Source organism: Trichosurus vulpecula, chromosome 2 (assembly GCF_011100635.1).
Source record: "Trichosurus vulpecula isolate mTriVul1 chromosome 2, mTriVul1.pri, whole genome shotgun sequence".
NCBI classification, from domain to species: Eukaryota; Metazoa; Chordata; class Mammalia; order Diprotodontia; family Phalangeridae; genus Trichosurus; species Trichosurus vulpecula.
This window is the reverse complement of record NC_050574.1, coordinates 434086454-434211025: the sequence shown is the minus strand read 5'-3', so window position 1 is coordinate 434211025 and position 124572 is coordinate 434086454. Positions and strand designations below refer to the sequence as shown.

The 124572-nt window shown below is 42.2% G+C and overlaps 1 protein-coding gene and 1 pseudogene across 1 annotated transcript; both read left to right on the top strand.

Annotated features, from left to right (window-relative positions):
* Window positions 1–17208: 17208 nt before the first annotated feature.
* On the top strand, window positions 17209–70568 carry LOC118837313 (annotated as a pseudogene).
* Window positions 70569–122597: 52029 nt separating this feature from the next.
* On the top strand, window positions 122598–123230 carry LOC118838235 (peptidyl-prolyl cis-trans isomerase A-like). Its single transcript, XM_036745467.1, has one exon. It carries the CDS (start codon window positions 122703–122705, stop codon window positions 123198–123200), a length of 498 nt encoding a protein of 165 aa, XP_036601362.1. The 5' UTR covers window positions 122598–122702; the 3' UTR covers window positions 123201–123230.
* The last annotated feature ends 1342 nt before the right edge of the window (window positions 123231–124572 follow it).

Genomic DNA, 124572 nt, shown 5'->3' with positions numbered 1-124572 from the left:
ATGGACCTTAGAAGAGAGGTCAGAGGTAGAGATATAGGTTTGGGGAGATACTGGTTGAAGCCTTGGGGATAAATGAGATTGCCAAGGGAGGAATTATAGAGAGAGAAGTGAAGAAGGCTGTGATTAATGAAAGGCACTTACTCCTTCAGGCACATAGTAGGTACTTAATAAAATGAAAATTGACTTGACTAAGGCCAACACTGACCCTCCACCTCACAGCTGAAAGGGTATATTTCCAATAGGTCTTAGTTTCATCTAGTGCTGGTCTTGCATGTCTTAAAATCAACTGAGATCCTAGATGCCCATCCACTTGTTGTCATTCAGTCATTTTACGGTTGTGTCTGACTTTTCATCACCCCGTTTGGAGTTTTCTTGGCAAAGATACTGGACTGGTTTGCCATTTCCTTCACCAGCTCATTTTACAGATGAGGAAACTGAGGCAAACAGGGTTAAGGGACTTGCCCAGGATCACACAGCTAGTAAGTGTCTGAGGCCAGATTTGAATTCAGGTAGATGAATCTTCCTGACTCTAGGCCCAGTACTCTATGAATTCTACCACCTAGCCACTCATCCATTAGGGACTAGCTAAACAAATTGTGGCGCATGAATGTAATGAAATATTAAGGCACCATAAGGACTGATGAATATGAAAATATGAAAAATAGGAAGATTTGTGCAGATTGATACAAGATGAAGTAGGAAGAACTAGAGAAATACATAGATAATAACTATAACCCCGTAAATGAGAACAAAAACAGCAAGAAAACCCCTAAAATTGTGCCATTATAATGGCCGAGTTTGTCCATGAAGAAGAGATGAGCACATAGCTCCCTCCCTTCAAAGGAGAAGTGCAGAACTATGGCTATGGAACATTGCACATACTACTACCTGATTCAGCTGATATGTTGGTTAGTTTTCTGAGCTTCTTTTAAAAATCCTCTTCTCCCCTCCCCTCCCCTCCCCTCCCCTCCCCTCCTCTCCTCTCCCCTTCACTCTCTTCCACTCCCCTCCTCTTTTCCTCTTCTCTCCTCTCCCCTCCTTGCCCCTTTCCTTTATAAGGGAAAGCTCCCTAGTAACAGAGGAATGAGGAACATATTTGGAAATGAAGGGGATATGAAACAAAAGATACCAATTTTAAGTATCTTGTAGATAGGCAGTAACCTCAGTGAGGCATTTGGGGAACACTGCCCCATTTGGAGATACCCAGACCCTGTTGGAAGTTTGTTCCTTCTTGCCCAGTTACTCACATGTTTCTATACCTCAGCTATTTATGGGGCCTCATTAAGTACAACATTCCTCTGTTCAGCCCTGCTTAGATCTCTATAATGCTGTGTTCCCAATAGTGGACAAAGAATGGTAGACAGATGGAGCTGGAGTATGGCACTTGGCTCTGGGGTCAGGAAAGAGAGAATACTGGGCCCCAGAGAGACTCCCTGGCCCTCCTTCCTGATCGCTCACAGTTGCCTGTATGTAGTTTTATTATTCTCCATTGAAAACAGGGTCAGGTACAATAATTTGGCCTGAGGTCTGTCTCTAGGAGCCAAACCCAACACTGGACTTGGCATTCTTTCTGTACTATCAAACTCACCAGCTGGGCCGCTCTCGTGGGATTCTGCAGAGAAGTGATTGAGAAAGCAAGTGCCACTTTGAATGGGGTTTGGGTACTACTCTGTTTCCATTTCATTCACGGCTATGATTTTTTGAGACCCTTTCTTGTTTTCCTCCTAAATTTTTTTACACTTTCTTCTGTAAGATTGTGAACTGTGGATGTCCCCAGGTTTTGGGGATGGGGTGAGCCAAGAGAGTGAGAAAAATTCCCTAAAGTGTAGTCGAGTTCTCGGAGCATCTCTGGCACAAAGGGTACAGCTCTACAGGATATCCTAAAAGTCATAGTGCAGTTTTGAGTTCTAGTAGATTAAAACTACACTAGGACTTTTGGGATACCCTATATAAGGGCAAAAAGTTGGGGTGGCATTATTTTTGTCTGTTCACTCCATCTCAAAGGTGAGCTAGTTCAACCTGTGCCCGAGCACGAAGCCCATCTGCAATATTGACAAGCGGTCATTGGGATTTGCTTTGAATTTTCAGAAGTCTCTCTAGTGACAGATCTCCCTACCTTCCAAGGTAGCTCATTCCCCCATTTGAATAGCTCTATATCTGGACATTTTACCTTACATCAAACTTAAATTTGCCTCCACAACTTCTACCCACTGCCCCTTGTTCTGCTCTCTAGAGCCAAGCAGAACAAATCTCTCCTTCCCACCTCTCTCCCTTCCCCTGCTTGCCCCCACGACAGCCCTTCAAATACTTGAAGAGAGAAACTGTGTCTCCTTCAAGTCCATAGCATCCACCCCACTCCAGTACTTCAATTCCCTGCCCAAATCCCCCAAAGAGCTTTTTTTCAGGGGGCAGAGGCTAATTGTTTTTTGAGCAAGCTTGCTATCTCGAGGACTGGGGTGACCCCAGTCAGGTAGAGCCAGAGATATGCTGGAGGCAGCTCAAACTGGTCTAGAGCTGATTGCTAAATCTTTAGCAAGACTACAAATCAGCATACCTACAAATCAGGCCTTGCTTTATTGTTTGGTTGGTTGTCTAGATATAAGAAAGTGATGGAGGTTAATGTCAATAAAGCAGACAAAAATTAAAAGTGTTATAGTCTTTTTTTTTTTTACCAGAGAACCATTTGTGAAATATTTACCAGCACACTTCGGGATAGGGCATTCATGTTTAGAAGGAGTTGGACTTGGCGAATACCTGGAAGACACTCCTGACCCTTCCTTCCAACAGTGGTTCTCAAGTAGCGCAGAATTCTTCACTGCTCTCAGGCCCTTCCAGCTTGGAGATTTACCCTGTGCTCCTGGTGGACAGTGCTCCTTCCCTAATCTCTCCCTTATTCCCTCCAGCGGGGGACCTTGTTCAGATTTGCTAGATGCCTCTGCTTATAGGTCCTTGTAGCATCCTCCTCTTGCCTTTTTATGTGGGCTGTGCAAAATCAAAGGATGACCGAGGAGAATATGACTTTTAAGCACATTCAAAGAAAGATACTATTGACTAAATATGAAGGAGTGTGAAAACATGTGAAAACATTTATTAGGCATTTACTAAATGCAAAGCATTGTGCTAGGGCCTGGTGATTCAAACAGAAAAGCAAGACAAAGACGTAGTTCTTGCTCTCAAGGGGGTAGACGACACATATAGGTATAACTGGGGCTCCAAGGACATTTGCATTAGACAGTTTTCATTGGTGGAGATTGGTTACTCAGTACTCCTTGCCTGCCCAAGGAGTCGATGAGATCTCAAGAAAGGGGAGATTCCGGTTTTGTGCTTTAGCTTCAAGACAGAAGATATTTGGTTTTAGATTCTCTTAGGGAAAGAAGGACTCTAGGAAGAAGCCAACATATAGAGGAACTGGCACAGCAAACATATCCCTTTCCTCAGCTTACCAAACTACAAACTTCCCGGAATTTCCCCATGGCTGACATCTGGGACTCTCTCCTGGTTGAACTTGGCTGTTTCAATCCTAGTGGGAGAGCTCATTCACTCTATGGAATTATCTGGCATCTTTTCTCATCTTTCATATAACTTCTTTGATTTCTGTTTGCTGTTGGCTTGGCTAGTGGATTTATTTGCTATTTAGTATAAGCGGTCATTGTGTAATTGGCCTTTGGTGGGAAAGGAGCCAAGCCTTTGGACATAGAGCTTGAAGCACATGTTCCCTGTTAAGGGACGGTGATCCGGAGTTTGAACCTTAAGGATTATTCCCCTATTGTCCATCAGTTGGGGAATGACTGAACAAGTTGTGGTATATGATTGTGATGGAATACTATTGTCTATAAGAAATGATGAGTAGGATGCTCTCAGGAAAAACTTGGGAAGACTTACATGAACTGATGCAAAGTGAGATGAGGAGAACCACGAGAACATTGTACACAGTAACAGCAACATTGTTCAACGATCAACTGTGAATGACGGGTATTCCCAGCAATACAATGATCCAAGACAGTTCGGAAGGCCTTATGATGAAAAATGCACTCCATCTCCAGAGAAAGAAGCAATGAAGTCTCAATGCAGATTGAAGCATATTTTTTCTTTATTTTTCTTGGGTTTTTGCTTTTGGGGTCCTTTTTTGGTCTGTGTTTTCTTTTACAATGTGACTAATGTGGAAATATGTTTTGCATGACTTCACACGTATAATCTATGTCAAATTGCTTGCATTCTGGGGAGGGGGGTTGAGGGGAGGGAGTGAGTGAAAGAATTTGGAACTCCGGATTTTAAGACAAATGTCAAAAATTGTTTTTACATTAAATTGGGTAAAAAAATACTAAATTTTAAAAATTATTTTCCTTCAACTAACAATATTTGGGCAGTTAGGTGTCTCAGTGAATAGGGTTCAAGACCATCTTCCTGAGTGAAAATCTGGCCTCAGACACTTGCTAGTCATGTGACCCTGGGCAAGTCACTTAACCCTGTTTGTCTCAGTTCTTCATCTGTAAAATGTGCTGGAGAAGGAAATGGCAAATCACTTCAGTATCTTTGCCAAGAAAACCCCAAATCAGGTCAGGAGGAGTCAGACATAACTGAAAAGGCTGAACAACAAACAATATTTAGTAAGGCAGAGAGACATAATTCTAGCACAGTAACCTTTCTCTGAAAAGAACAGAGTGTCCAGCCTCTGACGCCAATATCATACTTCCCCTCCTGGCAGAAATCAAAGTTGCCCTTGGAGAAGGGTCGGGGAGGACACTCTGGAGATAGATCTATTTGTGTCTCTCTTTGAGCTACATTTAGACTGACCCATGTGGACACATATAACCCACAATAGCAACATACACACAGACATGTACTCCTACACAGGCATTTTTAGCTGGTAGTCAAATAAAAAGGTCCCATGGTCCTTTGAGTAGAGCAGCAAAGCAAATAGTAACATATCTTAATGTCATCTCCAGTGGCAGAACCACAGCCATTTCTGATGTTGGACCATTTGACAATGCTAAGACTTTGGGTAGTGAGAACTTTCCTTTCTAGGTCTTTGGTCTCTGTAGCTCCGGAAGAGGTGAAGGCTATAATATTTACAGAGGAAGTTACCACAAGGGTTGCTTCCCCAAACTGTGGATTTAGGGGCCAGGCTGAAAGAAAGCAGGGCCAGTAATGGTGGTGGGGAGCACTGCTCTCCACCTGTAGCTTTGAGGCTCAGTGTCTTGGCACGTCTCCATCAGAGTCTGAACAGAGGTGAGGGTTGAAATAGGGGCAGCTGGATGGCACACTGGATAGAGCTCTGGGTGCCATGCCTACACATCACAAATAGGGTGCTCACCTTTATTGGTAGAGGTAGTTTCCTCACTTGAAGTTCCCTAACTGAATGAAATCACAGGTCCAGTCCTTATCCCTAGTTCCAGAACCACTCCCTTATCAAGGCATGGCACTTCATTATTTTTTCAGGCAACCAGAGTACTATAGAGGTTAAGTAACTTGCCTAGGGTCACACAGTTTATATTAGAGGCAAGACTTGAACTCAGGTCTTCCTGACTTCAAGGATAACTCTCTGGCCAACCTGACTGACTCTTTTAATACCTTGTCTGAATGGAGAAGTGAAATGATATAAACTGAAGCCCGACATTAATCAGCCTTCTCTCTAACCCATCCCCATTCCTATGAGACAACTATGAACTTTCTCTATGGGGGATAAGAAAGAAAAACAGATTTATTTCTTTAAAAATATTTCTAGTGTAAGGGTGATTGATCAGGGGACCCTTGAAGAACTGATCTCACTGTCTCACTACTAGCTGATAAAGCAATAGTATGTTAGGGGACTGGGGACAGAGACAATGAAATATTATAGTTTAAACAAGTAAGATCACTTAGCATTTCCCCTTTATTCTGTTATACCTATTCGGTAAAGGTAGAAGTAATTAAAGGGTCATTAGTCATTGGTTGACTGGAGGATCAGTCATGTCCTTTAAAGATCATTTTCTAAGTCAGAGGGAGCTAGGTTCCATACTAGATAGAACATTGGGCCTGGAGTCTGGAAGATGTGAGTTCAAATCCCACCTCAGAAACTTATTAGCTTGTGTGACCCTGGGCAAATCATATAATCTCTGTTTGCCTCAGTTTTCTCAACTGCCAAATGGGGATAACCTTGGGATAACCTCCCAAGGTTGTTGTGAGGATCAAATGAGAGAATATTTGTAAAGCACTTCACACAATGCCTGGCACATAGTTGGAGTTTAATAAATGCTTATTCCCTTGCTCCTCTAAGGAAGCAATCTCAGATTTCAGGAGAGTTACCTCTTAGAGTAGAAAAGATGGGGAGCTGAGTTATGGAATAGAATAGGGCCAGAAGCCCAGTCAAGTGATTTTTTTTCCATTAAAAAAAAAGACTTTGTCTCACTGGGTAAGGGCAGGTGAAGGGAAAGAGAAATATTTGGAAATAACAATGAAATATATTTTTAATTGTTGAAAAAGATAATTTAAAAAAAACGGCTAAAATACATTCTGGAATTTTTTCAGAAATCAAAGACAAGCCCATTGGTCAATAGATAGTACACCCTCCCTTCCCCTACTTGTTCATTTTTCGAAAATCAGCAAGTCAAAAAGCATCTATTAAGCACTTACTATGTGCTGGGCTCTGCACTAAGCACCGGTGATACAAAGAAAGTAAAAGACAGTGCCTGCTCTCAAACAGCTCGCATTATAATGGAGCAACCCATGTGCAAACAACCGTGTACTAACAAGATATAGGTAGGGTCAATTGGAAATACTAGGGGGAAGGAGCTAGCATTAAAGGGGATTGGGGAAGGCTTCTTGCAGAAGCCGAGATTTTAGCTGAAGATCTGAAGGAAGGTGGGGAAGCCATGAGGCAGGTATGAGGAGGTAGAGAGGCATGGAGGACAACCAGAGAAAATGCCTGGAGTGGGAAGATGGCATAGCTAGTGAGAGACGCAGCAGAGAGGCCCGTGTCGCCAGTCCACATTTTCCCCTCTCCAATCTTTCAATGCCTCGATTATTCCTCAGGATCCTCCAAAGATCACTGACAGTGACTGAGCAATCAAACAGACCCATATTTTCATCCGCTCAAGTTCTTTTTCATCTGGGCCAGGTGACTTGAACTCAGGGCCAGGTAGATATGCCTTCTTATCTTAGGGATGAACGCCCCTTTAGCCATTCACATCCTTCCCTTTCAAGTCCAAAGATCATTCTCTTTAGTAGAGAAGACAGAAGCCACGTGAACCAAGCTGCTCTGCCCCCTGTCCATCATCCATTATCATTGCCCTACGCACCCTAGTGGCAGTCCTATTCCTTCTTTGATCCTTCTCTCCCCTCCCTCTCTTTGTTGTCTTTAGCATTCACTGTTAGCCTCGGCTCATTGACAGCTTTAGTTTTCCTGACCCTGTTCTGACAAGACATTACCATGCTTTTGTAGTCATCTTCACATGAATAGATGTCTTCTTAATATACAATGCTACTCCTCCTTCCCCTTTTACTTATTCTGTTCCTTTTGAATAAAGTGTATCCTCCCAATAATATTTCAGTCATGGCTTCCATCCTCTTAGTTCTCAGGGACATCTATGAGGCTAAGTTTGCTTCCTTGGCTTAGGATCATTTGTTCTCCTTGGTTATTACCCATACTTTTAAAATTTGTAAAAGGCATCTGAATTCACCTTTTTTTGTCTGGTTTCATTCTTGGGCACCTTGTGGACCCATTGCCCTTCTCAGCTCTCAGGGGAGATACTCCAGCAGGACAGAGACCCCAGGTACAAAGTACTCAGTGGATATGCTCCCCTAATGCTAAAGCTCTTGAGCCTCCACTGATATCTTTACCTTTGATAGTCAGCCAGAGAACACAATTAGTTAAAAGCAAAAGGTATTTAGTACAACAGCATGGTAAGAAAAACAGCGATAAAATATTTCTTTGGTAAACTTGGCAAGCACTCTCCCGGACACAGGATCACTGGGAAGAACAGTCTCAGACTCTCCTCACTAGTGAGATTGCTTGCATAATACTCCTCACCTGTGTGACGGGCAAAACTGGCAACAGTTCAAGAGAGGCGAGATCCTGGTCTTCTGGCTTCCAGACACTTGGGTCCAGATTTTCTTTAAGGAGGTGTCCCTGCAGGGAGAGAACAAGAGGGAGTATGTACGACTAGAGTGCTGAGTTGGAGAGGTACAAATGTAGGGAACAGATTGTAGAAGGTCAACCCGTGCCTATAACACTGTAGGGATGCTGATGCTTATGTCTTCTTGCTGCGTCATTGCGCTGCTCCTGATGATACTGGTATCATAGTCTCTGTTGGATGGGCATGTTCTTCCATTTTTTTCATAGTTTCCACCGGACACTACTTCATTCTTCTCAGGAAGCTCCTGTTCTGATGTGAGATAAGTCGTCTCTTTGGGCAGTGCTTGATTCCAATCTTTCCTGCCTCAAACTTCTAGCTCAGACAAAATTCTCAAATAAGAAGCCTGTTTTAGCCAGCCCTTTTAGAAGCAAAACAGAGCCAGAAAAATCTTTTTCTTGGGACAGAGAAACATCCTGGGTTTTATTTCCTTAGAGTTTCAGTTATTACTGATGGTTTTTGTTTCCCTGGTAGAAGAATCTTAGCCCCAGTTACCAAGCTCCTTAGAACAAAGAGTTAAACCTAATTTTTTCTTTTGGCTCTTCTTCCTGGTATTGGGCTTAGCTTAGTTGAATAACTTGATAATTCCAGTCTCTGAAGGCTAGGCCATAAGCCACATAATAGTTATTTGCTTATTAATTATGAAAATAGCTCTAGGGGTTCAGGTCTTCTTGGTTTTAAAATGCTGTCTCTTAGATCCAAATGAGGAAAAATATAGAGGCAAAGCTAAGTCCAGGGGGAGGGGAGGAATGTTTTTCTACCTTAACCATATTCTTGCTTCCTTCATATGCAAAGGGGCCCACTCCAAGTATGAAAGGAGCTCTACCATGTGTCCTTCCATGTGACAGAATATGCCCCAGTTTTATGAGGAAAGTATTTTGTTGCTTCTTTTTCTGACTATGCCATCTTGAAATACCTTTTCTTTGAATTGTGTTCTGTGACTGACTATTAAAGGTAAAACACACTGATAGGGGCTCATGAACTATAATTTTAGAGGTGCGGACCCACAGAGAGCTTTGAATTTATTAGTAGCTACCTGTCAAAGGTCCCACCCTGAGAGTTGGTGAATATTCATAGATTCTTGTATTTTACACTTATATTTGTGTTTTTTGTTTTGGGAGTCTGGGGGTGTTTTATTGATATTCTTCTTACATTGTAGCTCTTCTCTACAGTGCCTGGCTTGGCAGACATTTGCCTCCCTCTCCCTTTTTGCTTTTAAAGACCTTTTGATTAGGTTTGGAAGACTCCTGGCAAGATACATTTTTGACAGCCCTTAGATCCACTCCATCCCTGAACAGGGACCTGTCATTCCTATATTTTAAGCTGTTGTCCAGAAATATAATCTGTAAAACCTATATAAATAATTTGGTTGGATAAGTTGATATTTCAGATCTCTTCTAGCTCTAATAGACTATAAAATTGTATTCTGTGATTATCAAAAATGAACTGAAATATTTCTCTTTTTTCCTCTGTTTTACCTTTTGCTCTCTATCCCTCAAGCAATCTTTGTTTTTTTAAAAAAACTTTTCTTATGTACTTTTACTTTAAGTATTTTTATTCCAGTAGTATTTTGTCCCTGCATCGATGGACATCATAAACCTGCACTCTCTGCCTTAAATGATCTTCTGGAATTGCTAGAGTAGAAAAAGAAATTCACCTTTTTCTTTCTGTCGATGGACCTTTAGAAACTTTGCTACACTGCTTCTCAGGGGTCAGGCAGACATAATCTGTGGTCAGGGCCATACTCAGAGTCTTCCCAGTTTGGTCAGACCAGACAGAGCCGGTGTTCTTTTGGCAGAGCCTTTCAGATCCCAGGGCCAACTCCAAACCAAGCTGAGGCATCCAAATAGGACTTTGGTGAAAGTATTGCCTCTTCACATGCATTATATTTATTTGTGCCTGGGTCTATTATCCCATGAGTTTGTAAGCTACTTGAGGGAAAGAAGGGACACTGGCACTGGATTCTCCTCAGCACCTAACAGTGATCCCTTCTCTTAACGAACTAGTTTATCAGCTGTCCAAACCAGGACTTTGGAGAATGGGACACAGCATGGGAAAGTGGGATGGGGAGAAGGAAAACTGCCAAAGGCACCCTTTGCCTGCTTCCCTACATTGCTGAGGGCTGACCTCCCCTCCCCCTCCCCCACCTTCGCAAACTTCTCATTTGTTAACTGAGTCTATTTGTCTGAGGCCGTTGTGGACCACATAAAATTTAAAAAAAAATCCCACCACAAAATGCAGGGGTCGGGATTCAGAGATCTATCGGTAAGTACCGTTCTTTCCTCACCCCATGCAGTCAGAGGGGAGTGAGCCAAACGCCGTGCTAATTATTCTAGCTTCCAGCAGGGTCTCCAATGTCCAGGCAATGGTAAATCTTAACTTTCATGCTATGGTGCACCAGTACACAATTGACTTCAAAGAGGGCATAAATCCCTGACTGCAGCTAATATCAGAGGAGTGTTACATAAAGGTGGCTCATGGCTTGGATCCCAGGGCTAGGTATGTCCACCCACGTGTACACACACACACACACACACACACACACACACACCTTGCTTGTTGGAAAGAGCCAGCTGGTGGCTGGCTACACATCTCAAACACCAACACATTTACAAAAAACGTCTGCTCTTAGGCCCTATAAATCATCCGACTTCCAAACTCTGCAGTGGGAAGATGGGCTGGGTTCTATTTTTATCAGCCCCAAATCATCTCCGGTTTCCCCTCCGGCCCCTTCTACTCCTGTAGTGACACCTACCGGTGCCGGCTGAAGCCAGACAGATTTGAATTGGAGCCAAGGGCTGTTCTTTGGGTTCGGACACATTTCTCATGCCTGTGGAATATGGTAACTTTCCAAGGGCCGGTCCCTTCCCCAGGCCATCCTTCTGACTGGCCAAACCACCCCACCCCCTTTGAGGTCCCTCCTCCTCTGGCATCTGGGAAATTGCCCCAGCTCCCTATTCCACACAGAAAGCCTTTCCACCCCACCCCCACTCCCACCCCCACCAGCTCTCCCTGTTGCCAGTCTTTCAAGAGAAGCAGGAGTTCTTTCATTGAGCATTGCAGATATAATAACTACCTTCCCACAGGGCTGGGGGTGAGGGTTGGGGGTGGGGAGGTGTGGTTCTCATTGCAATAGAGCAAGCCCAGCTTATTATGATGTCAAAGGATCATGGAAATGAGAGAGAGAAGAAGGCCCGATGGGTCACATAGGGCATCCCCCTGCCAACGAAGGGCTCGCTCCCTTTAATGCAACCTCCTGGGGTTTTGTCCAGTTTAGTTTCAAGCAATTACATCTCCCTGAAAGACATCTGTTATCTTCCATGACACACACAAAACTGGCAGCCAGACGCGGAGGCTAGGGGTTTTAACTATTTCGTCTCTGTAAAGAATTCATGAATCCAGGCTTTGTCAACTTAGAGCTTGGAATGATGCGGGAGGGTTTTGGGGTGGGACGGATGATTTTTTGTTTCTCTTCTTTGTGATTCTCCTCCTCCTCCACACACACACACACACACACACACACACACACACACACACACCCCTGCAGTATAATGTAGTAGACAGAGAACTGGCCTGAAGCCATGAAGATCTGGATTCAAGTCCTGCCTTTGACAGATTCTGGCTCCGTGACTCTGGGCAAGTCACTCTAGGCCAGTAACATCAAATCTAAATAGAAATGGATACCTTATATTGACTTAAAAACCACAAATTAATATTATCTGTGTTGTATTTATTCATATTCATTTTATTAAAATATTTTAGTTACATTTTTGCAAGTTAGCCTATATGAGTACAAGACAATAAATCTTTAAAATTTATTTTTAACATTCTTTTCTTTTTAAATTTTGAATTCCAGATTCTCTCCCTTCCTCTTGTCCCTCCCTGATTCACTGAAAAGGCAAACAATATGATATCAATTATACATGTGAAATCATGTAAAGCATTTCCATATTAGCCATATTGCAAAAAAAAAAACCAAAAAAGGGAGAAAATTATAACTCAATTTGCACCGACCTCATCAATTCTCTCTCTGGAGCTAGAAAGCATTTTTTTTTTCATTATGAGTCCTTTGAAATTGTCTTGGATCTTTGGATTAATCAGAATAGCCAAGTCTTTCTCAGTTGATCATCGTTATAACTTTGTGGCTACTGTGCACAATGATCTGGTTCTGCTCACTTCACTTTGTGTCAGTCTATATAGGTTTCACTTTTTTTTTAAACCACTCCCCTCACCGTTTCTTATCGCACAATAGTAGTACTGTCACAACCTGTTCAACCATTCCCCAGTTGATTAGTACTCCCTCAATTTCCAATTCTTTGTCACCACAAAAAGAGCTGCTATAAATATTTTTGTACCTATCTGCCCTTTTCCTTTTTCTTTGGGACACAGAGTTAGCACTGATATTGCTGGGTCAAAGGGTATGCACAGTTTGATAGCTCTTTGGGCATAGTTCCAGATTGTCCTCCAGAATGGTTGGACCAGTTTACTCTCCACCAATAGTTAATTAATGTTCCTGTTTTCCATCTTCTCCAGGATTTGTCATTTCTGATAGGTGTGATGTGATACCTCAGAATTGTTTTAATTTTAATTTCTCTAATCAAGAGTGATTTAGAGCATTTTTCATATGATTGTAGATAGCTTTGATTTTTTCTTTTGAAAACTGTCTATTCATACATACCCTTTGACCATTTGTCATTTGTAGAATGGCTCTTATTTTTATAATATTGACTCAATTTATGATATATTTGAGAAATTAGTTCTTTATCAGATTTTTTATATTACTTCATTGCTTATAGAGCCTTTTAGCAAAATGCAGTTTTCCTGATTATCTTTTTTAATAGTTCGATTTTTGCTTTTGCTTTGTATGAGATCATGATTGCTACTGCTGCTTTTTTTTCTACTTCAGTTGAAGCATATTAGATTCTGCTGCAGCCCTTTATTTTAACTCTGTGTGTGTCTGTTCCAATGGTGTCTCTTGTAAACAACATAGTGTTGGATTCTGGTTCCTAATGCATTCTGCTATCTGATTCTATTTTATGGGTGAGTTTATCCTATTTACATTCACAGTTATTATTACTGTCTATTTACTTTTATCTTATTTTCTTCCATTTGTCCTCTCTTTCTTTTAATTCTATCCCTCCTCAAAAGTCTGCTTTGCTTCTGACTACTGCCTCCCTTAATCTGCCCTCCCTTTTATCACCCACCTCCCATCTTTTATCCCCTTCCATTCCTATTTCTCTATTGGGTACAATAAATTTTTTGTACCAAATGACTCTGTATTCTTCTATTTTAAGCAATTCTGATGCAAGTGACATTCAGGTATTGGCCACCACCCATACATTTTCTCTTCCACTATGAAAGTTCTTCTTTGCATGCCTCTTTTATGTGAGAAAATTTCCCCATCTTGCTTCTCCCTTCTCAGTGCATCCTTCTTTCTCATCTCTACTTTTTTTTTTAGATCATTCCAACATAATCGACTCACACCCATGACCTCTATGTAGACTACTTCTACCTGCCCCAGTAATGACAAAGTTCTTAAGAGTTACATGTTTCATCTTCCTATGTAGGAATGTAAACAGTTTAACTTTGTTGAGTTCCTTATGATTATTCTTTCATGTTTACCTTTTTAATGCTTCTCTTGAGTCTTCTGTTTGAATGTCAAATTTTCTTTTCAGTTCTGATACTTTCATCAGGAATGCTTGGAAGCCCTCTGTTTGATTAAATGTCCATTCTCCTTCTCCCCACTTCCCTCCTGAAGGATTATACTCAGTTTTGTCATGTAGGTTAATCTTGGTTGTAATCCTAACTCCTTTGTGTTGCAGAATATCACATCCAAGTCCTCTGCTCCTTTAATGTGGAAGGTGCTATATCTTGTGTGATCCTGACTATGGCTTCATGATATTTTAACTGTTTCTTTCTCTCTTCTTGCAATTTTTTCTCCTTGGTCTGGGAGCACTACAATTTGGCTATAATATTCCTGAGAATTTTAACTTGGGGTCTCTTTCAGGAGAAGATCGGTAGATTCTTTCAATTTCTATATTACCCTCTAGATCTAAGATGTGGGGACAGTTTTCCTTTATAATTTCTTGAAAGATGATGTCTAGGCCCTTTTTTTGATCTTGGATTTCAAGTAGTCCAATAATTCTTAAATTATCTCTCCTGGATCTATTTTCCAGGTCAGTATTTTTTCCAATGATATATTTCACATTTTCTTCTATTCTTTCATTCTTTTGACTTTGTTTTATCATTTCTTGAAATCATGGAGTCATTAGCTTCTACTTGCCTGATTCTAATTTTTAAGGACTTATTTTCTTCAGTGACCTCTTTTTTTTTCTATTTGGCCAATTCTGCTTCAAAAAGAGTTCATTTCTACAGTGAATTTTTGCCAGTAGGCTAGTTCTGTTTTTTAAAGTACTATTTCCTTCAGTATTTTTTGTGTGCCTCTTTTACAAAGCTGTTAATTCTCATTTTCTAATTTTCTTGCATCACTATGATTTCTTTTCCCAGTTTTTCCTCTACCACTCTTATCTCTTTAACTGTTCTAGGAATTCTCCCTGGCCTTGGGTACAATTAGCATTTTCTTTGAAGCTTTGTTTATAGTTGTTTTCACATTGTTTTCTTCTTCTAAATTTATGTCTTGATCTTCCCTGACACTATAGTGGCTTTTTATGGTTATGTTCCTTTTTTGTTATTTGCTCATTTTCCCAGCCTATTCCTTCACTTTGAACTTTATGTTAAAGTTGGGCTCTATTCACTAGGGGGTGGGAAGGCATTGTGCCAAGCTTCAAGCTCTTTCATGCCACTGTTTTCAGAGCTAGTTCTGGGAGTCTAAAAATTTTTAGTACTTCCAAATTGGTATTATCCTGGGAAAGGTTTGGTCACTGCAATTCTGGTCCTCTGCAGCCACAAGTACTATTTTGCTCCTCTTAGCCCTGAACCTGTGACCAGGAACCCTACTTCCTTGTGACTGATTACAAGCACTGCTCTCCACCCTACCTTGGAACCATGACCCAGAATTGCTTATGGGCAATAAAGTTGCCAATCAATACCAGCTGCAACCAGTGCCAGCAAAGGGTCTCTTTCTGACCAGCTGTCTGACCCCCCCTTACTGTTTCTGGACTGAGAGCCCCCCCCCAACTGCTGCTGTTGCAGTGGTCTTTGACTTTGAGCCTGTGCCCACCCTGGTATTACAGACCTTTCCGGTAGACCTCCTAAGTTGTCTTAGATTGGAAAACTCTCTACCTGGAACCTTTTGTTGGTTCTTCCACTCCAAAATTTGATTTCAGACATTATGTTAAAGTTGTTTGCAGGGGGATATTTGGAGGGAGAGTTCAGCTGGGTCCTGGCCTGTACTCCCCACTCCCCACCCCCAATGACATTTTAATCTGATGGGGGCAGCAAGTCTATAAGTTGCAGAGAAGATGCTGACTTGCATTGATAGAGGACATTTCTTCACCTGCGACTTCCCTCTACCAGCGGAATCATAGTTCCAATCTCTACCCCAATCTCTTCCACCCCAGAGGGTTATTTTACCAGAAGCCCAAGGAGCTAACCAAGAGGATAGTCCAAAGCCACCCAGGCTTGAATTCCAGGGTCAGGGACTCTAAGTGTCTTAACACACATCCAGTCTCTGTTCAGAATGGAGTGTTGTGGTAGTAGATTATTAATTTTGAGAAACTCTTGAAACCCCTTTTTACTAACTAGTGTCCTTGTCAGTGTGAGGAAAGCCACCAATGGAGGTGTTTCCTCAGTGATATGAGAAATTACCAAGAGTACTCACTGTCCTTCTGGAGATAAAGTTCTCAACCACTTGGAAAATAAACCAGAAACCTTGTATTCCCAGAAGGTCATACTATCTCTGAATTCTTTAGGATTCGCTTTCAGATATGGTATCTCTTGCTATTTTAACACTTCCTGACTCAGGAAGGAAATCCACTGTGATAGAACAAAGGAGTGTCATAATATGGGTTCAGAGACAGTGGGACTGTTTTGGTTAGAGTACTGGGCTAGGAGGCCCCAGTGGATTAGCAGCTGCTTGGTAGAGGGAGTGGTCCAATTGGAAATTCCATAGGTTGAGAAAATCCCAGATGCTTCTTCCTGGGTATTCTAGTATAGTCTTGGTTTAGAGGAAGAAAAAAAGCGAAATCAATATTGGTTACTTCCCCTTCCCTCCTTCTTGCCTTGGTTGCTTTCCTTCCCACTGTGAGCCATACTTGCAGCCTTGACCATTCTGTCTTTTCCTCCTCACCTCCACCTGCTACTTTGAGCTTTGGGTATCAGAACAAAAGTAAAAGGGCAGAGTAGGGGAAGGCAAGAAAAATTCTTCAAACTAGGCCTTTGTGTCTACTTACAAATGAGAAAGTGAAATTAAAACTGGCAAAAAAAAATAACCTTTTTAGTCCCCCATGCCCCAAATCCCTGATGGTTAATGAAGGCTTTGATTCAGTGGCCAATATTCTCCTCCACACCAGTCAGTCAAAAAATATTTATTAAGCACCTGCGATGTGCTGATTGATCACTGTGTCAAGCTCTGAGGATGCAAAGAAAGGCAAAAGATAGTCCCTACCCTCAAAGAGCTGACAGTTTAATGGGGAAGACAGCCTGTAAGCAACTAGGTACTAGATAGGAAAAAATCAACAGAGGAAAGGCACTAGTATTGAGGGATTGGGAGAGGCTTCCTAGAGGAGGTGAGATTTTAGCTGGAACTGGAGGGAAGCAAAGGAAACCAGGAGGGGGAGATGAGGAGGGAGAACAGTCCAAGCATGGGAGACAGCCAGACAAAACTCAAGAGTTGGAGTCAGGAGATGGAATTTCTTGTTCAAGGAACAGCAAGGAGACCAGTGTGATTGGATCAAAGAGTACCTAGTGCATGGGGGGTGGGTAAAGTGTAAGGAGACTGGAAGGGTAGGCACGGGGGATGTGAATGCACCAAGAAGCCTCTGCCCTAGTCCTAGAGCCTTATTTCCAATATTTGACAGAAGGGATGCGTGTATTCTTTCCACAAAAGAAGTAAAAGAATCCACCGAGAGAGGGCAAGTGACAGAGAGAGAGAGAGAGAGAGAGAGATGAACATTGAGAGGAGGAGGAAGGAGAGAAAATGGCCTCCATGGACTACAGTACCTACAGTCAGGCTGCAGCCCAGCAGGGCTACAGTGCTTATGCAGCCCAGCCAGCTCAAGGGTATGCACAGGCCACCCAGGCATATGGCAACAGAGTTATGGAACCTATGGGCAACCTACTGATGTCAGCTATGCACAGGCTCAGACGACTGCAACATGTGGGCAGACTATACATGCAACCTCTTACGGACAGCCTCCAACAGGTTATGCTGTACCAACTGCACCTCAAGCTTATAGTCAGCCTGTCCAAAGATATGGGACCAGGGGCCTATGATACCACCACTACTACAATTACAATCACACAGGCATCCTAGGTAACACAATTTACATATGGCACCCAGCCTGCTTACCCCGCCTATGGGCAGCAGCCAGCAACCTGCAAGACCTTAGGATGGTAGCAAGCCCACTGAGACTAGTGTCAGCCTCAATCTAGTACAGCAGGCTACAGCCAGCCCAGCCTAGGATACAGACAGAGCACCTAGAGTTACCCACAGGTGCCCGGCAGCCAGTCACTGTACTGCCATCCTATCCTCCAACCAGCTATTCCTCTAGCCAGCCAACTAGTTATGATGAGAGCAGTTAGTCCCAGAAGAATACCTGTGGCCAGCAAAGCAGAGTAGCTACAGTCAACAGAGCAGCTATGGGCGGCAGCCGCCCACTAGTTATCCTCTTCTTCCCCCAAACTGGATTCTACAGCCAGACTTCGAGTCAATATAGCCAGCAGAGCAGGAGCTATGGGCAACAGAGTGCATTCTGGCAGGACCATCCCAGTAGCATGGCTGCGTATGGGCAGGAGTCCTTTCTCAACCTGGACAAAACCAGAGCATGAGTAGCCCTGATAACCATGGCAAGGGAAGAGGGGGATTTGATGGTGGTGGCATGAGCAGAGGTGGGTGGGGAGGAGGAAGAGGATGGGATATAACGGGCAGCGCTGGAGAGCAAGGTGGCTTCAGTAAGCCTAGTGGACCTATGGAAGAAGGACCAGATCTTTGACTTAGGTCCACCTGTAGATCCAGATGAAGACTCAGAAAACAGTGCAATTTATGTACAGGGACTGAATGGAAACATGACTGTTGATGAGCTGGCAGACTTTTTCAAACAGCGTGGGGCTGTCAAGATGAATACAAGGACTGGGTAGCCGATGATAAACATTTGCTTAGACAAGGAAACTGGAACACCAAAAGGAGATGCTACAGTATCCTACATCAACCCACCTACAGCAAAGGCTACAGTAGAATGGTTTGATGGGAAAGACTTCCAAGGGAGCAAACTCAAAGTGTCGCTTGCTGGGAAGAAACCTCCAATGAACAGCATTCGAGGTGGCATACTACTCTGTGAAGGCAAAGGGATGCCACCTCCTCCTCTCTGAGGAGGTCCTGGAGGGCTGGGGGGTGGGGTGGCCAGGAGGTCTCATGGGTCAAATGGGAGGCAGAGGAGGAGAAAAGGAAGGTTTTCTACCAAGAGAACCAAGGGGTGCCAGAGGAAACCCTTCAGAAGGAGGAAATGTCCAGCACAGAGCAGGAGATTGGTAGTGCCCTAATCCAGCTTGTGGATACCAGAATTTTGCCTGGAGAACAGAGTGTAATTGGTGTAAGGCCCCTAAGCCAGAGGGATTTCTCCCACCACCCTTTCTACCTCCAGGTGGCAATCGTGGCAGAGGTGGCCCTGGTGGCCTGAGGGGTGGCAGAGGTGGCCTCATGGACCATGGAGGGCCTGGTGGCATGTTCAGAGGAGGCTGAGGGGGAGACAGAGGTGGCTTCTAGGGAAGCTGAGGAATGGATTGAGGAGGCTTTGGTGGTGGAAGAAGAGGAGGACCTGGAAGTGTTCCTGGGCCTCTCATGGAGCAGGTGGGAGACAGAAGAGGCTGGCATGGACCTGGAAAAATCGATAAAGGCGAACACTGTCAGGAGTTCAGAGACCGGCCCTCCACAGAGCTGCATGTGATAGCAGATTTATCTTTTAAACTAGAAAATGTTTTAAATTTATAATTCCGTATTTATAATATTGGCCACATTATGATTATTTCTTGTCTGTACTTTAGTATTTTTCACCATTTGTGGAGAAACATGAAAACAAGTTAAATGGTAGAAAAGAAAAGAATCCACTGAGGGTGAAAAGGACATTGGACCACAGGATCAATACATGCTTATCTGCTGAAGGTGGCTTAGGCCAGATCTGTTTGTGGACTGTCATGCTTAGCCTACCATCTGTATGGAGGCTTCTTCTCTATTCCAGAAGGAGAACTTAATTCAGGGTTGGCCTGAGTCCTACATTTCTGATGTTAGAGCTCAGTCATGGGGTGAGGGGATGGGAGAGGAGACTGATGGAGTCCAGTGGTGCCCTTTCTAGGTAGTTCAGGACTTGGTCTCGTTCCTGTTCCAGAATGATCCAGAATCCTCTTGGATGAAGCCAAAAGCAGGAGTCTTGAGCACAGGTCAAGGCAATTTCTCAAACTTCCTCCCATCTCTTTCCCTCACTTATCTCTGTGGGGACAACTCAAAAAGGGAGGGAGATTGCATCTTTTTCCTGCTTATCCGTACGAGGACAAATTCCACCCAGGCATCCAAGAATGTCATCTGGAGTTGTGACGCACCCTCTGCTGTTGTATAGTTACATGAAAGAAAAACACATTTGGCTGCTTGTAATGAGAATCCTCCTGCTCTTTTATGTTTTCCTCAATTTAAAGGGGGGAATGAGACCCAGCTTCTCCCTCACCCCCAACCATTACTATGAAACGTGAAAAGGTAGAATATTCATTCCATTGTGAATTAGTTCTGAAATGCATGATGCATGACAAAATATCCTTCAGCTTCTATGATTCCAGTTTCTGGGATGGAGGAATAAATCAGCCTTGACTACAGTTGCAGGTTGGTGCTTTGGCATTCCAAAACAGAGAACCCTGCGTCCATCATGGATGGTTGATGGTGACAGCGATGACAATACCTTGGCATAGATCTGTATAGTCTACAAAGCCCGCTTACACGCACTGTATCTTTTTTACGTCACAACACCTGGGAGGGAAGGCAGAGCAGATAAACAAACTGAGCTTTGCCTTGCCCAAGGCAGCTCCTTTTAATGATATTAGGGCAGAGTGGATGGAGTGCTGGGCCTGCAGTCAGGAGGACCCGAGTTCAAATGTGGCCTCAGAGAAACCTAGTAGCTGTGTGACCCTGAGCAAGTCACTTAGCCCTGTTTGCCTCAGTTTCCTCATCTGTAAACCGATGATAATAATAACACCTACTTCCCAGAGTGGTTATTTCCCTCCTTGCCTCCAGGCAATGAGCTTAATTATTACAGTATTTCTCATTCTTGTTCAGTAGTGTCCAACTCTTCATGACCCCATTTGGGACTTTCTTGGCAAGATACTGGAGTGGTTTGCCATTTCCTTCTCCGGCTCATTTGACAGACGAGGAAACTGAAGCAAATGGGATGAAGTGACTTTCCCAGGATCACAGTAAGTATCTGAGGCCAGGTTTGAACTCAGGAAGATTAGTCTTCCTGACTCCAGGCCCAGCGCTCTATCCACTATGGCGCCATGTAGTTGCTATAATGGACCAATAATAATAATAATAATTGTGCCTGGCACAGAGTATGCCCTATATGATGAGGGTGAGGACAATCATGATAGGGATGAGCATGACAATGATGATGTCAGAACTGGGGCTGTAATTAAAGCCCAAATCTCTTGTTGACTCCCAAGCTGGTGCTCCGGGGAGTGAAAGGAGCAAACAGAAGATATTGTAAACCCAGTGGGAGGGGTCATTAGAGATCATCTAATCCAATCCCCTGATTTTACAGGTGAAGAAACCGAGTCCCAGAGAGGTATCCGAAGTTGTACAAGTTTCAATGCTAGAATTTTTGGGGGGTTGGGGGTGGGGATTAGACATGTGGTTTCGTCTATTTAGGGAATTCTCAGTAAGGAAACTTCCTCCATGGATATAGAGAAGTGCTCATTCTGCATATTATAGTCTTAGAGAGATGCCTGGAACATTGAGAGGTTAAGTGACTTGTCCAGGGTCACACGGTTAGTATGTGTCAGAAAGCAGGACTTGAGCCCACTTTGTCCTAACTCTCCATCCTTCCATTTATCTGCTACATAGGCTGTGCTGCTTCCGTGGGATGTGAAAATGTAAATCTCGTTTAATTCAATGTTAATGATGCTGAGTTCAGTTTAATAGGTCATTTAGGAAGTTACACATTTTTGTTAAATAAGAAATTTGGTAATGAACTTAATCATTATAGTATTAACCTCATAATAATTGTGAAATTCTTGATGAGTTAGGAAAAGATTTGGAAAGGAGATTTACACCACCTTACAAGTGATAAGAAAATGTGGGCGAGTGCCTTCTCAGAGCAGTCCTGGCCAGGAACAAACACCCGAGGAAGATCTCTCTGGTTTTCCCTTTCCACTTGTTGACCCCTCTCTTCCACCCAAATAGCTAACATTGACGTGGTGCTTACTATGTGCCAGGCATTATGCCAAGGGCTTTATTTAATGATTATCTCTTTTGATCCTTGCAACAGCCCTAGGAGGTAGGACAATTGTTAGTCCCACTTTAGAGATGAGGAAACTGGGGCAAACAGAAGTTAAATGACTTGCTCTATGTTGCACAGCTAATATGTATCTGAGGCTAGATTGGAACTCAGGTCTTTCTGACTCCAGGCCCAGAGTGTATGTGTGTGTGTGTGTGAAATATATATGTATACAAAAATATATACATATGTGTATATGCACACACATACATGCATACATATATGTGCACAGTATATGTATATACATGCATGCACATATGTGTGTTATATATGTGTCCATATGTGTGTGTACGTAAACATGTATATACACATATGCCTGTTTACTATAACTATTGTCTCCTCCCCTGAACCAAATGCCAAAGCGGCACATTATTGGTCTTGTATTGGGTCTTGTAAGGTGGTATAAATCTCCTTCCCAAATCTTTTCCTAACTCTTCAAGAATTTCACAATTATTGTAAGGCTAATACTATAATGATTAAGTTCATTACCAAATTTCTTATTTAACAAAATATGTAACTTCCTAAATGGCTTACTAAACTGAACTCAACGTCATTAACATTGAATTAAACGAGATTTACATTTTCACATCCCACGGAAGCAGCACAGCCTATGTAGCAGATAAATGGAAGGATGGAGAGTTAGGACAAAGTGGGCTCAAGTCCTGCTTTCTGACACATACTAACCGTGTGACCCTGGACAAGTCACTTAACCTCTCAATGTTCCAGGCATCTCTCTAAGACTATAATATGCAGAATGAGCACCTCTCTGTATCCATGGAGGAAGTTTCCTTACTAAGAATTCCCTAAATAGATGAAACCACATGTCTAGTCGTCACCACCACCACCACCCCCGTAAAAGGGAGGCTTGCTCAGAGGTAGCTTGTAGAGCCCTGAGGTGAGGGATCTAGAATCTAGGCCCAGCTTCACTCCAATCTGTGGGAGACCTCTGGCAAATCACTTTATCATCTCTAGGCTGGAGTTTCCTCATCTCTAAGATAAGGAAGATAGAGTCAGAGATCATTGAGCAAAGACCTTTTCAGCTGTGACATTGAGTGCGGGAGTTTGGGGAAGATACCAGACAAATGTGTGTGGAGGAGGCCAGTGCAAGGGGCCTATGTCTGTGGTTCAATCACGTAACTGATGTCCATTTCCAACCTCCTTCATTGGTTCCTTAGAAGCTGCTTGTACTTCAGATGCCCAAGGTGGTCTCCTGCAACATGTGACATCAGGGGGGCTAGACTGAGTCTCCTTACTCCGAAGCTCCTGTGATGTCATCGCCTCTGGCAGAAACACCAGCACCTTGGCAGCTGAGATTCCTCAGGGTGTTATGGAGGTGATAATTACCTTAGATTTTGTTATAAAGTGCAGCTGGTAATTATGTTGTTAAATCACAGCCACATCTATGTATGCATATATATTAATCCCTTTAAAGAGTTTAAGAGATTAAATAAAACCACACACATAAAAAAGTCTTCATTTAAAAATGTAAAAAAAAATAAAAAATGAAACCAGCAAAATCTGGCATAACTAGATTACTTTTATTTTTTTAAAGTTATTTCAACCTTCTCATGTATATATCTGCAACCTGTTGCATATTTTAAGCAGTTGCATAATAAGCCCCCAAGTGAAAAACACAGTGAAACTCATTTCCTGACCACATAAGGAGAAAAGGAGTCAATACGTGTTCTGTAGTTGAAGGAGAACTGAATTACATTCCTCCCACACAGGCTGGAGAGGGATGTCTTCATTGCTCCAGAGGAGAGAATTATAGCAACACTTAACCACTGTGAACCATTCTGCTCCATACTGTTAGCCATTATAGGGGTGCAGCTCCCACTGAAGCCAAAGGGAGGGAAAGGACAGGGCCCTACTTGTTCCAGCTCTACCATACTCAGGCTCATTGAGTCGTGAATTAAATGCCTTGCTCAGGATTTCTGGTACATTAGGTGACTATCAGGTATCCGTATACCTGGAACATTCTCTGTCTTTTCCTTTGGCATGTGCTTCATGTATTAGAAGTCTGCCAAATATGGATTCGTAATGGGAGGCAGACCAAGCAACGAAGCATATAGGTTTTGAGCCGTTCAAAGGTATATGGAGGACGGGGGAGTATCATTGGGCCAACCAAGTCTGAGGGTATACCAGACTCATATGTAAACCCTTAACCCAAATGATCCATGAGAGCAAGGGTTTTACCCCCTTTATTGGTGATTCATGGACCCCTCTGGCAGTTGCGTAAAAGCCATGGCCCCCTCCTCAGAAAAATATTTTTAAATGTGTAAAATAAGAAAGGACAAAGGAAACCAATTATATGGAAATACAGGGAGTTTTGTTGACTTTTTCTTTTTTGAGATCGGGTTGCCCTGTTTTGCTCTGGCTGGAAGTACAGTGGTCGTTCATGTTCAGATCCCCTACTGAGCACAGAAGCTTTGACCTGCTCTGTTTCTAGCCTGGCATGGTTTACCCCGCCTTTGGCAGGTTACCCCCACCCAACCTCCCATTCTGGGGGATCTTCATATTGGAGCTGAACTTAGTCCAAATGCTCCTCTCCCTAATTCTGTTTTTTGAATAAAATTGTTTATTTTTATATTCATTTATAATCTGTTCCTCCCTCTATCCCCCAGTGGGAAGAAAGAAAAGATAAAAGAAGGAAAAACAGGAAGGAAGGAAGGAAAGAAAGAAAGAAAAAAACATAGAAGAAAGAAATAAGGGAAGGAAGAAAAGAAGGAAGAATCTTTATCAAAAGCATGCATAGTCCAGCAAAACAAATTCCCACATTGGCAATGTCCAGAAATCTAGGTCTCACTCTACATTTTGAGTTCATTACCACCACAGCCCCTCCCCCCACCCAAGCCCCGTGGCAGGAGGTGTGCAAAATTCAGAGGCAGATTCAAAAACAGTTCTTCCTGATGACAAGATCAGCCTTCCATCCATGATGCCAATCTGTCTTTTCTAGACCAAAAGAACAGAAGATCCTGGCTTTGTTATCACTGGAAAGATCTCTCTTGCTATGACATGCAACAGTAAAGCACACATAGATCTTGGGAAAGGCCACCTGTATGTGAAGCCTTTCCAGCTCCTCCTGGGGGGTGGTGGGTGGAGAGGGAGCCATTTAAAAAGGTAACAGAACTTAGAAACCACCCGGAAGGGAGGCCCTAACAATCCTATTTTGTTTTGACAGGTCCTACTTCTCCTTCACCTACTTACCTCTTACAATCTAAGACCAGGCATACAATGATGCTGGTGGATATATGGGTCCCCTACTGCAGCCCACCTCCCCACCCCACTATTTTTAGACAGACAAAAAGAAGTTAAAATGAACAAGGCAATCCTTAAGGGGAGAAGAAAATACACCATGGAGAGTGAGTGTGTGGTAATTTGGGAGGCACAATTGCTTTTTGCTTTGGTGATGATAGTGGTGTTACTGATGGTGGTGAAGGTGTAGCAGTGAGGTGAATTCAGGCTAACTATATGCCTAAAGGCCTCAGGATTTACCCCCTCCTACCAGCCCCCCTCCGCCTCATGTGAGCTGTCCCTCTGGTGGCACAGTGGATAGAGTGCTGGGCTTGGCGTCAGGAATATCCCGAGTTCAAATCCAGCCTCAGGTGCTTACTAGTTGTATGAGCCTGTGTGGCAAGTCACTTGATCTGTTCCCTTAACTGTAAAATGAAGATATTAATAATAACCTCCCAGAGTTACCGTAAGAATCAAATGAGAGAACATTTGTAAAAAGTGCTTGGCGTAGTGGCTAGCACATAGTAGGCACTCTGTAAATGCTCGTTGTCTTTCCTGCCCTTTCTGAGTCACAGGGCCATCTCCCAAATCACAAGCCTGAATCCGTTGCTGGGATTTGCTGTGCTCCGGAGTTGGTGCAATCTGAACTCACTTCTCTCCTCCTTAGATAGCATAGCATAGTGTAGTATATAGAGGGCTGGATTTGGGAGTCAGGAACATCTGCGTTCAAATCCTGCCTTGCACAGCTCATCACTAACCTCTTTGAGACCCAGTTTGATCATCTGTACAGCACCTATATTGCCTACTTCAGCAGTGTAAAGGGTCGAATGAAATAACGTATGTAAATCAGCTTACAAAGATAGACAAGAAGTCTTTAAGGAACCCATCTGTTCTCTGATCTTCCATCTTTCTGTGCTGTTAGGTAGGACCAACTTATGCCTTTAGGCTAGGAGCATCTCATCGTATATTTGCTGGGCACAGGTAAGCCTGTGTGATCCCACAGGCCTCAATACTGCCTACACACTTAATCACAACGAATGCTTCTTTCTGGCCTTGTTTTTGATGATCGGAAAAGAGAGAAGAAGCCTTAAATTGAAAGGCAGACATATGGAGGCTCACGGCATGGCCTGGAGTGGGTAGCTTGGAACGAGAAATGATAATAGGTAAGATGGCATGCATACCCCTCCCCGCCCCTATTTTTGTTGTTATTGTACGTTGTTCAGTCATTTCAATTGAGTCTAACTCTTCATGGCTCCATTTGGGGTTTTCTTGCCCAAAATACTGGATTGGTTTGTCATTTCCTTCTTCAGATCATTTTACAGATGAGGAAACTGAGGCAAATGGGGTAGGGTGACTTGCCCAGGGTCACATAGCTAATAAGTGTCTGAGGCTAGATTTGAACTCAGAAAGAGGAGTCTTCCTGCCTCCAGGCCTGGCACTCTATCCAATATGTCACCTAATTGCCCCCAAATAGTGCAGTAGAAATAGCCATGAAATAGGGAACAGAATGGCCAAGTGCTCTATCACTTACTAACCACTTGAACTTGGACAATTAATGTCATGTCTTGTGGCCTCAGTTTCCTGAGCTGTGAAATGGTGATAATGCACCACCTATGATTTGATCTCTGAAGGGGATAGGAAGGGCAAAAAGGTATGTGTGTATAGCAAGGATAGAGAACTTGTTTAAAACTGAGAGTTACTAACCTATATTAAAAAAGAAACATCAAGGCCTAACTAGCTTTTTTAAAAAATTCTACTCTCTCACTTTTAAAAATAGAATGTAGTTTTCCTCTTTCATGTGGAATACAACAAATAATGAAAATACATATTTTGATTACGTTTTTTGTGTCTGGGTAAGAGAGATAAAGAAGAAGAGGGTAGAAAAGTGGACTATCAAAGGAAAGAGGATATGAAAAGGGGGCTACAAGAAAGTAAAGACATGGAGAGAGAAAAAATGACCTGAGATGTATAGATAAGGAAATATTTTGAAAACTATAAAATGTCATACAAATGTATCATTGGCCAGGCATGATGCTAGTTGTTCTGGATTGAAATGAAATGATACACTTGTCGACTCTCTAACAGTTTCCAAAAATAAAAAGCATCCCATTAGCTATAGAATGGAAAAGGTGCTCAGCAAACACACAGTATTGATTAAGATACTAGCCGTGTGACCCTGGGCAAGTCACATGTTTGCCTCAGTTTCCTCATCTGTAAAATGAACTGGAGAAGGAAATGGCAAATCACTCCAGTATCTTTGCCAAGAAAATTCTAAATGAGGTCGTGAAGAGTCTGATATGACTGAAACAACTGAACAACACAAAGCTTCTGTGCCTCTACAGATGCATAGAGAAGCTAGCTCCCCATTCCTTGTGGGTTGGCTTTTGAACTCAGGTCACTAGGAAGCTATATCAGTGGTTTGAGTTTTAGGCCCCTAGACGAATTAAGTTTCAAAAATAGTTTCAATAAGGCAGGCTTGGGCTTAATATAAAGAAAATTTAGGGGGAAAAATATATTATAAATTATATATAAATAATTATATTAAATATAAATAATATAAAAATATAATTTTAAGAAAAATGAGTTTAGCCTATATTGGGTAGGCAAGGTATTATTATTATTATTATAATGAGACTATGTGCAATCTATTATTTATTACCATTTGCATATCTAATTTTCCTCTAATTATTTGGTGTGCTTATTTTGACCCCTTCCTCTTCCCTGCCTCTCCAAGACTGTGAGCTCCCTAAGGTCTTAAATTTCTTGTTCTCTGCTACTGTGCCTAACACAGTCTTATGCATCCAGTGGTAAATACTGATTGAGGGAATGGATGAATAAATGGATAAGTAAATGAGTGAATCTCACCATTCTGCAGTCAGATGTCAACAAAACCTCATAACTTCTATGGGCTTATTCTCATAGAAACAGAAAATTCCTTAGAAGGAGATGAGACTTCAGAGGTCACTTTGTCCAACCCAGAACCTGGTGAGAATCCCCTTTACCGACAGCCCCAACAAGTGGACACACATGTGGCTTAAAGACTCCTGGTGAGTACATTCGTTTTTCATGAGAACAGCCCAAGGCATTAAGACTTTTTCTTCATAGTAAGCCCAAATCTGCCATACTCATACATTGTCCTTTTCCTCTTTTTGTCAGAATGCCAACTTTTCAGAAAGCCCCTACTATCGATAGGTATTGTGGGCCAGACTTTTCCTTTCAATGCCCCATGTGCTGATTTCTCAATAATGTCATTGGGAATGCCAATCGGAAGGAATCCAGTGTCATTTATGTTGGATGTGGACATATTTCAGACCATATTGATGACTAGAGCAGAGGGGGAATGGAAATCTTGTGCACAAGTGTACCATGCTTTTGGAAATCAGTCTGCCTTATGGCCTCTGAGCAGTACATTTGTTCTGGGGTTCTGTCAGAGGCTTCTTTGCCAAGAGAAAAAAAGGCTGCTTTTCTCTTTTGATTAACTATGCACTGCATGCCTGATGGGAGGGGGCCTCTGACCCAAAGAGCCTCTGCTAGAGATGGGAGGACAGGCCAGGATCACAAAAGGCAGACTTCCTTTACTTGTGTTTATTTCATAGCTGCTGAATGGAGAAGGAGGAGGAATGGTTGTATTTCTCCCTGGTAGCTGGGATGAGTTGTCACCATTTTAGTTTTCCACAGGCTCAGGGAAATACTTCCTTAAAAAAATCTTCTATTGATGCTCTTTTTAAAAACATTATTTTCACTTTTCAATGACTCCATTCCTTACTCCGCCCCTTTCCCGGCAATAGAGTACTCTCAGGCAACAAAGAAGAACAGTTACATTGATAAATGCTCGAAGGATATGAACAGGCACTTTTTAGAGGAAGAAATCAAAGCTCTCATTAATCATATTAAAAATGCTCTAATTCATTAATAATTAGAGAAATGCAAATTAAAACAATTCACACCCATCAGATTGGCTAAAATGACTAATGCTGGAGGGGATGTGGAAAAATAGGTAGCTATGTGTTGTTGGTGAAGTTGTGAATTAGTCTAATCATTCTGGAAAGCAATTTAGAACTATGCTCTAAGAGTTATTAAATGGTACATACCCTTTGACCCAGTAATACTGGTACAAGGTCTTTACCCCAAAGAGATCAAAGTAAAAAGGAAAAGGACCTATATGTACAAAACTATTCACACACAGCAGCTCTTTTTGTGGTGGCAAAGAACTGGAAACCGAGGGAATGCCCATCAATTGGGAAATGACTGAACAAGTTACAGCATATGAATGTGATGGAATACTGTTCTGCTGTAAGAAATTATACAAGGGATGGTTTCAGAAGGACCTGGGAAGACTTGTATGATCTGATGCAAAGTAAAGTAAGCAGAATCAGGGGAACGATTTACACAGTAACAGCCATATTGTAAAGATAATTGACCATGAAAAACTTTGTAGCTCTGATCAATATGATGACCCACACAATTCCAAAGGACTGGTGATGAAAAATGCTATTCATTCTGGATAGAGAAATGTTAGACTCAGAATACATATTGAAGCGTGTTTTTTCTTCTTTCCTTCTTTCCTTGCTTCTTTTTCTTCCTTCCTTCTTTCTTTCCTTCCTTCTTTCTTTCCTTCTTTCTTTCTTTCCTTCCTTCCTTCCTTTCTTTCTTTCTTTCTTTCTTTCTTTCTTTCTTTCTTTCTTTCTTTCTTTCTATCTTTCTTTCTTTCTTTCCTTCCTTCCTTCTTTCTTTCTTTCTTCCTTCCTTTCTTCCTTCCTTCCTTTCTTTTTCTTTCTTTCTTTTTTTCTTTCCTTCCTTCCTTCCTTCCTTTCTTCCCTCCCTCTCTCCCTTCCTTCCTTTTTCTCTTTCTTCTTTTCTTTCTTTCTTCTTTCCTTCCTTCCTTTCTTTCTTTCTTTCTTTCTTTCTTTCTTTCTTTCTTCCTTTTTTCTTCCTTCCTTCCTTTTTTCTTTCTTTCTTTCTTTCTTTCTTTCTTTCTTTCTTTCTTTCTTTCTTTCTTTCTTTCCTTCCTTTCTTCCCTCCCTCTCTCCCTTCCTTCCTTTTTCTCTTTCTTCTTTTCTTTCTTTCTTCTTTCCTTCCTTCCTTCCTTTCTTTCTTTCTTTCTTTCTTTCTTTCTTTCTTTCTTTCTTTCTGAACATGGCTAATGCAGAAATTTGTTTTGCATTACTTCGTATTTGTAATGAGTTTTGTATCTCTGGCCTTTTTGATTGGTGGGGGAGGAGGAAGAGAATCTGGAACTGAAAATTAAATTAAAAAGAATAAAAGTAAGTAAACTAAATAACAGATTGGCCATGCTTGATGACATATGCCTCATCCTACACTTATCGTCCACCACTTCTCTGCTGAGGGGAGGGAGGCACACTTCACTGTTAGGCCTCCCAAGTGATCAGAACGTGGTTTTCTTTCACATCATTATGACATTATATACATTGTTTTCCTTATTTTGCTCACTATACTCTGCATCAGTTCATGTAAGTCCTGAGTTTCCCTGAATTCTTCACATTGTTTCTTACGATGAAATCCTATTCCATTATATGTATATACTACAATTTGTCCAGCCACGTCCCAATCGATGAGTTCCTGTTTTGTTTCCAGGTCTCTGCTCCCACATAAAGTGATGCTATAAATAATTAATGCCTGGAGGCATCCCCCAAGTGGTGGGGCAGGTCTTCCAGGGACTGGCTACCCCAGGTTCAGAGTACTCTGTGGGTTCACATCCCTTCAAACCACCCCTTACAAGTCCCTCCCAATGTGTTTACCTTTAATAGTAAGCTGGAGGAAAAAATTAATTCAAAGAAAAGATACTTAATGAAATGACATAGTAACAGAAGTAGTAGGAAAATATTTTCCCCATAAACCTGTAATACAGTTTCACATGAATACTCACAGCATCAGGAGAAAGAATGACTGCATACAGAGAATACAAACGGAAAAACACACACACGGAACACTTGGGCCTAAGTTCCACATGCAGAGAACATGCATGGCCAGGTTGCATATGGGAAGGGCATTCACAAGGAGGTCATCTCCTGCTCTGATAATGTAGGGATGGGACGCCTTCTAGTGATACCATTGCTGCTCCCGGGAGGTCTGCTTTCTCCTGGACACGTGACCTCCGCTGGTCCAGATGTTACTCCGTCCTGCCATACTTTTGTGGATGCTGCTCAGCTGGACATGTAGTTTGGGGTTTCTGGCTCAGCTGAAATCCTTGGCTATCTCTTCAAGGGAAGCAGTAGTTGCTTCTATAATGTTTCAGTTGAAAGAAAACCCATAAAGTTTTTCCCAATTCTTTCTAGAAAGGCGGAAAACCCTTGCTTTAGGCCCTGAAAAAAAAAGCCATCCAGTCCTGTTCCCTTAGAACCTTGGCACTCCTGGTTCTCTAGTCTCCTGTATTCCCAGAAAGAGATTCTCAGCTTTAGGCCAACAGCAAGGGCCCTCAGGCTTTCTTTGGAGACACCTTTCTAGTGTTGAGGCTTCAGCCTGGGACTGTGATCACCCTAAGGTGTAAATTCCTATATTCATCCCATATCTTCCAAATTCCTCTCCCCTGCCATTGTCACATGATGTGCATTTCAAGTACACCCCAATTTTCAATCTCTGAGGGCTAGATTGAAAGATGGGTAATGGTTATTTGCCTAGACAAAAAGTTTCCTCTACCTTAATTCCTAACCCTTTCATATGCATATACAACCTTCCAAAGTCTGATGGTGATGGGGTATGGTCTCTGGCACCCCCCTTGAACCTGATGGGGTGCAGTCTCTAGGAACCCCCTTGAACTCTCCTTGAATCTTCCCACTTGATTTGGCCTTCACCTGAGGCCATAAACCTTCTGTTATGGCTAGGCCCAAATCTCCTTTACCCTTAAACTAGCTTAGCCCTTGTATTTTCTGTCATCTCCAGGTGGCCTTCAGCTATTTCCCACCCTTAATCTCATTCCTGGAGTCTGACCTCTAGTCACCCCAGTCACCAAGATCCTCCTTAGACTCCTTCTCAAGCCCCTCCCTAAACCCTTCCTCTAGTCACCCCAGACTACTCGACCACCCCTAGATCCCTCCCACAATCTTTCTGTCTATAAGTCTCATCTTGCCTCCATGAAGGTGCCCAGATTCAATCTAGCCCTGCTCAGATTGTTCTGGCCCACTGGCATCACAAATGCTCAGGCTCCCTAAGAGTGTACCCAATCATGGCACATCTTTAATAAACTTTGTTTTTCTTTGGCTGTCAAGGCCTGAGTTGAATTCATTCAGCAGGACTCAGTGCGTCAGCATTTTGGGGTCTCGAGCACCCCTAGTAAACCTATGGTTCCCTACCCTCCTCATTTTGGTTAACCTCATCATCATTTTGGTTAACCTCATCAGTGGGAGGTGGGCTGTTACAGCAACCCTAACAAATATTTCTGTGTTTATAAGACCTTTCCCTCTGTTTTTTTTTTTCCTTTTAACCTCCTTTGGGTATCTGCCTAGTAGATGTACTGTATAACTAGGTCAGAGAGTTTACACTTAGCGACTTTTCTAGAATAATTCCAAATTATTTTCCAGAACAAAAATGCCCAGCTCCAGCCACCTTTCATTAGTGTGCCTCCTCCCTTCCAATCAGAACTATTTCCACAGCCTCTTAATTAGTCTCCCTGTCTTCATTCTCCACACCCCTCCCTGCCCCTGGCCCAGTCCAATACATGCTCCACACTGCTGCCAAAGTGATGTTCCTGAAGCCCATTTCTGTCGCTCTGCTGCTCTGCTCAAGAAGCTCCCAGGGCTCCCCTTTGCGTCTAGGATCAAATACAAACTCTTCTCTTTAGGATTTAAAGCCCTTCACAGTGTGACTCCTGCCTACCTTTCCCAGTTTGATATAGATAACTCACTTTCCCACACTGTAGCCAAACTGGCTTACTTTCTGTGCCTTTGCAGAGTTTGTCCCATATTCTTGGAAGGAGCTCCCTCCTCATCTCTACTTCTAGGAATCCCTGGACTCCTTCAGTGCTCAGCTCAAATGCCACCGCTACACGAGGCCAGGGCAGCTAGGTGGCGCTGTAGTGCACAGAGTTCTAGACCTGGAGTCAGACGACTCATCTTCTTAAGTTCAAATCTGGCTGTGTGACATTGGGCAAGTCACTTAACTGGTTTGCCTCAGTTTCCTCAACTGTAAAATGAGCTGGAGAAGGAAACAGCAAACCACTCCAGCATCTTTGCCAAGAAAACCCCAAATGGGGTCAGGAAGAGTCAGACACAACTGAACCAACCGAACAAACAACAACGTGAGGCCAGCTGCTATGGCTTTCCACAACGTGCCTCTCCTCCCAAATTGGCTTGTGTTTATGTTGTCCGTGTACATGTACACGCTGTTTCCTTTGGTAAATCAACTCTTTGAAGGCAGGGCTTTTAATCATCGTATCTCTAGCACCTAGGTACTATGTGCTTGGCACACAGCAGGCACTTAATAAATGTTTATCAATTGGTTGCCTCTCTTGTCAGGAGGACTTCCAAAAGCATTAACAAATTCAATGTTTGTGGGAGACGAGTAATACAACACACATTTCATGTCAGAGTGACCGGTCAATGAACATTAGCTACTGTTCTAGACATGTAAAATGCTGCCATGGGCTAGTATTTCAGAACAGAAAGAACGGCAACAAAAACAAAATTGGAAGAAGGTCACTCTGGGTTTGCTTCTCGTTGCCCCATGGAGCTGAGCCGAGTGACAGAAGGCAAAGGGAGACATTGAATGTGGCCTGGCTCTGCAGGACGGTGATTTTGCAGGAAAGCAATGAAGGGGGCCTGTGGCTTGGAACCGTGGTGGTGGCGGTGCTGGTTAAATTAAAGCTTCTGTGGATTCTGTTCCCTCATCTGGAGCCAAAGCAGGCTTCAGCTGAGCTTTTCCTTCTCCTCTCCCCACCTCCACTCCATTCTCTAGATTTTCCCTTCAGAGAGATCAAGGAGGATTGCAGCCACAGGGGCAAGGTAATGCATCCCCCAATGAGGAGACCCTCTAGAAGAAGCCTGCTCTGTGCCATCTGCTTCCTGGGCTGGAAGCCAAGTGTACACAGAGCACACGGCAGCAGCCCTGCTGACACCGAATCAGTCAACAAGCATTTCCTAAGCATCTTCTCTATGCTCGGCACTGTGCTGGGGGCCGTGGGGGAGATGGAGATGAATGGCACCTAGTCTCTGACCTTAAGGAACTGTAGGTTTCATGGGGAGATGAGGCAAGCGATAGTGACAGACATAAAACAGCAAGTTTGCGTTCAAATGCCTTTGTGGTATAGGTTTCAAGTGCTGTAGGAGTTAAAAAGAGAGGAGAATCATGGAAAAGATTGGGGAGGGGAGTCGAGAAAGGTTTCATGGAGGAGGGAGAAGTTGGGCAGGGACTTGAAGGATGGTTAGACTTGGTCATAGGTGTTAAAATGGGACATTCTGGCCAAGGGAAGCATAATGAGTGAAGCCATGAAGGTGAGAGTGAGCCCTGTGTCTGCTATCCAAGAGAACCTTTTAATTTTGTATCAGGGTGGTCGGGCCTCTGTCCTAGAAGTGATACATAGATAGATAGATAGATAGATAGATAGATAGATACATCGATAGGAGGTAAGTAGACAGACAGTGAATAGACAGACAGACAGATGGATAAGTAGTTAAGTAGATAGGACATAAACAGGTAGACAGATGAATAGATAGGTAGACAGACTGGTAGTAGATAGACAGGCAGACAGGAGACGGGGAGAGAGAGAGAGAGAGAGAGAGAGAGAGAGAGAGAGAGAGATGGATAGATACATAGACAGGCAGTCAGACAAGTAAGTGGATTAGATAGATAGATATAGTTGGATAGATAGACAGGCAGACAGACAGGTAGATTAGACAGACAGACAGATAGGTAGATAGATATAGATGCATAGACAGACAAGTAGGTAGATTAGATAGAGCATTTACTAAGCACCTACTATGTGCTACATATTGTGCTCAGCACTAGAAATAGTAATAAAAGCAGAAAAGACAGTGAGTGCTCCTGAGGAGCTTAGGTCTACTAGGGAAAGACAAAACAACCCATTAAGGGAGCCTAGAAAGCTCGAAGGGGAGAAAGGAGAGGGAAAAGTGCCCATTTAGGGGCAAGGCTGTGGTTGAGGAGGTGAAGTTCAGAGAGTGAGGAGTGAAGAGTGAACTAAGTATGGCCTGTGCTCCTTATGAAATGGCACACTCTTTAATTAAATTAAATTAGACATTCAGTAAAGCGGGCTTCAGGGCAGAGGCATCTCCAGGGGGCAGAAAAGTCTGGAGAGTGAGGACTTCAGCAGAGTAGCTTTACCTTATCTTCTGGCCCTGGACCAGGTCTAGGAGAGCTCTGGCCCTGGTTGTCATGCCCTTCATTTTTGGACATTGGAGGATCATAGATTTACACCCGTGAAGACTCACTTTGCAGAGATCTAGATAAAGGAAACTACTTGTCCATAGCCACACAAATTCCAAAGGGCAGAGCCTGGATTCAAGCCTGGCACTCTCTTCTGTCTCCTGCCACCTCCCTGAAGGCCTTTTGAAATCTTTACCTTCTTCCAAGCTCTAGTCCAAGCAATGCCACGAGGAGTCAGACACAACTGAACAACAACAGTGACAACTGTGTGTGGACTGTGATGAATCCCTTGACTCCAAGTGATGATTCAGGTGTGAGTCTTCTGATCCAGTGCTCTTTAATTTTCACAGAAGGGATCTTCTGCTGGGGAAATGTGAATAGTGCCTGAGGCTAGCCACACTCCAACCCTGTGTGAGGACAATTTTTCCTACTTTTGTGTTAGACTTATCTATTCACAGTGGGGAGAAGTATTATAGGATATCAGAGCTGGGCAGGGGGTGAGATGGTGTTAGAGATCATCCTGTCCTGTCTTCCTTTACAGATGTGGAAACTGAGGCCCATCTAGGGGTTCTGAGAAGGGGTCTGATCTTTTTTGCATATTGCAAAGCTCCCATTCCCCCTTCAGAATACATTACTCTCTCTGCTGTGGCTGGATCCCTGTTGGGCTGCACTCTGTCCCTCACATACTAAATAACCATTTGAAACGACAGTTTTATAATAACAGAGAAGCGACTGGTCTATTCAAATGTATCAGAAATAATGTACACACATTGATAACTGAGCTATCAGACATCGAGTCCCAGTGTTTCACAGGTACAGTCAGGCCATAGCTCTGTGAAGAGCGCAGAGGCATTTAAAAAGTAATGTCTTGGCCTTTGGATTCCCTGCTTGGTGATTTGTACCCAAATTACCCATTAAGGCAGCCTGTGTGGAGGAGGGGGAAGTGCCCATCTCCAGAGTCCCTTGGAGGGAAGGTGAAGCCTCCTGAGTTAAGAGGGTGGTGCCATGGGGAGAGAACACTGGCTCTGGAATCAGAGCAGAGTCTGGGCTTCAATCCAAGCTCTGCTGATGTCTGCCAGGGTGACCTTGGAGTTGTCACCTCACTTCTTCTGAGTTTCACTTTTCTCCTGTGTACTATGAAAGGATCTGATTAGGTGATCTCTAAGGTCTCTTCCAGATCTACAAAATGATCCCTGATGTTACTACAGAGCTTTAAGGTCTGCATACATGATGTATTTGACCTTCACAACAAACCTCGGAGGAAAGTGCTGCTGTTATCCCAACCCCTATTTTACCCCTGTTTTCACTGACTGTTTCCTATACCTGGAATTTCCTCCTTTCTCATCTCTACCTCCTCCTGGCTTCTCTGGGTTCCTTTACATCCCAGCTAAAATCCCTCTTTCTTAAAGAAGCCTTTCCTGATCTCCCTTAATAATAATCCCTTCCCTGGGTTAATTATCTCCAGTTTATCTTGTACATATCTGTCTTGTACATAGTTGTCTGCATGTTGTCTCCCTCATTAGAATGTGAGCTCCTTGAGAGCAGGGACTATCTCTTGCCCTTTTTTTTTTTTTTGGCATCCTTAGCACTTAGCACAGTGCCTGGTGCATAGTAGATTCTTTTTTTTTAAATAGTATTTTATTTTTTCCCCAGTTACATTTCAAGAACATTTTTAGCATTCATTTTTACAAGATTTTGAGTTCCAAATTTTTCTCCTTCCCTTCCCTCCTCTCTTCTGAAGATTGTAGCAGTTTGATATAGTTTATACATGCCCTATCACGTAAAAAATATTTCCATATTAATCATAGTTGTGAAAGAAGAAATAGATTTTAAAAACACAAGACAGAATAAGGTAAGTGAAAAAAGGCTTCCATCTGTATTCACAGTCCATCAATTCTTTATTTAGATGTGGATAGCATTTTCCTTTGTGAGAGCTTGGTACTTGTGTGGCTGAGAAGAGCTGAGTCATTCATAGATGATCATCGTACTATGTTGCTGATACTGTATACGATGTTTTCCTGGTTCTGCTCATTTTACTTTGCATCAGTCCAAGTTTTTCGAGGATTTCCTGAAATTTGCCTGTTCGTCATTTCTTATTGCACAGTAGCATTCTGTTACATTCGAATACCATAGTAGGCTCTTAATAAATGCTTATTGACTTTTACAGAGGACACCGAGACTCTCAGAGGTTCAGTGATTTACCCAGGGTCACTCAGGTGGTATCTGAGGTAGGATGTGAACCCATGGCTTCCTGATTTCCAGATCAGTACTTTTTCCACTAGGCTACACTGAATCCACAATCCTATGAAATCTACTGGCAAAGCAATATTTGTCATTATACACTATACATTCTTTTAAGAAGAATATATATACATATAACCTATATCAAATTGCTTGCCTTTCTGAATGAGGGGAGAGAGAGAAGGAGAAAATCTGGAACTCAAAATTTTAAGAAAAGAATGATAAAAATTGTTTTTACCTATAATTGGAAAAATATTAAAAAGAAAACGAAAGAGTGTATAAACCTTACTTTTTAAAAAAAAACACAACAGGGTGAAGGTGATTAAACACAACACAAATAAATCCAACCCAACCAAAGAGAGGGAAGGTAGTGAACATAATTATGTTGAATGGTGCTGGCAAACTCAGCAAGCCAGGAACCTTGAATGATGACACCATATACTGTCTTTAGTCTCTCATTCACTCACTCATTATGGAGGGAGGCATTTTGGAGGGTGATGAAACATGGTTCTTCATTAAACAGGTATGCAGTGTAGGGACTTATTAATAGTGATGTCACTGACAGCTGGGACAACTGAGAGGCAGATAAAGTAACAGCAAGGAAGTAATATTCATTCATTTGTATTAAACTGGCCACAAGACAACACGAATCCTCAAAGCAAAGTTCCATACACACTTACCAAATAACTTGGCTGCTGTGTGTCTCTTTTCTCCCAGGCTAAAAATAGCCTGGAGCAACTGACATCACTGGCTCCTTTTAATATTCCATTCTTCCAAGAAGCCCAAAGTGCTTTACAATTTATTAAGTAATTGATAATTAATAAATTAACCCCATATCGGGCAAGGGGCAATCATTGATCTTGCACAGAAAGGCAGTCTGGAGAGGTTTAGAAAACCTCTCAGGGTCATGCTTGCAATAATGAGAAAATTTCCACCAAGCTGGGTTACTGGGCAGAGTTTCTAGGGGCTGTAGTTGACTGCTGTGCTTCCATTTCTGGGGAAAGAGCTTTCTTCAAAGTGCAAGACAATTGCTAGGACTGGAGAAGAATAGTTCACGTATGTTGCTTTAAGGTTTGCGAAGCATTTTATCTCATTTGTGGAGAAGAAAATGGCAAACCACTCTACTATCTTTGCCAAGAATACCCCAGATGGGGTCATGAGTTGGACATGACTGAAATGACTGAACAGTGACCACTAACCATCTCGTCTGATCTTCACATCAGTCCAATGAGAATGGGTGCTTTTATTATATCCACTTTACAGATGAAGGGGCTGAGCTTGAGGACAGTTTAAGTAATTGCCCATGATTACAAATCTAGGATGTATTTGAAGGAGGATTTGCTCAGGTCTTCCAGACTATAAGTTCAGTACCCTATCTACTTTGTTATCTAACTGATGTGTGTGTGAGACACCTTCCAAATCACCAAATGGCCTCTGGGTAGTTGTAGTTTCAGTCATGTCCTACTCTTTGTGACCCCGTTTGGGGTTTTCTTGGCAGAGATACTGGAGAGGTTTGCCATTTCCTTCTCCGGCTCATTTTACAGATGAGGAAAATGAGGCAAACAGGGATAAGTGACTTTCCTAGGGTCACACAGCTAATAAGTATCTGAGGCCATATTTCAAGGGACTCATCCAGAAGATGAGTCTTCCTGACTCCAGGGCCATCGCTCTATCCACTGTGCTGCCTAATTGGGTATTTAGTTAGGCTTTGTCTAAGGTAACAGAGGAACACAAGTCTGATCATGTCACCTCCCCTCTCCATTCCCAGCCCCCACTCAATAAACTCCAGTGGCTCCCTATTGCCTCCAGGATCAAATATAAAATGCTCTGTTTGGCATTCAAAATCCTTCATAACCTAGCTCCCTCCTATCTTTCCAGTCTTTTTACACTTTACCCTCCAACACTCTTCTATACAGTGATACTGGCTTCTTGGCCATTTCATGAGCAACATACTTCATGTCTGGGCTCCAGGCATTCTCTCTGTCTGTCCGCCATGCCTGGAACCCTCTCTATTGGCCTCCCTGGTTTCCTTTAAGTCCCAACTAAAATCCCACCTCCTATAGGAAGCCTTCTCTAACCCCTTTTAAATCCAGTGCCTTCTCCCTATTATTTCCTATTTATCCTATATATAGCTTGTTTTGTATGTTGTCTGTCCCATTAGATCATAAGTTCCTTGAGGTCGGGGATTGTCTTTTGTCTCTTTTTGCATCCCCAGTGCTCAGTGCAGTGGCTGGAACATATAAGGCTGTGTTAAAATTGTATCTTGTTTTGGTCCCCCTGACCACCCCCTCTCCTTCCAGCCAGTGTAGTAAGTTTACCAGTAAGCCATTATGAAGGAAATAACAGGAAATAAGATTGCAAAGGGGCACCTCAAAGTCACATACAAACAGTCCCAAAGATCAAAGGAGCATAATTTGCAAATTGTATCATATATTAACTTAAACTCACATCCTGGTAATACATGCCAAACAGGAGAAACCATCTAGGCACTTCTTGTCAAGGTTCGGGTCCTATGATATGTAAACTCCAGATAAAATCCAGATCTCCATAGGTCCAGACAAACAGATCATCTGACTTTGAAGTTTTACCTATAACTTTGAGATGACTCAGATATGTTAATGAACTGTGGCACAGACCGAAATTGCATCTGTTTTTCCCCAAAACCCTATAAAAATGAGACCTCAAACTCCTCCCTGTTCCCCAGTGGTTTTCTATCTCTTAAGGGTCCATGCTAAATGCTCCCAACTCTAATCCATGCTTACTGGAGTGATTCTCCATGCCTCTCCCCCTCCCCGTAAGCTTCCCCATGCTGCCTGCTTTCCTTCACCATCCCATTCCCTGTCCCAATTCCTGCTGTCTGCCTCTGTACCTTTTTCTATGCTTGTCTCTGTGCCCTATTAAAGTGTGATTGCCACCTCACTGACCTGCAGTCAATCGAGGTCTTTTCCAGTAAGTACCCAAAGAACCAGGCATGCCTGCCCACATTTCATAATTTCATAAATTGATTATCAATTCATAGGTGCTTAATCAATGTTTATCAACTTGAATTCAGAACAACCGCTTTGGCCCTGGCTCATCAAGTCTAGATCTCTGAAATTCCTCCTCCAAGAATTCGCCTCTTTTCTACTCTCTGGAATTGGGCTTTCCAGGGCGTGAAGGGGAATCCATTTCTCTGCTCTAAGTAAGATATCCTGAAATAGTCTCAGAGATAACTTGAATAGGACTAGAGGAAGCAATTCCAAACACTAGGTTGGCAGTACATTCCTCATTCTCATGGAGAGGAATTTTTTCCACATATCAAAGACAATGCCAACAATGGCAAAAAAAAAAATGTTTTTGGTTGGGTTGAAGCTCCGGGTGTACCCCTAGTGACAATAGAGAGAGCCTGACCTGTTCCCTGGTCAGCCTCCTTCCGTAATTTATATATCTGAAGGCTGTAGTTAACCTGATCCTTCCTCTTTCCCCACAATCTTTTCTTTTTCATTCTAAATAGTGCCAGCTCTATGTTAAGACCTTTCCTCTATTTTATCATTTTGATTGTTTTTTTTCTGGACTCTTGCCAAGTTCTATATCTCTTGCATTTGTTGTAAGGCCCAATATCCCTTGTAATTGTAGGGTAAGTATTTCTGTACCCATCACAAGCCTGACCTCCTTCGTTACTTAGTTTGAGTTGGAATCTCCATGGACAGAGGGGGAGAGGAACTGAAATAAGTAAATATTTAATTCAGCAGAAGCTTGTGGCTTCAGATGTTTTTCCATTTGCTTGGTGATGGCCCACATACAGAAATTTTCTCCACAGAGCTCGGGAATCTTGCCCTCTAATGAGGGTGCATTCTTTTAAAAGCTTTGATTAGTTACACCTTAAGAAAAGCCAGGAACCTCTGGCCTATAACCATCCTTGTGGCAATCAGAATAATGATAAGGAAAGCTAACGCATTTATGGTGCTTACTTTGTGCCGGGCTCTGTGCTAAATGCTTTGTTGTGATCCTCACAACAACCCTGGGAAGAAGGAAGTATTATGAGCTTCATTTTACAGATGAAGAAACTGAGGCAGAGTGGTTTAATAATAATTAATTAATTATAGCTAACACAGATACGGCACTTACTATGTGCTAGGTGCTCCTCCTGAGAGAGGGGCACTAGTATTATCATAGGTCAAATGACTTGCCCAGGGTCATACAGTTAGTATCTGAGGCTGGATTTGAACTCAGATTTTCCTGACTCTAGGCTCAGCATTCTATCTACTGTGTGGCTTGGCTGAGTATCAAATTTAAATCACCTAGAAGAAAGCAGGCCTTTATAGTCACACAGGTCAATTAATTCATCCACAAACATTTATTGGGCCCCTATCATGTTCCAGGCACTGTTCTGTCCCTGGGGATAGAATAACAAGAAGGAAGCTGTTCCCACTCTCCAGGGGTAGGTGCTGAGAGAGAGAATGTGTGTGCATATAAGCATAGAAAGTAATTTACAGTGGTGGTGGTAGGGCCCTAGCATTTGAGGGGATTAAGAAGGGTCTCATGTAGAAAATGATGCTTGGGCCGAGCTTTTGAAGGTGCTTGGGATTCTGAGAAGGAAAGCTGAGCTGGGAGTGAATTCTAAGCATGGCAGAGCCTGCCTGCGTAAAGGCTCACAGATGGGAGATGGAGTGTTGGTTATAAGGAGTAGCAGGAAGGCCAGTTTGGCTGGAATATACATCCCATGAAGACATAGAAACTCATAATAAGGCTGGGAAGGTACGTTGGAGCCAGACTGTGAAGGGCTTTAAATGCCAAACAGAAGAGTTTGTATTTTATCGTCCAATAGTAGCCATCTCTAGGGTGGGGGAGGGGGGAATAAAAGAAAGAAATTTACATGAGCCACTGAAATATATTCAACAGAGGAGTAAAATAGTCAGATCTGTGTTTTAAGAAAATCACTGTGGAGACTATGTAGAGGATGAATTGGAGACGGAAGACACTATAGGTATTAGAATTAGCACATTGGGGTGGCCAGGTGTTGCAATGAATAGAGCACCGGCCCTGGAGTCAGGAGGACCTGAGCTCAAATCTGACCTCAGACACTGGATACATTTACTAGCTGTGTGACCTTGGGCAAGTCACTTAACCCCAATTGCCTTGCCCCCCACCCAATTGGGTGGTGCAGTTTTTGATCGTGTAGATGTACTTATTTTTTAAAATTTTTTTTCATTTTTTCCACTTAACAGTATTTTATTTTTTCCAATTACATATAAAGATAGTTTTCAACATTCATTTTCATAAGATTTTGAGTTACAAATTTTTTTTCTCCCTCCCTCTCCTCCCTCTTTCCCAAGAGGGCAAGTAATCTGACATAAGACTATACATCTACAATCCTATTAAACATGTTTCCACATTAGTCATGTTGTGAAAGAAGAATCAGAACAAAATGGAAAATCCATGAGAAAGAAAAAAGAGAGAGCCAATAGTATGCTTCAATCTTCATTCAGACTCCACAGTTCTTTCTCTGAATGTGGGTAGCATTTTCTATCATGAGTCTTTTGGAATTGTCTTAGATCATTGTATTGTTGAGAAGAGCTAAGGCTATCAAAGTTGGTCATCACACAATGTTGGTGTTACTGTGTACAGTGTTCTCCTGGTTCTGCTCATTTCATTCAGCATCAGTTCATGTAAGTCTTTCCAGGTTTTTCTGAAATCCATCTGCTCATCATTCCTTATAGCACAACAGTATTTCATTACATTCATATACCACAACTTGTTCAGCCATTCCCCAATGGATGGGCATCCCCTCAATTTCCAATTCTTTGCCAGTAGGTATACATCTTAGCCCCTTACATAAGGCATTGCACATCAACCTTGGAATTGGGAGGACATGGGTTCAAATTCTGCCTCTGATACATATTGACCATGTGTCACCAGACAATGCTATAAAAAGTTATTGTTTACAAAATAAATCACTACAGGATTATCTTAAAAGTAAAACTTCTTTGGATTTGAAACACCAGAATTCACAAAATTTTGATTTATGCCACATTTTTTTCCCCCAGGATCACATCTATTACAAAAGCCACTGATACCATGGCTATTAGCACCTTAAAGGTGACAATGTTTTCTAAGCTATCTTTGTCAACAGCAGATCTCATTCTTTCTTATCCCATTTAAAAGTCTCTTAAGTTAACATCAGAATTTGCTGTTATTGAATTTTCCCACTTGAGTGATCTCTGGAATTTAAAATTGTGTCTAGAAGACCAATATGAGTATCAACCATCAACAGGATGAGTTCTTTAAATGGTTTTTTCAGGAGAAGTGCTGACTGTTCTGATCCACACCCTCTGCCAAGTCTTCTCTGTGTTCCAAAACATGGATTTGGGAGAAGCAGCATGGTGGTGAGCAGAGAGGTGACACAGTGGATAGAGTGCTGTTCCTAGAGTCAGAGAGACTCATCTTCCTGAGTTCAAATCTGACCTCAGACAACTACTAGCTGTGTGACCCTGGGCAAGTCACTTAACCCTGTTTGTCTCAGTTTCCTCATTTGTAAAATGAGCTGGAGAAGGAAAGGGCAAACTGCTCCAGTATCTTTGCCAAGAAAACCCCAAATGGAGCCATGAAGTGTCGGATAGGACTGAAACAACTGAACAACAAAGTAAGTGTAGTATAGCAATTTTTTTTTTAATTTGGAGTCAGGAGAGACATGGTTTCAAATTCTGCCTCAGACCATGACTGGTTTTATGACCATGGACAAATAACTGCACTGTGCCTTGGTTTCCTAATCTATAAAAAGTGGATAAAAATGCCATCTTCATATAGTGTATTAGCAAGGTAATACTTGCAATATAGACAATAATTGTCAATATGCCTATGTGGTTCTGTATCGCAAAATATAAGAGACTCTCTAAATACAAGGTAGAAGAACTAAACCACTTATTCAGACACCAGAGAACCAGATCCCAAAACCAATAAGCCCAATCCATCACAGCAGCAAAGAATTCAATACACAATATCACAGCCACAACCACTCCATCTCAAAGCCTTCCACCTCCCCTGTTGGGGCTTTGCCACCAACAATCACTCACAGCACAGCACGGCACACGTCTGCTCTCTCCCTCAGTTCTCTCCACACTTCCTGTGACACACTTTCCTTTTCCTCTCAGCAAGCTCCTCCCCCAACATGTGACTTAGGCTTCCTGTCACATAAGCAGGTCACATAGCCTATGAATGGGTGGGAAAAATCTTCAAATCTAAATTGTCATTACACATAGTTGTTCAGATCAAATAAAGTCATGTATATAAAGCCCTCTGCAGATATTAGAAGGCCCTATAAATAGGAGCTATTATCATCTGTGGGGTGAGGGTTCAAGTTTGTATGTGTCTATGTATGTAATTAGCAATAAGTTTGTGGCCTTGAAAGAGAATTACTTTTGTACAAACATAGCTAGTTCATATGAGGAACACACCTGGAACCCTGGCATCACTGATACCTTGCCTGAAGTCGGCCAGTAAGCCAGTCAGCCAGTCAGTCAATAAACATTTATCGAGTGCCTCCTATGTGCCAGGCACTGCGCGCTGAGCCATGGCAATCCAAAGAAAGACAAAAGATACTTTCTGCCTTCAAGGAGCTCACAATCTAATAAATAACAATAAATGAGAAGAGGTGACTTAAGCAGGCAAGGATATTAACGCCATTGCAATTACAAATACAATATCACCCCCTTCATACTGTCAGGTCCTGGTAGTCAGAGAACTTGTTGAAAGTAGTGTGATATAGTAGAAAAAACCCCCAAACCTTGGAGGTGGAGGCAGAGAGCTTGAGTTTGAGTCTTGGTTTACATGCTTACTACCTGGGCAAGGTTCCATGTTTCTCATCTGTGAAATGGGAAGTTTGGATTAAATTTCCTTTCAGGTCCAGCTCCTTTGATTGGTTATATTAGGGACTAGCTAATAATGGGAAACTTCAAAATGTTACTCAGGGATAGCACTCCACAATCAATCCAAAATATTAAAAAGGTCAGGTTATTGACACCCCCATTGGCTGGTCAAATAAACAATATTTGACTTGTAACATACGGAGAGAAATAAAAAGAACTGCAGATGAGACTTTTATTCTAAAATAAAAATACCATTCACAACTCTTGAAAGGTCTGTATAACTATCATTACCTCCCAGCAGATGTTTGCATCATTCATTTACTTAAGACAAAAGCAGGATTTAGAGATATAAATTGTCTGGGTGATTGTAACTTGTAGCTTGCCTTATCATCAGATTGAAGGTCTCATATACTATGAGTTTTTTTCCATTAAAAATGTTTTCTTGATGCCATTTTTAAAAATATCTCATAGTCTTTCACTGGTGTTCTCCCCTCTTTCTCTACTTCCCCATTGAAACATCCCTTGTAAAAGAGTACAACAGACAGAATTGACTGACAAAGTGACCACATGTGCAAACTTCAGTCCCCCTAATCCCTCCACCACTCTACAAAGAGGTTCGTGGGATCAGAGATTTAGAGCTGGAATGGACCTTAGAGGTCATCTCGTCCAATGTCCTTATTTTACATGTCACCCTTGTTGCCATGGAGATGAGATGTTCCAGTAGACACCACCCCCAGAATCCACCAGCTAGTAATGTTTTGGAACTGGATTTCTGGGAAGGGCTTTGCGAGGATTTCTGAGAAAATGACCCTGAAAGAAGAGGAGCTGAGTAAGGAGTGAGAATTCCAGAGTTCATCCTCCATCTTGGCACCATGTGGATTTTCCAGGTTCAATGCAGTGGGCCAGGTCTTTGAGTTTGTTTTCACTTGCTCTTTCCTTTCTGGGGAAGACAGTGGTTTCTGTCAATGCCAGGGCTGCAGAATTTGGCTCTGTTGATGCCAGCCATGTCTGGGGAGATGATGACCCAGGAATCCTTTCAGATATCATTTCCTTCTACTGTGACTCTATGTTGGGGAAGAAAACAACTCCAGTTAACAGAGGAGCCCTTCTGAGGTTTTTTGATTTCCCTCTTGTTCCTCCCCTGCCTTTGCTTTCTGTTCTGACATAGATACTATTAATTCCCTTTCTATATAACATCGGTGGACATGGGTGAGGATGGGTGCAAGTGACCAGCTGGAGTCCACAGGACACAAATCCAGGTCCTCGGAGTCAGAGTCCAATGATATTTCTGCTATATCTAAGAGAGGGAGGGAAGCATATTATTAATCTCCCATTCTCCAGCAACGAATCTGAGTTAGTCACTTTTTAGTATTGTTTTCATTTTACAGAATAGGAGGGAAAGAAACAAGCATTTATTAAGTGCCTACTATGTACCAGGTACTATGCTAAGTGCTTTACAAATATTACCTCATTTGATTCTTACAACAACCTTAGGAGGTGAGGTGCTGTTATTATAGCCCCATTTTTGCAGCTGAGAAAACTGAGTCAGGCAGAGAAGTGATTTGCCTAGGGTCATCCAGCTAGGAAGTGTCTGAGGTTGGATTTGAACTCAGGTCTTCCTGACTCCAGACCCGGCACTCTACCTACTTTGCCGCCAGCTGCCTCTGGTACAGTAATCATTGTTTTCCTGGCTGTGTTTTTTTATTTTTTTTTAAACTCTACACCAGGTTCATACAAGGTTTCCCATATGTCTCAGAATCCTCACATTTATGATTTTTATTGGCTCAATAGTAGTCAATTATGCTAATAAACTACTATTTTTTTCAGTCATTGACCCATTTATGGGCACCTATTTGTTTTCATGTTTTGACTACCACAGAAAATCCCACTATAAATATTTTGGTATATTTGGGACCATATTTTAAAAACTTTCTTGGGTTATACACTCAGTAGTGGGATCACTGGGTCAAACAATATAAACAATTTACTCACTTTTCTTAACAGAACTCCAAGTTGTTTTCCAAAAGAGTTGGATGAAATCACAGCTCCCAGTAGGTTACCAGTTTGTCTCCCGCTTACCTCTCCAGTATTTTTTTGGACTTGAATCAGGAGAGATGTGGTTTCAAATTCTGCCTCAGATATTGACCAGTTAGTTGTGTAACCATGGACAAATCACCCATTGTGCCTCTGTTTCCTGATCTATAAAAAGTGGATAAAATGCCATCTTTTTCAATGCCACCTTTTGTCATCTTTGCCACTTTGATGGATGTGAAATGAAGCCCCAGAGTTGTTCTGATTGTTCCTTGTTCCTCAACAGTCTACCCCGTGTAAGAGCCCCATTCCCTATCAGTTCCTTCCAATCAGAGCTGGCTAATCTACACTTCACTGATATTAATCAGATCTGGGGATCTGATGCATTTTAGTGCTAAATATATTCAGTCATATTCAAGAACATGGGGTTGACATTCTGGAGAGAAATTTGGAACTGTACCCAAAGGGCTATAAAAATGTGCATACCCTTTGACCCAGTAATCCTGCTTCTAGGGCTGTATCCCAAAGAGATTATACAAATGGGAAAAGGACCCACATGTATGAAAATATTTATAGCAGCTCTGGTAATTGAGGGGATGCCCATTAATTGGGGAATGGCTGAACAAGCTATGGTATATGAATGTAATGGAATATTGTTGTGCTATGAGAAATGAGGAGCAGACAGACTTCAGAAAAACCTGGAAAGACTTACATGAACTGATGCTGAGTGAGGTGAGCAGAACCAGGAGAACATTGTACACAGTAACAGCCACAGTGGGGAATGACTGATTTTGATAGACTTAGCCCTTCTCAGCAATGCAAGGACCTAAAACAATTCCAAAGGACTTGGGATGGAAAATGCCATCCACATCCAGAGAAAGAACTATGGAATCAGAATGCAGAGTGAAGCAGACTATTTTTCCTTTTTGTTGTTGTTATTGTGTTGGTTTTTTTTTGTTTGTTTCTCATGGTTTCTCCTATAATTCTTCTATACAACACTACTAATGTGAAAATATGTTTAATAGGAATGTATATGTAGACCCTATATCAGATTGTAGGCCCTCTTCGGGAGGGAGCGGGGAGGGAGGGGGAAAAAATTTAAAACTTACGAAAGTGAATGTTGAAAATCAAAAATAAATAAGCTAATAAAAATAATTAAAAAAAGGACATGGGGTTGAGTTTTTAATCTCCATTTTTAGATGGAGATAATTCTTTGGTAACTACAATATGTAATATTATATCATATAATAATAAAATATATACAGTTCCTTGATGATATAATAGTTATGTCCTACTCAGTGATCATTATGGACAGTCCCATGTTTGAAAACCTTAGGGTTCAGATTCCACTGAAAATTACTCACTGCCAAGGATATGATACAACAATAAAAATTATAATAACTAGTATTGCTATTGGCCAATAAGGTTTGCAAAGAGCCCTAAAAATATTGTTTCATTTTATCCTCACAACAACCCTGGGAATTGGTGCTCTATCATTAACCCCATTTTACAGATGAGGAAACAGAAGCTGAGAGGTTAACTGATTAGCCCAGGATGAGGAAGCTAGTGTCTGAGGCTGAATTTGAACTCAAGTCTTCCTAGCTTCAGGTTCAAGGCTCTCTTTCACTGTACTACATAGCTACCCATAAGAGTGTCACTGGATAAGTGAACCTACCTTTCCTGTGTGTATCTCACAAGTTAACCTTGGACAGAGTTGATTATTTTCACTTTGCTTATTAGTCTCATCTGTCCTAGTTTGTAAGTTCTCTGCAATCTGGGCATCATTAAACCACTGCCCCATGGTGCCTGGGTATATTTAAACCACTGCTCCATGGTGCCTGGGTATATTTAAACCACTGCCCCACAGTGCCCAGGTATATTTAAGCCACTGCCCCATGGTGCCTGGGTATGTTTAAGCCACTGCCCCACAGTGCCTGGGTATATTTAAACCACTGCCCCATAGTGCCTGGGTATATTTAAACCACTGCTCCATGGTGCCTGGGTATATTTAAACCACTGCCCCATAGTGTCCAGGTATCATTAAACCACTGCCCTGTAGTGCCTGGGTATATTTAAACCACTGCCCCACAGTGCCTAGTACAGTGCCTATGAGATTAAGGGAAATCACTTATTTGGATTCTAAAATGAATGAATGAATGATATAAGAACCCGAAGTGAAATATTTGCCTAATTACAAAAAGAAACAGAACCAAATAAACTCATTTGACAACCTAGTTTTTCTAAAGCACTGGAGTGTCTTGATTCTTATAATTCACTCCAGGCAAAAAGGAAGGACGCCAGAGATGTCACTTTGTACCTCTCTCATTCCCTCAGTCTTGGCACGCAACAAATGCTTATTGACTGACTGACTGATAGTGTATTGGGGAAGCAAATTTGGCTAAAGTTTAACTTCCTATGACCATATTAGCATGAAATGCAATAATATATACCATAAACTAGTTTATGTGATTCTCAAATGAATGAACAGGAAGAAGAGGAAATGTAACTTATTATCAATTTACATAAAGTTTCAGTTTAATATAGAGAAAATGCATAGGACTTATCTTAATATTTATTTTATATTTATTTTCAATAAAGGCTATACCTTAAATATAATGTCAAGTAGGAATCGTGATCAGCCTTTTGGGTTTTAGTGTCTGGGCTCAATGGAAGAGAGTCACGTGCTTTTAGAAATCCCCTTAGCTAGATCCCCAAAGTCAATCCACAACGTTTAAAAAGGTCAGGTTAGTGGGGCAGCTAGGTGGTGCAGTGAGTAGAGCACCGGCCCTGGAGTCAGGAGGACGTGAGTTCAAATTTGACCTCAGACACTTGACACAGGTACTAGCGGTGTGACCTTGGGCAAGTCACTTAACCCCAATTGCCCTGCCAAAAAACCAAAAAAAAAAAGTCAAGTTATTGATGCCTGCATTGGCTGGTCAAAGCTCTACTGTGGAATTGCTGCCTTTGGTCCAAGGGGACCTTAGATAAATGCCATATGAGAACCAGGACAGAGAGAAAAAAGACGGTTGAAAGGAAGCCTCTCCTCCATCGTCTCATTTTCTTCTTCAAGTTTACCTACTTGAATATACAGTTCCGAAGGCTTTTTGGCTGGTGGGAGATCACAATTCATCCATTTGTGAAAACAAAGATTTATTAAATACTTTTTTGTTGTTGTTTAGTCGTTTTCAGTCATTTGGGATTTTCTTGGCAAAGTGATACTGGAGTGATTTGCCATTTCCTTCTCCAATTAAATACCTACTGTATACATTTTCTGTATGCTTGGCCTGGGAGAGGAGGGATGAGAGGGATGACTTAAATACATTTAGAGATAACCTTTGGCCCAGGACTGAAGCTCTTGGTTTTCAGAGGGGTTCAGTGTGGGAGACTTCTAGATAATCATGCTTTTTTTGGCTCATTCTCCAGCCTAGGGTGTTCCATGACAGTACCAAAACTTGGCTCATTTCATCCCCAGCCGTGGTTTCTCTTGGGAATGTTAGAATTTGGCCCATGTCTAAGTCTTAGGAATGAAAGACAGATCCCATGCAAGCACTCAAGGTTATATTGAATATGATGAGCTTTATGTAACTCTACAAAAAACAAAGGACTCACACCTGAGCCTTTAAACCAGGGATGGGGAACCTGCAGCCTCAAGGCTACACGTGGCTCTCTAGGTCCTCAATCTCAGCCCTTCGATGAAATCCAAACATGAAGTCCTTGCTTGAGGACCTGGAGGGCCAAGCGTGGCCTTGAGGCTGCAGGTTCCCCACCCCTGCTTTAAATAGTCAAGACAATTCTCCTGACTTCTCCAGTGCCTACCACTTCCCAGGGACTTAGCTTGGCCTTCAGACTTATAGTACTGCTCTGTTTAGGGCCCATGGGCCTTCTTTTTCTTTTGTGAAGACTCGAATGCTGCCTAAATTCTGAAGTTTTCAGGAGAAAACTTGGGTTGGGACAAACCAAACCAAATTCTGATATTTTCTCAGGAAACACTGGGCAGGGGTACAGGCCGAAATGAGAAACTCGCAAAATTGAACATAGCGGATGTAAACCCCAAACTTTGGATATAGGCCATGTGTTATACAAAGACAAAGTTAATGGCTCATTCAACCAGCATTGACTAAGTACCTTACTAGGTACCAGGTATAAAAACAAAAATGAAATATTTCTTTCCCTCAAGAAATGTACATTCTGTTGGGAAGGGGGGCTAATGTGAACAGAGATAAGTAAATGCAAAATATATACAAAGTGATTACAAAGTGTTTTTCTGGGCACATGGGCACCATTAACTTGAGGGGCCCAAGCCCAAGGATGGCATCAGGATAGGCCTCATGTAGAAGGTGACATTTAAGTTGACCCTTGAAAAAAGACAGGTGGGTGCAGGCTTAATTGAGGGGTTATCACTTGAATGGCCCCATGAAGAATTGTCGGAAGTCAGTAGATGAGACTGTGGAGGAGGTCATTCTGAGGATAGGAAAGTAAGAGCAAAGTCATGGAGGGTTGAGGTCAGGGGTCAGAAATATGTAAGTTGAGTTGAAAATGAGATGTGGACCCTACTATTGCATTTGGTCTTTGTGATTGACAATTACTAGGTACTCTCGACAAAACTTTCTCTCCTATGTTTTTTTAAGATGGAAAAGCTAACATTAAGTTGCAACTTAAGAGCTACTAAGCACCTGTCTGGACAGGGAGACCAGAGGATGTTGCAGCATTTTCACAGAATCACAGAATTTGAGAGTAGAAAGTGACCTCAGTAGCCAGAATCTAGTTCAACTCCTACACAAAGGAATTCCCACTCAAGAAGTGGCATTTGTTAAACATATTTGGGGGCATGGATGGTGCTCTCTGAGGTGTCCGAGCCTCATAGGAAACACTAGCTTTGTTCTGGCCTACATGGAACTCTAGTAAGTATTTTTTATTTTTTATTTTCACCTGGGAGAAAAACAGGAGAGAGAGAGAGAGAGAGAGAGAGAGAGAGAGAGAGAGAGAGAGAGAGAGAGAGAGAAAGAGAGAGAGAGAGAGAGAGAGAGAGAGAGAGACAGAGAGAGACAGAGAGAGAAACAGAGAGAGAGAGAGAGAGAGAGAGAGAGAGAGAAACAGAGAAAGAGAGAGAGAGAGACAGAGAGAGAGAGAGACAGAGAGAGAGACAGAGAGAGAGAGAGAAAGAGAGAGAGAGAGAGAGAAAGAGAGAGAGAGAGAGAGACAGAGAGAGAGAGAGACAGAGAGAGAGAGAGAGAGAGAGAGAGAGAGAGAGAGAGAGAGAGAGAGAAGGGGTGGGGAATGAGGAATGGGAAGACTGAGGTCAGGTGGATGTCCGGGAAGGGCAGAAATGGCACAAAGGCCAATTATCCTGGCAGCTGGGTGGCTCAGAGGATAGAAGTTCTTTGTTGATGTTCAGTCTTTTTTCAGTGACATCCAACTCTTCGTGACCCCACGCGGGGTTTTCTTGGCAAAGATACGGGAGCGGTTTGCCATTTCCTTCTCCGGCTCATTTTACGGATGAGGAACTGAGGCAGACAGAGTTAAGTGACTGCCCAGGGTGACGTAGCTGGGAAGTGGCTGAGGCCAAATTTGGACGCAGGGATGGCCTTTCTGACTCCGAGCCCGGCACTACCCACTTCACCATCTAGCTTCCCAGAGTCAGGAAGGCCAGAGTTCAAATTTGACCTCAGACATTCACTAGCCGTGTGACCCCGGGCAAGTAACTTGGTCTCTGTTTGCCTTAATCTACTGGAGAAGGAAATGGCAAAGCAGTTCAGTATCTTTGCCGAGAAAACCCCAAGGACAGTACAGGTGTGCTATAGTCGACGGGGTCACAAAGAGTTAGACGTTACTGAATGAACAACACCACAAGTAATCCTGGAGCAAGGAAAATCAATAGAGGATTCTGGGGTAAGGTGTCGAGGTGGAACCCTGGAGCTAATCCCCATTTGCCTTGGGCTAACTATGGCTCTGATGCTATGGTTTTAGCCTGCTGATAGTTCCAATCAGTTGTCTCATAAATCAATCAGTCAACAAATATTTATTAAGCATTTACTCTGGGCTAAGCATTGTCCTAAGTGCTAGGGATACAAAGAAAAAATAAAACCATCCCTTCCCCCAAGCGTCATTCAATCAAATGTGAAAAAAATGTGCATAAATGGGTTATATACATATAGACTGACAGAGTCGATAGAAGGCGCTGTTACTTGGAATGACAAAGCCTTTCTGAAGGTATTGGTACTTGAGCTGAGTCATCAAGATGGTCCGGGATTCAAAGAGGTGAAAATTAGGGGGAAGAGCATTCTAGGTATGGGGGACAGTCAAAACAAAGGAATGAAAGGGGGAGATAGAGTGTCAATGGATGGGGGAAAATAGGCCAAAAGTCTGTTGTAGGTTTCACACAGCACTGGAAGGAAACCTGTGCAAACACATGGTTTCTACTGAAGAAAGAACTCGAAGTATTTGTCCACTGACAATTTGTCTACTGGGCAATGCTATCTTCAACTGAGAAAGACAGGGCTCACCAAACAAACAAACAGGGAAGTCAAGTCTTTCTTAGATGAAGAAGTCCATGTTAGTTCAGTCAATAGGACCTAGAACCATCCCCTTAGTGGGTTATTTACATGATAAATCTCTGGTCCTTGGAAGGCCCTTTGAAGAGTGTAAGGCTTAGAGGTGGACGTGCTTCTTCTGAGTATTCGACCAAGAGCAATACAAAGGATTAACCTGAACTTTCCTGGATTGAGCCAAAACTGTTGTCCTCCCTTGGGATAAGTGAGTTCTCCCAGAACACTGAGCTGATTGTTCCCTTGTTCAGGGATCCAACGTAGTTGCAGGGAGGAACTCTTGTTCCGGGAAGTTCTTCATTATGGTTGGCCTGTGGCTGTTGTTGTTGCCCTTAAGGGAGTGATGTGTAACTGTGGAATTCTCTAATGGATAGAACTGTTGTAGGGATCCTGGCTCTGTTCAGATTGATTTTAATTTGATAATTATTATTTTATGTCATAAAACTAGAGGGTCTGCTGGCTCAGGGAATAATGTTTGGACTAATCGAGAGAACTTCACAGTGCTTCCTTGAGAGCCTCTGATTTTCTTTTATTTAATGCTTTATAAAAACAAAGATATTCACCTTTCTGTCTGATGCCTCATTGCTACTCTCACCCTCATCTCTAATGAAGGCTTTTATTGTCTTGTCTGTGACAGCAATGATACTACTTATTGGAGCTCCAGCATGGGCCACTGGGCAGCCAGATGCCATAATGGAGCAGCTTAGTCCATCTTATGAAGACAAGGATCTGTGTCTATCAAAGGCACAGACGATGTCTTGATTTCTTTCAGGGAGGTTCTTGGCTTCTGTAAACTTTACCTTGGACTACTCATGTAGTCATCCATTTAGGTCCTGTTTCCTTCTCACTCACTGGGGCCAACTGTCTATCCCCACATCCACACTTTATAAAAAGGAGAAAAAAATAAATTTTAATCCCAAACTCTCTTCAGATCCTCATGTTCTACGTCAAAACTACTGGCAAGCAGCTTTTTAAATTGGGGACGGGGAGGGAAGAGAAAACAAATTGAAATTAGTTGCTATCATTTTTTTTTAAATCCAAGAAAAAATATTTTTGCTAGAATCTTAGAAGGATTCACATTTCTAATTATTATAATAAAAGATGGTGTTTAAGGGAAGGTGTCTGTCTGCTCTGGCTGAACTTCATATATTCTCATCTATAATACCCAAACACTTTCAGCCCTGACACCAAAATTTGTGTGCGTGTGTGTGTGTGAAATTCAGAAATCTATTAGTCTGGCATTTGGGTGCCTCATAATCTGGCTCCCACTAACCTTTCCAGGCTTATTTTATGTTATTCTCTTTCATTAACTCTTTGTTCCGGCCCAACTGCTCTACTTGTTATCTGTTCCAAGTCCAATCAATCCTCCCCCCCAACACACACACACACACACACACACACACACACACACACACACACACACACACACACACACACACACGGCATCCCTCTGGAATAGAATGCATTTCTTCCTTATCTTCCTTCCAGATTCCTTTCTCTTGTCAAGACTATCCCTGCCCCCTCCAGGTTGAGTGGTCCCTCCCCCTTTAAATTATCTGCTGTTCATTAATTTTCTGTGTAAATTGTCAACCCACCCAGTAGAATGTAAGTTCCTTGAGGACTTTATCTTTGCATTCCCATCATTGAGCGCAGTGTCTCTCACAATCTCCAAGTTTAATCAGTGTTCGTTGAATTGAATTTCAATGCGTCTTTTTGTAGATAACATTTTCTGAGGCCCACATTTCTCATGACAACACCTCTTCATGACAGACAGGTGATAATTTCTGAAATTAGAGCATCGATTACATTAGTTACACTTGAAACGGATGCCTTCCTTTTAAGAAGGTGCCCCCAGTCTCCTTTTGTGTATAAGGACCAGTGTAAGGCTAGTGTGATGTTTTAAAAAGGCTCAAGACATAATTTCTGGGTAATTTAATCGTTTTATCAATGATGCCAGTATTTTAATAAACAGATGGTTGTTTGGATGTCTCTTAGACAAAAGACAATCATGGCAGTGGGGCTCACTTATGTACCCGTTAGAAGAAGGGTGTTTTTGAGGGTGTCAACTCTGATTGGTTAACAATTAATGAGAGAATGCATATTATAATGAGGGGCTGGCGCTGAACTTGATTATGTCATTTACTTCTTAATTTAGACCCAGCCTTGGGCAATCTATTCAAAGAATTTATCCCCACCCAAACCTGAGTATAAAACCACAGCTTCCCACCTGAGTGCATCTGAACAAAAAGTGAATCCAATCTCATTATCATGTCCTTCAAGAGACTGAACTTTTAAAATCAGGATTTTTGAAAAGGAGCAATGTCAGATTTCTCCAAATCATTGGTTATTAATAATAATTTCTTTCACCAGGTTGGCTTAACTGCAGTGTTGATGGAAGGGGTGTACTGAGTGAGTCTTAGCTCAAGTCATCTAATGATTCAGATTTGGGATTGGAATGCGACGACATACTTGTGGAATGTAAAATGCAATAGAAATAAAGTTACTTACAATAGCATTAAAAGGATGTAATTTACTAAAAATAGATGTTCTCCTCTGTCTCCATGCTCACTAGGGCAGCAATGCTTGCTCAAAAGGATGGGCTGCTTGGCAGAAATTCCACCAAACCTCAAGAACACTGACTTCCCATAGGCTTGGCTTATGCGAGGTTCTGCATGGCATGCCTTTTTATGCCTTATGTGACAAAGAAGCTGTGCCAGTAATTCAAGACCTTGACTTTGAGATCAGCTTCCTTATCCCCTTAAAAGGAAACTGGCCTAGCCTGTGTAAAACATATGTACTTCCTACCATATCCCAAAATCCTGGACCTTAATTTTACTAACCTCCTCATAGGCTGATATCAATCATCTTTTCCACTCTATGTTTCATGAGCCACACCCAAAGCTCCTCAGAGCAGTGAGCACCATTAGTCTACCCACTTAACATGGCAGCAGTCATAATGCCTCCTTCCATTTATTTGTGTGGGCGGCTGTATTTTCTTGGACAGATCCAGGGGCTGTCCCAATCTCATGCTCAAATTTCATGAGTTGGCCTGCTCAGATCTGTGTAATTTTTTTTTTTTGGTTTTTTTTTTTTAGGCAATATGCCCTTTTCTTCAATAAAACTGTGGGTTTTAAAAAAATTGTTAGAATTTCATTCCTGAGAGCTTTCTATCCTTCTTAGACCAACTTAACCCAAATTATTTTAGGCTACCTAGCCTTTTTCTGAGCTCTTAAAACAATCTTACCTTCGTGAAATCTTGTGTCCATTGCTGGAAATTTCCATTCTGGAAAACAATTTAGAACTATATCATCTTTCCCACCTTCCCCGATCCCCCAACCCCCCAAAAAGATATATCCTTTGACTCAGATACAACCCCTAGAATTCTAGCTCAAAGAGTTATAAGAAAAACAGACAGTACCCATGTGCACAAAAATATTTATTGGAGCACTTTTTGTTGTAGCAAGTAACTAGAATCTAAGAGGATAGCCATCAACTGGGGAATAATTATATAATATATATATATAATATATTATATATGAACAATCTATGCAATAACCATAATGTGGTAAATGATGAAAAGGAAAAAAAAATTGAAATACCTAAGAACTCTGATCAATGTAATCACCAAACATGATTTCAGGAACATGATGGAAAAACATGTTTCCCACATCTTGACAGAGATGATCTAGATGTATAGAAGGAGACACACATTTTTGGATATGGCCAAGATGTGGATTTATTTACCTCAACTATTGTTGATTCGAGGAAGGGTTTTTTTAAAAGAAGTTTTTTTGGGGGGAGGGATATACGTGATGCAAAAAGAAAAAAGATAAAAAGATGTTTGTCAATGAAGCACGTAAGAGAAGTAAAGGAGGTTCAGAGAGAAACAGATAAGTGGGATAGCTTTGGAACTAACATGTTGAGTTTATTATATACTTTACAGAAAAAAGGGCAAGCTGTATGTGGTAGAAATTTGCAATTTCTAGTGCAATTCTTTTTATTTGTTCCTCACATTTGTAAAAACTCATATTTGCTGGCATTTGTTGAGTTCAGAATATAATGAAATTTTAAAATAAAAAAAAACATAATTAACACCTTCTTGCCAAAGCCCTAATGCAAATATAAGCTGTGTTCAGCTATTGTTTGTAAGAGGGAGTCTCCAGTAGAAATCCAGGTACCAGTCACTTCTCACCACTTGTCCTCTTTTCCTAATGATCAGACTTTAAGCACATGCTCCTGCCTCTTCAAGGCAGCTAAATGGCTTAATTTGTAAATTGCTGGGCTCTGAGTCAGGAAGACCTGAGTTCAAATCTAGCCTTAGATGTTTATTAGCTGTGTGACTTTGGGCAAGTCATTTAACCTGTTCGACTCAGTTTCCTCAAATTTAAAATGGGGGAAACAACACTTACCTTGCAGTGTTGTGTTGTGAGTCTCAAATGAAACAATATTTGTTTTTAAAAAAAACAAACAAATAAAAAGGTGCACAGTCTGGCTGTATAAATGCTTTTTTGCTGCCCTTCTTGTCTTACAGTATACTATATTCTGTACTATAGTTTCCATGGCCTTCTCTGGGTTGAGAACAGTACAACGTAAGGTCCTTGTGCAAAGGGGCTGGTTTCATTTTTGTCTCTTTATCTCAGTACAATTATCCCTTCCACACTGAGGGGCTTTGGGGTGTGGTGCCCTGAGATCTGGAAAATCCTTGTAAATTTTTTCATCCCTCCCTTCCTACCAGGGAAGCAATCTGAGTTATTATGGTTATTAAAAGATGAAGTATGTTGATATAATACAATACTACATAGATATTTTATGCATTTCTGAGTTTCTAAACTTTTTCTGTTGTCTGTTGGCCTTCCCGTGTCAGCTGTAGCTTCTGCAAACCTCCCCCAAAATTCCCATTTAATTCTTTATGCTGACCCGAGATATACTGAAATTTTGAAAGGGCAATGGCGGAAAGTTGTGGTGTAGAAGGGATGACAGTACCAGTACAATGCCCAATGCCCAATGCCCAATAGATGATTGTTCATTTGAAATGAATTTTAATTGTTTTCCTACAATGTGATGTTAATGTGTTCAATTCGCTTTTTATATTAACAGATTCTAGCTCTAGCCTTCATACAAACAGAGGCTGTATTCATTTATTTTTGTCCGTGGAAGAGTCTCAAGCAGAAATTCAAATACCAGACATTTCATACCTCCTTTGACTGCCCTTCTGCTCCCATTGAAGATAGCTCTTTACTGTGTGGCATGCTCTGATGAATGAGAGGTTATGGAAGGGGTGGGAATGGGCCATCCAACTGAGATGCAGTGAACTGTTTGTCTCTGGTTTCTTGGTACTACAGGTGAACCCACTCAATGGCTCTGCACCTGACTGTTCCCACCCCTAAGCTGAGGATAGAAGTCCTCTATTTCATCAGAATGCAGCATTTAAGAGTAAGTCTGGGGCATGAAGCTGACCTAGCTTGGGCCCTGGCTCCAGGACTCAAAGTCAAGTGGAGCTTTGGCAATTATCTGTTGCCTTGGATAGATATAAATAGGCAAACTGGATGATTCAGATCCTAAAGGAGACACGGCCTCAGAGCAATTCAAATGACAGGTGTCACAGGAGCGCCTCTTCAATTTTCTCTGAACATTATTGGCATGACAGGTCCGTTTGTTTTCCAAAATATGTGTTCCATTTTACGGAGGCAAAGTTTTCTTCACAGCTGTGGCACTTCAGTGTCCATGATTAGAGGTCTCCTGAACTCAATTCATGCATTATCAATGTGCAGGGTTATTAGTTAATACCCAACAATAATTAAGCAGAATCTAAATGAATCTTGGAAAGAAATGAACCTTTAATTTCCACTCCTTTTTTTGAGAGGGATCAAAAATAGAGAAAAGGGCAAAATTCCAGGAAAAAAATATTTCAAGTCATGGATTTCCATTCCATCAATGTATGAAATGCTTTAGTAGACAAAGATGTTAATGGATTATGGATACACGATACATTATAGCCACCAACATATGTGTCTCATGTGCCTCTTCCAAATGGCTTATCAAAGTCTCTGGCCAAAAGCTGGACTCATTGGTCAATTGTTTGACATCTGCCGATTTATAGTACCAGCAGCCTTGCTGGGCTTTGTCTAAAAAGGTGTGCTGTAAGGGAAGGGTGTAACCTGTATCAATTCACAAGATTAATTTCTATTGTACCTGCTGACTCTACCCCATGTGCACAGAGTTGTTGGGTGGGTTTCTGTTGCTGTGGTGGTTGGACAAAAGAGAGTTCTTAAATCCTTTAAACCATGAGGTCAGGAGAAGACTCCAAGGCCAACTCTGGAGAAATGGTCAAGTTAATAGATTTTAAGTGCCCTGAGGGCAAGGACTATACTTTATCGATTTATCATTATATCAGAGACTATCTTTTGGTCAGAGCCTGTCAAAGCTTCTTGCATACACAATAGTTATTTTATTAATGTCTTAATGTATGAAGTCATTTTTACCTCGACCGGGACCCAATTTCCTCACCTATAAAATGATGGGGGTGGCCTAAATGCTCTCTAAGCATCCTTCTGGCTCTAAATCCAATTTTCTACACTCCAAAATTCATCTTCTCAGCTACGTGGCACAGTAGACAAAGAGCCCTGGGCTTGGAGCCAGGAAGACGAGTTCAAATCTGGCCTCAACCGCTTAATTAGCTATGTGACCCTGGGCAAGTCACTTAACCTCTGTCTGCCTCAGTTTCCTTAACTGTAAAATGATGATTATAATAGTACCTATCTCCTAAGGTTGTTGGGAGGGCCAAATGAGATAATACTTCAAGTGCTTAGCACAGTGCCTTAAACATAGCGGACTCTATATAAATGCATGTTTCCTCCCTCTTTCTTCCTCTCCAGTTTTACTGCCTGCTCCCTTCTGTGATTTCTATCATCCATTCTTTCCTCTAGGCTCCCCACTTCAACTCTCCCTCCTAAGTCAGGTGCCCAATGCTGCCCTGAACTTTTTCACTGGGATGATAATGTCTGATAAATTCATGCAAATTAAAGTGATAGGTGCTGAAGGTGTTTTCTATCCCTGATGATTCCTATCTTACTTAACAACCAATTGGTTGTTAAATAGCCACTCACTAGGGAGGCCTGTGCTCATCCTGGCAGTTTGGGCATGCCCTACACATGGTGGAGTGATTGAATCACTACCATGTTCCCTATGGCTCCCAGGGAGTACATGACCTTCTGTACTTCAGCTCAGCCTCTCTAGTGAGTGGTGGTAATTAATTACCCAGGGTGTGTGTGTTCTTTTTGGGTCAACCAATTAGTTCTGAGCCCCAACCACTGCCTAACCTCACCTCCTTTGGAATTGGTTCTGTTTAAATGAGGGCTCCTCACATAACCTTGGCATAATGGCCTTGCCTTTCCACAGAAATAGACAGGCTTGCTCCGATGCTGCATGCTGCATTTACTCTTAGCATAGAATCAATAAGCAAATAAATAATACTTAATGACAAGAACGGTTGGGAATAAAACATGAAACATTGATTCACCACTTCCAGACTCCAGAACTCCCCAGATAGACGATTGATCTGTGCCCAGAGATTCCAGGGCTGGTGAAGTTTGAGTTTATTTTTGGCTCTCCACTCATTTTGTCTTTGAGCAGGCAATGGAATTTGCCCATTCCAACCTCAACTCAACTGGATGAAGAGATAACAATGCTATTCCTAGGACTTATGCAACAGGGTATTCATTCAGGATCTCAGGGGACTAGGGATTTCAGATGAGATCAAAGAGGGGGAATCGAGATCCATTGTGAACAACTTAGGTGTGTTGGTACTTTTCCCATTCTTAGAGATCTGGTCTCCCTTTCCTTTTCCTTTTAAACAGTATTTTTTTCCAATCACATGTAAAGAAAAATTTGAACATTCATTTTTTAAAATAAAATTTTGAGTTCCAATTTTCCCCCTTGTAGGACAGTAAGCAATTTGACATAGGCTATATATGTGCAATCATGTAAGACATATTTCCATATTAGTCATATTGTGAAAGAAGAACCAGAACAGAAGGGGGGGGAAAACTACAAAAAAATTAAAGCAAGTAAAAATAGTATGCTTCTATCTGCATTCAGACTTCATCAGTTCCTTCTCTGGATGTTGGTAGCATTTTCCATCATGAGTCTTTAGGAATTGCCTTGGACCATTGCATTGCTAAGTCTATCATAGTTGATCATCATATAATGTTTTGGTTACTGTGTACAGTGTTCTCCTGGTTCTGCTCACTTGGCATCAGTTCATGTAAGTCTTTCTGGGTTTTTCTGAAATCTGCCTGCTCATCATTTCTTATAGCACAATAGTATTCTATTACTTTCACATACCACAACTTGTTCAGCTATTCCCCAATTGATGGGCATACCCTTAATTTCCATTTCTTTGCCACCACAAAAAGAGGGGCTATGAACGTTTTTGTATAAATATGTTCTTTTCCCTTTTTATGTTCTCTTTGGGGCTACAGACCTAGAAGTGGTATTGCTGGATCAAAGCCCTTTGGGTGTAGTTCTGAATTACTCGGATCCGGTCTCATTTGGAGGGAGGACAGCCTTTAGCTACTTTCTTGCTTGAAATCTCGCTATAGAGCAGGGCAAGTGACTCAGCAGCTCCCCAAGTGAGGATCTCACTCCTGTCACAGGCCCTTACCTCTCTAACTCAAGATTCAGCACCATGCTTCTCTTCTGCAGCAGCCTCTCTCTCACTTCCTGTTGCTAACAGCAGCCAAGTCCCCTTTCCACAAAGAGCGGGGCAGAGAGAGGTAGGGGCAGAGGGGGTGAGAGGAATGTTGGGGGACACAACACAGTGTGGAGGGGCACAGAATTTTAAAAACGACTTCAGGAAGAGACTAGAACTTCATCAAAGTGATGAATAAACAATACTAATATAATCTTTGGCATCACTGGGGTTGCATGCTGTATCTGTTTAGAGGTTTCTTACGTTTTAAATCATAGCAGGTAGGCAATTGCCTGCTCTGATTGTGGGTAATATAAGCCATATGTACACAAGTTTACCAGGATGTAATTTTTTTTTTGATCTCGACCTGTGATTTCAAATCTTTCCCCCAAGGCATAAACTCCTTTCACTGAGGCATATCAGCAACTCATGGGAAACTTAGCATCCCAGATCTAGAGTTAGAAGGGACCCCTGAGGTCATCTAGTCCCACTCCCTCATCTTACAGATGAGTAAACTGAGATCCAGGAAAAGGAAATAAATGATTTGCCCGTAGTCGCAAAGGTAAAAGGTATCAGGGGTGGAATTCAAACCCAGCTCCTCTGACTTTAAGAGCCAGCGCTCCTTCCATTGTACTGTGTCTCTAGTAGATTTTTAGATTTTAGAAATTTAGCTAGAGATTTTAATTTTTTTTTATTTAAAATTTTAGAGATTTTAGAGAGTTAGCTAGAGTCTTAGGAGAGAGGCTAAGTGGCTTGTCCAGGCTCATAGAGCTAGTATGTGTTGGAAGCAGGACTCAACTCACTCCAGGGCTTCTTGACTCCACAGCCTGCTGTCTGTCTGTTTGCTATTAAGGCTACCTCTCACCAGAATAAATATCTGTACATATCTGGGATGGTTTTTTAGAAAACTAGGATCTGGGGTGAGAATTCTATTTAATTTCATTTTAAGCACCTTTGCATGTATGGAGCTACAAAGATAAAAACGAGTGTCCATGACCTCAAGGTGCTTACATTAAAAAGTGGGGGGTGATGAGGGGAAGAAACTTTGAAAATAATTTTACATGCTTTATCCCATTTGAATTGGACAACTTTGTGAGGTGGTTGCTACAAGTATTTTCTCCAGTTTACAGATAAGTAAACCGAGGGTCAGCAACGTTAATTGATTTGTCCAGGATCACATAGCTGGCTAGTAAGTGTTGAAAACAGGATCTGAACCTTAGTATTTCTGGCTCCACAATCAGCACGCCATGGCTTGTTGGTTGATTCTGTTTAACTAAATTTCTCACCCTGTTAGAGTGAGAAGAGTGCTGGATTTGGAGTCAGAGGATCTGGGTTCAAATTCCCAAACCTGGTGATCTTAACCTCTCTGGGACTCAGTTTCCTCATCTGTAAAGTCAGGGGGTAGGACTAGATTACTTCCAAGCTCCCTTCCTGCTCTAAAGATTCTGTTAATTACTTACCACCCACCAGCTATTGTGCTGGAAACACATCTTGGCCATCAAGGGACTTCATATTTTTTTTATTGTCTCCAGTTATTTAATGGGATTGTTGGAAAATTTTCTCACAGATTGTCAGTATAATTTTATATCTATGAAAAATTTTCTATGTAACTCTATTAGGCAAAAAAAAAACAACAACTGGAATTCCATTCAACACACATTTATTTAGCTTCTGTGATATTCCAGGCACTATAGGAGGTTATAGTGACACAAAGAAAAAATCAAACAAAACAGTCCCTTCCCTCAGGGTGCTTACCTTCTATAGTAAGTTTCATGTAGGCATAGCAGTATGAAGTATGCAATTCTACAGCTACTAGAACTGGAGGGCCAGATGGAATCAGAGACAGGATAGGGTTTCCCAAAGGAGGTAATTAATGTATGTAAAGAGCTTTGAAAACTTTAAAAGCCGATGTAAATGTTGGGTTGGTATTATCCCATTATCTACTAAAGTTTGGCCCGGGATCTTCATTCTGTAGCATGGACATAGACTGCATACCTAGGATTTCCATTCAACTGGTGAGGTACGGTAGCGTAGATAAATATAGTACAAGGGAGATCTGACGAGCTGCTCTAGGGATATTTAAGGAGGGAAATCACACCAATAGCAGGGAGACTGGAGTCAGGGAAAGCTACATGGAGAAGGTGGCATCTGAGATGATCCAGACAAAGATGAGGAGGGAGGTGAATTGTTACCGGGGCTCAAGAACTGCTTGTGGCTTTGTGGATTGAGGCAGAGAATGGAGTGGATGAGAGAGGAAGTAAGGGTGAGCTACTCAAGGATAGTACTACTTTCAAAGTAGTAATAACAGTAGCAAGCATTTATATAGTCCTTATTAGGTGCCAAGGCAGCTAGATGGCAAAGCGGATAGAGCATTGGGTTTGGAATCAGGAAGGCTTGTTTCTTGAGTTCAAATCTGGCTTCAGATGCTTACCAGTGTGTGATCTTGGGCAAGTTGCTTAAACTTATTTGCTTCTGTAAAATGAGCTGGAGAAGGAATGGCAAGCCACTCCTACAATCTTTGCCAAGAAAACTCCAAATGGGGTCGAGAAGAGTCGAATGTGACGGAACAGCAACCACGTTAGGTGCCAGGCACAATTATTATCTCATTTGAGACTTACAACAACCTTTGGAAGTGGGTGCTATTATTATCCCTGTTTTACAGTTGAGGAAACTAAGGCAAACAGAAGCTAAGGGATTCAAACTCAGGTCTTCCCGGGTCCAGGTCCAGCATTGTATCTATTTGTACCAGCCAGCTGTCTCTCAGAATTGAGCTATAGTTCAAGGAACTGAGGAGCCGGCTGACCTGGGGATGAAAAAGGGAGGGCCTGGAGGAGACTAAAAACAGCCTTAAGCTAAATTAAACTGAGTTGAGCAACATGATATTTGTACACATCTTGCAGCTGTTTTGTATATAGTTTAAATTTTGAAATTACAGACTGTCAGAGCTGGAAGAACCCTTAGAGATCAGAGTACAACCTCTTGTTTTTATAGATGAAGAAACTGCTGCTTAAGAGCCCAGTAAGGTCAAATAAGTAGCAGATCCAGGTCTGAAACCCAAGCCTTACTCCAAGTATTCTATTCCCTACCATTTCAGTTAGATGATTTTCTCTGTGAGTGTTCTATGGTCGATGCTGTGGGGGAAGGGTACCAAGGAAGCCATCCTCTACTCCTCATTCTCACCCCTAATATCCAATCAATTGTCAAGTCCTGATGTTTCTATCTTCATAACATGTCCCACATATGGCCTTTTCCTTCCTTTCCCACTGCTACCACCCTGGTGCAGGCCCTCATTACCCCATTCTTAGACTAGCCTGCTGGGAGGGCTTCCTACCTCAAGCTTCTCCCCATTCCTGTTCATTCTCCACTCAGCTGTCAAATGGATCTTGCTAAAGTACAGGTCTGACCATATATCACCCCATCTATTCAGTAAACTCTCTATTCCCTCCAGGATCAAATATAAAATCCTCTGTTTAGCTTTTAAAGCTAACTTGGCCCTTTCTTACCTTTTCAACCTTCTTACACCTTACTCCTTTCCTATACTGTTCGCTCCAGAGATACCTCTTTGCTATTCCTTAAACAAAAACACTTGACTCTAAGGATTTTCACTGGCAGCCCCCCTTGCCTGGAATTTTCTCCCTCTTCATCTCTGCCTTATAGCTTTCTTGGCTTGGCTTCCTTCAAGTTTCAAGTAAAATCCCACTTTCTATAAGAAACCTTTCCTAATACTCCTTAATCTTAGCCCTTTCCCTCTGAGACAGCCCCCCCTCCAATTTTTCCTGTATCTGTCTTGTTTGTATGTTATCTCCCTCATTAGACTGTGAGTTCCTTCAGAGCAGGCACTGTCTTTTGTCTTTCTTTGTATCCCGAGTGCTAATCACAGTGCCTGACACATAATAAGTGCTTGATAAATGTTGATTGACTGAAGGCTGTGAGTGCCAAGGGTGAGGTCTGGGGTGGAGGGAGGGGGTTCTCCCATTCTCCTTTGATAGTGACAGCTAAGGGTTAAACCAGTGGAAATAGGAATCCCTAGGTGGTAGCCTTCTATAGCAGTTCTGACTCTGAGGCCTGAGAATGCTTTCCTTGGCATGCCATGTTGGAATCTTTCAGGACATGGACCTTGTCTGACCACTGGCAGTCTGAGAAGGGCCTTTTAAGAGAACTTCTATAAAGGATACACACAGTCAGTGTCGGCATCCATAGATTAAAGATTCCCAGAGCACAAGTACTTGGCCAAGACAGGAGCAGTAAATTACTTCACGTGGGGGTTGCAGGAGGAGGAAGGCAGAGAAGTGGATTGAAAGGTTATGAAAGTTAGCAGGGAGAAGGGAGGAGGAGGAGGAGAGTGGGAGTGGAAGCTTGAAGAGGCAGAAACAGGAGGGGACAAATAATAAAAGCAAAGAAGGCACAATCTAGGTAGAAGAAGAGTTAGGGTTTCCATAGGGAAGTCAATTTAACAATTTTTTCTTAACCTGCTATTACAGTCCTAGCACTAAGCTAGATACTGACCACACAAAGACAGTCCCTACCCCTCAAGAGGCTTGCTTGTATTTTATTGGGGAGCCACAATACATGTTTTTCAGTTGTGTCTGACTTTTAGTGACCCTGTTTGTTTTGTTTTGTTTTTGGAAAAGATACTAGATTGATTTACCATTTCCTTCTCCGGTTCATTTTACAGATGAAGAAACTCAGGCAAACAGGGTTAAGTGACTTGTCTATGGTCACACATCTAGTAAGTGTCTGAAGCTGGATTTGAACTTTGGAAGATGAGTCTTCCTGACTCTAGGCTCTGTGTTCCATCCTCTGTACCACCTAACTACCCCACATTATGTATATAAACAATTACATTTTTTTAAAGGTAATCCAAAGTAGTTGCAAGAGGGAGAGAATATTAACACCTAGGAGGTCTTGGGGGAGGAGGATCAGAAGTGTCACTGAACTTGTGCTTTGAAGGAAGCTATGGCTTCTAATTGACAGAGGGGAGGAAAGAGAGCATTCCAGGCACTGCAGGACCACCTATGAAAAGGCATGGGGGCAGGAAATGGAAGGTAGTTTCCTACAGGAAGAACACATGATGAAAATAATATGAAAAAAGACTAGGATGGTAGGTGGCAATTAAATTGTGGAAGAATTTTAATGTTAGTCTCGCTACTTATTTTATTCTAGTAGCAATAGGGAGGCACTTCAGATTTTTGAGCCAGGGAGTGACATCTGTGCCACCTCTAATAACACCTAAAATTTGTATAAAGCCTTATTTTTTTTTTACATCTGCCACTTCATTTGAGTTGCACGACTACCTTGTGAAATAGTTATGGCAGGTATTTCCATTCCTACTTTACAGATGAGTAAACTGAGGTGCAGTTACCTTTTTTTTTTTCAGAAAGTCACACAGCTAGTAAATGGTGGAATGGGCACCTAAAACCAGATCTTCTGATTCTAAATGAAGCTCCAAATTCAATTCATTTCAGCAAAGCATTGTTAAATTCTTACAGTCTTTGCCATCAAGGAGTTTACAATCTTATATAGGGAGGGGGATAAAGACTATATACAATGTAAAAGGGTGAAGGAAAAATCCACCTAAAGTGCTCTAAGTATGGGAGAATTCACATTTCGTTGGACTGGGATGAGTTAATGATGGTGGGAGTGTGAATCAGGAGCCAGTGTCTTTTGAGGTGGTAGTGGTCATTTACAAAGAGGACCTCACAAGGGTGACTTCTTGACTTGCTGGTGAAGGAAGTGGTAGGGAAGATCTCAGGGAGCCCTCTCCATCAAGCATCACATGGGGGAGTCAGAATCCCAGAAGCTTTAAAGGGAAGAGCATTTCAAAAGGCTGAGTTGGGAAGGATGTAAATTCCAGGCATGGGGGACAGCTTGCACAAATGAGGAAAAGATCATGGTAAGGTTGGAATGTAGCATTTGTGAAGGGGAGTAATGTGAAATATGCAGGAAAAACAGGTTGGAATTAGATTGTGGAGGGCTTAAAAGTGCCAAGCTAAGAAGTTTTTATTTTATCCTATAGGAGGGAACAGGATCATCAGATTAAGGTTTGGAAGAAAGAAATTAAAGGTCATATAATCCAAGGTCCTCAGACTATCAGTGAAGAAACTTAGACCCAGATGTTGTGACTTGTCTAGCCAAGATCACAAATATTCTAAATTAGGGGCACCAAAATCCAAACTCAAGTACTTTGATTTAATCCAGAGCTCTTTCCACTTTGACTAAACCACACTCTACCTCCCTCCCCCCCATCTCTTTCCTCCCTTTTTCTCTTCCCCATCTCTTTTTTCCCCCTTCCACAACCATCTTTTCCTCCCTTTCTGTTCTAGCTCCTTCTCTTCCCCCCAAGGTTTCTGAGCAGGGGCACCCATGGTGCCTCTTACACCCTATGTGGTTATGATCTGTAGGGCCTGCCTCCCACCATTCCTCTCATCTGCCTGCATTTAAAATGACACCATTATCATTCTATTGGGTTAAGGCGTTGTACTACTCTGGAGTCCTCTCAATGACAAGTAGTTGGAATCAAGGTCATTTCGATGCATGCATAGACGGAAGAAGGTAATTCTGATTGTGGAGCACTCTCCTAGGAGGGTTTACTATGTGCATGGTCCCCAAAACCAGGAAACAGCCCGAGGGCTGTAAGTAGGCTGGGTGAGAATGGGGGAGGGGCGTCGAGATGCGTGGTGGCAGCCCATTTCCTGCTTCATCATTTTAACTGGAACTGGTCCAATACCACATCTCATTCCTATGATGGGGGTGAAATTCCAGGATTCTGATTCTCATCTTAGGCTCAGCGGAGGATATTCTCTTCATATCGATCTGACCAATTCTTTCCTAACCTCCAACTTCAAACTTCTGTCTGGAGGATATGAATATGAATACATACATACATACACACACACACACATACACATATATATGTGTTAATGGTAAACTAATACATTTCTCAAGTGCTTCAAATTTTACAAAGCACTTCACAGAAATATGGAATTAGAAAGAAGGGACTTCAGAGGTCATGGCGGTCAAGCCCTTCCTCTTCATTTTACATTTGGGAAAACTGAAGAGTGACTTGGCCAAGGTCACACACAGCTAGTCAGGGGCAGACTCAAGATTGGAATCACGACTCTAGATGCCCCAGGTCAGAGCTTTCTCCACCATTCCTCGAGGGGCCTTCTGCCGCAGGGGCAGCTTCAAAGACTGGCATGTAAAGCCACCTACACCGACGCGCACCTTGGGATGTTTACCCCGTGCCCAGCCTGCCAATTTCTCTCCCCAGGCCGCCCCACTCCTCTCTTTCTCCGTCTCACCGCGCCGGGAAGAAAACAAGCCCGTTCCCACCCGCTTGTGAAATGACTGGAACGCGGGCGTCTGGTGCGAACGAGCCGGCGCGCAAACGGGAGGAGGGCGGGGGTGGCATCTGCGGTCCCTTCGGGGCACTGATGCTCCCCTGGGCCCCAGGAGCCAGCGGAACGAGCTCGGGGCCTGCCGGGGGAGCGGGCTGGGCTGGGGACTGGCGCCGCCGCATCAAGGGGCAGCGGGAGGGTAATTGCAGTGAGTCGGGGGTCATTGACACAGCGGCCGGGTCGGAATGTCTCGCCGAATGCAAGCCGCAGCCTTGGGGACAGGAGGGGAGGGGAGTGGAGGTTAGTGGGGGCGGCTGGCGAGGAAATAGGCGAGAAATCGAGGAGGCCAGGCAAGCGTTACAGGTGTGACAAATGAAAGATTATCCACGCCCGGAGCAGAGCGAGGCAGGGTGGTGCAATGCGGGGCGTGTGGTTGGCCACCACGGCGTCCCGCTCCCCGCTCTTCCTTCCCCCTTCTCCCAGGACCGGGGCGCGGCGATGCGCTCCCGGGCTTTGATGGAGCGGAGCAGCCAATGCCCTTCGCTCTAGCTCGGGGGCTCTTTAGTCCAGCTGGCTGCCTTCCTGACAGACCCGAGCGTCTCTCCGCGGACTCCGCCGCTTCCTCCGGTTACACCCGCTCATTAGCAGTTCCAGACTCGCGGCCCTCCTCTCCTCCTTCCAGTCCTGCAATTACCCAGCTTGCTGGCTCAGAACGCGCCCCGGCTGTACCGGGGAGCGAGACAAAAGGCGAGGGGGCGGGGGAGGGGAGGGGAAGGGAGGAGAGCAAGGGGAGGAGGGCAGGGGAGCCGAGCGCAGCCCGGACGCCTCTGGAGCCTGCAAAGCTGCGAGCGAGATAAGAGCGGAGCAGGTAGGGGCAGCGTTTGAAATGAAAATTAATCCAGCGAGGAGGGAAGAGCTAGCATCTGCAGCAAACTGTGCAAAAACACGGAGATGCGGGCATAGTTGATGCCCTTTCGGGACAGCTTTTATGACACGGTGAAACCTCCCAGTCCCCCCCGCCCCGAGCAGTCCGTGGAGAGGATACAAAATGCTGTTCCGATGTTTGTTACACGTCCTCCTCATCCCTCCACCCCCTCCCACATCTCCCCACCCCCACCAAAAGGAGCCTCTGTTTATTAGCAATATACAGGAGGAAGCAGATGAATTCAATGAGCTTCGCTTTTACAGATCACGGAGTAGAAACGTAGCCTTTATAGCCGAAGAGGATCTTAGCCATGATCTCTAGTCAAACCGCCCTCATTTTCACAAATGACGAAGCAGAGACCAGAAGGGGGTTAAGCGACTTTCCTAAGGTCATGCAGGTTGCAAGTAAGGTTATACAGGCTTTAGAGCCCGAAATGACCTTGGAAATCCTATAGTGCTAGTCCAGACCCCTCATTTTTCAGAGGAGGAAACATCCTGTACTTCTGCCTTCTGCTCTATTCCCCGGTGCTTAACGTCCTCCCTTCCTCTCCTTGCCTGCACTTTAATGCCCTTTCGTCCATAAAACCTTCTTTTATTTCTCCTATTAATAATAACCTCTCCCCAGGCCCTCACATTGCTTTTAGTGTGCTTCTCTAATGTGCCTATCTAATGTAATATTATTAATAATAATATAACATTGTGTGCTATGGTTAGCCGTGTCTCATCCGGTCCTAAGGCGGGAAGCTCCATGAGGGTAAAGATCCGGCTTGTCTTGTATAAGGGGGCTCTATATGCATAATAAAGGCAGACATTTGGAACAATGAATTGAAGTCATGGGATCAAAGATCTACATCCTGAAGGGATCTTAGAGACCATATCGCCCAACTCTCATTTTGACAGGTGAGAAAACGGGGCTGGCACGATTAAATGACTTCTCCAAAGGAAGAGTTAAGTGGAAGACCCACAATTTACACTCTGATCCTTTGGCTCCTGATCCAGTACAGCTTCCACTGCGCCTTTTGAGGTCAAGGGGGCCCCAAAGCCGCCCAACTCTTGTGATGAGGGATAGAGTGCCTTGTGAGCAAGAGAAGGTCCGTTTTGCTGGACTGTGGAGTGTGGGACAGGCAATAACAAAAACTAGGTTAAGACCACATTATGAAGCAGAGGTAGGTTCCCCATCCCTGGACTAGAGGCCCCATGTAGCCCTTTAGGTCCTCAAGTGCAGCCCTTTGAAGGAATCCTTTTCAAAGGGCCATACTTGAGGACCTAGTGGGCCACATGTGGCGTGAGGCCGGAGGTTCCCCACTCCTGCACCTAGTCCAATGCCTTCATTTTATGGATGTGGAAGCTGAGGCTTGACTACAGAGGCTGGGTGCATAGGTACAGTGGTAAGCATTAAAGGCAGAATTTGAACCCATACCTTCAGACTCCAAGGCTAACAATATGTTCTTTTCTCTCTGTCATTCTGCGTAGTGGTGATAGGGAACCACTGGAGTTTATTGTGTATTGGTGTGACACTGTCAGGTCTGTACTTTAGAAAAATCTGTTGGGCAGTTGTGGGGCGATGGACAGGACTGGGGAGAGAATTGAAGCAGGGAGAACAAGTAGGAGGCTGTTAATAATCTAGGTGAGAGGTTGTGAGGCCCTGGACTAAGGTGGTAGTAGCCATGTGAGTAGAGAGAAGGAGTCAGATGAGAGAGAGGGTAACTGATAGGATATGTTGGATCAGGGTGAGTAAGGAATTGAGGATAATACTGAGATTATGAACCTGGGCAACTGGGAAGAATGGCGGTACTTTCAAAAGAAATAGGGGGAATCCGGTGGAAAAATGGATTGGAGGGGCTGAAGAGAATTAGTTATGTTTTTACAATTTGAGTCTGAGTTCATCTGAGTTGACTTCATCAGTTTGAAATGCAAAATAAATAGCTGGTGCTACAGGACTGGATGCTCAGGAGAGAGACTGGAGCGGGTTATATAGATCAATGAATAATCTGTGTAACGATGATAATTAAACCCATAGGAATTAATAAGGTCATTAAGAAAGTATAGTGATAGAAGAGAGGAGAGCCTGGGCCAAAGCCTTGGAGTATGCTCATAGGGGACAAAATATGGATGTGTTCCCTATGTGGGTACTCATGCATGCATGCTACTTAGTTGTGTATTCAGAGTTCCTGCTATTAGTATGTATGGGGGAAATTTTCTTGCTAACTTTTTTGCTATGTCATTTCATTAAATATCTTCATTTTGAACTAAATGTGTCTTCTCCCCAATAAAAGTATTGGTGGAAAATCATTAGCTATAGGGTTTTTTTTGAGGGGATGAGAACCCATAGAATCCTGGGGGTAGCTTTTCTGGAGGGCGCATGGGCAATAGAAGGCGATCCCAGGTCTAATATTTTAGGAACATGTTTTAGATCTCCATTTTAGATGCCCTGGTTATGCTGGCATCCAATGACTAGTGACTAGACAGCAGGGTTTCGCCCTGTATATTAGAGTTTATAAGGTGAATTCAATTTAATAAACCATTCTAACAAAATTTAGACCAGTTATTTTAAAATAACTATCACATCATTGTTTAAATACTGATGTGTTATGCTGTTGTGTACATTATGAGTACAATTTAAAGTGAGTAGCATGGATATGAAAACATTTTAATTAAAATTTTTTAAAATTAACTTTTTGGTTTTAGTTCTTTATCTTCTCCTTCCCTCCTCCAATAATGAGCAGAAGTCCTATTAACAAACATTTATAGTCAAGCAAAATGAACTCTGGCATTGACCATGTTTAAACCCCTCCCCCAAACCCCAAAACCTTCAATCTGTACTCTGAGTTCATCATCTCTCTATCAGATGGGTAACATGTCATCTCAAGTCCTCTGGAATGATGGCTGATCATTCCTAACACTTTCAAAGTTGTTTATATTTACAATATTGCTGCTAATATATTTACTATATATATTGTTCCCCTGCTTCTGCTCACTTCACTCTCCATCATAATATTCATACAAGTCTTACTATGTTTCTTTGGAATCATCCCTTTCTTTTTTCTTTTTTTTTTTCTTTATTAAATTTAAATTTATTTATTTAACATATTTGGTTTTCAGCATTGATTTTCACAACAGTTTGAATTACAAATTTTCTCCCCATTTCTACCCTCCCCCCCACTCCAAGATGGCTTATATTCTGGTTGCCCTGTTCCCCAGTCAGCCCTCCCCTCTATCACCCCCCTCCCCTCTCATCTCCTTTTCCCTTCCTTTCTTGTAGGGCAAGATAAATTTCTACGCCCCATTGCCTGTGTATCTTATTTTTTAGTTGCATGCAAAAACTTTTTTTGTTTTTGAACATCTGATTTTAAAACTTTGAGTTCCAAATTCTCTCCCTTCTTCCCTTCCCCCCCACCCTCCCTAAGAAGTCGAGCAATTCAACCTAAGCCACACATGTATCATTATGTATAACCCTTCCACAATACTCATGTTGTGAAAGGCTAACTACATTTTGCTCCTTCCCAACCCATCCCTCTTTATTGAATTTTCTCCCTTGACCCTGTCCCCTTTCCAAAGTGTTTGTTTTGATTACCTCCACCCCCATCTGCCCTCCCCTCCATCATCCCCCCCCTTTTATTTTTTTTTATCTTCCTCCCTCTTCTTTCCTGTGGGGTAAGATACCCAACTGAGTATGTATGGTATTCCCCCTCAGGCCAAATCTGATGAGAGCAAGGTTCACTCATTCCCCCCTCACCTGCCCTCTCCCCTCCTCCCACAGAACTGCTTCCTCTTGCCACCTTTGTGTGAGATAATCCACCCCATTCTATCTCTCCCTATCTCCCTCTCTCAGTATGTTGCTCTCTCATCCCTTAATTTCATTTTATTTCTTTTAGATATCTTCCCTTCATCTTCAACTCACCCTGTGTCTGCTCTCTCTCTTTTACATATATATATATAAAAACACACACATATATATACACACATACATACACATACGTACATATACACATAGATATATACATACATTCACATTCACTTATATATATACATAAACATATATATATATATATGCATATTCCCTTCAACTACCCTAATACTGAGGTCTCATGAATCATACTCATCATCTTTCCATGTAGGAATGTAAACAAAACAGTTCAACTTTAGTAAGTCCCTTGCAATTTCTGTTTCTTGATTACCTTTTCATGCTTCTCTTGATTCTTGTGTTTGAAAGTCAAATTTTCTATTCAGTTCTGGTCTTTTCACTGAGAAAGCTTGAAAGTTCTCTATTTTATTGAAAATCCATATTTTGCCTTGGAACATGATACTCAGTTTTGCTGGGTAGGTGATTCTAGGTTTTAATCCTAGCTCCATTGACCTCCAGAATATCGCATTCCAAGCCCTTCGATCTCTTAATGTAGAAGCTGCCAGATCTTGGGTTATTCTGATTGGGTTTCCACAGTACTCAAATTGTTTCTTTCTGGCTGCTTGCAGTATTTTCTCCTTGATCTGGGAGCTCTGGAATTTGGTGACAATATTCCTAGGAGATTTCTTTTTGGGATCTATTTGAGGAGGCGATCGATGGATTCTTTCAATTTCTATTTTGCCCTGTGGCTCTAGAATATCAGGGCAGTTCTCCTTGATAATTTCTTGAAAGATGGTATCTAGGCTCTTTTTTTGATCATGGCTTTCAGGTAGTCCAATAATTTTTAAATTCTCTCTCCTGGATCTATTTTCCAGGTCAGTGGTTTTTCCAAGGAGATATTTCACATTGTCTTCCATTTTTTCATTCCTTTGGTTCTGTTTTATAATATCCTGATTTCTCATAAAGTCACTAGCTTCTACTTGCTCCAATCTAATTTTTAAAGTAGTATTTACTTCACTGGTCTTTTGGACCTCCTTTTCTATTTGGCTAATTCTGCCTTTCAAGGCATTCTTCTCCTCATTGGCTTTTTGGAGCTCTTTTGCCATTTGAGTTAGTCTGTTTTTTAAGGTGTTGTTTTCTTCAGTGTATTTTTCAGTATTTTTTTGGGTCTCCTTTAGCAAGTCATTGACTTGTTTTTCATGGTTTTCTCGCATCCTTCTCACTTCTCTTCCCAATTTTTCCTCTACTTCTCTAACTTGCTTTTCCACATCCTTTTTGAGCTCTTCCATGGCCTGGGACCAGTTCATGTTTTTCTTGGAGGCTTTTGTTGTAGGCTCTATGACTTTGTTGTCTTCTTCTGTCTGTATGTTTTGGTCTTCTTTGTCACCAAAGAAAGAATCCAAAGTCTGAGACTGAATCTGGGCGCATTTTCGCTGCCTGGCCATTTTCCCAACCAACTAACTTGACCCTTGAGTTTTTCAGTGGGGTATGACTGCTTGTAGACTAACGAGTTCTATGTTCCACATTTGGGGGGGAGGTGCCAGCTCTGTCAGACCCACACTACTCCTTCCCCAAGAACCCCCAGTCCAGACTGGGCTTAGATCTTCAGCAGGCTGTTGCACTCCTGCTCTGATCCGCCACCTAATTCCTCCCACCAGGTGGGCCTGGGGCCAGAAGCAGCGGCAACTGTAGCTGCCCCACCTCCGCTGTCCCAGGGGCTGGAAGCCGAACCTAGAACTCCTTCCATTCCCGCAGCTTTTCCCACTAACCTTCTCCACAGTCTTTGGTGTTTGTGGGTCGAGGGGTCTGGTAACTGCCGCAGCTCACATATTTAGGGCGCTAGGGCCCCCTCTGCCCAGCTTCTGGTCTGGATGGTCCACGCCGCTCAGGCTGGGCTCTGCTCCACTCCGTTCCCAGCTCCCAGCTCCGTGTGGAGTAGACCTCACCCAGAGACCATCCAGGCTGTCCTGGGCTGGAGCCCTGCCTCCCTCTGCTGTTCTGTGGGTTCTGCCGTTCTAGAATTGGTTCAGAGCCATTTTTTATAGGTTTTTGGAGGGACTCGGGTACGGAGTTCACTCTAGTCCCTGCTCACCAGCCGCCATCTTGGCTCCGCCCCCGAATCATCCCTTTCTTAAAGCACAATAGTAATCTGTCACATGTGTTCATCATAGTTTGTTCAGCCATTCCCCAATTGATGAGTCCCCCCTCATTTTCTGGTTCTTTCCAACCATAATAAGAACCGCTATAAATATTTTTGTACTTATGGCTTCTTTTCCTCTTTCTTTGATCTCTTTGGGGTTTAGACCTATGAGTGGTATTGCTGGGTCAAAGGGCATGTGCATTTTAGTAGCTTTTGGGACATAGTTGCAAATTGCTTTCCAGAATGGCTGGACCAGTTCACAGTTCCACCAACAATTCCATAATGCCTGTTTTCCCATAGCCCCTCCAGAATTTATCATTTCACTTTCTCCCCCCAACTTTGTCAACTGATGGGTGTGAGATGGAACCTCAGAGTTGTCTTTAATTTTCCTTTCTCTAATTATTAGTGATTTAGAGGATTTTTTCATAAGCTGCTGATAGCTTGAATTTCTTCCTCTGAAAATTTCCCATTCATATCCTTCAACTGTTTATCAGTTTGGGAATGGTGATATTAAATCTTTAGAACATGGATTTGTAGCAGTACACCTAGGCCTACATGGAGTTAAACAAGTGCCTCAAGACCCAAGAGATAAGAACATTGATAATGCCTTAGGTGATGCTGTATATATCTTAAAGAAAAGTGGAGTACATACTCAGTGATAGGAGATATCAAACCCTGTTTTCTGTAAATTATCCGATTGACCACACTATTGTAAAAGAAAATTTCAAGACTGTGGAGAAACTGAATATTAGTCTTCTCCCTGAAGATCAGGAGATATTACATAGAATCAAAATTATCTCAAGCTGAGCAGTGTCCAAAGATGGACTGATGGCAGAGAAAGAGAACAGAATTAGAGCCTGGGGAAGATGCTTCTAGGCCTCTGTACTCTCCAGGGCCCTACGCTGAAGTTTCTCAGGGAATGAACCATTTGAGATACATCACTCAAATACTGCTGCTATAGCCAGGGACATGAAACATGCTAGAACAATTGATGGAGAGCCTTAAAGGGCCAGTATTTGGTCTCTAGGGTTTGAAGTCAGACCCAAGGCTGCTGTGTTAGAATATTTGCAAGGGCCAGAGACTAAATTTAGTGGAACAAAGAGAATTCAGAATGCCTAGGCTCCATTACTTAATACCACAGTGGATAGAGTGCTGGGTTTGGAGTCAGGAAATCTCATCTTCCTGAGTTTAACTCTGGCCTTGGACACTTACTTGCTGTGTGACCTGGCAAGTCACTTAACCCTGTTTGCCTCAGTTTCCTCATCTGTAAGAGGAACTAGAGAAGGAAATGACAAACCACTCCAGTATCTTTGCCAAGAAAATCCCAAATGGGGTCACAAGGAGTTGGACTGAAAGATGACTGAAACAGCAACCAACCTGAAGGGGAGAAGGCATCTGATTTTGTGATTCATGGGGATGGACACAGTTCTACCAGTGAAGGTGGAAGACATGGAGGATGCCTGGCTTTTACATATAGCTAATGATTGGCTGGGCACCCTGTGGCTAAAGAGGCACTTCCATGGCATTTTAAGGGCTTGACAGTGGATCATCTATGACCATGTATCATAGAGACAGAGAGACGTTGAGAACATGAGTGTGAAGAGTAAGGCATATGCCAAAGAAAATTGAATTCTACTAGCTTCAGAACATTTTGGGTGTGGGTCATGGATCCAATCATTTAGATCCAAAGGAAGAAGGGAGTTCAGGGAAATCCTGATGAGACATGGAACAATGGAGAGCACGTCTCATTCAGAGACACCAGATTATCAGACTGGGGCTCACTTGGGCTTGTTGCTGGAAGAGCATGGTCAAAGAGACAGAGCTGGCTTCTGGTCTTACCAGACAGGATTTCTCCCTCTGTGAGAGTCCCAGGGGGGAAAAAGAGTTACAGTTCACAAGACTGAGAATGGGAAGCTCTCCTATTTTAAAATGCTGCAAATCTCCCTGCCCTTTGCAAATCAAGTGGCATGTATTGGGCAAGTTGGTTTGTATACCCAGGTCCAGAAAGGTATCTGAGCTTCTGGAGGAGTTCTCTTCCCTTTTGGTGCCTTGCATCAAAAAGTCCCAACAGAGTTAACCTGACAGGTTTCAGTTGCCTCCCACATGACATATAAGAAGTCTTAAGTGGCTTCTTTGCATAGTCCTTAGACAATTCCAAAATTCTGATGTTTAAGGAGGGCCCAGGAGATCATGATCAGGCTCAAATGCACAAATTATGCAAACTTGAACCAGGAGAACATTGTACACTGTAACAGTAACATTGTGCTATGATCAACTATGATAGACTTAGCCAAACGATGATCCAAGACAATTCCGAAAGATTCGTGATGGAAAGTGCTATCCACATCCAGAGAAAGAACTATGGAGTCTGAATGCAGATCAAAGCATACCACTTTCACTTTTTGGCCTCTTCTTTCTTGTTGTTTTACCCTTTTGTTGTAATTCTTTTTTCACAACGCGACTAATATGGGATTATATTTAACATGATTGTACATATATAGCCTATATCAGATTGCTTTGCCGTCTTGGGTAGGGGGTGGGGAAGGGAGGGAGGGAGGGAGAAAATAAAATAGTATTAAATATTTGTTAAAAATTATGCAAACTCAAAAAACGCCATCCGACAACATTTGTTATATTCAGGGCATCGCTCTTAAGATACAGAGAACATTCACACTTGTCCCTGGTTGCTGAAGGTCCAAAGAAGGTTTTCTCTCAAATTACCTTGGAACAATGGAGGATGCCAGTACCACCAGAAATACTACCAGAAATAAAAGCACAAAGGCCACCCTAAGATCGTCCAGGATACTCTGCAAGGATAAAACAGGTACCAGGATAGCAACAAGAATACATCATTGCTTCAGCTGAGAATACCTCCCCTGACTCTTTGTGGACCAGGCCAGCCCACTAGTTAAGTCTGAGGGAGGGCAACCCCCGGAGCCTCCTCATGGGCTGACTTTTGCAGTTGGGCCATTAAGAAGCTACATCAATTGTCCAAACCTTAGTTCCCCTAGATCAATTGAGTTTTTTTAAAAAATTGTTTTTAGAAAATTTATATTTTCTGTTTTTTACATCATCATAGTATCCCAGGTATTCCTTTTCTTCCTCCTCCCAGAGAGCCATCTCATATGACAAATAGTACTTTTTAGAGAAGGAAAAACACCACTTTTTAATACATTGAAAAAAAATCTGAAAACGTGTGATGTGTAGCACCTGTCAACCTCCCGCCTCCAGAAAGGTGTAGGTTGGGGGTATTTTCTCATATCTCTTCATTTGAATTCCACTTGATCTTTTTTAAAAATTACATTTTACTTACATATTTTTAGTTAACAAGCATTTATTTTCACTCCCTCCCACTTTTGCTATCACCACTGAAAAGAAAACCCTTGTAACAAACATGTATATGTAATCAAGCAGAACAAATTCACACATTGGCCATGTCCAGGTCAATACAATGACCAACCATGACTCCAGAGGATGGATAAAGAAAATAATGATATTCCAAACAAAACAAGAGGTATTTTAAAGCACTAGCTATGCACAGGTCAGCATTGCAGGTTATCTCATAAGAAAGCTAGAAAGAAATATATTTTTTTTAAAAATTCCTGTCCTCAAGGAATTGGCATGCTACTGTTTGATAAAACATCTAAACAGATAAGGATCAAATGTAAAATCCTGTAATTTGGGGGGGTTACATTTTAAGTTCTGATCTGTCTCCTTTCCTCCTTTTTCACCCCAAAATAGAGGCCACCATTTGATGCAGATTTATAAATATATGTAAAACCATACTAAGTGTACTTCTGTTTATCAGTTCTTTCTCTGAAGGTGGAGAGCATCTTCCTTCATAGGTCCTTCATAGTTGATTTGAGTATTTATGCTACGTGGAATAACTCAGTTGTCCACAACTATTCATCGACAATATTACTGTTGCTGCATACATTCTCTTGGTTCTGCTGACTTTACCCTTCATTATTTCATACAAGTCTTTACATGTTTTTCTCAAATCAGCCAGCTCATTATTTCTTAGAGTGCCTTGGCATTCCATCACAGTTGTATACCACAATGCGTTTAGTCATTCCCCAATTTATGGACATCCCCTCAATTTCCAGTTCTTAGCCACCACAAAGAGAGCTGATATAAATATTTTAAAACATATAAATTCTTTTCCTTTTCCCCTAGATCACCTTGGGAAACAGACCTGATAGTGATATACAAAGAGTATTCATAGTGGTAGGATTCAGCCAGTCCCCACCGGTTTGGTAAAACCAGTACCTAATTTTGGGTTGAGCTCTGTGAACTGGTTGTTAGGGAGTGGGGCGGTGCCTCGGCTCAGTTCAATGGGGAACTGGTTGTTAATTCATTTGAATCCCACCAGTGGTTACACAGTTTTATGAGTGTCACTTGATCTTTATAATTTTGTTACCTTTACTTTTGATTTTTTTCGTGTGGTCTTTCCATTTATATTGTTGTAGTTACTGTGTATATTGTTAAATGGCTCTGTTTAATTCACTCTGTATCACTTCATATAGATCTTTTCATGCTTCTCTGTCTTCAATCACACACATCATTTCTTACAGTGTAGTAATATTCCATTTCATTCATATACCACAATGTGTTTAGCCATTCCCCAATTTATGGGCATTTACTTGGTTTCCAATTCTCAGTCATCACAAAAAGTGCTGCTATAGACATTTTAGAGTATATGTGGATCTTTTTTGGATTCACTTGATGCATAGTAAATTTTATTCTATCCCGTCAGTTTTATTTTATGTATATCTTTGTTTTTTTTAATGGTTTCTTATAGGCAACAGATTGTAGGATTTTTTTTTAGCCAATCTGTCACTCTTTTTTGTTTTACTGGATTGTTTAATCCATTCACATTTAAAGTTATAAGAGTTAGGTTTATATTTTCTTCCATCTGTCTCTGAAATTGTTTTTTTTTCAAGTTATGTTTTTTTTTCCCTCTCTTCTGCTGTAAATACAGCATTATGTTCCTTCGGTTACTTTAATCTTTTTTTAAAGGTGGCCCTATTCTCACTGGCTCTCTATTCCTTACCCCATCCCTGATTCTCCTTTGTTACCTTTTCCTTCTAGAGTTTTATTTTTTTAGTATGCAATAATAATGTGCCTGTTTTCCCACAGCCCCTCTAGCATTTGTCATTTCCTTTTTTCCCTCCCAAATTTGCCAGTCTAATAGGTGTTAGATGGAGTCTTATAATTGTTTAAATTTTCATTTCTCTAATCATTAGTGATTTGGAGCATTTCTTCATATGACTATTGATAGCTTGAATTTTTCCCTCCTGCCTTTATGTATGTCTCCCCCCTCCTTTTTTCCCCTCTCAGTCAAGTAGATTTCCCTTTCCTCTCTTCTTCCTCAGCTAACTATTCAGCTAATTCTCCTTCAGTTCATTAGTTTTTTAAATTTCTTTTTTGTGTGCCTTTTCCTAAAAAGGATTTCTCTTATTCTCTTCATTATCAATCTTCCCTCTCTGTTTACTCTAGACCCTCATTCTCTGTTTCATGGCCCATATAATTATCTAGTTTCTCTTTTCTCTGTATTCTTCATGCAATCAAAGCTTCCCAAGTATCTATTCTAGACTCTACCTGTTAGGGGCTTTCTGCCACTTCCTCGAAGAACTTACCCCATGTATTCTTCTTTTTCTCCCCCTAGGGAGAGTGCTAATTATTACAGGTGTCAGAGAGGACACAGCCCAAATGTAGGGCCCCTCTCCTACCACTGATGCCCTGTTTTATTGACCTTTTTTTCCTGTCATTTGCCTGGAAATCTCTTCCCTATGTCCATATTCTCCTATTCCCCCAGGCGCCCTTTGCCCCCTGGGGTTTCCACTCTCCCTTCCTTTCAGGACAAGCAGACTTTTCAAGCGACAAACCCCCAGGTCTTATCCAATGTAAGATTCTTATCTCTCTTCATGGACCATCTCTCTTCACCCAAAGGGGCCCTTCCACCTCTAAAGTAAAGTCTCTTTCCTTTCTCCCCCCCCCTCCCTTTTCACTCTTTTCCTCCTTTACCTAACCCACTCTCCAGTAGGCTCTTCTTTTTCTGAAAACACCTTCCCCTTATTGTTAGCCATTGATTTTACCCTGATTCATCACACACTCCTCTGTATCCCCCTTTGCCCCACCCCTCTTTTACATACCCTCCCATGTTGTAATGTAGTCCCACAGAAGAAATATTGATTCACCTTTAGGCAGAGTGTTGCCAGGTTCTGTCCATAATGCCCATTGGCTGCCTTTTTACCATTACCTTTATCAGATTTCCGCCTTCACCCCTTTCTCCTCACGTTCATTTAGAAACAAATCTCTTACTGGTCTTTCTGTTGTCATTATGTTGCTGTTGCTGTCTTTGCCTGCTGTATCACTTCTCTTGCATTTCTCTTCTTTGGGGTGTTTGAGTAGCAAATAATCTCTTCAGATCTGATTTTCTTTCTAAAAATGTTTCAAACTCTTCTTTATTATTGAATGTTCATCTTTTGTCCTGTATGGTCAAACTCAGATTTGCAGGATAAGTCACATTGGGCTGCTTCGTGAGCCCCACTGCTCTTTGGAACACATTATTAGAATAATCCCTCTTCCTTTTTCTAGTAGATGTGGAATAGTCTTGCATTATTGGAATGTCTTTTCCTTTGTATTTGAAGGTCTTTCTCCTGATGGCTTGTGGAATTTGTTGTTTTTGAAATTAATTGTTAAATTTAACTTCTATGTGGCTTGGAGTTTGTAGCCTTGAGATTTTTCTGGAGGTGATCTGGATTCTTTCAATTGGAATTTCATTTTTTTATGTTTAGAAGTTCTGGTCAGTTCTCTTCTAATATTTCCTTTATTCTGGTGTTAAAATTTCTCGTCCTGTTGTCTTCTAGGAGATGTATAATCCTTAGGTTGTCTCTGCACATCCTGTCTTCAAATTTGGTATCGTTTCCCTGTGTAATGAGAATATTTTATTTTAATGTTAGTCTCTTTTTTTGCTTCTCTTCTTCTATGTTGTCTTTTACTTCTGTGTATTTGCATTCGTAATGTACTCTTCTCTCTTTTGTTTCTTTGGCAAGGCTTGCTATTTCAGATCCCAGTATTTCTATTCTGCTTATTATTTTTGCTGTGCAGGACATAAATTCTGATTTCACCCTTCTCACTTCTCTTTTAAACCATTCTGGAACATCATGTTGTCATTCTCTGTTTTCACATTCCTCATGCTGCTCTGTCTTATCAAGTGTTAGATCATTTTCCTTTATTTTACAGTATTTAATCATAAATGCCTGAACTCATTTACTGGATCTGGATGCCTTCTGTTGTTACTGTATTTCCTGTTAATTTATCAGTTTATGTTCAGTGTCTTTGAGTTTTCTTCTTCCTGAAATTTTTTTTCAGTCCCTCCCCTCCCCTCTTATTTTCCTTGTCACTCACTTTCTGACTCCATCCCCTCTGATTGTGGTTTCCTTGGGGACTGGATCTCAGTGTCTCAGCCTCCTCCCACACTGGATGATTCATGGTTCAGCAGCCTAGATCTCTATCTCAGCTGACATTCGGGCGATCAGACTGACCCCAACTGGTTGCCGTGTTTTTTCCTTCAGGCTTGGTGGAGTATTACACAGTTTCCCACAAGCATGGTATGCTGTCCTAGTGACCCGTTTCACTTTCTCAGATCCTCTGTTTTCTGGGCCTATTTTCCCTGGGATTGGCAATTCACAGCTTTGCAGCACTGGTGTTTCTTGGATGCAGCCCCCAGCAGGCTTTTGCTTCTGTAGGGGTATAACCAAGCTAGCCGTTGATTGAGGTCCGAGCAAAACTCCACAGCTTTAAAACATGCTAGAGTTGGAGGACAGGGATATAGAGGTAGGTTTTGATTTAAGCCTACATCATCTCCTTGGATCTGCTAATGCTGATTTTTGTGGGAAGTGGGGGAGGGAGCTTCCGTGAGCCCAGGGTCAGTTAGCATCATTTTCTGTTTTGTTTTTACCTTCTTTTGGATTTTGAGTGTCCTAATCCATGGAGACTGCTGAAGTTGCTTTATATTTGGCACATAATTTCTTCTTTTTTTTTTTGCAGGGGGGAAGGCAGGGCAATTGGGGTTAAGTGACTTGCCCAATGTCACACAGCTAGTAAATGTGTTAAGTGTCTGAGGTTGAATTTGAACTCAGGTCCTCCTCACTCCAGGGCCGGTGCTCTACTCACTTTGCCATCTAGCTGTCCCAATAATTTCTGTTTCTAAGAGGTTTGAGAGGTCATAGAGATTGGAGAAAATATCTGATCTCTCATTTGACCCAGAAGTGATCCACTAAATCTTGAGGATAGTATCAATATCTTTTAAGTGGACCCGGTATGTTATGGCTTATTATCCTGGAGCCAGGCTGTTGCATTGTCTCTCTCAGGGTTCTCTGAGTACTCCTGAGGGGTTGGAGTGTCTTTCCCTAATACTATGGGCTTGATTCCACATTTTGGGTATGATCCTTTCCACTGTTAGCCACCAATGACTAACACCTTTGGTTCTGTTTAACCAATTAACACTTGCAAAGGAATGTTTACTTTGAAGTTATGACAAGACCAAAAGTACAGTTCCCTCCAAAACCTCCTGGCACACTCTCCTCTATACCACTTCATTCCCTGGGGGAAGTCAGCACACAGTTTCTACATAGCATCGGTACCACCAAGTTCACATCCAAATATGACATTGCTGTCAGATGAACCGTCCTTTCGGCTACCACTGGGCTGATGTCATGGTCCTGAGAAGACTGTGTCAGGAATGCTAAAGCTTAGAGTAGGCTGATGCTGGCGAGGGATTTTTTTTTTTAAATCTATGTTGGAAGAAAACAGGATTAAAAGAAAAGACAGGACTTTTGCTTGGGATAGATGGAATGATTGTAACCAAGAGAGGGGAGGCAGAGTCACTCGTTACATTGTTTCTATTTTCTCTGCACACTGGAAATGACTGAACCAAAATGATTAACAGGAAGGTCATACCCAACGTGAGTAAGGAGATAATAAAAGACCACCAAGCTGCCTTTGATGAATTCAAGTCCCCTGGCCAAGATGGACTGTAACCTCTAGTAGCAAATGAGCAAAGGTGATTGCTGAGCTGCTGTCAATGGCATTTGAAAGATATTTGAAGCAGGTAGGTGGTCAAGTGGATAGAAAGCTTGTTTAGAGTCAGGAAGAGCTGAGTTCAAAATCAGCCCCAGATACTTCATAGCTCTATGATGCTGGGCAAGTCACTTACTCTGTCTGCCTCAGTTTCCTCATTTGTAAAATGGGAATGATATGAGACCTACATCCCAACACTTAGAGGTGCCCAAATTGGAATGGGCTGCTTGGCGAGATGGTGGTTCCCTGTTCTTCAGAGGTCTTTGCACAGAGGGTAGGTGACCACTTGTTGGTTATGTTATAGTAAGGATGCCTTTAGTGTATGGGTTGGACTACATCACTGAGGTCCCTTCCAATGTCCATAGTTCTTATTCTTTCTTGCCTTTTTTTAAAAAAATCATCATCACTGCCCTTCCCTTTCCCCAACTCTCTCCCCTCTAAAAGAAGAATGAAAGCCACTGCCTTGCAACAAATAAGAATAGTTATGCAAAATAAATCCACAAACTGGCCGTTTCAAAAAATGTGTATTTCATTCTGTGCGTCTACGGATCCAGGGGTTTATAATTGGAAAGGACCTTACGGATCATCTGGCCTCTTCCCCATTTTGGATTATTTAAAAAATATTTTATTAATTAAAAAAAAGCATTGCTATCATTTTCTAACACCAACCCTACCCCCCTTTGTTGCAAAGAAATAAAATTAAGCCAAACAAATCACTATATAGCATAGGTGGGCCCTGTAACTACTATCTCATTCCCCACTTGTAATGACAATTTGGATCCCCAGTTCAGAGCTGCTGCACCCTCTGTGTAGGGCTGTGGGGCTGGGGAGGCGTCATTTTCTAATGCTATTGCTCACAAGCCCCCAACAGTGTGCTTTCTACCATGATTACCAGTTGATATCAATTAGCCAGACTTAATTAGTTTTTAGAAAGGAGTGTTTACTGTGCTGTTATGGTTGATACAAAACATTCTCCTTTCCCAAAGTCTATGACAATGCTTTCTCATCATTAGCTATAGATTCCAGGGGAGGGGCCCAAGTTTTAACACATGTTGCAAAGGATTAGCTCACAGATCCTGGAAATGCTTTTGCTCAAATGAGATCAAATGCATTGTCCTCAAATATTCCCCTTAGGTATGGTGTAGTTCCCTGCCTTACCCTCAACTAAACCCTTCTTCCCCCCTCTCCCTTCTTCCTACCCCCCACCCCCGCTCTTTGCATACAGAGCCTAGAAACGTCATCTAGTTTGTCCTTGGCTCCCAGTGCAGACTGCCACCAGCCATTGCTAGTGTCCATACCAGTCCAAATCCTCCACTTTCAAAATTCACAAGGTCCTCTTTCTTCCCAAGGGGGCTGGGGTGGAGGATAGGAAATGGAAGCCATGGGTTTCTGAGTTTCTGAAGTTTTTCTGTGTTCTCTGTTGGTCCTTTCATGCCATCTGCAGCTTCCACAAAACGCCCCCAAATTCCCACTTAATTTAATTTCTTATGCTGACCCTCAATATATCAAAACTGTCGATGGGGAATGTCTCCGTGTGGAAGGGATAACTGTAGCATTTTTCATTGATTTGATTTGTCTAGACCTTGTTCATACCTAGTTCTGTGGGAGACTAGTATAGATAGAGACATATAAGCACCCTCTAGAAACCAGATCTAGTAGCAGTGGCTACTCCTCCAGTTCCCTGGATAAGAATCTGGAGCTTGGCTGATAGAGAGGGGGAATCTGAAGATAATGAAAATTGGGGAGGTAGGGAGATTATTGTGTTTGGTGATCTTTTACTGCCTAGAGTACCCCTTTTCAGCCCCACTGAATTGTCTCTATTACTCCATCAGAGGAGGTAAGAACGAAGGTGGGGGGAGTACATGTACTCCTACTGCTCCCCAGGACCTAGTGAAATAGCTGTCATCATAGATGAGCAGCAAGAGCAGACTGCAGGTCGAAGCTTGGGGGTGGTGTGCTGGATAGGGCACTGGATTTGGAGTCAGGGAGGCCAGTGTTCAAATCCTGCCTCAGACATTTACTAGCTATATAACCTCTGTCTGCCTCAACCCCCTCATCTATAAAATGAGGAGGTTAGACTTGATGGCATTGAAGGTCCCTTCTACCTCTAAATTTATGACCTTGTGTTGGTTGAGAAATTAAATGGAGGAGGGGGAGGACCTAGTACCGAAGGACTCGTTGGCTCCCTAGTCTTCTAGGGCTGTGATAGAAAGAGTGGGCTGGACCTGGATGGAGGAGCTGGGTATACATCCTGGCTCGGACTCTTACTAGTTGTATGATTAACAAATTGATGACTCTCTTTGAGTCTTTCTTCTGTAAAATGGGGATAATACTTGCATTACTTACCTCATTGGGTTATTGTAAGGAAAGAAATATGCAGATGAATTATAATTACAATGAGCATATTCAGTTATGAAGCCAGAGGAGTTGGGCTTCTATAGGCAAGCATGTACCTAGAGACTAGTTCCAGAGTGAAACATGGAAGAGAAGACAGACCTTTGATGAAAGAGGGCATAGAGGAAGGGATGGATTGTAGAGAAAGAGATTCAGAGTCTTGATCGAAGAAGGTAGGACTAGACGTAGAGATGTCCCACCTCATTTGGTCTTGGAGAGTCCATACCATGTGGATTGTCCCAAAAAGGAATAAAAGTCAACACAACAGGAGACAACATGCACTAAAGCGCTGGACTTGTCCCCTTTCCTAATACAAGGAGTCATATGGGTTATAGAGACCCATAGGGAAGGTTCCAAACAGGCCAGAGGGCAGAGGTGCTTGATACCTTCTGGAAAGGGGTACAAAGTTTTTCTGACTATCAAGGAGTTCAGGTACAAGCCTATTCTAGGTATTGTTGTTGTTGCTGGCTGGGTTAAATAAAATTGTCCTATTTGCAATTTGGCCTGAATGCTTATAGGGGAACTAAAGGGACTTAGAGAGATGAACCAAATCTTGATGTCTCCAGGGGAAACCCTGGGTAGAGACATGAGTCCAAGAAATTTTGTGAAAGATTATCTGCTTTCTCTGCCACCAAGATGGCCTCAGTCTCTAGTGTTAGGGCCTAGGGCACAATTAGCACATGGGTTGCACTATTACTAATGTTGAGGCTCTAACACAGATGAAAAGAGGAACCAAGTGGAGGGCACTTTGCACATAACAACTGCTGGACCATCTCTAGGATATGGACCTCTTGCCATATAAATCTTGATAACCAGCAGTGATAGGGGCTCAAAGACTCATAAGATTTAGAATTGGAAAGGACCTTAGTGGTTATCTAGGCCAATCCTCTCATTTTATAGCTGAGGAAACTGAGGCTCATATCCTGCTTTCCATCGGCATTGATTCTTCTGTGTCTTGACTCCTTTTCTTTGGTTTCTATTCTCTTTTTTTCAATTGCTCTTATTGGACATGCTCACTTCCCCTTTCCCCCAGACTCCCCACCCTGAAAATGGGAAATGGCCTCCCTAATGACAGCACCTCTCAAGTGGTCTGCTCCATGTACCCTGTTGATCCACAACAATTATTGCCACTGGAAGTCCTGGTGAAAAATGTCTTTGCTCCAAAAATAAGAATTCATGGGCTGTGGGTCACAGACACCCACCTCCCTTTGTGCTAGGCATAGTGGCAACACTGAAATCAGCTCAGTTTAGTGGATTATGGTCATTAAATTGAAAAGGATACTCTTGATAGCTCTGAGAAACACACAACTCTGAGTCTGGGTCATCCAGGAAGCCCTCTAGTCTAGTAGTCAAAGTGAACCATCAATAGAACATGTAACATCAATATGGCAAATGACAAACAGTGTGTACTTGGTGATCTGGGGATAAGAAAGGCCGCCATCTGAAGGGAAGGGGTTGGAGTTGGGCCAGAGAAGATTCAGGGAACAGAGAAACGGCAGAAACCTCTAATGAGTTCCTATTGGGAACGTTTCAGTTGAACTGCATTTAATTATCTAAACATACCATGAAGAAAGAAACTCAGCTTGTTTATTTTAAACTGAATCATATAAGATTGAAGAAATTGATCTGGATCATGCTGCTTTGATGGCTGATAGGAAAATATGAGAGAGAAAGAGAGGGGGGAAGAGAGAGGAAGGGAAAGAGAATAAGGAGGCAAAGAGAAATACGGAGGGAAGAGAAGAAGGGAGAAGGAAAAAGGGGGAAGAGAGAGGAAGGGAAAGAGAAGAAGGAGGCAAAGAGAAATATGGAGGGAAGAGAAGAAGAGAGAAGGAGAAGGAGAAAGAGAAGAGAAAGAAGAGAGGAAGGGAGGCAACAAGAGAGAAAAGACAAAGAGAGGAGAGAGGGAGGGAAAGTCAAAGAGAGAGAGGGGAAGAGAGAGAGAGGGAGTAAGAAAAAGAGGGGAGACAGGGACAGGCAAACACAGATGAAAGATGGGTGAAAAGAGAGGTGAGGCACAAACTTTTAAAAATATTTATTCTGAACTTAAGAAATAAAACAAGCATTTTCATAACATAGTAGAATAGAAAAAAAAGATGATCGTATATGAAACTGCAAATCAATTATGTACAATTTGCTATTCATTTTAAATATATAATACATTTATCATGTAACTTTCATTTTTCCTTCCCTTTTCCCTTCCTCCCCACCCCTGCCCTAGAGATAGCTTCCGTTAGACATACATACACACACACACATGCACACACACACACATATATGTAAAACCATTCTATACATATTTCTATTTGTCTTTCTCTGGAGGCAGATAGTGCCTTCATAGGTCCTTTGTGGTTAATTTGGGTATTTATAATAGTCAAAATAATTTATTCGCCCAAAGTTTTTCTTAAAACAATATTGCTGTTACTGTATACAATGTTCTTTTGGTTCTGCTCCTCTCACTCTTCGTTACTTCATCCAAGTCTATCCATGTTTTTCTAAGATCATCGAGCTCATCGTTTCTTTTAGCACAGTAGTCGTATTCCAGCACAATCATATACTACAACTTGTTCAGCCATTCCCCAATTGATGGGCATCCTCATAATTTCCAGTTCTTTGCCACCACAAAGAGAGCTGTCATAAACATTCTAGAACATATAGATTCTTTTCCTTTTTCCCTTTTGAGAGTCAGATTATCGCCCCAGAGCCTCAGATACATAGGGGAGCCAGTCGCCTATCTCTAGATTTCCAGTGATTCAATAATCCTAATCCCTAGGAGACTCTTAGATGAGATTACTCTCCTGGTTTATCTCTCTTCTCCTTGAGATCTCTGTCCCAGCTAAATAGCTCATTTACTCTCAGGTGCTCTTTGCCATATTCTAATCCATATAACTTCTCCAATTTGTGTTTGTTGGTTTCTTTGATTAATAGGTTGACTAGGTATTCTAGATGGTCTTTTTTGTAACAAGGGTTTGTTGGAAAGAGGAGAAGCTGGTATGAGTAAACCAAGGGTTAACTTTCCCCTTGAGCATGATCAGAGAAATGGCTTTTTATTCTGAACTCAGAATTTGACCCCTAGACTAGGTGACTAAAGTGTGGCAGATAGATGTCATTCTAGCCCAATACCCCCCTTGGAGACTGGGGGAATGCCCTCTCAGCCCTAGATATCCAGGACCCTATCAGCCCCTCCCCATGGTGGCCACTGGCCATGGTGGCAGGGCCCTCTATGTACCATCCAAAAAGGTACACCAGATCACAAATCCTATCTTTCCATGAGACCAAAAAGTTGTGTCTTTATATATAAATATTAGATGTGATATACACATAATCTTACTTATAGAAAGTACTGGATATAAATGTTTTATTATCTGGTTAAATGCCAAGAAACTCACATTTTAGAGCTGGTGCTAGAACCAAACCTAAATTTTGAGGTGCTTTGATAATTGAAGGTCTGTTCTGGTGGCATAGGGCAGTAGTCTCTAGAGTTTTCTTTGTTGTTGTTGATATACCCTTATCAATTAAAAAAAATTTGAGCATGCATCCCCATTATGTGTATATCTACTTAATATGTGAATTACGTATATGTATAACTTGCACAGATAATTATGTACATTATTAAGCTTATACAAAAGGACGAAATAATGATGAAATAACATTTGATTCAAAAGTCACTGAGTTTATTGATGTAAGGGAGTGACATTTTCAGACCTGATAGGAAAATCACTTTGGAAGCTGTGTGAAAGATGGATTGGAAGATGGAAAGACTTGAGACCTAGGAGACCAATTAGAAGGCTACTGCAGTTTTTCAGGTGAGAAGTGATGAGGTCCTGAACTGGTGTGAAAGCTATGTGAATATTGACTTGGGGACCCATGGGAGACATGTGGGATTGTTGTTGCTTAGTCGATTAGTTGTGTCAACCTCCATTTGGGGTTTTCTTGGCAGAGATACCAGAGTGGTTTGCCATTTCCTTCTCCAGCTCATTTTACAGAGGAGGAACTGAGGCAAACAGGGTTAATTGACTGGTCCAGGGACTAGTAAGTGTCTGAGGCTAAGTTTGAACTCAGGTCCTCCTGACTCCAGGGCCAGCACTCTATCCACTGTGCCACCTAGCTGCCTTGCATGTGGAGATAGACATGACAAAATCTGGCAAAGATATGTGGAGGTGAGTGAGAGTGAGGGACTGAATATGAAACTAAGGTCATGAACCTGGATGTGTGATAGCCTTGACTGGAAGTATGGTGGTACCTTCAGCAGTGATAAGGAAGTTTGGGAGGGGAGTTATGTGAGGGGAAAGATAATGTGATGAGATATGATCAGGGGTGGGGAGGAGGCATAGGACTGTTACCCACTAGTCACTGCCAGTGCAGGATGCCCTGCATCCCCTGCACTGCCCTGCATTCATGAGGTGATAGAAGGCAGGGGATGGGGATGATGGGAGCTTGGACTTACGTGGAATTTTCCCAGTGGCACCTGTATAGCTGTGGTGGGTGCCCTGGTGGCAGTCAAGTTAAAACTGCACTGAGGTCTGTCCCTACACCTGGCTTGGGGTAGAGGAGTTGGGAGTGTTTACAGCAAAGAGAGGATGAAGAATGAAGAAATTTTAGGCAGTAAGGAAGGTATAGTTATATCCAAGTCAAAACCACATTGTTATAAGGAGGATGGAGTGTGACCCATTTTCCTATCTTCTAGTTGATTGATTGCATAGTCTTTGGGAGTCTGTCCAAGGTATTTTTTTAGGCAATGGGGGTGAAGTGACTTGCTGAGGGTCACATAGCTAGTAAGTATCTGAGGTCAAATTTGAACTCATGAAGATGGGTCTTCCTGACTTCAGGGCCAGTGCTCTATTTTCTGTGCTGCCTTGCCCCCCCACCCCCTGCCCCCCAAGTCCAAGTCATTCTTCATATTAGGACAGGCCCTCATTTTACAGATCAGTGGTATAGAGGAAAGAACACTGGGTTTTGGAGTCAGGAGACCTGGACAGGAATTTGTAAGGGCAAGCAAAGTGGGACTTTTTGTTGTCTTTTGTTTTGGAGTGCTTCTTAGCACTAAGGCAATCATGTACCTTTGATTGAGTCTTGCCTTTGTTTGTAGAAAGGCCCATACCCTTTTGCTAATTATGTCAGGAGAGATGTAAAGCCCTGGAGATGTGAAGTGTTCTGACCCTGAAGTAGTGTATATATATTCTGAGGTTAGCATTTTGTTTGCGGCTCACTCATTGGAAGAGTTTTGGTGTGGAGACTCTGGATAGCCATTAAGGGGCCCTCTGGCTTTGAAAACCCAGATGTTGGTGCTTCTCTCTCTACTAACTATATATGTATTGCTATGGTCAGGCAGATAGAAGCCTGTCTGTCAATTTGTGTTATTTTGCTCTGTTTATAATTTCTGCTTGTAATTTTTGTTTGTGTTTTCTCCAAAGTTTAGGGTGCTGACTTTTCCCCTGAACTAAGTGAATGATATATGTATGTTTGATTAAAGTGAGATTATAAACCCTTTAAAGTTGCTTTCATTAGAAAAGCAGATCAAAGAACCTGTGCTAGCAGCCCTCCTGTGTGCTGGGGTTGTTGGTCTTACACAGCCACAGTAGCAGCAAGTAGCATCATTGTTACAGAATTCCAACTCTACTCTTCATGGTTTGTGTTTGACGGGAGGATAGTAACAACCTCTCAAAAACTAAAGGAAGTAGGCAGGATGCTGTCTAAAGTACCTTCAGTTCTAAAGCCTTAGCCTGGACCAGAGTGGTCTGGAGCAAGCCCTTCCTCCTCTGGTTAAAAGGGCAGCTAGTGGATAGGGCGCTGGGGCTGAAGTCAGGAAGACCCATTTTCATGAGTTGAAATCTGGCCTCAGATACTTGCTAGCTCTGTGACCTTGGGCAAGTCACTTCATCTTGTTTGACTCAGTTCCTCATCTGTAAAATGAGTTAGAGAAGGAGATGGCAAAACTACTCTAGTATTTTTGCCAAGAAAACCCCAAATGGGGTCACAGAGTCAGACACGGTTGAAAAAAAGTTTCTGAACCAAAAAAGTTTCTAGTTTGGCGTGGACTCACTCTTATTCTAGGTCAGAATAATGAATGCACTTAATTTTGTTGGTATTTATACTTTTCCCTCTCAATGAGGGGCAGTGTGGCAAACAAGGTAGCCTCAGAGTGAGGAAAAATGTGTTCAAGTCTCACCTCTGACCCAGATTGTCCATGTAGACTGTGGCAAGTCACTTAACCTCCATGTGCTCCAGGCAACTTTCCAAGACTCTAAGTTGTAAAGAAGGTGCTGACCTGCACGGATAGGTGAAAGTCTTTATGCCTATGAAATCCCAGGTCATTCCCTATTCCTTCACAAGATTGTTAGTTCCTTGTACTAGGATTAGATTGTAAATTCCCAAGTCCTATAGGGCCTATACCTTATACCCCACTGTTTCCCTCCCACACTGCCTAACACACAGAGCAAGTGCTCAATAAATATTTATGAGTTGATGCTATACCGAGGCTGACGAACAAAGCTTGTACAGAGGACCTCAGTTTCCTCACCTGGAAAATGAGTGAGTTAGATTAGATGACCTTTTTTTCTATCTCCAAATTCTATGATTTCACTCAGAAGGGTAGCCTTGGTACTCAATGGCTTTAATAAAGCTGTGCTGCAATCTTGCTTTGTTATATGGAGACCCTCACCATAAAGTATGACCACATTCATCGAAAATCCACTGAGTCGAAATTTGTTATCATTCAGACAAGGTCTTGGCTTGAATTTATCTTTATTCTATCTATGAAAAAAAGATCGCTCAGCAAAATCATTAATATAACCAACGTGGAAGGAGAGGCTGTTTGATGTACTTGTAGGAATAAACTATTTTGAAGCATCTTAGACGCAGCATTTACAATTAACACCTTAATTACAAATTATTATTTTTTAATTCATAAAAATAGGTCCAAGGACCTCTTGAGAAAGTATCCCTTCAATTTCACTTCAATTTAACAAGCATTTATCAGTTGCCTGTTATATGAAAAATACTGTGTCTGGTGATAGTTTTTTTTTTAAATCTTAGTTTGGGTTATTTTATAAAAATAGAAAAAATAAACATTACTTATTTTAAAATTCATTGATTTAGGCTCTTAACTAATTTAGACTTGTAATAAGGCCCGACATGGTCAATGCCACTGCATAAAATGTTTTCAATCCCTTTAATACAGTGGCCAGCAGCAACTCCTAAAACTTGCAGTCTTTGATGTGGTTACAATCCCACTAATGCACAGCAACTTTCCAGTAGCTAGAAAACTGTGGTGCTTTTTAAAGGCCAATCTCAATCACTTTGTTGTACCACAACGGAAGAGGAGTCACAAGAGCAACACTGTCATGACCCTGTCCACATAGTAACATGAAATATAGGAACACAACTAGTCTGATTAAAAAGGATATGAGTGGGTGGGGAAAACCCTCTTTTACTATCAATTGCATCACAGAGAGAAGGAAAAACGTAAACTATCTTCAGTGGGTTCAGCAAGTCTAGAGAAAACAGACTCAGCTTGACCCAATACTCAAAGCAATCTCACTAAAAAGATGACAAATTCTGAAAAATTGAAAACTATTCTGGCGGAGAGTTATCCCATGTGTGACAGAGCTGAAAGCTGAAATTCCAGATATCTTCTTGGTTTGGGGTTAATTAAATACTACTCACAATAATGTTGTTCACAAAACCCCACTCACATCTCCTTCTATAGACTAGGAAAGATTTATTAAATGACCTCATATCAGAGGGATAACAAATATGGTTTACTTAAATGAGAAAGCACTGTGATATTAAAAATGACACATAAATGCCAAATACTCCCAATGTTTGTGGGCTTCAACAAATACCTCCTCCCGACTCTTCCATCTCTCTCTTTGCCCACTGACATAAGTATTGTCTAAGGTCAACCTAGAAAAATTATAAACACTGGGGTATGAACTTACCCACTATCCCTGATTAAAGAAGATCGCCGGTGCTGATTTCCTTGAGGAACGCTGAGAGATCGGGAATCGGCCACTGCTGCTCCAATTAAAGATGGTTTGAAGACTTCCCAGGGTCTTTGAAAATATAATCACACTGAATCTTAATCAGGAATGGAAGCAAAAGTCAAGTCTCAACAGTGGCTTCTACTTTCTGTGTAAAAAGTATGTACAGAAGGGGAAAGATAAACCCTTGAGGTCCCAAATCCCTTGGGGCATGATGTGGCATGGATATGACAAAGAAGTCCACAGGCAGCATCAGCAGACATATTTTCCCCTTTTTACCTTCTGCTTTTCCTTGCATCCAGGCGCCATGCTTGCAGAGGTATTGAGATAAAACTCTGGAAGCATCACTTAGTGGTGAGGGTAATTTGTATTATGGTTCCTATTAGAGATGCAAAGGGTCTTGAATAGGTGAGTTCTCTCTCCACCATCAATTTGTGGGCTTACCGCTATTCCTATTAAATATGGACATGCTCACGGACACCTTTTTAAAAGGACAAAAGGCAACCCTGTATAAGAAGATGAATTGGCCGATTTGGAGCCACCATTTGACACTCTCTAGGGGATGGGTTTCAGTGACTGGGGCTGCCCCCAAGATGATTTGATTGATTAGGATACCGGAGATGATGGATTTTAGTGGGAGAAGCCACTTCTTTGTGATGGCTTATAGAAGTGAATCTACAGACCTGTTCACTTTGTTTTGTGTTTCCATTTCCACCATTTTTTGCCTTGTGCATTTCTTCTGTAATACTGAGGAAATAGGGAAGGGGATTTCTCTCTCATTATACCCCACCTTCAGTAACAGCTAATGAAGTCTTGCAGCATAAATAGTCTTTGTTCAGATGGCCGGAGAGTAGAGTTCTTGAACTTTAGATTCCTTTGTTTCTCCTTCTGAATACAAGGCAGAGAACAGAGAGAGACCTGAGAATGGAGTTTCCCAGCCAAAAGATGGCAGGAGATTGAACAGTGGTGGAGTATCAAGAATTCCTGCAGAAGTACCCACATTTGCTTACAAGGCCTGAGACTGCTGTTCATGCGTAATACTTATGAACCCCAACTTTTAGGGTAGAGGAGAGGGGATTTTGATTTCCTAAGCTGTGTGGTCCCAGAGTCTAGCCAGGCAAGGGAGATATTTTTTGGGAAGCACTAGCCTTAACAATTTCCTTGTGAGAACTCCAAATTCAAGAACTAAGCAACTGACTTAGTGGTAGTGGTGGTTCTGAACACCATATCTCTTGAACAGAGAGAATTGTCCATATGATTCCCACAGCTGCACAAACAGTAGAAGGGAATTAAAGCCATTATCTGAGAGGGGTAAGAGATCAAGATGTTGTTATCTCCTCCCTACACACACACACACACACACACACACACACCCATTACTATGAGTGATTGATTTGAACAATATAGATCCAATGGGAAGGGGGTTTACCTATTCAGCACTTTCAAAGTTTATTTGCCTTCCTGAGAGAGTCCAAATTGCAAAGTGACGCTGGGAGTCTTGGAAGGACTATGGGGAAGAAAGATTTTGCTCGAATGTCAAGAGGTGGCCCTGCTGGCAACTTTCAGTTCAATTTCCTTTCAAGTAGAACTTTTGAACTAGTGTGAATATTCAAGTATTTTGTGTATCTGTTGAGTGAACCATTTGTATCTTATTCGTTTCCTGTGGGTATAAAAGACTGCCCTTTTCCTGTTATGCATTCATTACCTTTAGTGCTTGAATAGGATCCGAGGACCCCTTTTATCCACAATAGTGGATACCTAGACAACATGATCATTCTTATAGATTTCCTTGCATAAACTCTGGTTGAGAACAAGAGTAAAAAAAGTTACTCTTTTGAATTATCCTTTGAGATTGGATACTGCTTTAGTCCAGAGCTTGGAGGGTTTGGGCCACAACATATAGGAAAAAAAATTGCCATTCTGTCCTGTGGCACTTCTCTTGCTTTCTCTGATCTTTCAATGACATTTTTGTTGAATGAGTGAGTGAATAAGTTATGAATAAATTAATGAATGAAACAGAAGGAGAAATCTATATACCTCATATGCAATACTTGAGGTATGGTGAGAATAGGAGAGAGTTCTTGTTATTCGATGACTCCCATTCTTTTGTTATATTCCCATCCCCAAACTTTGCCCTCTTATGCCTTCTTCATCACATCTTTCTCCTCACCACTCCTTTTACTTCTGCCCTATACCCTTAACCATCAAAGGCCAAAGTATTTGATGCTGTGCTGGAGGAGGGGAGAAAGGTATCGATGATAGTAGGGAGAGGGTGAAAAAGAGGAGAGTCATCCTATTTTCTTTGCCACCCCAACCCTTACCAGCCCATCTGTTCACCTTAGGCAAGTGATCCTATGTTTCCAAACAAAATTTTTCCCTTAGAGAGTACTAAGGGTAATAAAAGATACAGATTGAGTAGGCAGCATATATGAAAGAAAAAAGATGGCAAGCTAGATTTTTAATGTTTCACTGAGATATTGCAAAAAGCCCTTCATTATGGGAGGGAAGTGCTTGGAAAATAGCTTTATAATTAATGTGAAATGAAAGAATCTCCCTCGGAGCAAGCAGGACTTGGCAGCTGCGCGAATGATGTCAACGGGAGAGCACCTCCTGATCAGGGTGATCCGATGAGCCCCGATCCCAGGGTACATTCAGGTTGTAAAGCCCATTCAGCATAAATCCTCCAACCGAGGCCAGCCCGGGCACGGCAAATTGAGAACCTTCCACAGCTCGCTGAATTACTGCTTCCCAGAAAATGCTGAAGCCATTGATCTTGGTCTTTTTAAATCATTAAATGTTTTTGGCATTCAAACACGTGGCTGGGCTGTGCTCACTGACCCCGCTAGAAGCAGAAACTGGTTCGCCAGTGGTTCATGCAGAGACGGAGCAGGGAGCAGGCTCTCGCTGGGAGCCGCGGCGGTCCCACGGCGGCAGTACAGTGACCTTTAACATGAGCGTACGAGGCAGCTTCGAAATAAAAAAGGCAAAATGCCTTCCTTTTTTTTATACCCTCCTACCCCTCCCTCCGGGCATCTCAACACCCACCGTGCCTTTCTAAGAGGCCTTAGATGTCGCTAAGAGCCGGAGAGCTAGAATACCACCTGGAAGATGTTCTCCCCAGTGTGTGATTATGACGCACTGTGTGCGTGCGTGTGTGTATGTGTGTGTGTGTGTGGAGGCGCGCTTGGGACTACACAGTTATCTCTTCCACATCATGACTTTTCCTATGGTGGTTTCAATATATCGTGGGTCAGTATAAGACATTAAATGGGAATTTTGGGGGAGTTTTTCAGAAGCTGCAGACAACACAGAGCCTATGACCAAATACTCAACCCAAATTTTGCGATAAGGTACTATAAACGTCCAATAAAAAAAAAAAAGAGAAAATTCAGACTTCTTCTCCAGAGCAAAGGGAGAGCCAAAAACTTTTACGTGGATTTTCCTGATGGGGGTGGAGGAGTGGGGAGGGGGGAGGGCAGGGAAGGGGAGGTACACCCCTAACCCCTCTGATGTGGAAGGGATAACTGAATCTTCCACTGTATATTTCATTCACTAATTAGAGACAACTTTGTGTAGTAAAAGGAGGCCTAACATTGGAGTCAGCAGGACTGGGTTTGAGTTCCCTTCCCTGCCCTGCCCAGTACTAGCTGTATAAGGTTGGGTAAGTCACCTAACCTTTCTGAGCCTAAGGTGTCCCCTATGAAATGTGGGGATACTGGCCACTGGAGCACCTCACAGGGTTGTTGTGAGAACCCAGTAGAGCCCTATGTGTGGAAGGTACTGGATAAATGGGCAGGGAGCACACCTGTGATTTCATGGGCAGTGGGAACTCTCTGATGTGGAAGCTTCCTCTACCAATGTAGGTCAGTGCCTTCTCCGGTTTGTGGTCTTAGAGAGTGGCCTTTAGAGCACTGAGAGGTTAAACCAGGATACATCAGAAGTGGGAATCAAACCCAGGCCTTCTTGGCTTCAAGGCCAGCTCCCTATCCACTGTACCACATTGCCTGTCCTTATTATAAGTTTGGAGGAAGGGGATAGAGTTGAGACTTGAGAGTGAGGGTGTTTTTGGCCTTTGGGAATGGACCTGCACAGAATGAACACAGTGACTGGTAATCAGGCTGTGACTAAGAGAAGAAGCCCAGTGGAGAGAAAAAAGCGATACAGATATAGAACTGATGTAAAAAGAAAATACCCTTGTCTCTGGTAGAACACAGGCTATAAATGACCTTTTCCAAAACAAAGGGATGGAAATCCCCTGTCTGATGCCCCTCTCTGATTGTTGTTGAGTCATGCCTGACTTTTCTCTACCCCATTTGGGGTTTGCTTGGCAAAAAAATACTCGAGTGGTTTGCCATTTCCTTCTCCAGCTTATTTTACAGATGAGGAAACGGAGGCAAATAGGGTTAGGTGACTTGCCCAGGGTCACACAGCTAGTAAATGTCTGAGGTCTTCCTGACTTCAGGCCTGGTGCTCTAGGTGCTGTGCCACCTTGCTGACCCATACAGATACAGATACAGAGCTGATATAAAAAAAACCCAAAAACACCAAAAAATGTATATGTCCAACATAGCCTCTAAATGACCTTTACCAAAATGAAGGAGTGGAAATGCCTTCTCTGTTCCCCCTTTCCAAAATATACATTCAAAGTTTACCTTACCTTTTTTGTGACTTGTTTCTGTCTTTAGGGCTGTTTTTGATGCTAGTTTTAGGCAGATTTCAAATGTATGAAAATATTAGGGCAGGGGTAGGGAAGACTGGAATGTGACTGGCCATCACACTGATGCTGGAGGCATCTCCTAGAATGTCCTACCATGATCATATGAAGATTAACTTCCCGAGAGTGTAGAGGAAGGAATGACAAACTTCTAGTACTGGTCCTTTCCCCTTGGTCAAAAATATTAATGAACTCTGGAAATTGTAGAGTTCTTGCCTATTGTCTATCTGTCCATCTTTATAATGAATAAAACCATAGAATTTTGTAACTAGAACATTAGAGATCATCTTGTCCAGCCCTAAGGACAACTAGAAGGCACAGCGGATAGAGTGCTGGGCCTGGACTTGGGAAGACTCATCTTCTTGAGTTCAAATCTAGACATAGACCCTTACTGGCTGTGTGACCCTGGGCAAAGCACTTAACCCTGTTTGCCTCAGTTTCCTCATCTGTAAAATGAGCTGGAGAAGGAAATGGCAAACCACTCCAGTATCTTTGCCAAGAAAACCATAAATATAGAGTTAATTACACAAGGCCATATCACAAAGTAATGGAAGAATTGGATCTGTTGACCCTCAGTCTAGTACTTTTTGTCAGGCTGTATTACCATGCATAGACCATGCTCCCTCTCCTGTATACAGTAGCTATTGATCATATCTACCTTCAGGTCAAGTCAATATTTTATGTTAATGGGGACATATGAGTATGTGTTTCAGTCTTGGACCATGTGCACCTTAAGGGCAGGGAATGTATCTTTTGGCTCTTTTGTATAGCCTCTAGACATGGAGATCAATAAATATTGATTGGTGATGGTATACACGTATAAGGCCTATAAGCTTATTTATCTATCTCAGCTTTAATACCAAAGAGAAAAAGAAAGGTGTTAAAAATGTCATGATACATAGATGGTTTCATTTAAAAAAATAGGTCTTCCAATAATTAATTGAATCACTCTTATTCTAACCCTGGGGGCAGCTGGGTGATGCCATGGAAAGAGCACTAGATTTTGAATCAGGAAGGCTCATCTTCATGAGTTCAAATCCAGTCTCAGACATTTACTAGCTGGGTGACCCTGGGCAAGTCACTTAACCCTGACTGCCTCAGTTTCTTCATCTGTAAAATGAGCTGAAAAGGAAGTGACAAACCACTCCAGTATCTTTGCCCAGAAAACCCCAAAATGGGGTCATGGGGAGTCAGACAAGACTGAAAGACTGAACAACAACAAGAAGGACAAATCTAATCCTTCGAATACTCAACACCATAGTCAAACTAGACTCCCAGCTGTTCCCCAGATTCATTTCTTGCTCCTTGTCTTCTGAGTTTTTGTTGTTTTCCGTCACTGCCAGTCAAAGTTCTTTTCTTCCTTTGACGCCTGTAACCAGAATTGTCTTTGTTTTCTTTGAGTGACTCAATTTATCTCAGTGAGCTTTATTAGGTGCTAAGCCCCAGGCCCAAACCCCATTAGGTGTTAATGTAATCCATGTGGATGTGAACATCCCAGGGTCCTAAGGGGAGGGCCAACTCAAGAACCAATCACCAGAGCCTGAGCTCTGGTGATTCAGATGATGTCTGATGATGTCTAAAGCCATATAAGAAGGGAGGACAGAGCTATTGGTGCGGGGCTCTGGAGATGGTGTGGATGAGGAGACTCCGGGCAGCTGTAGCTAAGGAGCCCTCCAGCTTGTAAACCCGGATGTTGAAACTTTGTTGAACTGTGATAACTATCTGTTGGGACTTGAATCAGACAAAGTCTATTGATGTCTGTAATTTGCATTTTGTTTTGAAGTTCAGGGTGCTGGTTTTTTCCCCTGAACTAACTGAATGATATTTGAATTAAAAGTAAGCTTGTCAACCCCTTCACCTTGCTTTCCTTAGTTAAGCAGATCGAAAGAACCTGTGCTGTTGGCAGCTTTCTGGGTGTTGGCTGTGGGTGAATCTTATACCCCCACAGAAGCTGCCAGCCGGGTTGTTGACACAACGCCTTGCTCAGAAGTTACCTCCTCCTAGAAGGCTTCCTTTACCTTGATCTCTCCTCATGGGAACCTTTCTTTTACCCATTCCATTCCATTCTACTTATTTGCATTCATGCCTTTTCCTACCAGTGGCTTGTAAGTGCATTGTGGGTAGGGATTGTATTCTTACTTATTTTTGAATCTCCATTGCCTAGCCCAGTGTTGATTATTATTAATAATAATAGCTAGTATTCATATGGTGCTTTAAGGTCTGCAAAGTGCTTTATATTTGTCGATTAGTTGATAACCATTTATTAAGCACCTACTATGTGCCAGGTGCCATACTAAGTGCCTAAAGCCAGTACTGGCTCTTGAAGTTCAATTTTCCCAGGGTAGAGGCAAAGCAGATTAAATGTAATTGGGAAATATTTAACAAAATAAATAAAAAATACAATAAAATATAGATATTACATTTCAAAACTAAGTCAATATGCAGGCTTCACAGATAAAATCTAGGCTAAATTGGAGATAATCATCAGAGGGAAGGCACTAAAATTGAGGGGAATCAGAAAAGTCTTCTTGTAGAAGATTGGGGATTCTATCCCATTTTTGGTACTTTATTCCCATTTTCAGTACTTGGAGGAAGTCAAGAAAGCCAATAGGCCTCAGAGATTAGGAGAGAAAATATTCCAGGAATGGGGAACAGATGACGAAAATGTTCAGTCTGCTAACAAACCTGTGAGTTGTAGGTGCTACTGTTATCTACATTTTACAGATAAGGAAACTGAGGCAGGTTAAATAACTTGTCCAGATTCTCACAGCTAGTAAGGGTCTGAGATAGAATTTGAACTCAGGTCTTCCTCACTCCCAGTCCAGTGCTCAGTCCACTGCACCATTTAGCCACCTGTGTGGTAAATAACCAGGTACATGCTGGTAAATGTTTAACAAACTGGCTGTCAGGCGTGGGGGTGGCGGTGGTGGGAGCATATATGTTTGACACACATTTAAGCTTAATCTGCATAAGTAAAATTTCCTCCATCACTTTCTTAAGTCTAGAAAATTAAAAAAAAATCAAGACTTAATCAGTAGCATTTGCCGATTTCCGAGGTGTAAATGCTCACACTGAAAATTGAACATTTGACTCTTTCAAGCTCCAGCTGGCTCCAGAACTTACATTTAGATATGTGGCACCTGAAATCACTGTTCCACACCTCCCTGCCCTCAGCAGCACAATGGGTCCACTGGGTTCAAGGCAGTTGGTGGGTCTGCATCCATTCCAAGTCATAGCCCATAAACCCTCACCGATGTGTTTTACCTTTTCTACTCAGAGCAGTGTCACTAAACCACACATGAAGATCCCTGTGGGCTGCATAGTGACTTAGTTTTGAAATGCAATATATCTATGCTTTATTGTATTTTTATTTATTTTGTTAAATGTTTCCCAGTTACATTTGAAGCTGGTTCAGCACCCCTGGGGAGGGTTGGGGACCATGTGGGCCCCATGTTTGACCCCTCTGAGCCAGAGGACCCAATTCAAAGCAAAGGCATTTAACGAACTAGCTTGGTAAACACAATGACGACAAAATATTTCATGGATGAAATATGAAATATGAAAACTTTCCTACAAATATACATGCCATCAGTGGGAATTGTCTGCCTATTTATTAACCAGAACTGGCTATTCCTCACACATGGAAGACCATCTCCTGTCTCCATGTTTGGCCATCCCTCATGCCAGGAATATGACTCCCTTCTTATTTCCATCCTTTAGAACCCTTACTTCCTTCAAAACTCAGCTGAAACACTAACCCAACCTAACTGTCTCCCTAACTACCTAACCTACATGAAGCCTTTTGTCCTTCATTGAGCTGCCCACTCCCATTACATCAAATTTATTTCATATATACATTGCATATCTGTATATATAAATATGTTGTTTTCCCTGAGAGAATTTGGGGTGTTGAGGACTGGGACTGTTTGGTTTTTGCCACAGGACGTAGCACGGTGCCTGGCCTACAGCTGTTGTTCATCCCTCACACTCAAAGAGGACCAATGATGTCAGGAGGGTGATGTCTTGACTTGCAAGTAACTTGGATTTAAGTGAGGCAGGGCTATGCAAAGTCATCAGCCTCACTGTCTCCTCCAGAGTCATCAACCAGTGGCAAGACATAGGTCAGGATGGGTGGAGACTGCCTTTGGCCTTTTTAAGCTAAGGTCTTTTCCAGGGCTCAGTTTGTCTGAGGAAAAGCCCATTCAATGATTAAAGACTAGGAAAGAATTGAAGCAAAAGATGGCCTAGTTTCATTTCACCAAAGAATCAGTCAGAGGGGAAGACCCTCCTTGGATTTCTCCTGTAGGTGCTTAATGAATATTTTTGATTCATCGTTTCAAGGTTGTTCAATGCAATGAGTGTTTAGCTCCGAGGAGAAACAAGACTGTAAATCGTTGTGTATTTATTGAGTACCAAGACCTTGCCCTAAACCCTGGGCATTCAAAGAAAGGCAAAATAGCCCCTGCCCTCAACAGACTTATATTCTAATGGGGGAGAAAAATGCAGATAATTACATTTATAAACAGGGATCCAAACTAGCCTGAGAAGATTATTGAATTTTCCAGTCGGAGGATTTATACCTCAAAAATCAGCAAATGCTACGAATCAGGGCTTGATGTTTCTATGGATTTTCTAGAAAATGATGGACAAAATGTTAATGATGCAGATTAAACTTTTAAGTGGGTCCAGTGTATCATTTTGTCTCAGAGAGCTGGTTGTTAAGCATTTGTGAGCACACTCTTACATACAAGAGATAGAAGGGTAGGGTAGATGGGAGAAGATTGGGGAGGACACTCAGAGGGGTGGGAAAGGGGGCAGGAAAGTCCTTACAGAATTGCTATTTGACCTAAATCTTGAAGGATACTAGCTCAGTCTCTTAAGTTTCTTCTGGCATATAGAACAAACACACAGCACCTTAATAGCTCACATTTATATAGCGCTTTATAGTTGTAAATCATTTTGTATACATTATGGTCTCTTACTCTTGTGATAGCCCTGTGATGTGGATTACTGTTACGGGCCGAGTTAGAGCTGAGCCCTGCTCTCCTCAGACCTCCAGGCCAAGGGGCCTGCTGAGATAGACTCAGGGCTTTGGGATGTGGGTGGAGCCAGGAGGAGGGGTCTCGCCTTTGTTGCCTCCCTAGAGATTCCAGGTCGGACCTGCCTGACCACGTGGAACTTCCGGCTCTCTGGCAGAGCATGTGGAACTTCTGGCTGCCTGACCACGTGGAGTTTCCGGTCTTTGCCTGGACTGCCTGCCCGCAGGGAGCTTTGGGTAGTGTGGGAGGAGAGGGGGAGGAGAGTAGGTGGAGTCAGGGTGGTCCTAGGACCCAGGTGTATTAGCTTTACCTGTCTTTCACCCTCGTAACCAAAGAGTGTACCTACGTCACTAAAGGTATAAATGTGCTGCTTGCTGAAATAATAAACGGAGTCATTCACCATCTTGTTCGGCTCCCGCCCCATACATTGTCCGCGAGATCAGGCCCTTTGCTTAGGCAGAGGCCTGGGGCTTGGGGGGAACCCCGAGCGTAGTCATGAGGCTTCGGAAGCTCGTGACAGATTACATGGAAAAAGGCCCTGGACTCAGAGTTAGAACAAGTGGTGGCTAGGTGGTGCCATGGAGCATAGACACTTCCTAGCTGTGTGACCCTGGGCAAGTCACTTCATCCTGTTTGCCTCAGTTTCCTTATTTGTAAAATGAGCTGGAGAAGAACATGGTAAACCACTCTAGTGTCTCTGCCAAGAAAACCCCAAATGGGGTCACAAAGAGCAGGACGTGACCGAAATGACTGAACAACAGAGTTAGAACACCCAGCTCCGACATTTACAGACTTTGTGACCAAGAGCAAGTCACTCAACCTTTCTCATCTGTAAAAGGAGGGTAAAGGGTGTTGTGGGGAATGTACTTTGTTGAAAGTGTAAGTAGGAGTAATGCATATTATTTTATTTGAAATTCAGTTCTGCTATGAAGAGAAATAGGGAGCCTTTGAAGGCTGTTGGTGTAACTGTTCCCTTAAGGGCTGGAGGAGAAGGGCTTCTAGTTTCCTAAAGGAGTCAGTAAGGAGCAGTGTCCTGAGTTTTATAGGTTGTGCCTCTCCTGTGGCTTCCAGAGTGAAAGCAGTGAGGAGCACGGTGGCTCCCCTTCCCAGCCTGGCACTATGGCTACTCTATAGACAGCTGCACCCGTGAATCCTGGTTCGTGTGGACCAGCAGCACTGATTTTGTCTGGCTGCCTCATTCATTAATGCCTCTTGATCCGCCAAAGGACTGCTCTTCTCGGAGCTGTCCGGAGGATCAGGTTTGATGTGTGTGACAAGGCAGCCTTTCCAGGCTAGGATGATTTGAAGGAGGGAAATTTCTAAAGATTGGGTATGAGATGATAAATGCCCCATTGAAATGCACAGTAAAATCCTTCCTCCCAAAACGATAGGCTTATGGGAAAAAGAAAGTCTTTAAATTAATCCTTAATGTGTAGCTCCAAAACAAGGGAGATTTATTGTGTCATCGTTACCGTGGCAAGTTGAAGTGATTGGGATGGGGGAAGGGAGAAGTGAGGGGAGAGACAGAGAGGTAGGAGGCAGAGAAAGACATGTACAGACACCGGAACGTTAAGCATACAAAGAGCCCAGAGGACAGAGGACAGATCCCATCCCAGTGCAGACCAACTACATAGCGTGTCATTCCTACCACTGGAAGGTTGCTTCCTGTCATGTGATGGTGGTGATGGAAGAGGTGTTAAAATCTTCTTAGGGCATAGATAACCTGCCTGGGGAAAATGATGACTGTATATGGTCCCCCTAATCTACCAAGATGAGGTTCTGAAAAAAAGATAGCATCCTGTACAAGAGCATTCATTTTCCTACACATGCTGTAGGACCAAACAACACCCCCCTCCAAAAAAAAAGACCTGAAAAACAAACAAAAACTGCATAAAACACAACGACTGAGGGTCCTCTGGTTACTCTGCTCTGGGGAGATGGAAGGTGGGGAAGTGGGAGATGGGAAAAAATGGTTTACTAGCAGGGCAGTGAAGTGGCTACTGACTTTCTCTGAAGAAATTAGTTGCATCCTCTGTGGAGCAGATGCCTTAAAGGGTCCTCAAAGATTGGGGATGGGGGAGGTGGTATTTCTGGGCTTGGAGTTCAGTGACAGGGGTAAGAGTGGATCAGCTCAGATGGCATTCAGCCATTTGTTGGGTGGCTCCTACTACTCTGAAAGGATCATTTTTATTTTCTAAATTCCATCTTTCTCAACTCTAGCCCTATCCCTCTAGCAAAATCACATAGAATGCTATCAGTCTTGGGGAGTTTTCATTGATTTATTAGGAGAAATTTTTGTGTCTATTATGTAATAAGCATGGTAGGTTGATGTTTAAGAAATATGAGAAATTTCTACCTGACCAAAAAATTCTAAATCTAAATAGATTGCATTTTAAAAGCAAACTTATAATCAATAATTTGGAAGGGGATATGCGTTTTTCCATCAAAATGTTGTAAAAGGAGGTTAGTTTCCACAGCTTACAAAAAAAGTCTATTCAAACCATAGAATGAGGACATAATCCTTCTGAGGGAGAAGAAAGGAGATGGTAGAGGAAAAAAAAACATTGTTACAAAATGCCTTGTACTTGCCATCAAATGGTACCCTTAGAGCAGGAGAGTTTGGTTGCAGCCTAGAACAAGTAGGACATGGGATGGGAGAGGGAATTTCAACCTTATAGTAGATCATGGCACAGGCAGCCACCATTTAACTGACCATTGGAATCTATAGATATTCTCAGGTCAGGTGGTGGTGACTGTGCACGACACAATCCCTCCTCTTAAGGAGTTCAGTTTTATAGAGGACACAGAACAAAATGACTAGATTTTTAGATGCCACAAAGACAGTGGGAACCATTGGGCAGCTTGGATTGGGAGAAGGCTGGATGAAGGCCAGAATGCCTTTGCATACTCCCAGAAGCCCTCATGCATTAGCCTCAAATCAGAGGTGGGTGGGAAGTACAGCCTCTTTCCTTGACTGAGGTCACCCTGCAATAAAATGAATGAAAAGAAAGAAAGCAGTGAGGGAGACTTATTACTTACACTCACTTTATGTATCTAGGAGAAGAAATGTGCTTGTGCTTGACTGAGTTGACCAGTGAGAGTCTCACCACAAATCAGATATAAATGTGGGAGGAGAGAAGGTGAGCCTTGCTTCCTACTTCTTGACACAGGTGATGGACTGAAGGCAAAGAATCAGACATACCTTTGCAAACATAGCCAGTGGTTAGATTTGTTCTGCTTCACTCTGCTTATTGATTACAGGTTGTTGTTTTTTTTAATTGGGGTTGGGGGGAATTAGGGCAAGAGCTGGTAATGATACTGAGGCAGATTAAAAAAGAATGATAAAGACATTGATAAAACATGAAAGTGAAAAGAACAGGACCACAGAAGGAGGTTCAGAACACAGCCAAGCTAGACAGTTTGGGGTTAATGTGCCAAATGTATTATATACTTTTTTAAAAAGCTACAAATAATGGAGATTTGCAATTCATGTACATGTTCTCTTTTTTCTGTGAGGTTTTTTTGTGTATGGAAATGCTCATATTTCTCAGTACTTGTCAACTTTAGAGTGACAAAAGAAATTATTTTAGAAGAAGAAAGAAAGAAGGAAAGATACTTGTTATCCCCGTCTACCCCCAACTCAATGTGTTGTGGTGTATTGGTGGCTGGCAGTCTCTGAAATGACAGGTCAAGTTGCTCTGCACTAAAAGCAGATGACAGTGTCTTAGCGGCACAGGTGGGGTGCCCTTAACAGCAGTGACAGCCACAGAGCATCTGACAGGACAAGGTCAGACAACACGTAGGTGGTAGAATTCCAGGTGGTAGCAAGGGACCAGACCAAAGGCAGAATCCTTATGAAAAGGATAGAGATAGTTGGAGGATGGAGTAGAGCTCCCTGTGAACTATGGCATGATAGGATAATCTGGGCGTCACCCCATGTGCCTGATGGATGCCTGTCCATCCTTTAAAAACTTCCACCTGCCAATGGATCTGATGTCACCATACTTTAAAACCCAACTCAGCCGCTGTCCTGTCCACGAGTCTTCCCCGGTTCCTTTTCTGTTGGTATCTACTCTTCCTTACTCCTACGTTATTTTGTTGTTTGTTGTTCAGTAGTTTTTCAGTCATGTCCAGCTCTTCATGGCCCCATTTTGGGGTTTTCTTGGCAAAGATACTGGAGTGATTTGCCATTTCCTTCTGCAGCTCATTTTACAGATGAGGAAACTGAGGCAAACAGGGTGACGCGACTTGCCCAGGATCACACAGCTAGTAAGTGTCTGAGGCCAGATGAAGATGGGTCTTCCTGACTTCAGACCCAGCACTCTATCCGCTGTGCCACCCAGCTGCCCCTGCCTCATTTATCTCATTACATTGTAATCTCCTTGAGAGCAGGGACTGCCTTTTGCTTCTTTTTGTATCCTTAGCACAGTGACTAGAACATGGTAGGCACTTGGTAAATGTTTATTGAGTTGAATTGTCCCTCTCTAAGGCTCTTATCATGTATTATTTTATATTATAACTGCGTGTGTGTGTGTGTGTGTGTGTGTGTGTGTGTGTGTGAGCTCTATAGGCCCTGGGATTGTCTTCAGATTTCCTCTTTCCTTCCCTTATTTACAAAGGGGAAAACACACTGAGTTCAAACTTCTCATTCCTGTAGTCTCTGATCTCCTTGAAGTGAAGGATTACCTAAAATGGTCCATAGGCCTTCAGCATCTGTAACTAAAGGCAGACAATGTCTTTTAGTTAGATTTGAGGTTTGGAAAGGGCATCTGAGGGCACAGTGGATAGAACATGGACCCTAGAGTTCAAAATGACCTCTGACACACTTACTAGTTATATGTCTTTGGGCAAGTCATTTAACTCCTACCTGCATAAACCTGAAGAAGGAAATGGCAAACCATTCCAGGGTCTTTGCCAAAAACACCAAAAAAAATCAAACCAAACCAAACCAAAACAAACAAACAAAGAAAAACCAAACACAAACTCAAGGACAGTTGATCCACAGGGTCTTGAAGAGTTAGCCATGACAAACAACAACAAGGTTTACTTACAGTCCAGCTGGGTCAGATTTCTGGGATTGGGGATGGAGGCAACTCATAGTCGGTGTTCTATGTGCCCTGCAATCGATATCTTGACCTCTTTGCTGGAGCTATCTCTTTCAAGGGTAGGGGGACCTGGGCCCTGCTGGGAGCAGGATGAATTCATTTATACTTGTGGTCTAAAAAAGACTTGAAGGCGGGGTTGGTTGACAACTATGGCAAGAGATTCTTGAAGAAGAATGGAATCACCTGCCAAATCTGCTAGCCCATTCCCTGCTTTTGTTATCCCTGTACTCCATGCAGAAGGCAGGTCAGAAAATACCTACTATATCTTCCATGCCTGGAATACTTGGCACCTCTGGGTTTCCTTGGCTTTCTTCCGGACTCAGGTCACAATATCCTTTCTGTAGTAGGACTTTCCTGGTCCCTCCCATTGTTAGTGCCTTCACTTTCAGATTGCATTCCCTATACTATAAATATCCATCATGTATACTTATTTACATATTGGTACCCCTATCCCCATTAGAACGTGAACTCCTCCAGAGCAGAGCCTGCTTTGTCTTCCTTTGTATCCCTAGCAGCTGGCACAGAGCGTGGCACATGGTGGACACCTAAATGCTTGCTAACTGACCAACTGATAGGAATAACAGCATTTAGACCTGGAAACAGCCTTTCAGGACATGGAGGCCAATGTCCTGAAACTGAGACATTAAGCAGCTTGTTCAAAGTCACAAAACCAGTAAGTTTCAGAGGTGGAATTTGAACTTAGGACCTCTCCTTCCAAATCCAGCACCACTTCTGTCTCCATGAAACTTCACTTGGGTCTTGATCATAGAGATTGAGGGTATTTTCTTGTTTCTTTGTTTTCCTTCCTTCCTTCCTTCCTTCCTTCCTTCCTTCCTTCCTTCCTTCCTTCCTTCCTTCCTTCCTTCCTTCCTTCCTTCCTTCCTTTCTTCCTTCCTTCCTTCCTTCCTTCCTCCCTCCCTCCCTCCCTCCCTTCCTTCCTTCCTTCCTCTCCCCATCTCATTCAGACTAGGACTGATCCTACTACTGATGAACACAGAAGCACTGACCTTTTCAATTGCTCTCTCTCTCTCTCTCTCTCTCTCTCTCTCTCTCTCTCTCTCTCTCTCTCCTCTGCACTCCTGTTCTTTCTTTTTATTTCCTGGAAAGAATCTATGATAGGGATGGCTTAGTGGTATGACACCAGCTTCATGATTAGCTCCCAAAGCCTGAGATTGGGGGGTGGGGTGGGAACCATTAATGCACAAATATTACACACAGAGAGATCTGCTAGAGAAGGAAATTCATTTGTCACTTCAGCATAATACATGGATTAAGTATTAACATTTTGGAAAATCTATCTTGCAGGCCTGTGTCTGTAACACTTGAGAATTCTGGCCCTGGCTCGCAGTCTGTCGGCTGCTCTTAGCCTTGACTCAGCACAATTCTGCACCTTCCTTGGCTTTTGTCACTTTCTTTCTATAAACAGGAAGGAAAATTGGTGTCTTCAATATGAGATCACCTTGGGCCACAAGTGTCACACCTGAAGTGTCTGACTTAAGGACATTGAATATAACCATTCATATACTGCTCTAGCCTGGTGCATAAGGCTGTCTTAAAGGGGCAAAGGACAATGTGTGACAAAGGTAGAGACTTGACAAAGAGGCTAAGTCAGTTACTGACCAGTCCTGTTTGGGGAATCAGTAGCTAGCTTTCCAGCATCGTCTTCATCCTCCTCCTCCTCTCCTTCTCTGTCCTCTCTCCTCACTTCTACCCCCACCTCCTTCAATCTCTACATGTTATTCTTGGTGCAAAGAAGATTTGTACTTTTCCTATTCTACCATCCATTTTGGATTCATTTTCCTCTCTTAACCCGCCATAAGAACGCCAACTATCTTTTCCCACCTCCAAAATGGTACTCATCATCTGTCAGGAGAGAGCTTTTCCTTACTAAGGCGGGGCATAGCAGGCCAGTGCGCAATATGTCAATGTTATTTTTGGTTTAGTTTTTTTTATAACATTAGTGTTCATATTTCCTGACTTTCAACTAGATTCAAGTTCAGTTACAGTTAATTTTTCTTAAAGCATTTAGAATTGTTTTGTCCTAATGCATCATATTTAAATTCCTTGGGCTAATTAACACCAAGATATAAGAAGTCAGTTGGAATTCTTGGCGTAGATGAACTTGCATAACCTTCCCCCATTATACATGTCAATGAAATACCCAAGCGACCCAGGCTGGTTTTCAGTAAGTGCCACATTCTACTTCAGACATCACCTCCTTTCCAGGGAAGCAACAGAAGAAAATAAAATTAAAGGGGTGTGTGTATGTGTGTGTGTGTGTGTGTGTGTGTGTGTGATTATCTTTCAGTATCAAAATTCTAAGGCTGTTAGGGTTTGAAACAGGATTTATATAAAACTTATCCATAGCTTCATGGAATCCCAGAGTTGTGAGAGAGCTTATAAATGATCTAGTTTAGCTATCCATTCACTTAGGCCCTGTGTTGATAACCAAAAATGGGCTCCTTAGCACTTAGTTCAACAAGTGCCCTTGAATAGTTTGGCTTTTGTTCCCTTTTGAGTAATTCATTGAGCTAGGTGCTAAGCCCTAGGCCCAAATCCCTGTTAGGTGTAAAACCTTAGTGGGTGTGGATTGGCAACTAAGGTGGGGCCCAAGGTGGGGCTAACTCCAGGGAGGGCCTAGTTTACATGTCTGGGAGAGCAGAGGCTTTTAGATCACGTGGGTTTAAGTCCACCTCTTTGTGACGATTCTAGGTCATGTGGGTGAGTCGCATGTGTGACTCACCCCTGACGCTGAAAAAGATATAAAAACCAGGGGTTGGCTGTTTGTTCTTTGGAGCTCTTTGCCGCAGCAGTGGTGGCGCATGACTCTGGGCCAGCCCTTGTTCTGAGCTCCCGGGCTGAACCTAGATGTTGGTAGCTATGAATTGTATTGGGTCTGTCTGTTGATATTTGTAATTTGTTCGTATTTTGTTCTGAAGTTCAGGGTGCTGGATTTTTCCCCTGAACTAAGTGAATGCTGTCTGTATGCTGGATTAAAGTAAGCTTGTCAACCCCTTCACCTTGCTTTCCTTAGTTAAGCAAATCGAAAGAACCTGTGCTGTTGGCAGCTTTCTGGGTGATGGCTGTGGGTGGATCTTACACCCCCACAGAAGCTGCTAGCCTTATTGTTAAAACAGGCCCAAAGTGGGAAAATGTAGAAGGAAGAATAATTTTCCCCTTTCTAAAGTCATACACAGAGTTGGGAGTGACCTTAGAGTTCATCTGATCTAATTGTCTCATTTTACAGAAGCTAATCAAGGTTAAGTGACTTATCCAAGGCTGCACAGGTAGTAGCAGATGTAGGATCTGAAGCTAGGTCCTTCAACCTGAGTCAGTCCATAAGCATTTATTAAGCACCAGTTGTGTGCTTAATAAATGTGCCAAGGGCTGGGTGATAAAAAGGAAAGCAAAAACAGTCCTTGTCTTCATGGAGTTCACGATCTAATGGGGAGACAGCATGAAAATAACTATGTAGAAACAAGATATACGTATGTATGTATGTCTGTACTCAGGATAACTTGGAGGTAAGCCCAGAGGCAAGGTACTAGAATTAAGGGAGATTTTTTTTTGTAGAAAGTGGGGTTTTAGGAGGGAAACCAGGAGGTAGAGATTACAAGAAGGGGATATCCAGTCACATAGGTAATATGTGACTTTGTTTTGTTCTATTTTGTTTTATTTTGCAGTATGGTTAATATAGAAATATGTTTTGCATGACTTGACATGTAAAAATAAATAAATAAATATGGAAGGGATCTTGGGAGAAAATATCCTCTACCCCTACTGCCTTTCCCTCAGAATGGATGTTTCTTCCTACAACCCTTTTTTAAGAGGGGTGCTCAGGACCTTTTCCCCCTTCCCCCTTTCAGCTTCTTTTCATCTGTTGTCTTTGTCCATTAGAATGTAAGCTCCTTTGATGGCAAGAATGTCTTTCTACTTATATTTGTATTTTCAGCAATTAGTGCAATGCCTGGTGCTTAATAAATGCTTGTTGACTGACTGTCTAACCCCTACATGGTGAATTCTTCAACAGAGAGAATGGTGGTGCCCTCAGCAGTGTTAGAAAGAGGAAAAGGTGGGGGGGAAGGGCGAGACAGGGACTTGCCCAAGTTCTCCCCCAGGTCCCTCCAAAAACCTATAAAAAGTAGCTCTGAACAAATTCTAGAACTGCAGAACCTACAAAATAGCAGAGGGAAGCAGGGCTCCAGCCCAGGAAAGCCTGGATGGTCACTGGGTAAGGTCTATTGCACAGAACTGGGAGCAGAGCCCAATGTGGGCTCTGGGTCCTGGTCCTGGGCTGGACCAACCAGACCAGGAACTGGGTGGAGCGGGCCCTAGTGCCCTGAATCAGTGAGCTGTGGCAGTTACCAGACTTCACAACCCATGAACACCAAAGACAACAGAGAAGGTTAGTGGGAAAAGCTGTGGGGGACAGAGTGAAAGGAGTTCACGGTTGGCCTCTGCCCCAAGGTTGGCCTCTGCCCCAGGGGCAGTGGAGGTGGTGCAGCTCTGAGGACAGAACTACAGCTGCAGTTGCTTCTGGCCCCAGGTCTACCTGGTGGAAGGAATTAAGTGACGGATCAGAGCAGGAGAGCAGAGCTTGCTTGGATCTGAGTCACGGTCTGGGTTGTCGGTTCTTGGGGGAGGAGGAGTGCTTGTGTAGCAGAGCTTGCTGTGTAGAAATAGCTCTGAAAACAGCAGCACAACACCTCAAGCTTAGGACAAAGCACTCTCTACTCTACAAGCAGTCATACCCCAACAAAAAGCTCAAGGGTCAAGTAAGTTGGCTGGGAACATGAACAGGCAGTGAAAACAGACTCAGACTCAGACTTTGGAATCTTTTTTTGGTGACAAAGAAGACTAAAACATACAGCCAGAAGAAGTCAACAAAGTCAAAGAGCCTACATCAAAAGCCTCCAAGAAACACATGAACTGGTCTCAGGCCATGGAAGAGCTCAAAAAGGATTTGGAAAAGCAAGTAAGAGAAGTAGAGGAAAAATTGGGAAGAGACATGAGAGTGATGCAAGAAAATCACAAAAAACAAGTCAATGACTTGCTTAAGGAGACCCCAGAAAAATACTGAAGAAAACAACACCTTAAAAAATAGACTAACTCAAATGACAAAAGAGTTCCAAAAAGCCAATGAGGAGAAGAATGCCCTGAAAGGCAGAATTAGCGAAATGGAAAAGGAGGTCCAAAAGACCACTGAAGATAGTGGAGTGACAGAAGGGAGGGCTGACTGGGGAACAGGGCAATCAGAATATATCCCATCTTGGAGCAGAGGAGAGGGTAGAAATGGGGAGAAAATTTGTAATTTAAAATCTTGTGGAAATCAATGCTGAAAACTAAAAATATTAAATAAATAATAAAATTTTTAAAAAAGAAAGAGGAAAAGATGGGGGAGAGGAGTAGGGGTAGAGACAGTGAGTTCTGTTTTAGACACGTTAAGTTTAAGATTTCTACCTGACTTCCATTTTGAGATGTCCAATAGGCCAGTGATGTCAAACTCAAAGAGAAACAGGGACAGTAAACCATATATAAGGATTCCCGCAGGCATGTATTGACTTAGAAAACCACCTATAAACATTAGCTCTGTTTTATTATATATTTTTTTATTTTTAAAAAATATTTCCCAATTATATTTTAACCTGATTCAGCCCCACTGGTGAATGTTGCCATTGTAGTGTGGCTTCCCTTTAGTGTTTGACACTTCTTTTTCGTTTGTATTTGTCCGTTAGTCATGTCTGACTCTTCATGACCCCATTTGGGGTCTTTTTGGTACAGATATTGGAGTAATTTGCCATTTCCTTCTCCAGCTCATTTTACAGGTCGGGAAACAGGGTTAAGTGACTTGACCAGGGTCGCCCAGCTAGTAAATGTCTGAGTTCAGATTTGAACTCAGGACTTCCTCACTCTAGGCCTGGCACTCTATGCACTGCACTACCTAGCTTCCCTTTGACATCTCTGCAGTAGATAATTGGAGATGTGAGAATAGAGGTCAGGAGAAAGGTTAGGGCTAGATCAACGGATACAAGGAGAATAGTGCTCTTTCTAAGGCATCACACTGCCTCTCTTCTGGCTGCCCTGGGCAATGGAGAGGGAATATAAAAGGAAACAGATATGAAGGGGTTTATCTGGCATCCCCGTATATAGTAGGGTCGTAATATGAGGGAGGAGATAGCCTAGCACAGTCAAGAGGGCATAGGACTGTGAGTCAAGAGAACTGGATTCTAGCTCTAGTTCCACCATTAATTAGCTGTGTGACCTAGTGCAAGTCACTTGACCTCTAAGTACCCTGGTTTTTTCCATCTGTTTATCAGCTTAAAAAGGACCTTTAGGACCTCTCTGATGCCAACGCCCTTTCCCCACTCCCATCTCCCTTAGTCGAACCAATGACTGACTCTAATAGCATGTATGTGGGACAGTGGGCAGACCAGCCTTAATACAGTGGATCAGTGACAAATAAGGTTGGACAGCTCAGTGAGGGGATTCTTTTTGGGACAATGTTGCAATATCTCAAAGAACAGTTTAATATTTCATGGATCTGTCATCTTATTTATAGTGCGCACAATATGACAATCATTAATATAATACATGTATTAAATACAAATAATATTTGATTTGAAAAAGAATTAAAATACATATCTTGTTAAATGATGTTATCTATACTATACAAGAATAAAATAGGATACATATGTATATGTACGTGTATATATGTGAATACATACATAGACATATATACACAATACACATATGCATATATACATGTATAGGTACATATGTACATGTCTATGTGCACACATATACTCACATGTATACATATGCATACAAATACATACATACACACATACACACATACGCACATACATACACACATACATACATACACACATACACACACATACATACATACATACATGCACACATACATACATACACACATACAAACATACACATCTATAGTTTGTTCCCCACATTGGAGCAGAGCACAAGCCAACCATGTTTTCTCATACCATGAAACTGATTCTTACTGGAGGGATCCTATAACAAGTATTCACCCAACGTGCTTCCCTCTAAATCTTTTTAGGTTTTGTAGGTATGATTACTGCCCTCATTGTCCATCTGTTCTTCCTCCCTCTTGCCGCATGACCAACCCACCTCCTTTTCAGCTGTACTTCTCCTTAATGATATGTCTTTCAGTGCTTCTTGTAGATAGGTATTCATTGGAAATAGGCTGAAGGAATTGCAAATAGATCATGAGTTGGATCTAGGACTGAATAGGAGGAAGACAGTAGGTTGGATTGCATTTGTGAAATCACGCAGTGGTCTTAATGATCTCAAATGGCAACCTATCCCAAAGGCCCATCTTTTTTAAATGCGATTTTTCTCCTGGTGATGCCCCGTGGTGCTAAATCTTGGAAGAATGCCATCACCAGAAACATAGTTATAAGTGACCAGAAAGGCGATAGGGAATGAGTCCTCTATAGTTCTTGAGAAAATGGTCAGCATTCACTAGCACAGGACCACCCAGCATGGTGTGCCCACATCAAAGAAGGCGCTATACTCTATGCACAAAGCAGAGTTGTAGTAGTTGAAAAGAAACATGAGATGTGCAAATTTAGAGAAATCTGTACTCTAAATGTTCATATAGACTATGTGCAGTAGTTGGATTCAGCCGGTTCACACTGGTTCAGTAGAACCAGTGTCTAATTTTAGGTTGAATTTGGTGAACAGGCTGTTGGCAGAGGCAGGGCCTGTGTGCACGACATCAGTGGTGGTGGCCCCTCAACTTAGTTCCATGCAGAAGCAGTTGTTAATTTATTTGAATCCCACCACTGACTATTTGTGCCCCATCTTTGGTAGAGCCTTCTGAGTTCATATTGAACTCATCAGTCACAGTGGGACACAGCATATGTTAACCCCAACATAGTGATGTCATTTTGATCCTCTTCAAAAATGAAGGACAACAAAAACGCGAATCTAACTGAAAATGCTCTTTATAGGAATAGAGAAATAATTGGAAAAATATTAATTGCTCATGGGTAGGTCTAACCAACATAACAAAAATAACAAATACTATCTAAATTAATTTACTTGTTTAGTGCTATACCAATCAAACTCCCAAAAGAATATTTGGTAAACCTAGAAAAAATATTAGGAAAATTCATCTAGAGGAAGAAAATGTAAAAAATTCAGGTATAATAATGAAAAAAAGTGGGAAGGAAAGAAATCTATTAGTAGCGAATCTCAAACTGTCCAAAACAGTAATTAATAAAACAGCATTAAAAAAAAGAAGAGGTTGGCCCATGGAATACAACATATAGAAGCAAACAAATACAGTGGCATAGAGTTTAATTAAACCCAAAGACCCAACATACTGGAGGAAAGACTCATTATTTGACAATGAGTGCTGGGGAAAATGGTGACAGAAATTAGGCTTAGACCATAAATCTATGACCCTATGATCTCATTGAATTCTACTAACAAGCACCCTACGAAGCGGGCAGCTAGGTGGCACAGTGAATAAAGCACCAGCCTTGGAGTCAGGAAGACCTGAGTTCAAATCTGGCCTCAGACGCTTAATAGCTAAGTGACCCTGGGCAAGTCACTTAACCCTTATTGCTTCCAAAACAAACAACCACTGTGTCAGTCAGGGTTGTTTTATTATCCATAGCTCAGAAAAAGGGTTAACAAAAATAAATATGTAAAGGAGAGGGAGGGGGGTGGAAATTGAATAAATATTTGGGAATGATGGTCACTCGAGCATATAGAGGTCATTGAAACAGAGAGAAAGGGAGATGGGGAAGAATGAGAGGGGGGAAAGACCAGAAACACATTGCTATGGGGAATGAACAAAGCCTGGCCAAAGCAATTCTCCTTTAGAAATCTCATCTTTTCTGAGAATCATTAAGAGAACCAAGAGAGAACATTCATGGGTGAACCCCATGAAGCAGGAATGGGAATTATCCTAAAGGTTGAATGAGTTGGAGGAGTATTAGAAGGGAATAGGTTCAGTGTTATATGAACTGGTGCAGAGTGAATTAAGAAGCAGGAAAGAAATATACACAATGACTTTAGCAATGTGAGTGGAAAAAATCCTGGAACTGAATGCTCTGCAATTTTAATGATCAAGAAGCTACATTGGTCCCAGAGAAGGGATGAGAAAATGTACTTCCCTCCTGTCTTTGCAGAGGTGGAGGGTTATAGCTATGGAACATTTCACATCCTATCAAACTCAGTTGATGTATTGGTTATTTTTTACTGAATTGCTTTTTTCTCTCTTAAATTTCTCTCTTAAAAAAAATCTATGCAAAGTATAGATCCCTCATAGGTGAATTCACGACTCTCAGGTGGTACTGAACAGACCGAGGCTTTTCAAATGGGGAGGTGCAATATCCAGAGATGCCTTGTTGTCTAATCTGGGTAACAGAAGAGAGGGAAATGGTGTTTTTGAGATCTCTTGCTTTGTCTGAAGGCCATTGGGAGAGCAGGGGAAGAACATTTGAGGGCAGGGGAAGGAATCATCTCTATTTGTAGACAATATGATTGTCTTCCTAGAAAACCCTAAAGGACAATGAAGAAACTAATTGAGACAATTAATAATTTCTGCAAAGTAGCAAGATACAAAATAAGTACAAAAAAATCTTCAGTGCTTTTGTGCATTATTAACAAAAGCCAGAAGGAAAAGGCAGGAATAGAAATTCCATTTAAAAAACACATCATACCTAAAATATTGGGGAGTTAACTTACAAAGATGAACATAGGTCTTGTATATAGATGTAGTTACAAAATAATATTTAGAGAAGTAAAGCAGGACCTGAATAATTACAGATATTTTCAATGTTCATGGCTAGGCCACACCAATAGAATAAAGAATCATCATCACCGTCATCAACAAGTATTTGTTGAGCATTCCTGTTTTTATAATCATGTAAAAATATTATATATGTGTAATATATATACTTATGTATATAATATTAATATTGTATATAATAATAGTTAAACGTTTATGTATTTATAATTATGTACATAATTATATGTAATTATATATTACATATTTATATGTTTATTAAGCATTTAGCCCTGGGCTAAAATGCACAAGATGATGATATTATCTAAATTAATTTATAGATTTAGTCTCATACCAATCAAGCTACCTAGGAGCAACCTTATTGCAAAAGAAAGTGAGCTCAACATCATCCAGATATCTGCCACCTACCTTTGGGCCCTTTAACCCCCGGACCTTTATCCATTGCTCCAGAGGTCATTTTCAGAGCAGATCTACTTCCCACTGTCACCTGCTGCCTCCTGACTAGACTCCCTCAGGCCATATTTCTGCCAGACTTTGCCTACTGTGAGGAAGGTCTCCTGGGCCTCACAGAACATAGTATCATCACCTGCTACAGGGTTGGATCTCACAGGAGGAAATTGAGCAGTCTAATCATCTACCTATTTCCCTCCCTGGGCCTCTCTCTTTTTCCTTAATGAATTAGTCTACTCCCAGTCTTTCCCCAGTGATTCTGAACACCAAACTGCCAATATATAAACTTCATTCCCCATCCCAAACTGTCTGCTGCCTTCCTCCTCAGCCCTACTCTCCACCCCCAAATTCCACTCCAGACCTATTTGTCGCTTCCATCATGCTATCTGGATTTGTTGTTGTTCAGTAATCCAGTCGTGTCTGACTTTTCATGACCCCATGGACCATAGCGCACCAGGCCCTTCTCTGTCTGGATTTACTGCTTCATAATTAACAAGCTTCTTTGATCTTAAATTTCCTACCTATTCTTCAAGACTTGAATTGAAACCTCTCAATTAAACTTTCATTGATCCCCGCAAGCCAGAGCGATTGCGTCTTCTTCTAATGTCATAATACTTTATACTCTCCTTGGACACCCTTTCCAACACTGGTTACACTTTCCCTCATTTTCCCCCAACTCCAAATATTTCTTGTTCTCTGTTGCTAATTACAAGCTCATGCTCTACTACAATCACTCAGCAACTTCTCTTTTAGGGTCCAAGCAATTCATATTTTTCACCCAGTCCAGTGCCTGATGGTGATTATCAATGGACATTCTCCCCACTTTTATAATCAGTTCAGTGCCTAGCTCAGTTTTTCTCTTTACTCCTGTTCTTATACTAGGGGATTTCAACATAAAATGCCCATGACCTACTCCTCCTTTCCACCATTACTACTCATATGTCCTTGATATTGCTTTCATCAATGGGCTCTGAAATTCATTTATCTGATTATGATATTGTACCAATTCTATCTTTCCCTTTTTCTTTTTCTAAGCCACTAGTCTTTTTCCCCCAAAATTTATTATTATTTTATTTTAAAAACTTTTTTAGGCTTTGCAGATGCCGCTACTGGGAGACCTCGTCTGGGTTCCCTCCGCCGGACGCCGATCCCTGCCGCCTATTCCTCTGCCGTCGCGCCCAGCCTAGGCATCTGTGGCCATGGCCAACACCAGCGTGTACTTCGACATCGCCGTCGATAACGAGCCCCTGGGCCAGATTACTTTCGAGCTCTTTGCAGACAAGGTTCCAAAGACAGCAGAAAACTTCTGTGCTCTGAGCACTGGAGAGGAGGGATTTGGTTACAAGGGATCCTGCTTCCACAGAATCATTCCTGGGTTCATGTGCCAGGGTGGTGACTTCACACGCCATAATGGCACTGGTGGCAAGTCCATCTATGGGGAGAAATTTGCTGATGAGAACTTCATCCTGAAGCATACTGGTCCTGGCATCTTGTCCATGGCAAATGCTGGACCCAACAGAAATGGCTCCCAGTTTTTCATCTGTACTGCTAAGACTGATTGGTTGGATGGCAAGCATGTGGTCTTTGGCCAAGTGAAAGAAGGCATGAACATTGTGGAAGCCATGGAGCGTTTCGGTTCTCGGGATGGCAAGACCAGAAAGAAGATCACTATCGCTGACTGTGGACAACTCTCATAAGATTTTTTGTTTTGTTTTTTGTCTTAACCATCAAACCATTCCTCTGTAGCTAGAGAGAGTACCTCCAAACCCCATCTGCTCTTATACCCTGTAATCCTTGTGCTCTCACTTGCTGCAGTTCTCTTTGGATTTCATTTTCCTTTTTCCTTCCACAAGTCTGGCTAGACAACAGAGTTGAGTTTATGATTATGAAATAAAAACTAAACTTCACCTAGAGTCTCCTCTTTCTGAGTTGGGGGAATGGGCAGATAAGTGTAGGTGAGCAACAGTATTTTAATAAGCTTTTATTAATAACATTTCCCAATTTTACTTAAGTTTTCTTAATTGTGGGAAGAAGTGAGCTTAGAATTCAACTTTTTAGTGCTTTTACATAGAGTTGTTGCTCCTTGGTTTGGGGGCAGGGTGTAAGGGAAAGCAAATGTGTTTCATCTAGCCCCTTTTCTGCATATCAATACCTACATCTTTAGTGGCGTATTTTTACTAATAACCAAAACAAATGTTGAAAATGGTGGTTACAATTTGAATGTAGCGGCAGCTGCTTAGTAGCGTTTAGGGAGTTCTAGGGGAATGTGACTGGAAACCACAGTCCCCTGTGAAGATAGGTTTAAAAGATGGACCTTTTCTCCCAGGTTCCCGAAGTATCGTCCAAGGTGGCACTGGTATGTTACTGTGTATCAGATGTTGCTGGATTTATCTTTAAACACTAGTAACCTATATGTATGTGTATATATATTCAGAACAGATAAAAAAGTTGTACCTATTTGATTCTTTAATGACATTAAAATGAAAAGTACTGTAAAAAAAACTTTTTTATTCATTTTGAACTTAAATACAAAAAGAGAGAAAAAAGAACATTTCCATGTACACAGCAGAATATAAAGAAAAGATTCAATATAAAACCATAAGCCACAGGTCTTAAAACCCCTATCCCTATTTTTCATACTCTCAGGGACCTCTAATCCTTCTGTTCCTCAGTTCTTTCCCTGGCCATCACCTCTGTACTGGCCACACTGTTCTCCTTTCTGTATCTCCGTCCTTTGGTGAATCAGTTCAATCTACACTATCCTCTATGCTTAAATTCTGCCATAACAAGCCCCAATCTGGGATTATTCCTAGCATCCCACCTTCTTTGGCCCTACTCACTTACTGCTCAGTGGAGCTGGGGAAAAAAATTACAAAACTATACCGAGTGCTCTATGAATTTGCTACATAATCTCAACTGGGCCTCCACTACAGCAAGGCATCCTTTTATATCTCCCTAATCCATTTGTTATCCTTCCCACTGTAGGGGCTTGTATCAGTAAGGCAAGATTCATGATATCGATGGTGGTCATGAATATGCTTGTATAGTTTGGAATCACAGAATATAAGA

Excerpts from the sequence above, each read along its gene's own strand:
- LOC118838235 (XM_036745467.1), top strand. The coding sequence starts at position 122,703 with ATGGCCAACACCAGCGTGTACTTCGACATCGCCGTCGATAACGAGCCC.